Source organism: Ornithorhynchus anatinus, chromosome 8, assembly GCF_004115215.2.
Source record: "Ornithorhynchus anatinus isolate Pmale09 chromosome 8, mOrnAna1.pri.v4, whole genome shotgun sequence".
NCBI lineage: Eukaryota > Metazoa > Chordata > Mammalia > Monotremata > Ornithorhynchidae > Ornithorhynchus > Ornithorhynchus anatinus.
In genome coordinates this window covers 60,115,722-60,259,900 of record NC_041735.1, presented here as the reverse complement: position 1 = coordinate 60,259,900, position 144,179 = coordinate 60,115,722, and the positions used below count along the sequence as shown (strand labels likewise).

At 43.5% G+C, this 144,179-nt stretch overlaps 1 protein-coding gene across 2 annotated transcripts; it reads left to right on the top strand.

Annotated features, from left to right (window-relative positions):
- Positions 1 to 44,144: 44,144 nt before the first annotated feature.
- ITGB8 (integrin subunit beta 8) lies at positions 44,145 to 128,348 on the top strand. 2 transcript variants are annotated; one of them, XM_029071165.2, is made up of 14 exons: positions 44,147 to 44,803; positions 66,140 to 66,225; positions 73,056 to 73,230; positions 77,824 to 78,070; positions 79,621 to 79,786; positions 81,005 to 81,163; positions 98,808 to 98,903; positions 103,542 to 103,631; positions 107,194 to 107,328; positions 113,482 to 113,887; positions 120,858 to 121,083; positions 122,733 to 122,836; positions 126,442 to 126,602; positions 127,243 to 128,348. In XM_029071165.2, exons 1-14 carry the CDS (start codon positions 44,668 to 44,670, stop codon positions 127,363 to 127,365), a joined length of 2,310 nt encoding a protein of 769 aa, XP_028926998.1. In that variant the 5' UTR covers positions 44,147 to 44,667; the 3' UTR covers positions 127,366 to 128,348. The 2 variants fall into 2 exon arrangements, with proteins under 2 accessions (XP_039768861.1, XP_028926998.1); XM_039912927.1 differs by lacking the exon at positions 107,194 to 107,328 and having other exon boundaries at positions 44,145 to 44,803.
- Positions 128,349 to 144,179: the final 15,831 nt, after the last annotated feature.

The following is a 144,179-nucleotide window of genomic DNA, read 5'->3' as shown; positions in this document are numbered from 1 at the left end:
AGATGAGGTAACTGAGGCACAGAGAAGTTAAGTGACTTGCCCACGGTCACACAGCTGATGAGTGGCAGAGCCGGAATTTGAACCCATGACCTCTGGCTCCCAAGCCCGGGCTCTTTTCACTGAGCCACGCTGCTTCCCCCAAATACTATGGAATGAATGACTGAATCCCAAGAGTAGCCCCAATCTCAAGGCCAAACAAAATCATGGACTCTGGACCTGTCTCACGCCAGGATGCAGGACTGCTAGCAACAGAATTATCTGAGGTCAGCAGAAGTAGAGTCCAGGGAACACAAAGAAAAGGAGCAACGCAGACAAGAAGCTGAGGGTTCTCGGACAGAAAGAGAATGGGGCGAAAGCTCTTCTAAACCTCCGGCCTCTGTTCCTTCCTCTCCTTGTCTAAGTGGAACACTATGAGCGCTAACATGATCATCACGAGTACTGATTGGGCTCTACTGGTAGGGCTTGTATGGGCTTGAACAGTAGAAGGAAAAAACACAGTTCCTGCCCGTGAGAAGCTTTTCAATAATCACTCCACTAATTCTAACGGGACTAGGGCAACTTCTGTACTCAGCAAGTTGTCAGGATGGTCCAAGGACCAAAAATCAAAACAGTGTCTCCCGTCACTCTGTCGACAGACCAGTTCATTCATTCAATCGTATTTACTGAGCACCTACTATGCGCAGGGCTCTGAACTAAGCGCTTGGAAAGTATAGTTTGGCAACAGAGACATCCCTACCAAACAACAGGCTCAAGAACACCCTTTCTCAATGGCTACCTGCCATTGTGTGTAGTTACCCTGGCCTAATTGCTAACTCCACTTGCTCCCAAACTAAGTTAAAATAAAATCACCCCCTCTAAACCGTAAGCTCCTTTTAGGTAGGGAACATGTCTACTGACTCTGTTATAATGCATTCTCCCAAGGGCTTAATACAGTGCTCTGCACACAAGCATTCAGTAAATATGATTGAGTGATTGAACAGTAATTCTTTCATTTATTTTTTCAAAAGAGCTAATCCCTCCAAGACCATGCAAGGGTTGCCAGATTCATAAATATTTGTTCCGTGTGTCATTTTTAAGTCAACACATTTTTCCAGAGCAAACACTTTTCTCATTTTTAATAGTCCTTACCATCCACAAGGGTGCCAGAATATTTACACTTTTTGTGTTTAAGTTGGACTTAAATGCAAAATGTGTTGCGATAAGAAAACATTTCTCACCTTTCACTCCTTGCTCCCTTGTTCAAAGCCACTGCCTCTTCCTCTCCCCAGTCAGAAATTAGAAGTCAGCACTATTCTAGCTTTCATTCAACTGGCCTAATGCAGTCACTCAACTTAACCATTGGCATACCAGTCCCTTTGATGATTATACTTGTATGGAGCTTGTTACTTATTGAGTAAATATTTCACACTTTTTAGATTGTGATCCCTCTCACCCCAGAAGGGACAAGGACCATGTCTAATTCCCATTAGTGCAATAACATTAATTATTATTATGGCATTTAAGTGCTTAATATCTCCAAGCACTGTTCTAAGCACCGGGTTAGATACAAGGTAATCAGATTGGACACACTCTCACTCCCCATTTTACGGATGAGGTAACTGAGTTACAGAGAGGTTAAGTGATTTGCCCAAGGTCACCCACAGACACGTGGTGGACCCGGGATTAGAACCCACATCCTCTGACTCCCAAGCCCCTGCTCTAGCTATTAGGCATTGCTGCTTCCCCTGTAACATTCCCCAGAACTTAGCATGGTGGTCTGCGCACAGTAAGTGCTGTATAAATATTCTCTTCTCTTCTTTTCAATCAGTAAATGGTATTTATTGAGTGCTTACTGTGTGCAGAACACTGTAACTAAGCACTTAGTAGAGGACAACGTAACAGATTTGGTAGACTTGTTCCCTGCCTACAAGGAACTTACATTCTAGCTGGGGGGAGGCAGACAATAATATAAATAAATAAATTATAGATGAGTACATAAGTGCTGAGGGGCTGAGGGTGGGGTGAATATTAAGTGCTTAAATAATACAGATCTAAGTGCACAGGTGACCCAGAAGGGAGAGGAAGTAGGGGAAAAGAGGACTTAATTGAGGAAGACAACTTGGCGCGGGGTTGTGATTTTAAAAAGTTTTTGAAAGTTGGGAGAGTAGTGGTCTGGCATACATCGATAGAGAGGGAGTTTTAAGTCCAAGGTTGGACATGGTAAAGGAATCGGTGGTGAGACAGATGATCTAGGCTCAGTGAGCAAACTGGCTCTAGAAGAGTGAAATGTGAGGGCTGGGTTGTTGCAGAAAAGCAGCTGGGCTGTTGGAAAAAAGCAGCAAGGTAAAGTAACAATAATAATAATAATAATGTTGCTACTTGTTAAGTGCTTACTATGTGCCAAGTACTGTTCTAAGCGCTGGGGTAGATACAGGGTAATCAGGTTGTCCCACGTGAGGCTCATAGTCTTAATCCCCATTTTACAGTTGAGGTAACTGAGGCACCGAGAAGTTCAGTGACTTGCCCAAAGTCACAGAGCTGACAGGTGGTGGAGCCAGGATTAGAACCCATAACCTCTGACTCCTAAACCCATGCTCTTTCCACTGAGCCACGTTGCTTCCCTGGGAGACCAGCTAATTGAGTACTTCTCTTCTAAGAGGCTCAAGAACCTATCGGTCCTGAAACACTGTTATTGTTAACTCCCAGAGCATCAACCTGATACTGCAATCTCCCTCTTGCCTGATGGAGAAGACAGATTGAAATCTTCAGTCAGAGCTGGAGTTGGAGCTCTGAACCCAAAATGCTGTCGAGTCATGTCCGACCCATAGCGACACCATAGAAATATCTCTCCCAGAATGCCCCACCTCCATCTGCAATCGTTCTGGTAGCGTATCCATAGAGTTTTCTTGGTAAAAATACAGAAATGGTTTACCATTGCCTCTTTACGCACAGTAAACGAGTCTCTGTCCGTGACTCTCTCCCATGCCGCTGCTGCCCAGAACAGGTGAATTTTGACTTTGACTTTGACTTCCACCTGCCAGTCACTGGCCAAGCTAGGAATGGAATAGGTATACCTCTGCTTGACTTTCCCTCCTGTAGTTGTGACTGGCAGAGTACTGGAAACTTGCCAGTTGTGACCCTGAGAGGGAGAACCCAAAATGTATCTCTGAAAATAGAGCTACTCATCCCACTCCTTCTAGGTCTCACTCCCTCACATAGACCTCCTCCACTCAATCCAGGCACCCTCTGGTCAGGCCTCAGTTATGATTCTTTTCATTTTACCGGCCTGATGTTTCCGAAAGAAAATCCGTAGCCCTCATGTCCATAGTGAATGACGTATACCACATCATTTATCTATTCACCTGTCCATTTTCCATTCTCTTGTTGTAACCTGTGTCTTTTGGGGGCTCTGCTCATCTCCATCAATTAAATTACAAGCTCCTTGAGGGCTGGAACTGTTTCTGCAACTCTTATTATATTCTCCCAAGTAACTTAATACAGTGCTCTGCACACCATAGACATTCAAACAGTACGATGGATCGAGGGAGGCATTGTGTCTGCTGCATCGTGCTTCCTTTAGTTAATTAATTTTAATAATCATCATTATCATCAATGGCATTTATTGAGTGCTTTCTATGTACAGAGCACTGTACTAAACACGAGGGAGTACAATACAGCAGGTACGTTCCCTGCCCATCGGGAGCTTTCAGTCTAGAGGGGGAATTATGTACTTATTAATCACTTACTATCTGTTAGGTCCCCTCTCAGAGTCACACCAGGGGAGTTTTCAGTACAATACCAGCCTCGACTACGGAGGGGAAGTCAAACAGAGGCATATCCATTCCATTCTCAACTTGGGCAGTGGCTAGAGAGTGGAAGGCAATCTGCTACAAGTCAAAATTCCCTTGTGCTAGGCAGCAGCAACATGGGAGAGACTCGAGGACAGAGACTCAAGTTTACACCGCGGAAGGAGACAATGGTAAACCACTTCTGTATTTTTACCAAGAAAACGCTATGGATCCACTACCAGAACGATTGCAGATGGAGGTGGGGTGTTTTGTGAGAGATGCGTCCGTGGTGTCGCTATGGGTGGGAGAACACTCGACAGCGTAAGACAAGACAAGATGTGTTAAGTGCTAAGGTAGGCACAAGTCTATCAGACTGGTCGCTCTCCCTGTCCCACATTATTCCCATTTTACAGATGAAGAAACTGAGACCCGAAGGGGCTAAATGCCTTGCCCAAGATCACACAGCAGACCAGTGGCAGATCTGGGTCGAACTCCAGTCTCCTGACACCCAGGTCCTTACTCTTTCCAGTCAGTCAGTCAGCCAATTGTTTTTATTGAGCACTTACTGTGAGCGGGGCACTGTACTAGGAGGTTTTGAGAGAATAATACAATAGCAAACAGACTCATTCCCTGCCCACGACGTGCTCACAGGGTAGAGGGGGAGAATGTTCCTGTACCTATCCAGAAGCAACCAGGAATGGAGCAGACGAAGAATCGACGAAGACTTTTCAACTGGCTCTGGGACGCAGCTCTCCTCAAGCAAGATTTATTCACATGTGGTCATGACTCCTGGCACAGAAATTCCCTGGGTGGAGTCGTGCCAGCAGGGGGCTCCCTGAATTAACCAGAATAAAGCAGTCTAACCCCACGGTCCCCATGAGTTGCCACTATGGCCAGGCACTCATTTATCCTTCAGTCGTATTTATTGAGCACTTGCTGGGTGCGGAACCCTGCGTTATGCACTTGGAAGAGTAGACTATAACAATAAACAGACACATTCCCTGCCCACAATCGGTGTGTTAGATGAGCCTCTCAGTAACCTTGTATTTTGGGGCCCACTAACCTTCGGAGACAGAGCCTGGATGGGGTGGATGATCAGCCTAGAGGGTTGTTGAGGTTATCACAGAATTCCAAACCTCCATGATGAACCAATCAATTATCAATCAAGCAATATTATGTACCGAAGACTACTCTGTTTAGTGCGCTATACTTGGGGGAGTATGACAGAGTTAGTAGACACGATCCTTGCCCTCAGGGATCTTACAGTCCTTTATGGGAGACAGAATAATAAAATGCAGTTAGATGTACGAGATTGTAAACTACCTGGGGACGGGGATCGTGTCTACCAACTCTATTGTATTGTACTCTCCCAAATGTTTAGTGCAGTGCTCTGCACCCAGTAAGCACTTATTAAGTGCCAGTGGCTGATGTATTGATTGATAGACCTCAGACAAATAGCCAGGCACTTAGATAGCTCTAGCCTGGGCATGAATTCAGTGGTATTAACCAGGATCATGTATGGCCTAGTTCATAGAGCACAGGCCTGGGAATTAGAAGACCTGGGTTCTAATCATGCTAGGTCACTTGCCTGCTGTGTGACCTTGGGCAAGTCACTTCACTTCTCTGTACCTTAGTCTCCTCATCTGTAAATTGGAGATTCAAAACCTGTTCTCCCTCCTACTTAGACTTGGAGATTCCTGTGGGTCAGGGATTGTGTCCAGCCTGCTTAACTTTTATCTATCCAAGCACTTAGAACAGTGTTTGACACGTAGGAAGTTATTAACAAATATAATAATGATAAAAATAACAATAAAAATAATGCCGATGATGATAAATGTTACTTAATGAGCACTTACTCTGTCAGAGCTCTGTACTCAGTGTTTTGAAGAGTATACTATAACAGAGTTGATAGGCACATTATGGGAAGCAGCATGGCCTAGTGGCAAGAATCTGGGCTTGGGAGTCGGAGGTCATGGGTTCTAATTCCAGCTCCACCACTTGTCTGCTGTGTGACCTTGGGCAAGTCACTTCACTTCTCTGGGCTTCAGTGATCTCATCTGTAAAATAGGGATTGAGACTGTGAGCTCCATGTGGGACAGGGACTGTGTCCAACCTGATTGTCTTGTATCTACGCCAGTACTTAGAACAGTGCCTGGCACATAGTAAGTGCTTAACAAATACCATCATTATTATTATTATTATTACCCCTACCAGGGTGTTTTGGAGGCCATTGGACCTACCAAAGGGGAGAAGGCTAGTGAGGATGCCCTCCCACCTCCAAATTCACTCTGGACCACTCCATGGGCAGGACAAGGGCAAGGGCAAGGGCAGGGAGGATCCACCCCGGTCCCCAGATTCCCTCTGGATCACTCCATGAGCAGAGCAGGAGCAGGAAGGATTCCAGTTATTCAGTCAGTCAGTCGTACTTATTGAGCACTTATTGTGTGCAGACCACTGCACTAAGCACTTGGCAGAGTACAATATAACAATCAATAGACACATTCCCTGCCCACAATGAGCTGACAGTCTAGAGGACAAGCTAGACAGGGAGACACAGTGTCTGGTCTAGTCTACTCTTGCCCCAGAAGGACGAACAAGGCACTGAATTTAGAAAAGGATTTGAAAAGAAGTATACTAATATAAGGGTCAAAAGTATGGATACTATCATTGTTGACACTGTACTCTCCCTAGTGATTAGAAAAGTGTTCTGCACACAGTGAGTGTTTAGTACATATGATTGATTCATTCATTCATTCATTCAATCATTTATTGAGCACATACTGTGTGCAGAGCACTTTTCTAAACACTTGGGAGAGCACAATACAATAATAAACAGACACATTCCCTACTCAAAATGAGCTTACTGTCTAAAGATGTGGAGACAGACATCAATATAAATAAATTACAGATATGTACATGAGTGCTGTGGGGCTGGGAGGGGGGAAGAACAAAGGGAGCAAGTCAGGACCATGCAGAAGGGAGTGGGAGAAAAGGAAAAGAGGGGAGCTGAGTCTGGCAAGGCCTCTTAGAGGAGATGTGCCTTCAATAAGGCTTTGAAGGGAATTGATATTTCAAAGCCACTGGTTAAATGTAGATTACTCAAATTGATTCCTTAGAAGTTTGTACCATACAGAAGTTCTCATTTCTCTTATTATGGAATCAAAGAAACACCAGGTAGTGTAAGAGGACAAAGAATCAAGACTGGGAGGACCTAGAGAGAAATTGCTCTAAATCACAATTTACGTCTATCAATCAATGAATCAGTGATATTTATTGAGCACCTACTGAACGCAAAGCACTCTACTAAGCACTTGGGTAGATACAGGTGAAATAAAAGACATTTTCCCTCAGGGAGTTTGCAATTTAATGGAGAAGATTAATAACAAATATTTACAAATACTCCATCAGCCAATCAATCAGTGGCATTTATGAGTGCTTAGTGTGAGCAGAGCACTGTATTAGCCTGAGAATGTACAGTATAAGAGAGCTGGTAGACACAGTCCCTATCTTCACAGAGCTGACAATCTACTGGGGGTCAAACATTAAAATTAATTAGAGATAGGGCGGTAGCAGAGTCCACAAATAACTTGGAAAATATCCTTCTTCCTCATTAGATTGCAAGCTCCTGAAGGACAGAGAGTGTACCTGTGACAGATTTTGTAGGTTTTCCAGGCACCTATATTACTGTTTGTCTCTTCCTCTAGACTGTTAGCGCCTTCTGAGAAGGGAAAGTGTCGACCAAATCTGTTGAACTGTACTCTCCCAAGGGCTTAATACAATGCTCTGCACACAGTAAGGTCTCAATAAATGTCATTGACTGTTTGATCACTGGTTGACCTAAAACAATGCTCTGCTCACAGTAGGTCCTCAGTCAGTGCCTTAGATACTGAAAATACATCCCACCTCTGGACAGCAGTTTAATGGCTGAAGACTTTCAAAAAAGGTACCAGACAGTCTCTGCCTGGTACTTAATAATTCCAATTCCTGTCAGAAAGTTAATCCTTCTAACTTCCCAAGCCCCATCATGGTGCAGTTTAAGCCCATTTCCACTTGGTCATGGACTAAGTGGAGATGGAATTTCCTCCACTACTCCCCAGAAAATTAAGAGCAACACTGAACAGCCTCTGCCTGCTATTTAATAAAATTCAAATTTTTGTCAGAAAGTTGGTCATTTAGCTAGCCTAGATGCCCCCATGGTGCAATTTAAACCCATTTCCCCTGGTCATGGACTAAGTGGAGATGGAGTTTCCTCCACTACCCCGATAAAGCAAGAGCATCAAATGGACCCTCTTCTGTCAGAACCCACCTGGCTCGGAAACTGCTCAGCTGAGGACAACATTCTCCGTCCCCTTACCTGGGCAGCAGCAGAGCATCTGGCTCGGTCCAGAGCCCCGTGCTCCTCATAGAGTGAGTGGAAGAATTCCTCGAATGGAAGTGAAAGGCCGGGAATGGTTAGGGTGAATGGCTTTAATCCCGTAGTCAGAGGGTACTTGGTGTGTGGAGAACATCTTCCAGTTGGGGATCGGCACATTCTGTCCCAGAATGCACTCAGAACCAATCAATCAATCACTTATTAAGCACTTACTGTGTGTTGAGTACTGTACCAAGGACTTGGGACAGGACAATAACACAGAATTGGTAGACATATTCCCTACCCACAATGAGCTTACAGTGTAGAGGATGAGCTTATGATCTAGAGGCCGATTTTAGACTGTAAATTGGGTAGGGATTGTCTCTATCTGTTGCTGGATTGTACTTTCCAAGCGCTTAGTACAGGTCTCTATAAACAGTAAGTGCTCAATAAATACGATTGAATGAATGAATGAATGATTTTGCAATCTAGAGGACGAGCTTCCCGCTGCATTCGGAGTTCGGAGAATGAACTCACAGGAGAAGCAGTGTGATTTAGTGAATAGAGCATCGGTCTGGGAGTCATAAGGTCATGGGTTCTAATCCTCACTCCACCACTTATTATTATGGTATTTGTTAAGCGCTTACTATGTGCCAAGCACTGTTCTAAGCACTCGGGGGATACAAGGTAATCAGGTTGTCCCATATGGGGCTCACAGTCTTAATCCTCATTTTAATAATAATAATAATAACGTTGGTATTTGTTAAGCGCTTACTATGTGCCGAGCACTGTTCTAAGCGCTGGGGTAGACATAGGGGAATCAGGTTGTCCCACGTGGGGCTCACAGTCTTAATCCCCATTTTACAGATGAGGGAACTGAGGCACAGAGAAGTTAAGTGACTTGCCCACAGTCACACAGCCGACAAGTGGCAGATCTGGGATTCGAACTCATGAGCCCTGACTCCAAAGCCCGTGCTCTTTCCACTGAGCCACGCTGCTTCACTGCTTTTACAGATGAGGTAACTGAGGCACAGAGAAGTTAAGTGGCTTGCCCAAGGTCACACAGCAGAGAAGCAGCAGAGAAGCAGTGTGACAATAATAATAAAATAATAATAATGATGATATTTGTTAAGCGCCTTCTACGTGCTAGGCACTATACTAAGCACTGGGAGGGAAATAAGCAAATTGATTTGGACACAGCTCCTGTCCCACAAGAGGCTCACAGTCTCAATCCCCATTTTATAGATGAAGTAACTGAGGCACAGAGAAGTGAAGTGGCTTGCCCATGGTCACACAGCAGACAAGTGGCTGAGTCAGAATTAGAACCCATGACCTTCTGACTCCCAGGCCCATGCTCTATCCACTCCATCATGCTGCTTCTCAAAAGCATAGGCCTGGGAGTCAGAGGACCTGGTATCTACTCCTGGCTCTGCCAATCACTTGCTGTGAAACTTTGGACAAGTCACTTAACCTCTCTATTCCTCAGTTTCCTCAATAATAAAATGGGTAATAAATACCTGTTCACCCTCTTACTTGACCTGGGAGCCCCATGGAGAACACAGACTGTGTGCAAACTAATTAACTGGTACCTACCCCAGCAATAAGAGCAGTGTTTGAGGCAGAGTAAGTGCTTAACAAGTGCTGTTTTTAAAAAAAGCAGTTGCCAGCCATTCTCTTAGAAAACAGAGAGAAGAAGTGTTGCCTAATTGAAAGAGCATGGACCTGGTAGTCAAAGGATTTATATCTAATCCTGGATCTGCCCCTTGTCTGCTGTGTGTCCTTGAACAAGTCACTTCACCTCTCTGTACCTTAGTTATCTCATCTATAAAACACAGATTAACTCATCCTCCCTCCAACTTAGACTGTGAGCCCCTTGTGGGACAGGGATCATGTCCTGATAAGCCTCTATGTACCTCAGTGCTTAAAACAGAGCTTGCCACGTAATAAGGGTTTATCAGGTACCACTAAAAAAAAAAACTTCTGTCACTACAACAACCATTCTCTCCATCTGCAGGAGGGGAAACCGAACTCACCTGGGCTTTTGGCAAGAGCTGCAGAGGAGAGAAAAGTTCATGTTCCTGCCCTATTTTCCAGCAAAGTTGCAATTTGATTTGCTCTAAATGAACCTTGAAATCCTCTAGGGAACTGTAACTAGTCTCACTTGAAAAGCACACAACATTTCCTTGAATAATACTGCTTCTACCACATATGGAAACCTGGAGGAAACCACCCCCCACCCCCATTTTCAGCTTGGGTCAGCGCTCAATAAAAAAAATTGACTGAGTGATTTATTGATTGATTAATTCATCAATTGATCCATTTGGCCTCTTATAAAGCCCTGGACCCCTTCGTGCTTTTCTGAAACATTTTGCACCTGAGACCTGGAGCCCCTGCTGATATTCATCAGTGGGGATGCTGATGGCAGAGGGCAACTGTGTCCTTATTGTGTTAGGAGCCCCCTCCCTGACACAAACTTATACCCCTCTCCCCCGATCTATCACAGCGGGAAGTTGGGAGCCGGGAAGATTGAACATCACATACTTTCAGCAGTCAGGTGATGGAGGCACTTGACGCTCAGATCATTCACTCCTGCCTAAAGGAAACCCCTGGAGGAGGATCTCAGTGGAACAGTTCTGGAGGGTTTGGTTTCTAGAGAGGGGTTCCGAAGGCGAGTTGCAGAGGAGACTTCCAGAAGTGATTTCCAGAGGAGATCTGGAGGAAATTTCTTAAAGAGATTTTCAGGATAGGGTTCTGAAAGTGAGTTCCAGAAGAGAGCCAGAAGAGAGTTCCAGGGATGGGCCCTATATGGAAGGCCGAAGGACCTGGATTTGTTTTGCCTAAAAGAGAGGAAGCTGAGAGGAGGCTTACCAGTAGCTTCAAGTGTACGACCGGATATCAGATGAGGGAAATGTGCAACACCCACAGTTTCCTCAGCACGGGGGCAGCAGAGGTGGTCTTAAACTACAGGAAGGATTCAATTTCGACTTCAGGCAGAACTCGGGGGCAGAACCCATGTTGAAGCAGCGTTCCCAAGGCAAGTCTGGAATCGCCTCTGCAGGTAATTCTGAATTGCTCAGATGGCTTAAACACCCCATCGCCCATGTCTTCTAAATAGCCCTTCTCTCCCATTCTGTGACTCATTGAAAAATACCTCTTTCCGGGTCTTCGAGCCAAATCATCATAATGAGGGCTTTACAGATTCAAAATCTTTAGTTCTTTGAGTTCAACAGCATATCTTTGCCAGATTAGGTTTGAAGGATCAACGAGGCTTCATTTCCTCTTTCAAAGCTTCCTCTTCCTTTTCTTTCACTTTGACAGGCAAGCAGCCATTTCTGTCTTTCTAGATATGCCTCAGTGCCACATACGATCATCGTTGGAGTCAGGTGGCTGAAATGTAAAATAGAATACACGGCATCAATGAGTAACACGGACTTTTTGTGGTCAGGCAGCATTCATTTGGTACGTTCGAAGCAGATACGTACTCTGAATAACAGCAGAACTGACGTTTCTGATCGTCTAACAAACTGTTGGAGAGGATACTTACCGTTAGAGCCTCGTGGGACAGACACACACATGAATAAAGCCCGTGGCTTTAAACCAATGGATTGCAAAACGTCTGAGGCTTTAGAAGGACTGAGTGAGGTAAGGGTAACTCAGTGGTTGACTGTTTGGGATTTCCTGAATGAATGAAAGCAGAACAAGTTTTTCATTTTCCCTGACAGGATACTTGATTTGGGTCCCAAAGGAGTGCTCACCTCGGTATGGATCCATTTCATCCATTCTGCAGATGAGACTCTGGCGGATTTGACAGCCCTGATATGCACTGAGCGATCAGCAGTCACTGTAACATTTGGCCCGTTTAAGGTAACAGTTATACAGAATCGACCAGCGGTATTTCCTGAGCGCCTACTGAGTGCAAAGCACTGGACTTAGCACTTGGTCTCTCAAATACAACAGGAGCGAAAGACACACTCCCTGCCTACAAGGGCTTTACAATCTAATGAATTTGCATCTTTCCTGCTCTTGAAGCAGTCGGCAGTCGATAGATATTACTGACTGACTCCTGTTCACAGCCGCTCTTAAAATCAATCAGTGGTATTTACCGAGGACCTTCTGTGTGCAGACCTATTTACTAAGCACTTGGGAGAGTAGTGTACAACAGAGTCCATAGACATATTCCCCGACCACAAGGACCTTGCAGTTTAGAGGGATTCAATCAATTATTCTTAACCTTGGTGTTATCCTTGACTCCTCTCTCTCATTCAACCCACATATTCAAACCATCACTAAATCCTGTCGGTTCCAACTTCACGACATCACTAAATCAACCCTTTCCTCTCCATCCAAACTGCAACCACGTTAATCCAAGTACTTATCCTATCCCGCCTTGATTACGGCATCAGCCTACTTGATGCCCTCCCTGCCTCCTGTCTCTCCCCACTCCAGCCCACCCTCCACTCTGCAGCTCAGATCATTTTCCTTCGAAAACACTCAGTCCATGTTTCTCCACTCCTCAAGAACTTCCAGTGGTTGCCCATCCACCTCCACATCAAACAGAAATTCCTCACCCCTGGCTTTAAAGCATTCAGTCACCCTGCCCCCTCCTTCCTCACCTTGCTACTCTCCTTCTACAGCCCAGCCCACACACTTCACTCCTTTAATGTTAACCTTCTCACTGTACTTCAATTTTGTCTACCTCATCGCGGAACTCTCGCCCACATCCTGCCTCTAGCCTGGAATGCCCTCCCTCTTCATATCCGGCAGAAAATTACTCTCCTTTTCTTCAAAGACGTTTTGAAGGCACCTCTCCTCCAAAAGGCCTACCCTGACTACATCCTCTTTTCCTTTTCCTTCCACTCCCTTCTACATCACCCTTACTTGCTCCCTTTATTCACCACCTCTGCTGCTCGCCCCAAAGAAGTTTTGTACATATCTGTAATTTATTTATTGATATTAATGTCTGTCTTCCCCTCTAGACTATAAGCTCATTGTGGGCAGGGAATGTATCTGTTATATTGTTATATTGTACTCTCCCAGTTGCTCTGTTTAGCGCTCAATAGATACAATTGACTGACTAATCAGTGATGTTTATGGAGCACTTACTTTGTGCAGAGCACTGTACTAAGCATCTAGGAATGTATAATACAATAGAGTTGGTATTGCCCACAAGAAGCTTACAGTCTACAGGGCGGGGACAGACATTAAAATAAATTACAAATAGGGGAAATAGTAGTAATAACAATAATAATGGTATTTGTTGAGTGCTTAACTATGTGTCAGGCACTGTACTAAGCGTTGGGGTTGATGCAAGCAAATCGGGTTGGACACAGTCCCCATCCCATGTGGGGCTCACAGTCTCAGTCCCCATTTTACAGATGAGTAACTGAGGCCCAGAGAAGTGAAGTGACTTGCCCAAGGTCACGCAGCAGACAAGTGGTCAAGCTGGGATTAGAACACATGACCTTCTGACTCCCAGACCAATGGTCTATCCACTACACCAGGCTGCTTCTCAGCATAGTAGAATGTAGTAGAATATAAGGATGTATGTACAAGTGCCATGAGGCTAAAGTGAGGATCATAGTCACAGCCAAGTGCATAGGTGAAGCAGAGGGAAAGGTGGTTGGGACCTAGCCAGGGCAGGCCTCTTGAAGATGTGATTTTTAAGAGGGTTTTGAAGGTGAGGAAAGGGGTGGACTGCCGTTTATAAAAGTAGACGGAATTTCAGGCCAGTGGGAGGACATGGGCAAGGACCTGGTGGAGGGATAGATGAGACTCAGGTACAGAAAATAGGTTGGCATTAGAGTGAAGTGTACAGACTGCGTTCTAGTAGAAGATCATCGAGGTACGGTAGGAGGCAGAGAGCCGATGGAGTGCTTCTGGCCTTCACTTTGTGGGCAGCGAGGTGGTGGGGAGGGAAAAGGGGGAATCTCCATTTCTAGTAGAGCCAGTCCAGGAGGACTGTAAGTTAGACTGTAAACTCCATCTAGACTGCAAGCTCCTTGAGGGCAGGGATCATGTCTACCAAAGGTTTAGTACTGTACTCTCCCAAAGGTCCAGCACAGAGTTCTGCATACAATAAGCACTCAGTAAATACCACCGACTGATGGACTGGTAGAGTACTGGGAACCCTCCGGATGGGAACCCGAGAGGGGCGCTAAACACTTAGGAGGACACAATACAACAGAGTTGGTAGATATGATATTAATAGGGATATGATTAGGGAACTTAGCTCAAGAGCAGCTGAGGAACAGAGAAATCTTCCAATTTTAGGTGGAAATGGACAGATTTCTCAAAACTGTGTACATGATGTTACTGCATTATGCTTTGTGCCTAGTGAAAGGCATAATAATAAGAATAATTGCAATGTCTCTTAAGCAGTTACTATAATGATAACTGTGATCTTTGTTGACCACTTACTGTGACAGTACTAGTGCTGGGGTTGATTCAGGATTATCAGGCTGGTCACAGTCCCTGTCCCATAGAGTGCTCAAAGGCTAAGAAGAAAGAACAGGTATTTCATTCCCATTTTACAGATGAGTAAACAGAGGCACAGAGAAGTGAAGTGACTTGTCCAAGGTCTCATAGGAGATGCATAGTGGATCCAGGATAAGGAAGCTGTGTGGCCTAGGGAAGCAGAGTGGCCCAATAATAATGTTGGTATTTGTTAAGCACTTACTATGTGCAGAACACTGTTCTAAGCGCTGGGGTAGATACAGGGTCATCAGGTTGTCCCACGTGAGGCTCACAGTTAATCCCCATTTTACAGATGAGGTAACTGAGGCACAGAGAAGTTAAGTGACTTGCCCACAGTCACACAGCTGACAAATGACAGAGCTGGGAGTCGAACCCATGACCTCTGACTCCGAAGCCCAGGCTCTTTCCACTGAGCCAAATCAATAAAGCACCGGCCTGGAAGCCGGAGGACCTGGATTCTAATCCCAGCTCCACCTCATGCCTGCCGTAAGACCTTGGGCAAATCACTTTACTTCTCTGTGCCCCAGTTTTCTCAACTACAGAACAGGAATTCAGTGCCTGTTTTCTCTCCTACTTAGTCTGTGAGCCCCATGTGGGACAGGGACTGGGTCTGATGTGATTAATTTATATCTACCCCAGACCTTGTAACCATGCTCAACATATAGTAGTCACTTAACAAATTCTTTTTTAAAAAAAAACCAAAAGGATTAGAACCCAGGACCTCTGACTTCGAAGCTCGGGCTCTCTCCTGTAAGACATGCTGCTTACTATGTGCCATGGGGGTAAATACAAGACAATCAGATAGCTGTGTCTGAGGCTGAAACACTGTAAGATAAAACCAATTTTTTCATGGGAAAAATATTGAAAATAGGGGATTGCTTGCTGAACCATGTACTTATACCCAACTTTTACCAAAATGACCCAGAACTGAGTGAACAGTCATAGGTGAGGACATATTTATATTAGCAGAACTTTCACAATTAGTGCAGCCTACTTTCACTTCATCAGGAATAAGCTGGATTGTCAAACTTCCCTGGTAACCAAAATAATAATAATAATAATAGTACTTGGTAAGTGCTTACTGTGTGACAAGCACCTTTCTAAGCACTAGGGTAGATACAAGTTAATCAGGTTGGACACTGTTCCTGTCCCACATAGGGCTCACACTATTAATCCCCGTTTTACAGATGAGGGAACTGAGACCCAGAGAACTAAAGTGTGTCCAAGGTCACAAAGCAGACATGTGGCAGAGCTGGGATTAGAACCCAGGTCCTTCTGACTTCCAAGCCCACGCCTTATCCACTGTAACAACCTGAAGAGCAAATAGATTTCCCCTTCTAGCTCCCCTCAGCCTCTCCTGCTCCCTGTCCTGCCTTCCACCCTCTTGAAACGTTATCCCCCATTCCCTCTCCCATTCTGAACAACCAGTCAACCAATGTAATTTGTTGAGCACTTACTGTGTGCCAAGAACTATACTAAGTGCTTAGGAGAGACCAATACAATGATAGACAGGGTTGTTTAAAGTGATTTGCTATTTTCCCCAAAGCTCTTTTGCACCTTCTTCCCCACATGGTCCACACCTCCCTGGCCTTGTGTCGCAGAGGCCATTAGTGTTGTAAAGTGGAAGGAGGAAGGAACATAGGACACAGAGTCGGGAGACTCGGGTTCTAGTACCAGCTCCACCACTGCCCTATTGCATGCCCTTGGGCAACCTAAATGGGGATTCGATACCCTCCACTGTTAAATATGTAAAATTGGGATATATTGGATGGTGAGCCCCATGTGGAGCAGGGTCTGGCTCCTATCTCAGAGCCTTGAATCTACTTCAGCACTAAGCACATCATAAGTGCTTGGTAAATGCCATAATAATAGTAATAATTATAATAGCATATGTGTTAGAAAACTGGAACAGTGTATAAATTTAGCAATGACGTAGGTGCTGTTTATCGTGACCTGAAGTACCGGAAGTTGAGGAATTCCCGTATATACTTTACTGTTCATCTAATTTTCCATTTTTTCACTTGTATCTGTAAACAACTTTGTCTCTCCCACAAGACTGTAGTTTCCTTGAGGTCAGGAATGGTGAGTTTTACTTATTTTGTACTCAGTACCATGCTCTGCACCCAGTATCTTGTGTGACCTTGGGCAAGCCACTTAACTTCTCTGTACCTCAATTATCTCTTCTGTAAAATGGGAATTAAGACTGTGAGCCCCATGTGGGACAATCTGATTACCTTGTATCTACCTCAGCATTTAGAACAGTGCCTGGCACATAGTAAGCACTTAGTGAATACAATAATAATAATAATGATAATACTATTGATTGATTGATCTTTATGGTGACCCATTTGGCAATCTTACTATCCCTTCCATCCATTGTCTCCAGCTCTGACTTCTATGCTATCAGTCAATTAATCATTTACATTTATTCAGCCCCTAAGGTGCACAGAGCCCCTACTAAGTACTTGGGAAAGTACAGTACAACAGAGTTGGCAGACACCTTCCATTCTCACAGTGAGCTGACAGTCTAGAGGGGGAGACAGGCATTAAATAAATACATTTTGGATAAATACATTGGGGCTAAGGGAGCGGTGACTAAAGGGAGAAAATCAAAGTTCAAGGGTGATGCAGGAGGGAGTGGGAGAAGAGGAAATGAGGGCTTAGTCAGGGAAGGCCTTTTGGAGGAGCTGTGCCTTCAATATAAGACTTTAAAGGTGGGGAGAGTGATAGTCTGTCAGATATGAAGAGGGAGAGCATTCCAGGACAGAGACAGGACGTGGACGAGAGGTCAGCGGTGAGATAGATGAGATGGAGGTACGGTGAGTATACTGGCATTAAAGAGTAGGCTGGGTTGTAGTAGGAGAGCAGAGAGGTAAGGTAGGAGGAGAAGAGGTGATTAAGTGTCTTAAAGCTGATGGTAAGGAGTTTCTGTTCTAAGTGGAGGGGGATGGGCAACCAATGGAGGTTCTTGAGAAGTGGGGAAACATGACCTGAACATTTTTGTAGAAAAAAGATCCGGGCAGCAGAGTGAAGTATGGACTGGAGTGGGGAGACACAGGAGACAAGGAGGTCAGCAAGGAGGCTGATTCAATAATCAAGACAGAATAGGATAAATGCTACGTTCAATCAGACTGAACCCTATGTTCAGTCAGACTTGGGTAGGATAATCAGACTGTAATGAATGAGGCTTTGAAGTCAAGATGGAGCTTGAAATTTTAAATTTTAACTGAAATGAAGTTTAATTTAAAATTTTAAAATTTTGAGCCTATTGTTGGATAAGGATTGTCTCTAACTGTTGCCGAATTGTACTTTCCAAGCGTTTAGTACAGTGTTCTGCACACAGTAAGTACTCAATAAATATGATTGAATGAATGAAAACCTCTCTCCCTCCATATAACCTGATCGCCTGCACATCAGCCTGCCTGCATGCTCGGAGCTCAAGTCCTCAAACTTACATCGGGGAGGCTGACCAGACGAAATCAATGACTCATGCTACAAAAATGGAAGTGCTAAAATGAACCTAAAAGATGCTGAATCAAAAGTCTCTTTCAGAAGCACACTTCAGCCTGCACCGCGGGTACAGGGGAAGTTCCAAAGCTTTTTATAGTTGTAACATGGAATAGTCACGTAATCATCTGCGTAAACTTTCAAACACTTGAATGGCATGTCACCATCTTACAATTTCACATGGAGTGAGATTTCCCACAATCTTCTATTTTCAGAACATATAAGTAGAAATCCACTGGACTGGAAACATTATTCTATTAATGTCTGTCTGCCCCTCTAGACTGTAAGCTCATTATGGGCAGATAACTTGCCTGCTAATTCTGCTGTATTGCACACTTCCAAGCACTTAGTAGAGTGCTTGGCAAATAGTAAGCGCTCAATAAATACCAATGATTGATCAATTAACTAAATTTTACTCTATTAAAACTAAATTTAATTTTTACAAGAGTTATTTTTTCCATCAGCATATCTTTTCCTTAACAATAATCTTTTCCTTAACAATAACAAACTCCAAGGAATTGGGGAAAATTTTTTTCATTACTACAGACGAATCTCTCCTTCCCATTTGGAGCCCTAGTTGACAGCAGTTGACCTTTTCCCTTTTTTAGGAAAGCACGTTGGACTATTGGCTGGTGGGGAATGCCAAGAATAAGGTTAGGCCCCACATAATCTATCCCACAGATTAAGAGAGAAGTTTAACTCGGGATATAAAAGCCTCCCAGCAAGACCGCAATAGTCTCCCAGCCTCCCGCAAAACCGAGATCCATGTTTCTTCAAGTCATTGTGTCTCTAGCTGCCAGAGAAATCCAAGCAACACATTCACAGCTTAAACCTGTTTCCTGCTCTTGACAGAAGCATTTTGCTTATGCCAACAGCCACCCCACGATCTCGAAGAACATAAGGGGAAAGGACAGGGCCCAGGCAAATTGTCCCTCTTTTTGAAAGTATTAATTCGCCTCCGGGGCATGATGCTGTACTTTCTTTTCTTAATAAACTTTGGAGAAGGCTGTCATCAATTATTTAAGCTTTCCGACTCTCAGACTCAGTTTAGCTGCCCTGAGACACTTGAAAGAAAGTAAAGGAGAAAGTGATGCAGCTAGGTGGCTTCCATGCTCTTGGGCGGGCCATGGTTTATGCTTAGGGTTCAGAATTGCTGGTGATTTGGCCACAGCTGAAAGGGAAGGCTGGATCCTTTGTTTTGCACCTGCCCGGGAAAGTTTCAGCTTAATCAAAAGTTACAGTTGATGCGGACTGGTTTTTGTAAATGGGTTTTTTCTCCACAATAATGAGTATACATTGGTTCTTGAAATAAATGCTGCCTTGTTTTTGCTTTTGTTTGTTTTTTATGGTATTTGTCAAGTGCTTACTATGTGCCAGGCACTGAGCTAAGCACTGAGTAGATATTATTTCTTATTTATTTATTTGTGGTATTTGTTAAGCATTTTCTATGTCCTGGTCACTGTTCTAAATGCTGGGGTAGATACAAGTTAATCAGGTTGGATGCAGGTCCACATCTCACATGGGGCTCACAGTCTTCATCTCTTTTTTAAAGATGAGGGAACTGAGGCACAGAGAAGTGAAGTGACTTGCCCAAGGTCACAAAGCAGACAGGTGGCAGGCCCGGGATTAGCACCCAGGTCCTCCAGACTCCCAGACCAGGTCTCTGTGGGTCTTTTTGTAGAACTGAAAAGAATCCCCCTTCCTGGTGACCCCCCGAGAGGACTCCTGAACGTGGGCGCTTGTGCAGGCAGGGAACTCGTTTACCAACATTTTTATATTGCACTCTCCCGAGAGCTTAGTTCAGTGCTCTGCACACAGTAAGTGCTCAATAAAAAAGGGAAGCAGCATGGCCTAGTGGATAAAGCATGGATCTGGGAATCAGAGGTACTGCGTTCCAATTTCTAGTCTGCCATTTGTCTGCCCTGTGACTTTGGGCAAGTCAAATCAATTGTGAGAGCCGTCTACGGGACAGGGACTGGGTCCAACCTGATTATCTTCTATCTACCCCAGAGCTTAGCACAATGCCAGACACATAATAAGGACTTAACAAATGTCATTAAAAAAATAAAGTAAACTTGCGATTCTCTTGTCTCTGCCGGCTACGGTCCTGCTGGGGCCCTAAGTGCGAGGAGTGAGGAGGCAGGTAGAGATGCAGCCCCCATGGCAAAGTGTGGTGGAGAATTTTCCGTGTAAAATCCATTCATGGCCAAAGCAGCTGCAGCAGAGTTTTGACGCGGGGCCACGAGGCCATAGGCAAGCAGGTTGTTACTGGCACTGCAGAGTTTGGATGCCGGGAACACCAAACTGGGAAGCCGTGGGAACTCCCGATGGGGAGCCACCCCAGGAAATTAAATTAATTCATTCATTCAATCGTATTTACTGAGTGCTTATTGTGTGTAGAGCGCTGTACTAAGCGTTTGGAAGAGTACAATATAACAATTAACAGACACATTCCCTGCCCACAGCAAGCTTACATCTTCGTTCAGGAAAGATTGCTAAATATTCCTGGCTCAGTTATCAAAATAGGCATAAATTTGCTATTTAGGGAGAGGAAAAAGAGGGAGAAAAAGGCAGAGAAACACAGAGAGACCAAAATAGCAGGAGAGAAATAGAGGAAGAGTCAGAGAGAGAGATGGTCCACCTCCCTGAGTGGCCACAGTGTGCTGGGTTCTGAGCAGTCAATACTGGGCAAAGTAGCTAACTTGTGAGAGCTCTTCAGGGCCTTCTGAATATATTTTGCTCTTGCTCTACTGGTTTCCATGGCAACGTGGTTGTTCCCATGGCGAAACAAAAGATGAATACTTGGAGGACAAAAAGTGGAGCCTGAAGATTTAAAACTTCACTCTGAGGATTCTGTTTCTCAGGGAGAGCTGTGGAAGCAATGAGAAGAGAACAAAGGCAGAAAAATATATGCTTACAATCCAACCTGAAGATAACTATTTGCTGTGTAAATTTGAGGCTTTCTTTTGATTAGCTGATTAGAACAGCCATTCTATTGCCATCAGCAGCTTCTTTAAACAGTGTTGATTTTTTTTTTCTTTCCAAAATAATTTTCAAGGCTCATTAATAGCCGTTTGGTAGAGATATATTTGTTTTGGAATCTCCATGACTCAAAAGTCTAGCAGTAACTTCCCTTTATACAGTTTAGTAAATAACACAAATCTCCATAAAGGTCCCAATGCGTTTGACAAAGTCAGTGTTTCTGAACAATAGCCTAAGGATGAGAGAAGAAGGATCAGAAATAACAAGTTCTTATCCTTGCTTCAAAAGAATATGCTGAATGTTCTTGCGATGGCCCGAGGGAGAGCAAGCCCGACAGGTCAAACCCGACAGGTCAAACCCGACTGGTACTTGCTGAGCACACTCAGAGAAACTCCTTTGTGCAAGATCTGCACAATTGTGCTTCCACAGCAGCTGGCTCTCTGCAGTCATTCAATTCACGTTAGCTGAATTGAGGTCCAAGCACGGAGGCCTTGCTTGGCTCCTTCAACTATTACATTTTTCTCCTAGATGGGACCTCCAGATCATTTTCCCAAATGGCTCATCCATTCTCTCTTTTCCTCTGGATGATTTTCCTCTTTAATTTAAGCTGCATTTTCATTCCAACTGTAAACATGTGTTTTTTGAATATCACTAACGGGATTATTGTGCTTCACAAGGGTGAGCTTTTCCTTCAGACCGTAAGATCCTTGTGGGCAGGGAAGATTTCTACTAAATCTGTTTTAATTTCTGAATCTGAATCTACTAAATCTGAATTACTTTCAGTGATTCTGGCTGATACTGTTGAAAATACCCAGGAATTTGATGTGTTCCCCCAACCCACATACTGTTGAAAATACCCAGGAATTTGATGTGTTCCCCCAACCCACATGATGTGTTCCAAAGTTTCCAGTACAAGATGCATAACCAATACTAGAAACTGAGGAGGGTCAAAAGGGTATTATGATGCTGCTGCTTTGGGGAGCAGCACAAAAGGATCACAGTGAGAAAGTCTGATTGAGACATAAAAAGTGAATATGAAATGGAGTAGAAGTAATTACAAATGTATATGGATGGAAATTTCACATGTGGAAAGAAGAAAAATTGTAAAAGTAGGGCAGAAACAGAATGCAACCAATTAGGAACATGCCAGTTCCAAGAGACAAGGAAGAGTTATAGGAGTATTTAACTGGCTTAACTTAGTTGAGAAGAATAAAGCAATAAGTTTATGTAAAAAAATTTCAGTGGTGTTGGAAAGAATATCAGCAAAGAAAGCTCGATAGATACAACTTGTTGAAGAGGATTGCCACTAAGGAATTTTGACACAAATCAAAAAACCTAAGTCTCAGGAGAGGCTTTTATATGGTATTTGTTAAGCACTTATTCTGTGCCAGGCACTGTACTAAGCACTGGGCTAGATACAAGCTTAACAGGTAGGACTCGGTCCCTGTGCCATAAAGCATTTGCAGTCTTAATTCCCATTTTACCAATTAGGTAACTGAGGCACAGAGAAGTTAAGTGACTTCCCCAAGGTCATCCAGCAGACAAGTGGCAGAGTCAGGATTAGAACATAGGTCCTCTCACTCAGAAAGGCTTCAAAGGAAGAAAAAAGTCTGGACCAAAACTCATAAAGAAACATGGGTCTGAGCATATGTGACCTTAAGGAAGTCACTTAACTTCTCTATGCCTCAGTTTCCTCATCTGAAAAATAAGGATTCAATGTTTGCGCTCCCTCCTACTTAGACTCCGAGCCCCCTGTGGGACAGGGACTGTATCCACCCCGATTAACTTGCATCAGTGAGGATCAGAATATGAGAAAACCTCAGTCGGAAGTGGGAATTTAACTCCTTGAGGCCAGTGATCCCATTCACAGAGTGGACTACATTCTGGTACAGTGTCTTACACAGACTAAGTTCTCAACAAATACTATTGACTGGTTGGTTGGTTGGTTGACTGGTTTGGATGTCATAGGAAAATGTATGTTTTATGGGAAGTGGACTGGCTTAGTGGAAAGAGCACGGCGCTGGGAGTCAAAGGACCTGATTTCTAACCCCAGCTCTGCCACTTTCCTGCTGTGTGACCATGGGCAAGTCAATTAACTTCTCTGTGCCTCTATTTCCTCATTTGTAAAATAAGGAATACCTGCTATCCCTCCTATTTAAACTGTGAGCTCCATGTGGGATAGGGACTGTGTTAAACCTGATCATCCTGTACTGACCCCAGAGCTTGGATAGCACTTGTCAAACCACAATTACTGATGGATGACACCTCAGACTTCTCTGAAATTGCTCTATGAAATTATACAACAACCTCAAATAAAGTCATCTGAACTGAGACTATTCCATTTCAAAATAGTTGGAGGTCAAGTTCCAACTTTCCAAACAATTGATACCTCCGCTGGTAACCAAAACAGAGGGCAGGCAATGATTGATCCACAGGTACTTTTACCCTGGGCTGATTTGGAAGGACGACTCTCAGCAAACGTCTGACTGGGAAACAACTCCATGAGACAGTGCTCTGCACGCAGTAAGCGCTCAATAAATATGATTAAATGAATTAATGAACCCCTCTGCCAAGAACAAAGACAGTGGCAATGCCAGACCCAGCCAGCCCATGTTCTGAGCAATGACCTTTCTCACCTTCATTCAGGGCAGTCATCAGAAGAGGTTTTACATAGGCATTGCACCTGTGGATAGTGGGAAGAAGCCTGATGTAGAAGATTTACCACAAGACTGGGAGTCAGGAGACTTGAGTTTTAACCTCAGCTTCCGCCATTGACCTGCAGTAACCTTGGACAAGTCACTTTAGCTCTCTAGCTCTCTTTGCCTCAGTTTCCTCATCCATAAAATGGGAATTCAATCCCTGCTTAGACTGTGAGCCCCATGTGTGACAGAGACTGTGTCTGATCTGATTATATTGCATCTACCATAGTGCTTGGCAAATAGCAGGTGTTTAGCAAATACCACAATCAGGATTATATTATTCATTCAAATGTATTTATTGAGTGCTAACTGTGTGCAAAGCACTGTACCAAGTTATTGGAAAGTACACTATAACAACAAACAGATGCATTCCCTGTCCACAACGAGTCCACAGTCTAGATATTGAAGAAGTTGGGTAGAAAAATTGAATCTCAAAAAGATAGAAAGCCATTTTCTGCCCCAAGTCAGCCAGGAAGACAAGAGAAGGGAAATTGTACTTCCTCTGAAGTTCCCTGCGGGAACACTATTGCCAAGAGAGATGCTCACTATCAATATGCAAAGAGTTGACAATTAGAAGAGGTTCAGTGATGGAAGTGCTGGGTGTGGATAGTGAAAGAGTGGGAAATAGAAGTAAAATGAAATAAACCACTAACACGCCCAGTGTGAACACAAAGACAATATCACACTCTTCTCCATGGCACCCAGGAGACCTGGGGCAGGGAACTTATACTTTCCCAGAAGCTGCCCTTCACCCCCTTCCCTCTCTTGGGCAAAGCCAGAGGAAGGACTCGGAAGTTGAAAATACAAGCAACCTCAGAGAGGTAATGGCTCACCCAGCTCCCTGCTCCCCCAGTGCCCAGCTTCGGAGAGCAAAGATTTAATTAGAGAAGCAGTGTGGCCTAGTATATAGAGCCTGGGAGCCTGGGAGTCAGAAGGACCAGGGTCCTAAGCCTGACTTCACCACTTGTCTGCCGTATGACCCTGAGCAAGTCACTTCACTTACCTGCACCTCAGTTTTCTCATGTGTAATATGGGGATTAAGGCTTTAAACCCTGTGTGGGCCAGGGATTTTGTCCAACCTGATTATTTTATGTCTACTCCAGTGCTTAGAATAGTGACTAGCATACAGTAAAAGCTTAACAAATACCCCAATTATGACTATTATTATTAAATAATGGACCACAATTTAGTAACACTGAATTTCAGAAATTTGAATTTGTGTACCTTTAGTTAAGTGGTTCAGCAGAAAGAGGGGATAAAATAATCTAAGGATTATTTGCAAAAAATCCTGGGAAGGCAGTATTGTCTAGTGGAAAGGCAGAATGGGAAGAATCAGAAATCCAGGCCCAGATCTACCACTGAATTGTGGTGTGACTTTGGGCAGATCTCTTATCCTCACAGGGTCTCAGTTTCCATATCTGAAAAATGGGAATCAAAGTTCCCGTCTCTCCGGGGTGTTGGGGGATAACATGAGATCATTAATATGAGATCATTTAAGGAAAATGAAAGGAGATATACCAATATAAGGTATTACAGTAATTCGGGAGAGGATTGTCATGTATCATTAACCAAGCGATCACATTTTTAACAATAGGATGGCCCCACGAAGAATAATCATTTGGAAGGAGAGTCGGAACTGAATGGCCAACTCATTTGAAATGAAACCATTAAGGGAGAGAAAATTTAATAGAGACAGGATGTCAAGAAAAGGGAAAAAAAGGATGTATTTTGATGAATATTCTCACATTCAACCTAAATTTAAAAAGAATGATAGAGTTAGGTGAAATGACAGAAAACCTTGGGAAAGTGCTATATTCAGGAAGAGACCGAAAGAGGTTGAATGGAAGAAACAGAACTACCAGAGGATAAGGAAACATTTCCAACCACTTTCCACTGAGAAGACTATAACACCTAATGAAAGCAAAAGTGTTCTACATAAAAATGAATTCCAAAGAAATGAACGGGGTGATCATACACATTGCTGGAATAAAGAAAACATGAGGAATAATAAGAGAGTGTAGCAAAAGTGAAGAAGACAGAGGTCAGTGCTCTGAGGAGGAAATCTGAAAGTCTGTTTCAAATTGACTTCAAGAGTGTAAACAAGATGTTAATTACATTTAAATCTTATGCAAGTATTAGAACATGAAATAATCTTAACACACATTGATGGGAGAGAAAATTCCCAAGACAGGAAGTTCTGTGAAGAACCATCAAAAGCAGCAGAAGAGAGACAAACTAAACTAAAGAATAAATAAGCTATTTACCGTTAGATGGAAAAGGTAGTTAGCAATTTGATAGAAATGGAAGAGTCAGAAAATTAATGCATCCTGATTCTCCTGTACTTGCTCTCTTTCCCTGGAAATCTTTTCTTCTGGGTCCATTTTGCTTAGAAATTTAGGTTACTTAAAACTGAACAGCAGTTGTTTAGAAAATAAAAAACCAACATGGGATCATTTTTTTTTATTGCCCAATGATTTTTCACAACTCCTATCACTGTTTTCATTACAATTTTTGGCAGGTTATTTACTTGTTTCTCCCAAAGAAACCCTTTTGTGTTTTCATTCTCTGGATAAGGAAAGAAACTTGGAACTCGAGACATTACTTTTTTTCCTTTCGTTGCCTAGAAGAAAAGAAAAAGTTTTTTCAAAGGACAAAGGTGTCCAAGGTAAGATATCCCAGTCTCCTTCAAATCAACCATCTCCCTCAAATCAAATGCAGTGGGCCTAACTCAGCACTCTCAGTCTGTCACTATTCCTCTACTGTTTATCTGACTGGAAAAATGAACAACTTCACAAGGAATGCATAGCTCCCTTCCCTGAAGGGCCTGGGCTCTGAAGTGGTTTGGAATTCCAACTTTCACACACAGTGGAAAAAACAAGGGACCCAGGTTCGAGTTACATTTCTGCCACGAGCTTGTTGTGTGACCTTAGACAACACTTAGCCTCTGCGCCTCAATTTCCCAATCTTTAAATTGGGAATAAAATAGATTGTGAACTCTCTGTGGGACAGAGACTATGTCCAATATGATAATCTAATACCCACCCCACTGTGGGACTGGGTCTGTTGTAGTGTTATATTGTACTCTCCCAAGTACTTAGTAGAGTGCTCTGCACACAGTAAATGCTCAATAAATATGATTTATTGATATATAAGAACTTACTAAATATTATTTTTTACCCCATTAATTATCTTAAAACTTATTAGTAATAATAATAATAGTTGAAATCCCCTTGTGGGCAGAAGTCATCTCTAGCAAATGTACTGTACTCTCCCAAGTACTCAGTTCAGCATTCTGCACATAGTAAGCAGTCAATGAAAGTCATTGAATAATAATGATGATAATCGTAAGAATAATATTTCTTAAATGCTTGCCATGCACCAATCAATATGTTAAGCATTTGGATACATAAAAATCAGCAGATTGGCATAAATCTGGTCCCACACAATAATAATAATAATAATAATGTTGGTATTTGTTAAGCGCTTACTAGGTGCCAAGCACTGTTCTAAGTGCTGGGGGAGATACACGGTAATCAGGTTGTCCCACGTGGGGCTCACACACTTTTAATCCCCATTTTACAGATGAGGGAACTGAGGCACAGAGAAGTTAAGTGACTTGCCCACAGTCACACAGCTGACAAGTGGCCGAGCCGGAAGTCGAACTCATGATCTCTGACTCCGAAGCCCAGGCTCTTTCCACTGAGCCATGCTGCTTCTCCTAGGACTCATAGTCGAAATCATTGAGGGAAGCAGTGAGATAACCATAAATGCAGATAACTGAAGAAAATTAGGCTTGTGCCATTTGAGGTGACAGTCAAATCAAAATGCCCAAAGCCCACATTCCCAGATTTTCTGACCTCTCCCACAGAACATAGGTGACAAGGGAAAGGAGCCTGCTGCCTCTCCTAACAGATAGGTAGGTTGTCATGAAACACAGTTGTCAGCTGAGCCAGGTGGTAAATCCAGCTCTTTCCCTCCACCCCCATACCCCCTCCCCAACACACATACAAATACACTCACACCTGGTTGTTGTCTGAAGCCCTGGACTCACTCCAATCAGGGGAAGTGAGAGTACCCATGTCTGGCTCAAGTAACATAACCAGTTGGTTTGATTACTGACATTCGATTAATAAACCATTCCACCAGAGATGAAAGAGTTATGCCCTAGTCAACAGGTGAAGGAAGACCCAACTGAAACAATGTGCTTAAAGTCAAATGAAATAATAAACCAATACCTAGCAACTATCAGTGCAGGCATTCTTAATCGATGGCATTTACTGGGCGCTTACTGTATGCAAAGCATTGTACTAAGCACTTGGGGGGATATAATACAGTTGAGTTGGTAGACAGGTTTCCCATCCATGAAGAGCTCACAGTCTAGCATCATTCCCTTAATTTTGGAAAACAAAGGACTTTGTTGATGCTATTGTTGAAGGCCACTCACGAGGGGTGTGAAATAGGGATTTCAAAAATATTACAAAATCTGATTAGAGCTATTTAAAACCACCTCGTGTTTCCCCTTTCTAAAACTGCAAAAGGCGCATAATAAATGTGCTCATAAACTTTCATTTGAGAAAGTGCTGAGAGAGAGACAAGACAAGTCAGAGTGACTGCAGCCAGAAGATCTTAGCCTCTGGAAGATGTTGTAACAAGTAGCTGGATACTTGACGTTTATCTTCCCTTATCCTCGCCAATTCTCTCTCTGGGGTTCCCAATCTCATAATGGATATTTGGGCATTTTTGACAATTTTATCACATAACGTAAGTACTAAATATGGCACTGTTTCACTAGAAATGGTTCGCCTCACTTTGCATGGAGTTTGCCTTGACAAAGAAAATGATTATGTAAGTGATAGGAATGATTTAATCTGGGATTAAATTTCACCGAAACGAACTTTCGCGGATTGGTTAAACAGGGTTCGTAATCAGATTTGTCATGACATAAATCCTGTTGTGACTCTTTCACGAAATTCATGGATGTTTAGATGAGTTTCGAGCTACATTCTCCTTTGGCTCTTATCTGCAGAAATGGTGGATTTGGTAGGTTTCATAGAATTCCTCCCAGCTAGAGAATAGAATTTACACATAAAAACAGGACAAGGAATTCACACACATAGCTCTTGGCTGCCACCTAAAGGTTTTGAGCTTTGTTTCAAATGCGATCTATCGTCTAGAATTCCAAACTTCTTACCGGAATCTGGCAAATCGTCTACTAACACCTAGAGGATGTTGGTTGATAATTAGAAAACCCTCACGTGCTCTAAGGATGGCTGAGGGGCCAAGAGAGATCTAGCCCATGGAAGATCTAGTGGAAGAAGCTTCCATCAGTCAATCAATCAGTGGTATTTATTGAGTGCTAACTATGTGCAGAGCACTGAGAGGTCAGCAGATCTAGCTCCCACAGCTGATCTCTCAGCGGTTCTACTGGCTCTCCAAGTCCAAGTTCCCTAAAATGACTCTTTACAATTCCCTCTCCCCACCACATCCTTTGGTCACCTCTTTTTCTTTTTTTTAATGGTATTTTTTTAAGCACCCACTAGGTACCATTCACTGTTCTGAGCACTGGGGTAGACACAAGCTAAACAGGCTGGAACCAAACCATGTCCCACATGGGACTCACAGTCTATCCACAATTTAAAGATGAGGTAACTGAGGCAAGAGAAGTGAAGCGACGTGCCCAAACACACAACAGACAAGTGGCAGAGGTGGGATTGGAACCCAGGTCCTTCTGACTCTCAGACCCATGTTCTATCCACTAGGCCACACTGATTCTCTCTCACCTGTCTGGCTGTCCTCGCTGTGTTTCCTCAACCCTCACATCCACTGCCCATCCTCTGGGCCTCTTCTCGCTTCCTTTCAGGCTGTGCGGCATCAGGCATCACTTATCTCCCCAGCCACTACCTTCAGTTCTCTGGTTTTACTCTGGCAGCTTCATGGAACATGCATTTAGTTCAACACTCTGTTCATTGACACAAACAGCAATATCAAGCAGACAGTGTCAACTCAACCCCCAAAATAGTCTACTCATGAAAGTGCCTGATCCATCTAATGAGGTTAACCCTTATCTGCACAAAGGAACATTTTTTCTTAATCAAAACCCGGTATAACTTGAAAATAGTCCAATTTAGAACTATTCTTTAAACCCAGTAAAAGCATGAGAAGCCATGTAGCCTAGTGGATAGAGCATGGGCCTGGGACTCAGAGGACCTGGTTCTAGTCCCAACTCTTCCATTTGTCTGCTGTGTGACCTTGGCCAAGTCATTTCACTTCTCTGTGCCTCAGTTACCTCATCTGCAAAATAACGATTAGGTCCATGAGACCCATATGGGGTCTGTGTCCAGCCTGATTACCTTGTGTCTATCACAGTGCCTGGCACATAGTAAGCACTGAACAAGTGCCATAACTATTACTGTGACTCCACCAGTATTGCTTATGTGTTCTTATCCTTTGATCAAAATTCTCTTTTTTGGTTACCAGGTACGAAAATGTCCATGAATGAATTACATGGGGGGGTGGGGAGAGGGTTTCAGTAAGGACTCAACTTCCAGCCCTTTCACTTCTAGCATGTTCTCCCACATCTGGCTTTTATTACGGCAAAAGCTGATTGATAGTATTATTATTATATTCTGATTAAATAATAATAACCCTTCTCTCTTTGGGTTGAAAGAGTAAAACATATGAGGGTGCTCAATAAATGTTATTAGAAGAGGATGTTGAAGAAAAATGCTCTCCCGACCTTCGGTGTGATACTAGGCCTAAAGAAAATACCATTCACCAAGTATATATCCATGATCAGCGTGCTGATGAACTATAGCTTCATTTCTAGCAGCGGTGTCATTACAAATAAATAAGCAGAGGAAGATAACCTGTTTAGAGAATTTAAGTATCTCCTCCACTACTATAATCTGTTTCATTTGCCACATCTCAAATCCAGTGGAAGAACTAAACTACTCCTTGGAAGGCTTCTTCTTAATGAGTAAAATAACTTTAATCAATCAATGGTATTTATTAAGCACTTATACCGTGCAGAGTGCTGAACTAAGCTCTTAGGAGACTACAATAGAGTTGGTAGACACAATCCCTGAATTCAGGAAACTGATGGTTTAGTGGACTGTAAATTGAGCTTATTTTTTTTCGATCTGTATCTTGACTAACTACAGAAAAGGTAAGGAAGGGTTTACTTGAGAAAAGTTTTTCTCAGACATATTTATTTCCAACATACTTCAGCTGAGAAAAATAACAGCCAGGCCCTGGACACTTGCCAAATAGGAATCTCTTCAGAAAAACAATTAAATGTTTTATGATACTAAAGAGGGTAGTTGTGCCACAGACTACTTTATGAAAAAATTTAAGCAGCCTACACATAAAAGTACTTCTCATTGCTTTCCACTGTGCTTTCCTGACATGCCTGCACCTAAAGGGCTTTTTTTCCATTGCCTTTAAGGAAAAAAGTAAGGCAGATGGCTGTGTTTCTTTAATTTTTACTTTTAAAGTGAATTTGTAACACAAAATGCTGCTATAATAAATAAAATTGTGGTAAAAACTGTTGTTTATTGTACTTTCATTATACTTCCTCCCCTGGGCTCTTAGAACTGAGGGAGGGGGACGAATGATGTCACTGTAATCACATTACATCTGTGTCTCCACCTGTACAGCTGAAACTCAATTTTACATTTAAGAATCAGAGTGCTGGGAATCTAGGACACACAGGCACACTCTGCTCAGTGATTTATAAAGGTGCAACTTCTGAAGGTCTTGTTGCCTTGTAGTCTACCATCTCTACAGGAAAAAAAAGGAAAGAGAAACTTGATATGCAAAGTTGATTTGTTGTCTCATTAACCCTCATTAGTTTGACAAATGTGAAACAGATGTGTGCTCCACAAACCAGGATCTGCACATGACTTACAACATGTGGGCCTGATTCTGATTTCTAGTTTAAGCTGTGTGAAAACCACAAAGAAAAACTCAAGTTTTGTGACAACAGGTTGGGCCAGTGTGAGGTGTTCTGCAGAACACGGCTCACTTCTCCTTTGGCATGTACAAAGAAGTGACATGGCCTAATGGTTAGAACACAGGACTGAGAGTTAAAGGACCTGGGTTCTAATCCTGATTCCACCAACTGTCTGCTGTGTGACCTTGGGCAAGTCACTTAATTTCTGGGTGCGTCAGTTACCTCATCAGCAATATGGGGATTAAGACTGTGAGCCCCATGTGGGAGAGGGACTGTGTCCAACCTGGCGAACTTGTATTTATCCCAGCGCTTAGTACAGTGCCTGGCATGTAATAAGCACCTAACAAATACCATTAAAAAAAAATTTTGTCTGGGGGCGCCCCGCTGAACCAGGCAGTTCTGCAACACTGCGGAGCAATGTGGCCCTGTGGATAATAATAATGCTGGTATTTGTTAAGCGCTTACTATGTGCCGAGCACTGTTCTAAGCGCTGGGGTTGACACAGGGGAATCAGATTGTCCCACGTGGGGCTCACAGTCTTAATCCCCATTTTACAGATGAGGTAACTGAGGCACCGAGAATTTAAGTGACTTGCCCAAAGTCACACAGCTGACAAGTGGCCGAGCCGGGATTTGAACCCATGACCTCTGACTCCAAAGCCCGTGCTCTTTCCACTGAGCCACGCTGGACTGGGAGTTAGAAGCACCTGGGTTCTAATCCTGGCCCTGCCACTTGTCTTTTGTGTGTCCTTGGGCAAGTCATTAACTTCTCTGTGCCTTAGTTACCTCACCTGTAAAATGGGGATTAGGACTTGTGAGTGCTAAGAGCCTGGGCTTCGGAGTCAGAGATCATGGGTTCAACTCTCGGCTCTGCCATTTGTCAGGTATGTGACTGTGGGCAAGTCACTTAACTTCTCTGTGCCTCAGTTACCTCATCTGTAAAATGGGGACTAACTGTGAGCCTCACGTGGGACAACCCGATTACCCTGTATCTACCCCAGCGCTTAGAACAGTGCTCTGCACATAGTAAGCGCTTAACAAATACCAACATTATTATTATTATTATTATGTAGGACAGGGACTGTGTCCAAACTTTATAGCTACTCCAGCACTCAGTACAGTCCCTGGCACATAGTAAGCACTTAACAAATACCACAATTATCATTATTATTCTGGGACACAATGAGATAGTAAGATTTTTCCTTGTTCTACTGTGATGGATCAATCACTTATATTTATTGGGTGCTTACACAGTGCAGGGCACTGAACTAGGCACTTGAGAAAGTACAATATATTTGGTAGACAGTCGCTGCCCTAAAGGAGCTTACAATCTTGAAGAGACAGACATTTTAATGCATTTCAGTTAGGGGGAAGCAGGTGGGTCTTAGAACAGGTGCTGAGCTGGCAGGATGCATATCAAAGTATTTAAGGGATTTAGACCCAAGTACATAGACAACAAATAACGGAGAGGGAATCTTCTCTGCCTCTATCAATCAAGCAGTCAATCAATCATATTTGTTAAGTGCTTATTATGTGCAGAACACTGTTCAAAGCGCTTGGGAGAGTATCATACAACAGAGTTGGTATTCACGTTCCCTATCCAAAATAAGCTTACAGTAGGACAGGGGAGACAGACATTATATACAGAAATAAATTATGGACACCTACATAATAAACCAAAATGCAATGTTCATGTTCACAAGTGTACTTACTTGGTTCTCGTGTACGAGACCACCAGGCTTTTTAAAAAGTCATAAAAGCCGTCTTCCTCCAGATGGTGTCTCCCCTCGCAGCCTCAAATTTCTTTCAACGTTCTCGGGTACAAAGCAAGATATGTGAGATAGGCCAAAAAGATAAATGTTACTTGGAAATAAATTAAATTATACACTCACAAAATGGCAGATCTCTACAGATGGGATCTAAGCCACAGTGTATATACAATACCTGCACCCATAAATCAATTTTTGAAGGAGAAAAACAATTTATGATTTAAACAGGTGCTACAGCTGCTCCCAAGCTAAGTACTTTTGAAAACCTCTCATGAAATAATTGCAAATGTGTCCTCCTAGATTTTAAATAAATACACAGAAGCACGTATTCTCTAAATCCTAGGGTGGCGAGACAGCCCTAAATGCAAAGGGCTTCCCTTTTTGTTTGTCTTATGGTATCTGTTAAGTGCTTACTATGTGCCAAGCACTGTACTAAGCACTGGGGTAGATACAACCTAATCAGGTGGGACACCGTCCAGGTCCCACATGGGGCTCACGGTCTTAATCCCCATTTTACAGATGAGGTAACTGAGACACAAAGAAGTTAAATGACTTGCCCAAGGTCACACAGCAGACAAGTAGCAGAACTGGGAATAGAACCCTGGTCCTCTGACTCCCAGGCCTGGACTCTTTTCACTAGGCTATGCTGCTTCTCTTCCTTTATATCATTTCCAGGGCAAGAGTTTCTAGAATTCTCCTCCACCGGGAGAGGATACTTCATTGTTCTGCACTGGGTGTCACAAATCCACCCCGGCTCCCCTAAAGCAGAGGATCGATGAAGATAGAGCAGCCTGTGACCTGTACGCTCATAGATGAACTCAGGGAAATTCTACTACATCCTCAACTGTTAAGCCTTCATAAAAACCCAACAGAGATGCTGTGGAGCCCGATCCTTTTGAAAATTTCAATGAAGCAATCCTAAAATTTTCAATCATTTTGATTTTGAATATATAAATTTTGAATATATAAAATCATTGCCATATATATATAGATCATTTGTTAAGTCCTTACTATGTGACAGGCCCTGTACTAAGTGCTGGAGTAGATACAAGCTAATCAATTTGGACACAGTCCCTGTCCCACACGGGGCTCACAGTCTTAATCCCCAGTGCTTAGAACAGTGCTTGGAGCATAGTAAGCGCTTAACAAATACCATTATTATTTTTTTACAGATGAAGAAACTGAGGCACAGATAAGTTAAATGACTTTCCCAGGGTCACACAGCAGACTCATGGCACAGTCAGAATTAGAACTCAGATCCTTCAGACTCCCAGACCTGTGCCCTATCCAATAGGCCATGCTGCTTTTCTTTAGAAAATGAACTGGATTCTGACCTTTACTATGGTCCATTTCTCTAGTTAGGCCAGCAGAGGCTGGCTCTTTTCCCAAGTCTCACTCCCTGCTCTTGTTCATCTCCGTGCCACGTCAGCCCCCGTTCATGCTTCCCCTCTTGCCCCATAACCCCACAACTAAAATTTAATAAAAAGTGAAAAATAAAACCGGGGAAGTCCGTACTTTAGAAGGAAGGAAATCTAACAATCATGTAATAGGTTGTCAATCGGTAATAATAATTATAGTTTTTATTATGGCGTATTTTTACCAAGAAAACTCTGCGGATACACTCCCAAAATAGTTGCAGATAGAGGTGGGGCATTCTGGGAAGGATGCATGCATGGCGTCACTATGGACCAGACACGACTCAACAGCATAAGACAATAACAATTTGTTAAGTGCTTAGTATATGCCCAGCCTATTCTAAGCACTGCGGTAGGTACCAAGTTGTCAGTTTGGACACAGACCCTGTTCCACATGGGGTTCACCATCTAGGTAGGAGGGATTATGGTTGAATCCCCAGTTTCACGGATGAGGAAACTGAGACACAGAGAAATTAAGTGACTTGCCCGAGTTCACTCATAGCAGAGAAGCAGGGGAGTCGGAATTAAAATCCAGGTCTTCTGACTCCCAGGCTTTTGCTCTTTCCATTTGGCCACACTGCTTCTCCGGTACTGTTCCTGCGTGGCTTAGGCGCTCAAAGAGCGAGAAGGTGGGCGACGATATGTCACTGGGGGATGCGTACACAAAGGCCTTTCACACACAGTCTCATTTGTGGCTGAAGTGGCTATAGCATAGTAGTGATGCTATGTCACCAGATGGTTAGCGCCCGGGATCGGGGCGCTGCAGTCACTCGTACCCAAACGGGGTGAACGGGCTGCTCGCCACTTTCCTACCGTCCTGTTCTTTGACCCGTTCTCTCGGAGTCTTTCGTCTCTTCATCAGCTAAACGAACCCTTCCTAATTTGTCTACTTTTTGTCGATAACACAGGCACAGATAAGTTAAATGACTTGCTCAAGGTCACAAGGTGGCAAGTGGCAAAGTCAGGATTAGAATTCAGGTCCTTTGACTCTCAACTCCAAACTCTTTCCACTAAGCCATGCTGCTTCTCAAGATGCCACATACTTTGGCCTGATTTCCTTATTGCCTCCTTGAGGGAGGTGGAGCAGGAGAGACCTTTTTTTCCAAGCCAGGAGAACTATCTTTAGACTTTCGTAAGCATCATAGTAGGTGGTTGATTACCTTGCTAATTTTAAAGCTGCCCAAATGTCTCTGTGTTTCCAGGGGACAACAGATATTGTGGAATTCTCCCCCGATTAGACTGTAAGCATGTCTGTCTCTATCTGTTGCCGATTTGTACATTCCAAGTGCTTAGTACAGTGCTCTGCACACAGTAAGCACACAATAAATACTACTGAATGAATGAATGAATGGTTGCCTTGGTAGCCGCTGTAATAATAATAATGTTGGTATTTGTTAAGCGCTTACTATGTGCAGAGCACTGTTCTAAGCGCTGGGGTAGATACAGGGTCATCAGGTTGTCCCACGTGAGGCTCACAGTTAATCCCCATTTTACAGATGAGGGAACTGAGGCCCAGAGAAGTGAAGTGACTTGCCCACAGTCACACAGCTGACAAGTGGCAGAGCCGGGAGTCGAACCCATGACCTCTGACTCCGAAGCCCAGGCTCTTTCCACTGAGCCACGCTGCTTCCCGACACTGTTCTAAATGCTGGGGTACATACAAGGTAATCAGGTTGGACACAGTCCCTGTCCCATCCACTGTGGGATGGTTCCACAGGTGAGAGTCAGATGGCAGGACATCCAGGTGTCTGAAGCCAAGTCATGGAGAGGACAAGTGAGTTACCTGGGCTATGGGTCCGGGAGACAGTAAGGTACCCACCACCCCCTCTCCTGTCTGGTTCGCCCGGGCAACTGGATCTGTAGCCTTGAAGCACTTCATATTCGCCCCACCCTCAGGCCCGCAGCACTTATCTCCTTATCTATAATTTATTTAGATATGTCTCCACCTCTTGACTCTAAGCTCCTGGCGGCCAGGGAACATGTCTACCGACTCTGTGACCCTGGCCAAGTCACTTCACTTCTCTTGCCTCCGTTACCTCATCTGTAAAATGGGGATTAGGAGAGTGAGCCCCAAGCGGGACAGGGACTGTCTCCAGCCCAATTTTCTTGCATCCACCCCAGTGCTTAGTACAGTGCCTGACATACAGTGAGCACTTAACAAATACCACAATTATTAAGTCTGTCAAATTGTTGTCTTCCTAGCACTTGGTTCAGTGCTCTGCACACAGTTAGTGCTCAATAAATATCACTCATTGACTGAGTATTGGCTTTCAGAGTTTCTCTATAACTCGGAGGTGACCTCTTCTCTGCTACCCCCCACACACACATCGCCCCCACCCCCTCAACACAAACACACACATCATTCCCTACTGTGCCTCAGTTTTTGTTTTTTTTTCCGGTACTTTGGTGAGATTAGTCATTATCCCTGGAGAAATAGTCCTGCATACCTGGAATAACTTTCTTAGGGAAGCAATGGAGCTTTGGATACTTCACAGAAGGAATGCTGGTGAATTTTGTTGAGGGAATTTCCAATGATCTTTAGCTGATTTATTTTTTACATTTTTAGTAATTTATGGTGGCTCCAGCCAGGTAACAATTTAAGTGACAGAATTGCTCTTTAAAAGAAGCAATCACCGGTGTTTATTGAGTGCTTATTATGTGCAGAGGACTGTACTAAGTGCTTGGGAGAGTACCATAAAACTGAATTAGCAGAGATGTTCCCTGCCTATAAGGAGCTTACAGTCTAGAGGGAAGACACTAGAAAGTGCCTTCCAAGTTAAGATTTGAAGAGCTCCAACTGAGGAGGAATGTTGCAAATAGTTCCTGTGTAGTGATGAAATGTCATGCATATTTTTCAAGGTGAAATGTGTAGCCACTTTGAGGGGTGAGGGAGGGAGAGGAATGGCAGTTTGCCAACAGTAAAAATTGCATGTGAATTTGATTAGAATAATTTGAATTCCATAGTGACCTCACTCTCCAGAGACAGCTTGAGCCTGAGAAAATAGTAAGGGAAGGTTTTCATCCTTAGGCTGTTACTGAAATTCAGAAAGGTCCTTAACTGCCGAATTAGGGACAGATCTTTCCACATACCACAGTGGTTCGGCAGATGAAGTTTCTCAATGGTGAAATGTTGTCTCTAGATTGTCCGCTTAAACCTCTATCTGGGGAGGAATAGCAGCAGAATCAGAACTGCTTAGATTTCTGTACATACAGTGCCACGCAGGAAGACACAAAACATTAAAAATATATTACGGTTTTGTTTATCCTTCCAAATAGCAGATATGAAACAGCTGCAATTTAAACACATTCGAATTTCAATTCAAGTAACGTATTGGGCTTGATATCTGTCTCCTCTAGAGTTTTGCAGAGCTTTCATTCGGATATAGGACAAAATGTGATAAGATGACTTCAGTCTAAAAAGATTGCAGGCCAATTTTTTGTCACAGTTCAACAGTTTAGACTCCAAAAGATATGTGAAACTAAAATATAATAAGGATGTTAAGTTCATGAGCTTCAATATAAATCTATCATTGGTATTTATTGCCTGTTTATTTTTTAAATAACGCTGGTATTTGACAAGTGTTCCTACTATATACCAAGCATTGTACTAGGTGCTGGGGTAGATACAAGATAATGAGGTCAGACAGTCCCCGTCCTCCTAAACACACTGAGTCGACCAGAATCTAAATCACAGATGGTCAGAGACTACCTTTTCAATACCTAGTGAGTCTTTCTCACTAGTAATCCACATGGAAGAAAAGAAAATGTCCACAATTTCATAACGCCTCTATGACGTCACTTAATTTTTCCTATATCTAGCTTGTTTTCTCTTTAGAGAAGATAATTTTCCCTCGGTTTCAGGAACTGATTATAGTGTTTGTGGATTACACGCTCCTTCTGACTTACCTTTCTTCTTCTGCCTACCTGTCTTTTGGCGTTTTTAAATCTGCACCTCCAATAGCACAGTTAGGCAGAGTTCAGGGGATTTGCACTGGGCGCATCTAGTGCTTGGCACATAGTTAGCTCTTTACAAGTGCCATTATCATTATTATGCTTACTATTGTTATTGTTATTACCGAGATGAAGGGTAATAGAAAGGAAGAAAAATACACCTAAATCCAATTCGGTTGAATTGCCAGCATTTGCAGGAGCTGATAGGGGTGAAAATTGGAAGAAAAAGCTGGCAGATGATTTGCAGATTACCCGTGGGATTCATTTTTCCACATCTCTCACTTCTTTTCCCCTTTTCTCTCCTGTTTCTCCCTCTTTTTCTTCCTCACTTTCCATTATAAAAGTAGATTAAAGACTAATTTTCAATATGAGAAAGCATCCAGCAGGCAAAACGAATCCAAACTTAATTTTCCAAAACCTTTCTGGGACAGTTAGAGCTTTGCCAAATCTCTGATGGAAAGAAAATATCTTTCATCACAAACAGGACAGAGCTTACAGGAAAAGGGATGGACTCTGGTAATTGATGACCTGGATTGGAAGTTGTAATCTTGTTTTTCCACTGATTTACAGGACTCACCTCAAAAGTTTTCCAGATAAACCAAATGGTTCCTAACTGCCCAGATGGAGACTATTGGGATAACTCCCCCGTGAATAATTTTTTCTACCCACTGCCATAATTCCCAGAGGCAAGTCATTTAACCTCGATCTTGGACTCTCCATCTGGCGATTTTAACATCATCTTATTGTTTAACAACTTCTTAAGAGAACCCTGGAGAGGGTGTTGAACTTCTCTAGTGATGGTTCCTCAGATTTGAAGATCGAGTTTCACAAGTAAACCCGAACAACATAATGTTGTTTTTATCCCAAAGGAGCTTACAAATGTAACTGGAACAGAATCACGAAGCTCACTTTGTTCTCCTTTGGAACCCAGCTGCTTGAGGAGGTCATAGAGGAATAAGACACCATACAGAAACGCTGCATGAAGTGGTGAACACCTTATCTGACTGAACTGTGATACATGGGTTTCATCAAAATTAAGCTGGGTCACACCTGCCCCAGAGATCACATTTAATACAGTTTTTCTCTTCCTGGTTTAACTCACAATCCAGCCTCAACAAATATAAAAGGGTCCAACACTTCTTCCCTCTTGGGGGGGGGGGGGTGTGGGGGGTGTGGGGTGTGTGTGTGTGTGTGTGTGTGTGTGTGTGAGAGAGAGAGAGAGAAATCTAGTGTTCTAGTACCTACTTGAACATTTGCCTGCTGTGTGACCTTGGGCAGATCATTCAACTTCTTTGTGCCTCCATTTTCCCATTTGTAAAATGGGGATTAAATGCCTATTCCGTCTCCTCCTTTGGACTGTGAGCTTCCTGTGGGTTAGGTACTGACTGATCCGATTGCATTGTTTCCTAATTCTATTGTGCTATATGCTGAGCACATGACAAGCGCTTAACAAATCCCATGATTATAATTGTAATTGCTCTTAGTATCATCGTTATTATTATTATTATTATCATCATTATTATCCCATGCCTCTTTAGGAACCAGATCAATCAAGATCTGCACGTAGGCCTACAGAGACTCTCTCCCCTTCTCCGGCTCCATCACCCGATAAAAGAGGATCGATGCGAGTCTTGGGTCTGGAAAGAAAAAATAAGAATGACATTAAGGCTGTGTTGGGATCCTGATGGAAAGCGCATGCCCCCGCAAAGCCAAAGAAGAAGGACACTAGGCGTTGCAGGCTGGTGCTCACGCATGGCTCATGCAAGAGGCAAAAAAATCACATGGGCACGTGGATTTCCCGCCCGGGTTTGGGATGGGCCATGTGTCCACCGTGTGACCTTGGGCAAGTCACTTCATTCCTCTGTGCCTCAGTTATCTCATCTGTATAACAGGGATAAGGACCGTGAGCCCCACGTGGGACAATCCAATTACCTTGTATCCACCCCAGTGCTTAGAACGGTGCTCGGCACATAGTAAGCGCATAACAAATACCATCACTATCATTATCACCTTATATCTACCCCAGCGCTTAGAACAGTTCTTGACACACAGTAAGCACTTAACAAATACCATCATTATCATTATTATTATCACCTCATACCTACCCCAGTGCTCAGAACAGTGCTTGGCACAAAGTAAGCGCTTAACAAATACCATAATGATTACCCCCCCACCACCGGGGTGGTTGCCCCCTCCCTTGCATTCCCCCACTCCCCCCCACCCCCTCGGTCGCCGCCTCCCGAGTCTGTGAGCGCAGCGCTGTGCGCAGAGCAGGAACCAAAGTCCCGACCAAGATGCGGCGGGGTGGCGGGGTGGCGCGGGGGTGGGAGGGCGAGGAGAGAGCTTGGGGTCGGGGAGGGGGGAGGGGGGAGGGGGCCGGAGGTCTCTCTGTCTCTGTCTCTGCGCAGACCCAGCCGTGGCACCTGTCGGGGGCCAAGGAACCGGCCCCCGGCCTCTACTTGGCACATGCAGCAGCCGGGCCGGGCCAGTCGGTCTGTCTGTCCGCACGGTGCGGGGATGGACGGACGGACAGGGGGATGGACGGACAGGGGGATGGACGGACAGAGGGATGGACGGTCGGAGGGATGGACAGAGGGAGGGAAGGAAGGGGGCGCGGGACTTGGGCGCGCATCATTCATTCGGTCATTAAGTCGTCTTCACTGAGCGCTTACTAGGTGCAGAGCACCGTACTAAGCTCTTGGAATGTATCATTTGGCAACAGGTAGAGACCATCCCTGCTCAACAACGGGCTCACCAGCTGCCCCTCGGGGCAGAGCCGTCTCCCAAGCGAGAGGGGTGGGGGGCTGGGAGGGGGGCTGGCAGAGGGGGCTGGGAGAGCGTTGGGAGAGGGGTTGGGAGAGGGGCTGGGAGGGGGGCTGGGAAGGGGACTGGGAGAGGGGTTGGGAGAGGGGTTGGGAGGGGGGCTGGGAGAGGGGACTGGGAGGGGGGCTGGGAGAGGGGACTGGGAGAGGGGTTGGGAGGGGGGCTGGCAGAGGGGCTGGGATGGGGGCTGGGAGAGGGGTTGGGGGAGCTGAGAGAGAGGCTGGGAGGGGGTTAGGAGGGGGCCGGGAAAGGGGCTGGGAGAGAGGCTGGGAGGGGCCTGGGAAGGGGCCGGGAGGGGAGCTGCCGGGGCTCGGCGGCCTCTCCGACCCATGGCAGCGACAAGGAATGACCCGTGTGGACAAAAAAGAAGAAGAAGAAGAAGAAAAGTGGTGAGCAAACAAAGAGAGAGTCTAGGCCGCCGCTGACTTCATCCTCCACTAATGTCCCGCCCACGCGACCCGCGCCCGGCCCCGCCGCCACCGCCGCCGTCCTCCCTCCATCCTGGCCCGCCTCCTCCTCCTCCTCCTGGTCCTCCTCTTTCTTCTCCTCCGCCTCCGCCTCCTCCTCCTCTTCCACCCCCTTCTCCTCCTGGTCCTCCTAATCCTCCTCCCCCTCCTCCTTCTCCTCCTCCTAATCTTCCTTCCTCCTCCTCCATCCTGCCCCTCCTCCTCCCCTTGATCCTCCTCTTTCTCCTCCTCCTCTCCCCTTCCTCCTCCTCCTGCTCCTCCGCCTCCTCCATCCTCCTCCTCTTTCTCCTCCCCCTGCTCCTGTCATTCATTCATTCAATCGTATCTATTGAGCGCTTACTGCGTGCAGACCACTAGCACTAAGCACTTGGAAAGTACAATAAAGCAGTAAAGAGAGACCATCCCTGCCCCCAACGGGCTCACAATCTAGAGGAGGCCCTCTTCCTCCTCCTCGCCCTCCTCCTCCTCCTAACCCTCCTCTCTCCTCCTCCTGGTCCTCCTCTCTCTCTCTCCTCCTCCTCCTGCTCCTCCTAATCCTCCTCCCCTTGGTCCTCCTCTTTCTCCTCCTCCTCCCGATCCTCCTCTTTCTCCTCCTCCTCCTCCTGCCCCTCCTCCTCTTTCTCCTCCTCCCGCCCCTCCTCCTCTTCCTCCTCCTGCTCCTCCTCCTCCTGCAGAAGCGTGGAACCTGCTCCGGTCTCCTAGCAACCGCCAGCTGGGCGGCGGGCCCGGGGGCTTCTGGAGTGGGAGCCGGCAGCCCCCTCCCCCTCCCCGGACCCTCCCCCTCCCCCTCCCCCCCGGTCATTCATTCAATAGTATTTATTGAGCGCTTACTATGTGCAGAGCACCGTACTAAGCGCTTGGAAGGGACAATTGGGCAACAGACAGAGACCATCCCTGCCCAACGACGGGGCGCCCCGGAGGCTGACCGGACCGGTCCGGGGGGAAGCGGGGCGGGGAGTCTGCAGGCGGCCCCTCTGGGTGTCTAGCTCCCGGATTTTATCTATCTTGACGATGTCGTCTTCTTTCGTCTTGTTCTGTTTTGCTTTGCTGTCTGTCTCCCCCGTTTAGACTGTGAGCCCGTTGTGGGGCAGGGATGGTCTCTGTTGCCCTATTATACACTCTAAGCGCTTGGTAGGGTGCTCCGCACATAGTAAGCGCTCAATAAATAGCTCAGCCACTTGTCAGCTGTATGACTTTGGGCAAGTCACTTAACTTCTCTGGGCCTCAGTTCCCTCATCTGTCAAATGGGGATGAAGACTGTGAGCCTCACGTGGGCCAGCCTGATGACCCTGTATCTACCCCAGCGCTTAGAACAGTGCTCTGCGCTTAACAAATAGCAACATTATCATTATTAAATACTATTGAATGAATGAATGAATGACCCCCCGCCCTCGTGCATCCCTCCGGCCCTGGTCCATCCCTCCGGCCCTGGTCCATCCCCCCGGCCCTGGTCCATCCCCTCCGGCCCTGGTCCATCCCCTCCGGCCCTGGTCCATCCCCCCCGGCCCTCGTCCATCCCCCCGGCCCTCGTCCTTCCCCCCGGCCCTCGTCCATCCCCCCGGCCCTCGTCCATCCCTCCGGCCCTCGTCCATCCCTCCGGCCGGACGGACCCGGAGCCCGCCTCCTCCCTCCTCCTCCTCTGGCCGGAGAAGGGGCTCCAGCAGAGTCCCCGACAGGGTCCCTGTCCCCAAGCCGGGCCGGCGACCCCCGCCTCCCTCTCCTCTACTGCCCAGCGGCCGGACCGTCCGCTCGGGGGTCCGGGGAGCTGCCCACCTGCTAGGACCGGCCGGCCCTCTCCTCCTCCTCCTCGCCCCCCCCCCCCGGCCCCTCCCCGGCCCGCCCCGCCCCTCCGAGGGGAGGACCACAAAACCCGCTTTGTCCGGCGCCCGCAGGCCGGCCCCGCACCCGCCCCGCACCCTCCCCGCCCCGCTCCGCCCCGAGGCGGGCCGGTCCTTTGTCCGCCGCGGACTCCCGCGGCCGCCCCTGACATGCGGCGCCCGGCCCCCGAGCGGGGCTGCGCACAACGCTCCGCCGAGGCTCCGGACCCCCCGACGGGGCTGTGCACAACGCTCTGCTGAGGATCCGCACGCCCGAGCGGGGCTGCGCACAACGCTCCGCCGAGGCTCCGGACGCCCTGCTGAGGCTCCGGACCCTCGAGCTGGGACTGTACGCAACGCTCCGCTGAGGCTCCGGACCCTCGAGCTGGGACTGTGCGCACAACGCTCCGCTGAGGCTCCGGACCCTCGAGCTGGGACTGTACGCAACGCTCCGCTGAGGTCTCCGGACCCTCGAGCTGGGACTGTACGCAACGCTCCGCTGAGGTCTCCGGACCCCCGAGCGGTGCTGCGCGCAACGCTCCGCTGAGGCCCCGGAGAGGAGCCCCGGACACCGGACGGGCAGGACGGCGCGCAGAGACCCCCGGCCGCCGGACGATCAGGGCCGAGAGGGGCGACCCCCGGCCGCCGGACGGACAGGACAGCGAGTCCCGGCGAGAAGTCCCGGGCGCTGCACTATGCGCAGCGCGGCCCCGCTGTCCCCGGCCCTGCTGACCGCCCGCGTCTCCTGGCTGCACAGAGGCCGGGGCGGTCCGGCCCCGCTCCTCGGGGTGGCCTGCCTGCTCTCCGTCCTCTGGGGCCTGGCCCGCTCCGGTGAGTTGACCCCCTGGCTCGGCCCCGGCTGCCCGGGGGCTGGGGCAGGAGGGCAGGGCAGCGGCCGGGGGGGGGAGGAGGGGGCCGGGACCCCCAGCTTCGACTCCCGGACCGTCCGGTCCGGTCCTGTCCTTCCCCCGGCCCGGGACCTCCATCCCGGCAGAGCAGGTTCTTCGGAATAATAACGCCGGGCTCTGTTCGGCGCTTACTACGTGCAGAGCACCGTTCGAAGCAGGGGGGGGGGGGCGGGGATACAAGGTGATCAGGTGGACCCACCGCGGGGCGCACGGCCTTCAGCCCCACTTTCCAGAGGAGGGGACTGAGGCCCAGAGAGGTTAAGTGACTTGCCCACCGTCCCACAGCTGACAGATGGCGGAGCCGGGATTTTGCAAGCCCGAGGTCCCCCGACCCCCCGAGCATCCTCTCTCTCTCTCTCTCTCTCTCCTGATTGCTGAACTGTACTTTCCGAACGCTCGGTACAGTGCCCGAGCGCTCGGTACAGTGCCCTGCGTTTTAAGCGCTCGATAAATGCGATCGAATGATTCTCCCCGGGCCCCCCTGACGGAGGGAGACGGTTCCTGGAAGCCCCGAATTAGGGAGCTAAAAAGAGGGGCGGGAGGGGGGGAGCTGACATTAGGGTGGCGACAGAAGGCCTGCGGAGGAATTAAGGATTCCACTCTCTGCCCTTGGGGACCCAATCCGTGCAGAATCTATGTCACTTTAATAACAATAGGGGCCGAGAGACCCGCTGGGTTGGCGAGGGGGGGAGGGAAAAAAACTTGGACTCCAGTCCGAGCTCGATGTGGGCAGAGAGTTGTGTTTGATGCTATACTGTACTCCCCCGAGCGCTCAGTACAGTGCTTTGCACTCAGTAAGAGCGCAATAAACACTTTATTAATAATAGTAATAATAACCGACTTGGAACCGTGAGTTGTTCCAAGGGCGGTGAGTTTGAGTCCAGGTTTGTGCGTGATTGTTTAAAACTACACGCTGGATTTCTACCTTGGAGTTTGCAAAAAAAAAAAAAAAGGAAGGAAGCATTGTACAGACGCTGGGTGCCCCGAGTTGCATCGTTAGACTTCAGGTAGTCAAGTGATACGATGAAATAAGAATACAAAAGATCCATATGTTCTGTGGTACTCTCCCGAGCGCTTAGTACAGTGCTCTGGGCTCAGTAAGTACAGCTGGTTGGTTGAGATATATTATTCTAGAGCGAAAGCTCACCTCTTAATCTCCACGAGTTTGTGGAGCTCTGCCATCTCTGATCTGAATACTTAGTTCGTAAAAATAAAAAAAGTTCCTAAAACATCGTGGAGAAAATTATGAACTTTTTAAAATTCGGACTGTGCCGTCATCTTTGCCGGCGCAAAGATTGTGGGCAATCTACTTTTTGTCCTTTGACCTTTACTAACGTTTATTAGGTGGTCCAGGGTCCTTAACTCCAGTGAAAATATTTTCTGACTTCTAGATCTAGAAAAGGAGTTAACTAATTGTAGCCGTTTTGTAGAATAAAATCGACTCCCACGCTTTGAATCTGCGTGCCAAGTTTCTGCCTGAAGCTAATTAAAATGTCCAAGTCATAGCTCTATAAAGTAGGATTTATAATGGAAATATCAGCTTAGCCTCACTAAATAGTTGTAAATATAATTGGCTACTATTTAACTCATTGAGATTACCCCGTAATGTAAACGCATCCATTAGATTTACTTTTCATGCTGTTGATACTTGGGGGCTCGTCTTTCTCAATTCAAAGTATGTGAAACTCAAAACAGAAAATTTTGACATTTGTTATCAATTATCTGATGATCGGTAACCCTGTGGTACTTAGTAGATTTTCCGCGTAGCTTAGATTCTTCCAATTTCAACACTCAAGAGACGAGGTGTGTTTTTTCTAAGTGCAAAAGCTGTAAACCTGCAAAACATCATTGAACCCCCTCTGGCAAATAGGTGCCTGTGGATCTAATAATAGTAACCATGCATTTGGTAAGTGCTTACTATGTGCATGAACTGTACTAAGCACTGGGGCTGATAAAAGTCAGATCAAAAGTCAGATCCTCATGGGGCTCACAGTCCAAAGGGGAGAGACGAGAGGTATTAGAGAAGAGGAGACTAAGGCAGAGAAGCTAAGTGACTATGTGCAAGATCACACAGCAGACGACAGGCAGAGACAGGAATAAAACCAGGGTCCCAACTCCCAGGCCTGTTTTCCTTCCATCAGGGCATGCTGCTTGTCTCATTGAGAATAATATTTTCTCCTTTGGTGTCTGTCCACATGCCCACTGGAAGAGGGATTTGCTCTTCCAACGCATTACTCTGCCTAGTCACATTTATTTGCCAAGTGGAACACAAGATGGGCTTCCCACCCAGTTGCCATTTGATTTTTGCAGAGGGGATATTTTAATAAACATGAATGTGCTCTACTGTACTTGTAATTGCAATTCGAGTCAAATATAATTATAAAATGATAGTCAGTATAGAACCCAAATCATAAACAATAGCATTATAGCCATATCCTTTTAAAATCCAGAGACATCCAAACTAAATACTCAGAGAACATTGACAGTTGCAGTGTCAAGTATATAATTCAATCAGTGGTATTTTTTGAGCACTTGTGCGCAGAACACTGTGCTCAGCGCTTGGGAGAGTACATTATGACAGAATTGGTAGACTTGTTCCCTTCCCACAAGAAGCATACCATCTAGAGGGGGAGACAGATATTAAATTATGGCTCTGTACACAAGTACTTTGGGGCTGAGGGTGGGGTGAATATCAAGTGCTTAAAGGGTACAGTTCCAAATACAGAGGTGATGCAGAAGGGAGAGGGAGTGGGGGAAATGAGGGCTAGGTTGGGAGAGATGGGGGGGGGGGACAGAGAGGACATGGGCAAGAGGTTGGCAGCAAGGTAAATTCAATCAAAGGATGAATAGGATGGTGTTGGAGGAGTGAAGGTTGTGGGCTGGATAGTGGTAGGAAATCAGCAAGGAAAGGTAGGAGGGGATGACCTGATTGTGCTTTTATGCCTATGTTTAATGCTAATGTCAATAGGAAATCACGGGAAGTTCTGGAGTGGGAAAATGTCAACACCTGGGAGGTCTTGGAGGAGTGGAAAAAGGTGGAGAAGGGGAGAGAGGGAGGAAAGTGATGGTATCTACAGTTGTCTACAGTAATGGGGAAGAAACTGTACCATATTATGTGAATCAGAAATATGACTTTTCCATACAAATTGTCTACATGGCCTGAAACTAAAATATGCTGAAGCTCCAGGATGATGAAGATAAGGCATAGTGCCTAACTCACCTGCCTTAGAAATAGTCTCAATGCCGGGAACAAGTGTTGTGCTTCAAGCCTTCACCAGCGCGACACACTGAAGTGAAATGGAGACGAGAAACAATTACCTGGATAATTAAGACCCACCCAAACGTATTTCACCTAAAATCTATAGAAAACTGTCACAGATCTGCTTTGGCTTTCACACTGGAAAGTTTTATCTTTACCACGCTAACTTGAAACCCAACTCTGGGAGAAGTCCAGGCCAAGTTCTATTCTCTTCCACCCGACACTTCATTCAATATACTCGTAAAACCCATTTGCCAGCCAGCCGAAGAGATTTTGTTGGTGCGGCTCTCCCCTTAAAACAACAGGGCACACCTTGTCAGACTACAATGATAATTTTGGTTAATGTTCAGTAAGAGGTTCCGTTTCCCACATTAAGAAACTAACACTGATTTGTCATTTCCCCAAATGTTTGTTTGCTGTTGTTTCGTGAGCCGCGTCAGAAATGGAAATACTCCTTAAATTTGCATTTGCATTTGATTCACGATACAGAGAAACAGTTTAAAGCAATTGAAATCAAACTATTTTCAACACAAATTATTTTCGGACAAAGATTTAAAATCACAATTAAATTCTGAAATGTAAATCTTCTCATTATGCAAAGTGTAGTGATAGGATTTAACACCAGTAATGTTGAATTACAGGCTTTATCATCTCCATGAAGAAAAGTATGGTAATTAATAAGCATGTCATCCTGGAAGAATAATTTACACCCACTAAATCAACTAGTATCCCTGTACTGATTCCACCACCACTCTAGTACTGTGATCATCTCTCTTCCTTGCCAAGGCTTTTTCAGAGCTTCTAAAGTGACGCCACATGTAGAAGAATTTTTTTTTCTTTTTTTTGTTGGGTTTTATTTTAATAGTATTTGTTCAGCACTTTCTTTGTGCCTGCAACTGTACTAATCACTGGGGTAGATACAAGCTAATCAGGTTGGACATGGTCCATGGCCCACGTGGGGCTCTCAGTTTCAATCTCAATTTTCCAAATGAGGTAACTGAGCCACAGAGAAGTAAAGTGACATGCCCAAGGTCACACAGCAGACAACTAGCAGAACCGGGATTAGAACCAGGTCCTTGTGACTCCCAGGCCTGTGCTCTCTCCATTAGGCAATGTTGCTTCCCTAGTGGAAGCAAGGAAAAGAGAAGAATGTGGAACAAGGGAGGGTGGTTTATGAGTTGTCCGGAAGATGGGCTCAAGTCTCCGCTTACTGAGGCAGAACCTAACAGTTCCCTGGAAAATTTAGGCGAAATGTTTTTTTACGGATGTTTTTGCTTAAAATATCTGTAAAGTTAGGACCAAAGTGGGTTAAGGGACCCAGATTTTCTGAATCAAGTAATAAAGGTGACTGAGACTTGCTGGTGCGACTTGACTGGAGTGTGGTCTGGGAGAGGAGGATGCAGGTACTGATAAATGAGAGCACGATTCACACAGCTTCCTTCCTGGGCACTAGATCTTTGGTAGTCCTGCCAGTTTGTCACTTCTGATGATGCATTTGCCTGGTCTTCTGATCAATATTGGTTATTGAGGGCTTACTCTTGGGAAAGTAGAGTAAGTAGATTACTCATTCACTGGAATTGAGCGCTTACTTTAGGCAGAGCACTGTACTAAGCATTCGGGAGAGTATTCATTCAGTCGTATTTACTGAGTGCTTACTGTGTGCAGAGCACTGTACTAAGAAGTTGGGAGAGTACAATATAACCATAAACAGACATATTTCCTGGCCCCAACAAGTTTACAGGCTAGAAGACAGTACAATAGTGAGCTTACGGTCTACAGTCTTAAACAGGATCACTACTTTCAAGGAGTTTATAATCTAGCAGGGGACCCAGATATAAAAGTAAATTACAGGTAAGGGGAAGCAAGCTGGTATAAAGCAGTGTCCATAAGGAGTGGGAGGATGAGAGATTAATCGGAAGACTTCCTGGGGAAGATAATGATTTTAGCAGGGTTCTGGAGAAGGGCAGAGCGATGGTCTGTTAGATGTGAAGAGGGAGGGTTCCAGGCAAGAGGGACGGAAGCAAGAGGTCAGTGGCAATGAGATGAGGTGAGAGGGAGGGACAGTGGGCAAAATTTGAGGGGTGGGCTGCAGAGGGAGATGAATGAAGATAAGTATGAGGGAAAGAGCTGAGTGCCTTACACCTGATTGGGAGGAGTGACTATTTAACTCCTTATGTTCTCCCTCTAAAAGGCCAAAGAAATAATTGGGAATTCTCACATTTTTGAAGAAAATAGGAGATAGATTCTTAGTCCAATATAAGAAGAAAAAAAAAAGACTTTAAAGCCAAGGGGTCTTTTGTCATTTCATTTGTGTAAGCAAACAGATCACAACCTGCTGGTTTCTTTCTCACTGACTTTTTTCCACTTAGGACTTTAGTACACCTAAGCACTCTATGGATTATTTGTGGTGCTTTGCTTTTGCTGACATTTTAAAGTGAAAATCACAGAAGAAGGAATTTAAAAGAAAAACTTATTTGAGGAGTTTCTATACACTTGCCTCTGAATGAGCCTCTTCCGAGGGAGAAAAACTGGGAAGTGAAAAACTGTTCCTGAACGTTTAGAATAGTGGTTACAGGGCCCATGCACTGACCTTTATCTGAGACTCAACCTGAGAAGCATGAAACTGCCTGCAGTGCATCTCTTGAATGGCATGACCTACTTACACTATTTAGAAAACAGCTCTGCTTTTGGTCCAGTAGAAAGCACCCAGTTCTCAAAATCAGGACACCTGGGCTCCAGTCCTGGCTCTGTCTACTGGGGATCTGCCATCAGTGGAGAAGGATTTTGACCCCAAAACCACCTTGTATAGTCTGTGAGGTGGGCGGGCCCAAGAAGACTGTGGAAAACAGTAATAATAATAATAATAATATTTGTTTAGCACTTACTATGTGCCAAGCATTGTACTAGGTAAGCATTGGGGAAGATAGAAGATAATCGGGTCCTATATGGGGATGTCTATATAGGAGGAAGCACAGGTATTTAATCCCTATTTTTCAAATGAGAGAACTAGGGCGCAGAAAAGTTCAGAGACAAGATCACGCAGCAGACCAGTGGTGGAGCTGGGATTAGCTCTATCCACTAGGCAATACTGCTTCTCACTAATAGCTGGCTAGTTCTTCATCTTTTATTTTCTGGTGAAGCAGTCTTTGTATTGTTTGTTCTCTAGGTTTTTTGAGTGATGGTGGTAGTGTGGGCTTTATACTGTTCGGATTTAAGCAAAGAGGCTCCTAGTCTATTCCCTCCAAAGAATCTGCCTAAACATGGTCTGTCCTTTTAAAATCCTACTTGGACCGACATAATCAGTCTTAGATTGAGTTACTAATGTTGGAGCTTTAGCCAATAAGTCATGGTTGGATCTATCCCTGCCAGAGACACAGCTGTTTATCCTGAGAGACAGTGGACCTTCTATTCATCATGAAATATTCATCTAATTGTCTGAACCATTCAGCCCCTCCTGATCCCCTACAATCCTTATAAAAGGACTTCAAAGAGGATTCTCTGTTGGAGAGTCTCAAGATGGAGGTCTTTAGAAGTTGGCAACTGCAGATGCAGCTGCCCTACCAGGATCCCAGAGGTCAGCTGTCAATCCTCAATCAATCAATCATATTTATTGAGCACCTACTGTGTGCAGAGTACTATACTAAGTGCTTAGGAGAGTACACTATGGCAATATAACAGAGTTGGTAGGCATAGTTCCTGTCTACAAAAGCTTACAGTCTAGAGGGGGAGACAGACATTGAGAGAGATAAATACTTTACTGATATGTATGTAATTGCTGTGGGGCTAAGTGAGGGGTGAATAAAGGGGGCACATTCAAGGGAAATGCAGAAGAGAGTGGGAGAAGGAAATTAAGGCTTAGTCGGGGAAGTCCTCTTGGAGGAGATGTGTCTTCAGTAGGCTTTGAAGGTGGGGAGAGTGGTCGTCCAGTGGATGTGAAGAGGGAGGGAGTTTCAGAAAGAGGGGGGATGTGGGCGAGAGGTCACCAGCAAGATAGATGAGATTGAGGTAAAGTGAGTAGGTTGGCATTAGAGGAGCGAAGTGTGTGGGCTGGGTTGTAATAGGAAAGCAGCGAAGTGAGATAGGAGGGGGTGAGGTGATTGAGCACTTTGAAGACAATGGTAGGGAGTTTCCCTTTGATGTGGAGGTGGATGGGCAACTCCTGGAGGTTCTTGAGGAGTGAGGAAACACACACTGAATGTTTTTTGTAGAAAAATGATCCACTTCTGGCCATTTTGGAGGGAAACACCACCTGGAAACCCCGCAGGTCATCTGGGCCACCTGCCACAAGTCACTCTAGCCCCTTCCAGCCTCAGAACCATAACATAAAGAACAGAGGAACTGGTTGGCACATTTCCTTCTGGTTGATAGGCCCTGTTTTAGCAACCCACAGAGTCTAGTCCACAAATGCAAGCTGTGGCATAGTTTTATTCGTTAAGTGCTTACTATGTACCAGGCACTGTGACTAAATGCTGGGGTAGACACAAGATAATTAGGTTGTACCCTGTCCAACCCCACATGGGTTGTCCCCACATGCCCCTACATGGGGGGTCACAGTCTTTATCCCCAGTTTACAGATGAGGAAACGGAGACAAAGAGACGTTAAGTGATTTGCCCAAGGTCACACGACAGGCAGGTGGTAGAGCTGGGATTCGAATCCATATTCTCTGACTCCAAGGTCCCAAGTTCTCTCTATTAGACCACACTGCCTTCTGTTCTTCTTGGGCTTTTTATTTGTTTGTTTCTGTCCCTTGCTCTTTCTCCTCTCTCTGTGTCTCCCTTTCTGCTTTTCAATTTGTGCCAGAGCCATTTCCCCTGCCCTCTGATATCCTCTCCCCCTGAAAACATCCTGTCCACTTTGAGCTCCAGAAAATAAGAGTTATTTTAGGCTGGGAATATTGGGTTGAAGAAGGCCAGCAGGTGTTTTAACTGTCAAACCCGAGGGTGCTGGACCTTACTCTGAACTGCATTATATTTTCCCCAAAAAGTCATTTCTCAAGCATCCTAACCACACAGACAATTTTAGGTCTGTCCACCAGAACTGGCAGAGTAAAAAAGAACGAGTGGCAACAGGCCATCTGTATGTTCTGAGGAAATGTTTGCCAAAACATGTGACTACCTTCATGGACAAGTAAATTGTTAGTTTTGTTGTACTCTTTCTAGCAAGATCTTCGCTGGAAATGTGTGCCCTGAAGTCATGGTCATAGTAATGGCTTCTATTGAACATCAATTAGATGCAAAACACTGTGTTAAACATTTGGATTGTTCAGCAGAAAGCAGAGACACACTCCCTCTCCATCAGTCGATCAATTAGTGATATTTATTGAGTGCATTTGGAGAGTTCATTCTAGCGGAGGTTAAAATCAGAGTTTGATTTTAAGATCAATCAATCCAGCAAAATATTGTGTCTGCAGTGTGCTGAGAACTGTACTATGAACTTGGGGAAGTACAATACTGTCAGTCGACATGATCTCTCTCCTCAAGGAACTTGCATTCTAGCATGACTTCTGCACTTCAGGTTAGGGGTGTTATTTCAGTCAATCAAGCCATCGTCTTTCCTGAGCACTTACTGTGTGCAGAGCACTGTACTAAGTCCTCAGGAGAGTACACTATAATACAGTTGGCAAATTTACAATCTAGAGGACTGTAAGGACTTTCCACTGTTGTGGAGAATCTAGGGTACCATCATTCCTCATGGTTTTCCACATTAGAAACATAATAACAATGATGGTATTTGTTAAGCACTTACTATGTGCCAAGCACTGTTCTATGCGCTGGGGTAGATACAAGGTCATCAGGTTGACCCCGTGGGGCTCACAGTCTTAATCCCCATTTTACAGATGAGGTAACCGAGGCACAGAGCAGTTAACTGACTTGCCCAAAGTCAAACAGCTGATTAGTGGCAGAGTTGGGATTAGAACCCACAGCCTCTGACTCCCTAGCCCGTACACCTTTTACTAAGCCATGCTGCTTCTCATCTTAGGGATACGTCTGCCAACGACTTTGCATTGGCAGCTTGGTTCTCTGCTTGTGTAGAGCTGCCGCCTCTCACCGAGTCTTCCCCAAGACGGTGCCCAGTGCTTATATTGTACTTTCCCAAGTGCTTAGTACAGCCCTCAATAAATAGCATTGACTGACTGACCGACTGGCAGTAGAGTGCATGCTGTGAGCAGTACTGTGTTTCCCCCATAATGATAGGCGGGAGGAGCTTCCTAACGAATTGGGGTGGCAGATTTCCTTTCTCTAAAATAGCCAAGACAACCAGGATGCAGGAATGAAAGAGCCATGCTAGTGGATTTTGGTACTTTGTGGTTGTTTGGGGAGATAGATGAGATCGGGGCACAGTGATTAAGTTAGTGCTAGAGGACTAGAGAGGGTGGGCTGGGCTATAGTAGGAGATCCGCGAGGGGAGGTAGGATGGCCCGAGCTGATTGACTGCTTTGAAGCCAATGGTATAAAGTTTCTCTGTGATGCAGAACTGGATGGGTAGCCATTGGAGATTCTTGAGGAGTAGAGAGTGAATGTTTTTATTCATTCATTCATTCAATCATATTTATTGAGTGCTTACTGTGTGCAGAGCACTGTACTTAGTGCTTGGGAAAGTACAACAGCAATAAAAAGAGACCATCTCTGTCCATAACGAGCTCACAGTCTTTGCTGAAAATGATCTGTACAGCAGAGTGAAGTATGGACTGGTGGGGAGAGACAGGAGGCCAGGAGGTCAGCGAGGAGGCCGTTGCGGTAATCAAGGCGGGAGAGCAGTTCAGATGGAGAAGAAAGGGCAGAATTTGGCAACATTGTGAAGGTAGAATCGACAGGATTTGGTGACAGACCAAATATGTGGATGGAATGAGAGGGATGAGTCAAGGACAACATCAAGGTTACAGGCTTGTGGGACAGGGAGAATAGTGGTATTGTCTATAGGGATGGGAATGACAGGGAGAGGACAGAGTTTGGGTGGGCAGATAACGAGTTCAGTTTTGACATATTCAGTCAAGTTTTGGACGTGGTCTACGTCTGTGCTTTTCTACCCTTCTTTTGTGCCTGGCACATAGTAAGCACTTAACAAATACCATTATTATTATTATTATTATTATCATTACTAAGGTGATATCCTGCACTCATCCTGTTGGGAACAGACAAATGGAAAATGAAAACCACACACGGGTAGTCAAACTCTAACAGCAAACAATCCCTTCCCATTAAAGAGATCCAGCAGTTAGCTAAAGCAAGCAAGGAAACAGACTTCTCTCCTAGGAGGATGAGGTTAAAGAAATCAAACACTACCTCAGTTTTTTTGAAGGGCCGGAAGCAAATACCACTAGCTTCCAGTCACAGAAACTTCGGAGCCTGAGAACCCAGGCAGAAGAACCGAAGCTCGTTTGAGTTGGCTGGACATTAAGTTCCTTATCGGCAGTGAATGAGTCTACCAACTCTGTACTATTGCTCTCCTAAGCGCTTAGTAAAGGACTTTGCACACAGAAGGCACTCAGGATTGTGCTCACACACTCTAAAAGCTGTCCGTCATGTTCCGGTGGGTTCAGTGAATGAACGTTGTAAAGTGGATGTAGGAGTTTACCTATAGCTGAAGGGATTACAGCAGGGTGCCTTTGCTGAGCTCTAGCACCTTCGATGAGTAAAGGTTGTCTATGTTGACTTTGAAGTACCATCACTAATCAGTGGTATTTGTTCAACTTTGTGCAGAGCACTGTACTAAGCCCTTGGGAGAGTGCAGTAAAACAAAGTTGAGAGGCACCTTCCCTACCCTTTAGGAATTTATGGCCTATTAGATAAGTCTTGTTCCCTGTGCAGGGACAATTATGGGATCAGAATCTCACCAGTATGGTTCAATGATGCAATAGCTAATTAAGCAGTTAATTAAGGGAAAGACAATTAGGAGGAAACTCTAAACATCAATTTATATTCTTTAATCTCCTGACATTAGCTCCACAACCCAGAACTTCAAGTCCACTTGAAGTCTTCCTCGGTTGGTAAAAGTCAGTTTTCTGATACACGGGCCCAAGGAAAGCTATCAAATCAGCGACCCTCCCTCCTGAAACTAGACATGCAACGAATTAGGAACAAAAGCTTTGGCTGATTTTGGTGGGGCCATGGTGTTCGGCATCAAGTATCAAAAATACCCATTCTGCATCTGGAAATGGTCCCTTTTCCCCATCTGCTGGAGTGAAAGAATGAAATTGCCTTCAAATTACAATGGAAAAGGTCACCCAGTCTAAGAGCTCAGCCAGGATGGATTCTGGCCATGATTCTCTGAGTCACTGCATTTTGCAGCCTGAAAAGAACTAATAATAGGACTGATTAATAAATATAATTGAATCTTTCTCTAGTTACTGATGATCCTTCCTTTTTAATCTCATTCTCAGTCGCTCTCCTTCATTCACCACTCATTTCCACTTATTTCGGTCTTGATAAATATAGATAACCCTGAAATGTCATATTCATTTATGGGTATGAGTACACTTGACCTTCATGTTTCATTCTCCTGTATGAATAACGCAACTCTTCTCAACCACTACACTAATTAAGAGGCTCGAAATGAAACTGAAAATCATTTTGGTATTTTGATTTCTTTTTCCATGTAGAATGAGGTCTCCTCTAATAAGATATTGTTCGTCTCTTCTAATCCAAAGCATTTTTAAGATATAACATCAGGACCTAATGAATTAAGTCCAGTCTAAAGTCGAGGCACTTTAATCTCTCTCATCGTGACACTTGGCTGTGAGCAACACATTCTGACAATTAAAAAAAGGAAACTCGTACCTGCCAAGAGTTGGAAAGGAAAATAGGAAGAACAGTAGGAACTCTAGTGAAATGTGTTAGATGAATAACGCTATTTGGAGAAGCAGAGAGGGAAACCGGTGAATATTTTTGCTTCGAAAGAAGGGAGTGTGTCTCATAAACAGGACAGTTGGAATGTATGGAAAAGGTCCAGTTCAAACAAAATACAAAGCACATGACCAATATTGCTTTTCCAAACTAGGCAAATGCAGTTGTACTAGCTTTTTTGAGGGGCCTAAGGAGATCGCCCTTCCACTCTAGGTAAGAACTGGTTATAAGAGCTGGTTCCAAGTCTCAGGGCTTGGAGGTCAGCAGGGCCTCAGAGCCCCAGAGCTGCCTGCCACAGGCCTCCTGGCCTCCACCTGCTTTCCCACACGCATAGCATGTAGACCAGAGGAAAGTGTCTTATTCTCCCTCCTGCTTAGGCTGTGAGCCCCATGAGGGACAGGGATTGTGTGTGTCTGACCTGATTAACTTGTGCCAATTCCAGAGTTTAGTAGAGTGTTTTACATATAGTGGGAACTTATTGATTGCCATAATCTCTACTATTATGATGATGATGATTATCATTATTAGGCTTTCACAGCCTATTGGTAGCCAGGGAACTAAATCAAACTCCTGAGGAGCTGTCCACATCTGATCATGTGATCTCCAAACTGGAACTACCAAGTTCCTGACCCAGTTGTACAGAGTGCAACTCTCCCATTTTCTCCCTCCTCCTCTCAGCCTCCCTTCCTCCATGGTACGTTAACTATAAGCTCTTTGAGGGCAGATATGACTACCAGTGTATCAAGACTTTCCCAAGCACTTAGTATAGTGGTCTGCACCAAGTAAGCGCTTATTAAATATGATTGATTGGTAAAGGCTTAACTAATACCATCATCATCATATTAATAATAATAATAATAATAATGTTGGTATTTGTTAAGTGCTTACTATGTGCAGAGCACAGTTCTAAGCGCTGGGGTAGATATAGGATAATCAGGTTGTCCCATATGAGGCTCACAGTCTTAATTCCTATTTTACAGATGAGGGAACTGAGGCACAGAGAAGTTAAGTGACTTGCCCACAGTCACACAGCTAACAAGTGGCAGAGCTGGGAAGTACCTTCTCCCTTCTTCTCTCTTGTAACTATTTATCACTGGAAAGTAGCTTCCAGATATATACAGAAGCAGTGTGGCTCAGTGGAAAGAGCACGGGCTTGGGAGTCAGAGGTCATGGGTTCTAATCCCGGCTCCGCCACCTGTCAGCTGTGTGACTTTGGGCAAGTCACTTAACTTCTCAGTGCCTCAGCTACCTCATCTGTAAAATGGGGATTAAGACTGTGAGCCTTACGTGAAACAACCTGATTACCCTGCATCTACCCCAGCACTTAGAAAAGTGCTCGGCACATAAGAGCGCTTAACAAATACCAACATTATTATAGAGGGTTGCTGAGCCAAGAGATCCAAGCACTCTTAGAAGTTTGTAGCTAAGTGAGCAAGAAGAATTGGCATATCAGTTTCAGGAAAGTTGACACGGAATGTAATATTTCCTTAAGCCACAGTGTATTGCAAAATCGAAGTGAATCAAAAAGTGCTATTCTTATAAGCAATCTAATCTTGTTTTCCTAGTGATCCTATCATTCTCTATCTTCCCTTGCTGTGTAATGGCTCAGTGTTATAAAAGCAGGAGAGATTATACATTATTTTTGGAGCCCAGTTCAGTTTTATCTTTGAATAATAAGAGCAAGAATGGAATGACTCTGTGTGCGTGTGTGCGTGTGTGTGTTTTGGTTAACGCTTTTGACAGTGAAATTTTAATGAGGGGGTGTGGGCGTAAGGTCAATGGAACCACGGTCTCCCACGCTCACACCTTCTTCATCATTTACATGTAAAGATTACAATTTGCTGCTCTTTCGCTTGCAGCCCACGATTCCTAGGGGTACTTTTTTATGTGTGTCTTAGTGTCCCCATCTCCCTGAAGAGTCTGTTTTAAGATGGCCACCCTGTTTTTAATTGCTCTGTGCCACACTGACCCGTCTGCCCTTCTCCTACTAACTCCAATCCATCACATCACAGTAGATAATACCATTCAATCTGGGACAGAACAGTTCAACATGCAGTGAAGTTTCCTGAGGAAAAAGGAACTCAGCTTTAAAAAAGAAAGGCTGTAAGGCCCATCAAGATTAGCTTTGGAAAGTGCATTTCAGATCACCAAATATTCATGAATACGCTTCATCTTGTAGGCTCAAATTCTCCTCTGGCACCTCTTTTGATCCTAATGAGAGAAGTACCCTAAGTAGGGATGGGAAACTGTTGCTATCACTGTTCCTCACTGTTACTCCCTCTAGCCTGTAAGCTCCACAAAGGTAGGGAACATGTCTACCAACTCTTTTATATTATACTCTGCCAAGGTCTTAATACAATGCCCTGCAAACAGTAAGTGTGATTGTTTGGTTGTTCAGTGTTTCCCCTCTTTCTGGTTCCCTGTTTCAACCCCTTCCCTGCTGGCAGTCTCCTCTTGTAGGCTGTCAGCTCCTTGTGGGCAGGGATAGGATCTACCAACTCCATTATGCTGTACTTTCTAGTACAGTGTTCTACACACAGTCAGTACTCACTAAATATCATTGACTGATTGATTGGAGGCACCCCTGGTTTACCTTCAGCTCTTCCCACTCCACTTATCGTCATCATCTTCGTACCACCTTTTCCTCTTCCTTCACCTCTTCCTCCTATGTGGTGCTGCTAAAGGATATTGATTTCTCTGTCTCTCTGTTTTATGAAAAGAAGGAAAAAGTTTAAGCATTTTTATTCCTTCCCTTAATAGCATATAATCCAAGAGGAAGGAGAGAAAAAAGTCAACCCCTTTATGACCTAGGGGTTGACTATTATGGCACAGTCCCTATCCCACATGGGGCTCACTGTATCAATCCCCATTTTTCAGATGAGGTAATTGAGGCACAGAGGAGTGAAGTGACTTGCCCAAGGTCACACAGTAGACATGTGTCAGAGCCAGGATTAGCTACAGTGCCTGTCCCACATGAGGCTCATCTCCATTTTACAAATGAAGAAACTGAGGCCTAGAGAGGTTAAGCAACTTTGTCAAGGTCATACAGCAGGTCAGGAGTGGAACTGGGATTTGACTCCCAGTCCCATACCCTTTGCCCTTGTTCATGCCGATCAAATGGACCTACCAACACTCCCAAGAATTAAAATTTAGAAAAAGTTACCAAACTCTTTTCCCCTTGGAACTGTGCCTGCACTCCCAAAATGCCGATAACCACACTTTCTTTTCCTCATTTTACTGATGCCCACTCTGCAACCATCAGATGGTTACAAACCCCATTCTGAACTCCTCATTTAGAATGAAATCATCAATGTTCTAGTGATATTTTTGAAGAACAAGTCCTCCAGTGCTTTCTTTGGTTCTACTGACAGAGGCAGACTGGACAGACTCTCCATTTGTCTCAGTTTGGCATCACTTAAAAAAGTTATTAAGCTGCGTGAAACCTTATTTTAGTAAATAATGCTTTCTAATGTGCCTTTAGGAATCTGCATTCATTTAACCATGCCCAGGCTTTCTAAAGCTTTGCTTGCTCCAAATTAGACTTGCATTATTTCAAAAGGGGAAAACTCATAGCTAAAGAGGATTTTTTCTTTTAATTCCTTGATTACAAAGAAATATTTTGAATCTCATCATGAAAACAGACTCTTCTCAAAAGTTAGATCACATTTCCACAAGCTATTTTTGACAATTTTCTGTTAGAAGTAAACCATCAAGCTTTTCCCTTATTTTTAATGATTTATTCAGTTCACCTGAATAAAATAGAAAAATCCCTCAACTTTGAGGAGGCCACTCAAAAAAGCTCTAGTTCACTACCAATACCTGCCCAGGGATGGGTTTTTTGTTTGTTTTTGTTCATTTGTTTGTTTGTTTTACAGTTTAATTATCCAAGTTAGGATTTTACAGTAAGTGTAAATAACTGGTGGATAATAAAAGTATCTGAAGATAATGAAGCACAAGAAACTCTTTCAACAATGTTTGCCAATCATTCTGAGTAGGAGTCTTAACAATGCTCAAGCCAGACTCTAATTACTAAATGCATTTCAGGTTTATTTTTCCATTTTATTCAAGACATACACGCCTAGCTTTTAAATTGCCTTCTACTGACTTTCGGCCAGGAAAATACTACTTCTAGAAGCTGAAGAATTATCTCCAAGAAGACTTTTTCAACTGAAAAGGAAGACTTGAATTTCCAAAGCAGATATGGGAACATATGGGGAACTCCCAAAGTAAACGTTTGCCTTCTGCTTTCTTCCTGATGCCCTTCCTCCTACCTCTTTGAACAAAAGCTATTCCAAATAATAGTCCTGGACTGCATTACCTTAAGGAAAGCATGAGGGTGAATATTTTTTAACGTAGAGTTTCTTGTTGCAATTAATCCTGCTGAATGAGTGATGTGTTTTATACTTCTTGGCAGAGTTATGAGAGGTCATTTTGCCTATGTAGTAAAAATTGGATTCTGGAAAAGAAATAACATTTGCAAGTGGACATAGAGCTTAAACAAATGATCTATATTTTATGGGTGGAATTTAGAACAAACAAACACACATCAAGACTAACCAGAGGGCAGTTTGCACATGTTGGAAATAATTTAAAAAGGCATATATTTAGGGTAATATAATTTTGAGCAAGATTAAGGTAGCTAAATTTTTAGTCGTTTATTTTTTCTTATCCAGTTGAAACTAAGAGTGATCTTCCCTTAGACACTAGGATGGTTCTGATTTGGCGGTGGGGGTGACATACATTAGGAGAAGAGAATCAGCAGAAGCCGCATGGCTCAATAGATAGAGCACAGGCCTGGGAGTCAGAGGACCTGGTTTCTGCTCCCAGCTCCACCACTTGTCTTCTGTGTGACCTCAGGGAGTCATTTCACTTCTCTGGGACTCAGTTAACTCATCTGTATTGAGACTGTGAGCCCCACATGGGACAGGGACTGTAAGCAACTCAATTTACTTGTATCCACCCCAGTGCTTAGTACAGTGCCTGGCACATAGTGCTTCACAAATACCACAATTATTATTATTATTATTACTGTAAAATGGGAATTAAGACTGTGAACCCCAAATGGGAAAGGGACCGTGTCCAATCTGATTATCTCGTATCTACCCCAGCATTCAGAACAGTGTCTGGCACATAGGTTAGTACTTAACAAATACCATAAAAAAAAAGAATCAGACCATCGAAAAATGAGAAAAATATAAATAAAGTATTCTTATGTTTGAGTTCCAAAATCATGAAAAATTTCATCCACCTCCACTGGGGTCATCAGGATATGTAATTAGGGCTTCTATCTAGTACATGATGTAACTACCCTATAGGGTAATAGAATAGAATGGGTCCATTGAGAAATATACAAAGTTATGGTCTTATGACCCAATTTGCAGTGGTGAACTATTTTTTTCAGTTTATCGTAAAAAAAAAAACCCACTTAAAATTGTTCACACTGGAGGCTCCGGAGGACGTATCTGGCTTGTCTTCTGGAAAGTTGAACCGTGATACTTTCCAGCAACAGCGTCTGACACAGTTCCCATGGAGTCCAAATTTATAGTCTCCTGTGAATACTGAGGAACCATAAGACATACTCCCTCCACATCCAAATTAGGGCCATTCTCCAGCAGGAGTGCAGTTTCTGAGTAACTTCCACTCTGAGTTTTGGGGACAATTCCTCAAAGAACGACGGATCAATGGTGCCAAACAGGCCCCTTCTAGAGGAGCGGTTCATGAAGGCAGGTTTGACCAGAGGATCTGGTTGGCACTGGGAGAAAACTAAGACAAGAAACAGAAGCTCAATCAGTATGCTGTTCTTTGTCATTTATAAGGTTTTTTTGGTAACTCACACAGATTGTGGACCTAGTTGCCTGATCCGGACTTAAATCTTGATTAATCTAGGTCAGAGTCGAACTGACTTGAGAAAGAAAAATGGATTCTTCAGTCCTTTTCCCTATGTGATTACAATTTTAATTGACATTTGAATTGCTGATGCCAAGAGCATATGTGTTTGGTTTGTTTTGTGTTTTCTGAAGTACTTATTAAGCACTTACTATGTGCCAGGCACTATACTAAGAACCAGGGTAAGCCAATCAAGTTGGACACAGTCCACATCCCACGTGGGGCTCACAGTCTTAATCCCCATTTTATAGATGAGGTAACTGAGGCACAGAGAAGCTAAGCGACTTGCCCAAGGACACATATGCAGACAAGTGGCAGAGCCAGAATTAGAACCCAGGCCCTTCTAACTCCCAGGCCTTCGCTGTAGCCACTAGGTCACACTGTTGAGAATAAGGTTCATTCTTCAGCTTCCTCTTCATCCTTGGAAGTGTGCAAGATTATTGCTATATTATTGAAGTCTAGTCTGGATATTTGAATCAAGGTTGTAGCGCAGTGGTGAAGCCTAGAATTATGGAATGGTCAAGTTAGATTCCCATACAGGCTTGAATTCTAAGCCCAAATTGCTTCTTGTCTGGAAGCAAAACCAAGGGATCTACCAACTTCGGAGAGCTGACAACCAGCTTGGGCATGCCCAGAAAATCAAATCCGCCCTGTGAAAACAGAGTTTTGAAGGTGTTACCAGAACTCCCATAACCCTGGGGGTGTTTTAAGCCCTAGAAACTTGGGTGGGTGTCGGGGCCAATTCAACAGATGGCATAGAAGTTTCCAAGCCTCTGGGGACAGATTGGATTCTTCCAGGTTTCAGGAGAGAGATGATATCGAGGGGTTGGCAGGGTACTCCAGGACCTGCTAGAAAGAGTTCGGAAAAGGGCAAGCTAAGAGACTGTAGTCATGGAATGTTTCCGTTGACTCTTATATTGTACTCTCCCAGGTGCTTAGTACAGTGCTCTGCACAAAGTAAGTGCTCAATAAATAAGAATGAATGATGAAATTAGGTCCATATCTCTGGTCATTAAGAGAAAACAGTCAGGAATTTGGGAGCCACCAGATATGAGAGCTTGGAGTTGGGGAGATGGGGGTGGAGACTCACCGAAATAGCAGCTTTTGTCCTTCCACCCACCTCACACACACACAGCCCCCCACTAAAGGTAATGAAAGGTGGCTTACACCCCACTTTAAGGGTTCTAGAATGGTGGGTGGGTATATATCCCATCCCACCACCTGACCCTCCTTCGAAACCTTATTATTAGTAATAATAATAAGAATAATGGTATTTGTTAAGTGCTTACTATGAGTCAAACACTGTTCTAAGAGTTGGGGCAGACATAAGGTGATCAAGGTTGTCCCTCTTGGGACTCTCAGTCAATTCCCATTTTACAGATGAGGTAACTGAGGCATGGAGAAGTTAAGTGACTCATTAGGTCACGTCTCCTCCAAGAGGCTTTCTTCGATTAAGCCCTCTTTTCCCCAACTCCCTCTCCCTTCTGTGTCACCTATGTACTTGGATCTGTGACCTTTTGGTATTTGTTATTTGCCCCACCCTCAGCCCCACTGCATTTATGTTTGTATCTATAAACTATGTATTATAAATTATTTTTTTCTATTAATGGCCATGTCCCCCTGCAAAATGTAAGATCACTGTGGTCAGGGAATGCATCTACCAACTCTGCTATATTGTATTCTCCTAAGCACTTAGTACAGTGCTCTGCACACAGTAAATGCTCAATAAGTTCCATTGATTGATTGACTAATTCAGAAGGAACTGACCTTCAAGGGGTAGTCATTTGGGGCAGTGGGAGGGAGCAAAATCCAAACAAAAAATAATTATTATGATGGTATTTATTAAGCATTTACTATATACTAAGCACTGTGTTAAATCCTGGAGTAGACAAAAGAGAATCCATTCAGATCCATCCCACATGGGCTCACAGTGTAGGAGAGAATGGGTATTTTTCCCATTTTAGATGGGGAAGTGGAGGCCCAGAGAAGTTAAATGACTTGCCCAAGGTCTCACAGCAGGCAAGTGGCAGAGCTGTTAGTAGAACCAGATATATGATAAAGATGTGCTTTGCTAAGATACAAAGGACTGCTAAATAATCAGCCCCCAGGCAAACTTATTGGATCATATTCCACCAGTTGAAAGCATTGCTTTATGGATTGCTGTCCATTAAGTCACAGTTCCTTCATGGAACCAAAAAACCCAGGTCTCTTGACTCCCCGTCATCTGCTCTCTTCACTAGTCCAGGCTGCTGTCCCACAGCTCTTAGGCCGAGGGACATAAAGTGTGTGCTTTCCAGTGGCTGTTTATAAAACACAGTAAAATTCAAAATGGATCAAGAGCCACAGTTTTGTTCACTCACCATTTCACCATAGAGTGAGATCCTCTGGGAGAAATCCAGAAAATTAAACTCACTTCTTCCTGCAACTAGGTAATAACTTATGACCACAGCAAGAACAAACACATTTTCTTCCTCCCTTCCCTCAACCTCTCAGAAGAAATCAGGATCCTAAACCTTAACTCAACTAACCCCTCATCTCCCTTACTCCTTCTCTCTTCTTTGACACCCTTGGACTTGGATTTGCACCCTTTATTAACCCCCCCTCAGCCCCTCAGCCCTTAGGTCCATATCTGTAATTTAACAGTGGTCTCTCCCTCTAGACTGTGAGCTCCTTATGGACAGGGAATGTTTTTACCATCTCTGTCCTGTTGTGCTCTCCCAAGCACTTAGCACAGTGCTCTGAACACAGTAAGCACTCAGGAAATATGGTTGATTGAATCTTATTTACCATTCCTATTGCCTGTGCATCCTCCAAATCCAATTTGATTTCATCTTGGCATCCTAGGAGCCGAAGCTTTGTTATTTTCCCGCTACGTTTTGTTGTCATTTTAATGTTGATTTTCTCATGATATATTTCAGAACTAGAACTCGTCCACAACGTAGAGGAAAGAGCAAGGTTTGGAAGTCAGGGGACCTGAGTTCCAATGCCAGCTCCGCTCTTTGTCTGCAGGGTGACCTTGGGCAAGCCACTTAACTTCTCTGTGCCTCTGTTTCCTCAACTGTAAAATGGGGATGAAGCACCTGTTCCCCCTTCCCATTAAATTATGAGCCCTATATGGGACAGGGAACCGAGCGTAACCAGATTATCTTGTATCTTCCCTAGTGCTTAGTTCAGTACTTATCACATAATACATGCTTAACAAATATTGCTATTGTTGTACAATTATTGATTATTAACAAAACTAATAACTGGGTTAATATTCTGTTGCAGAAGAAAACAGATGTGCCTCCTCAAATGCAGGAACGTGTTCCAGGTGTCTCGCTCTAGGACCGGAGTGCGGGTGGTGCTCGCAAGAGGTAGGTTTGATTTTCCTTTGCTTCACAGTTGAGGTCTGTTCTACACTCTCTCTTTTCATCAGACTTCATCCATAGCCCTAGTTCTCTGCCCCTGTTGCCTTCCCCAAAAGGAGATACAGGCAGGAAAAATGTTCAGTTCTTGGGATTTAATCTTGAATATGGCATAGCTGACTTCATGAAAAATAGTCACCTTTTTATTTGGAAATTTAGACTACTTTTAAAGTATGGGGCAAACTTTTGTATGCTTTCCATATGCTCTATGACCCGGATTGGCAGACATAAATGGTAACTTTTGAGCGTTCAACAGACTTTGGCACAAAGCACTTTGAGTCATTTCTTTTATCCATTTAGAAATCTAAGTTGAATCATTTTCAGTTCATGCCTATTAGATGTCAACATGATACTTTGTTGTTATTTCACCTGTTTTTGTTTAAGGTCTCATCTTAATGTATTTTAATGTCATAATACATCATTTCCTTTGTCACTTGTGGAAAAACTGATGCCTGTCTTTTTTGACACCTGAAACTCAGTCCTGTGAGTTATTTTGAAAGGGTATAAATGGTAGAACCAAATATTATACAGATTCTCTTTTGAAAAGAATCATGATTTCTGTGCTTTGCCAAAGAGCAGTTAGTTCTAAACTGAATGTCATTACAAGTTTTCCATGCAATAATTTCCGATGAGTTATCTGGACAGTTGTCTGATCAAGCCTTTTAGGCCTTAAAGGGCCTTAAAGACCTTTAAATGTTAATCTGTAAACTGTCTGATCAAGCGAACCCTCTGCCTGACCTCATCATTTTCTATCTTTAACGAGTGTCCAGATGGCCTAATTTTGCTCTCTCTTAGGGCCCACAGTTGTTCCCTAGAGGGTGTCTGGGGATTTCTAGTTCCCAGATGGGTAGGGGCAGATCCTTTCGTACAAGCAGCTGTGGATCTGACACATTTCCGTCTCTTCAAGGAATAGAGAGGGGATCATAGATGCAGCTAAAATACTGCATATCCCCCCCCCCCCCCCCCCCCCGCACAAGGGCCTAGGCAAATATTTACTATGCCTCAGCTCCAGGAAGGGCACTGTAAGGTGAGTGGAATAAACAATGTTCCCCAGGGACTGGATAATACTAGTGGACCTGTGAGGATCAGTCAGCCAATTGTATTTATTAAGCACTTCCTATATGCAGAGCACTGTACTAAGCGCTTGGGTGAATACAACAGTAAGCAGACAGGCTTCCTGCCCACAAGCAGCTTGGAGTCTAGAGGGAGTTTACAGTAGTACAGCCACAGTGTTTCACGAGACATTTCCCACAAACAATGCTTCAGTCTACAATGGCCAGGTGAATTTTGGAGAAGATTTTTGCAGTGGAAACATTTGCTTTTGCCCCAAATACTGGACCTGGTAGAAGAAACCCCTGGCAAACAATTGAACCAAGCAAACGTGTATAGGGAAACAGCTTGGCCTAGTGGAAAGAGCACAGGCCTGGGACTCAGAAGACCTGGGTTCTAATCCCGGCTCTGCCACTTACCTGCCGTATGACGTCAGTCAGGTCACTTGACTTCTCTGTGCCTCAGTTCTCCCGTCTGCAAAATAGGGATGCAATACCTGTTGTCCCTCCTACTTAGAATGTGAACCCCATATGGGACTTGATTAATTAGTATCTACCCCAGTGCTTGGCACATAGTTAACACTTAACAAATACCACAAAGTATAATTATTATTCTCTCCACACCAAGGCAGTGCATGTGGAATGCAGTCCCATGCCAGAGCCCACCATGGTGTCCAAGCAATCCACACATCAATCAATGATGTTTATTGAGCACCTACTATGTGCAGAGCACTGTACTAAGGACTTAGGAAAGTCCAGTAGAGTTAGTAGGCATGCTGACACACTGCACTCTCTAGGGGCAAATTCCAGTTCTTCCCTTTGGAGCTCAGATCAGTGACTAATCCACCTGGTTCTACTGGGAAGAGCTTTTTCTTGAATCTCTTCCATCCAATTGCTCTTCTAGATCCCTATACCCCTCCATGCAACCTCCGCTCGGAAATTTGAAGGACAGGGAAAATCGGAGGCGATAGAGGAAATAAGTGAATGAAGCTGAGTGGGGGAGAAAAAGACAAAAAGACCAAGAAAGTTATGCACAATATAGGGTCTAGAAGTTACAAGATCAATTCAAAAGTCAGTCTCGGATACCTGTTGAACTTGAAACATGATATCAGAGAACATCTTTGAACAAAGAGACTAAGTACTGCAAAATAATAAATTCTGAGTGTAAAAAAAGGCACAAACATGTTTCAAGTATTGTGACATCTCATTTTCTTAAGAGGGGAGCAGGGACTGGAGGTAAAGATATGATTAGAGGGATCTCAAGTTTGTTGGGTGGTAGGCAAGGGATGTGAGCTCACAGGGGAATTAAAAACAGGCTTGTAGATTATCAAACAAATGGCTTTCAGTTCATCTAAATATGACCCCTCCAAAATTGGATATAAATCTGCTTCGTATTTGATCGAATATTAAGCTGCTTCTATTTACTCCATTAAGAAGCAGCAGTTTTCAGGAATTTGTTTTGGTTTAGAGTCTTAGAGTTTTAGACAAGCAGCATCGCCTAATGGATAGAGCACAGGCCTGGGAGTGGGAGGGACTTGAGTTCTAATCCCAGCTGTGCCACTCGCTGGCTATGTGACCTTGGGCAAGTCACTTACCTTTTCTGGACTTCAACTACCTCATCTGTAGAATGGGGATTAAGCCTGTGAGCTCCATGTGGGACACTGTGTCCAACCTAATTAGCTTGAATCTATCCCACCACTTAGTACAGTACCTGGCACATATTAATTGCTTAACAAATACTATAAAAACGTTTTTAAAAAGTCTTTCCAGGAGAGAACTGATTTCTTCCTTGAACACATGGCTAGACTTGTTGAGTTCTGCCAAGAAACCTCTGAAAACTCGATTGATCAATTATACTTATTGAGTGTTTATTGTGTGCAGAGCACCATAGTATGTGCTTGGGAGAGTTCAATACAACAGTCAGTAAACACATTTCCTGCCCACATGGAGCTTTCAGTCTGGTTTACAGACTCAATGGAAACCAAGGGAATAAGACTCTGAATCTTTCTTTCACCAATATTGCTGTGGTTCAGTGAGAAATAGTGAAGATAGGGGAGGAGATGAAATTAAAATGACATCAGATTGTCCAAGATTTAATGGAGATTGGCTTGGTTTACCAGTCAACCAACACAGCCTCCATGAAGGTGCTTCTTGCCTCTTCCCATGTGTTGCCTTTGGCTTTTGTGTTTGTTCGCTTTTCTTCTCAAAATCTTTGCGCTTGCTCTGCTAAGTTTGCTAATTACACATAGGATCACCCACTTTCTCATCCCTGATTTTTCACTCTTCATTGATAAAAACAAAGTCCTAGACTTATTGGATCCTAAGCATATCATTACTTGAGGGATGTCTGCTACAGCTTTTTGAAATTTGAAGTACTTGGTGAGGAAATAGGCAAAAGGTTGTCATTTATTTACTCACTTTCATACTTATTCTAAGCTCTATTTTTAATCTATTGTAAACATCCGTGTAGAGAAGAAGACAGCTAATAAGATCATTCATTTGGAAAAATAAGAGGAAAAAGAAATCACACATTCAAAAAGAGACAGAGTATTGCCCTGCCTACTGTAATCTATTTTTCTGTGAAATTTGCTTTTCCAATCAGCGACTAAGCCCTTGTGATTTTTTTCAGGTTTGTTTCATTACACTTACTTTCCATGTAAATTCATAGTGGACTCCCACTCCTAATTTTAGAAAAAAGAATCTCTGAGAATGAAAACTTAAACCCCAAATTATATTATTCTATTTCTTTTTAGAGCAAGTGAGATTCATCATGGGATTATAGTCATTTTAGAAGAGATTTGTCTTTGTTTAAAGCTGGTCTATTGATCTGTCTGTGGATGCCTATGGTTTTCCAGATTTCCTAGGATTGAAAGAGAGTTTGTACCCCTTCCTTTCTCCCCACCCTTCTTGTCCCCCACCTCCTTCCATCACCACCACTGGCAAAAGCTATCTCCCATTTAGACTGGTAAATTTATGTTGATAACCACCTTGTCAATAGTTCCTGTCCCACTCCTTCAAAGCAACTGATCAACTCTATTCTTTGGGAGCAAAAGACAACCGGTTACATTACTTCAAGTGTCGTCATCTATGGACTCCATCTTACCTGCCTGCTGTCTTCTCGCACTTCACTCCAACTTGTGCTCTTTGCACTGCCCAAGATGATCTTCCAAATGGACTTTCCTCTTCTGACTCCTACCCACTATTCACATTTTCCTCACTACTTGAATACCCTCCTCACTCAGCTTCATGCACTTCCTAAAGACTCATTCTCTCACTAATCTCCCCACTTTCCTGATCACACCTCTCCATCCACCATCACAGCACTCATGTACATCTCTGTTTATTCACTGTGTGTATTATTTACACCTATTCTTTCACTCTTTTATCTATTTTACATTTCACAATGCATGTTGCTTCTTCCATTAGACTAAAGGCCTCTTTAGAGTAGGGATTGAGTCTCTTTTTTCATTTTTCCCCAAGGGCCTACTACAATACCCTGCACCCAGTGGGAGCTCAATAAATGCTATTGACAGTGATGATGCTCGTGATAATCTGGGAATTAATAATTAGATTTATAATGTTGGAATACAGAGATCCTTGTAGATCAGATTTATTGTATGATTGCTTGAGCCTTTGCTTTGACCTGGCTAGGCAAATTGGCCAAGATGAAGTAGAGGAAGGGTGATGAGCAAGGCCTGATTCTAGAATGGAGAATAAGAAGGAAACTTGATTTCTTTAATTTCTCCCCCACCTTGTAGTGAAGCAGTAAGGGGCCAGGAGACAGGGCACCTGGGTTCTAATCCCGATTCTGCCATTTGCCTGCTGTGTGATCTTGGGAAAGTCACTTAACATCCCTGGGCTTCAGTTTCTTCATCTGTAAAATAGAGGAAAAATACTATGTTTTTCCTCCCTGTTAGACTCTGAGCCCCCATGAGACAGAGACACCACCCGATCTGATCATATGTGTCTACTCAGTGCTTAGTACAGTGCTGGACACAATGTAAATGCTTAACAAATATCACAATTACTGCTATTAGTAGTTAATGATTTTTTTTTGTACTTCCCTGTGGCCCCTACCAAGAAGAACTGCTCTGGATGTAAGAAGCTAGTGTTTGTGTTGTCCAGGAGGCAGAGAGGGGAGCCATGCAAACCTGCATGATTGCAAGTGGAACCAGGGCAAATGGTGGTTGTGGGTGCAGGATGTGGGATTTGGGAAGGGCAGGGAAAGATTTGATAGAAAGAAAAGGATTTGTGTAAAAATGAATATGGTACTCTGTGTCAAGCACTCTGATAAACACTGGGGTGGATAAAATATAACCAAATGAGACATAGTCCCTGTACCACATGGAACTTAAAGTTTAAGAGGAAGGGAGAAAATTACCCAGATTTTACAGATGAGGAAACCGGGGCTCAGGGAAATGGAGTGACTTGCCCAAGGTCACACAGCAGGCAAGTGGTAGCGCAGAGTATCCTGACTTTGGATCCCATGCTCTTTCCACTAGAACTTTCTGCTTCCTAAAGAAATGATAATTCCTCTAGAGCAGTTAGTCCTAGAGGAACTGGAAAGGAAGAGCGTTATGTGAGTGAATTGGAGCATTCTCTGCCAAAACCCTGGTAAAGAAAGGCTGACTCCTGGACACCCAGGATGCTATTCCAAACAGCCTGCTGAGCCCAGTTCTTGCCTTCACTTCCTCCAGGGAACCAACAACCAGATTCTTCCCTCCTTTTCCTCCTCCACCACCGATCCTACAGCTGAGGCTGCCCAGGCAGAGCCATTAAAGATGTATACACTATGTGCATGAGCTTACTAACAATAATAATAATTATGGTATTTGTTAAGTTGCTGGGGTTGATACAAGCAAATTGGGTTGGACATAGTCAATATATCACTCACGTGAGGCTCTCAGTCTCAATCCCCATTTTACAGGTGAGGTAACTGAGGTCCAAAGAAGTGAAGTCACTGGCCCCAGGTCACACAACAGACAAGTGGCAGAGCCAGGATTAGAACCCACAACAAGTGGCCCATGTACAGTGCCCCAGTGCTTAGTACAGTGCCTGGCATATAGTAAATGCTTAACACATATAAAACTAGAGGGCAAATTCATTCTTTAGATTCATTTAATCCTATTTATTGAATGCTTACTGTGGGCAGCACACTGTATTAAGCACTTGGGAGAGTACAATATAACAATAAGTAGATACATTCCTTGTCTAGGGGAAGCAGGTTTGCTGGGGCTGCCCTGCCCTCTCTTTCAACTCCATAGTAAGACAAGAATCATCTCCCCCTTGAATCAGTCGACAGGGAGGATGCTCTCTCTTCTCGTGGACATATCCAGTTATCCTTCCAGTCCTCCAAGACTCAACTTTCAGACATATCTCAAAAAAGAATAAAATAACGTGACCCATTTTCAGTTATCCATTGACAGTTTTTGAGCTCCTTTGTGCATATTCTTCTTTCAGTGACAGCTTTTTTATAGCTATGCTCTTTAATCCCCTGTTTTCTTTTTTTTAAGGCAGCTAATATAATTTCATAAATTTGATTTAAATTCTATTTAAAACATGTTTGCCCTCATCCTTATTAGAAACATGTGTATTTATGGGCTATCCCACAGTTTGTGCAATTATGGCTGCATTTTCTTTATTCAAAACACTCACTGTTTGGTTTCCTGGGGAGATGCTGCAGCTTTTATGTGCTCTAAAATTGTCAGTGCTTTTGCTTCTTTTAAACAGGATTTTGGGGCAGGAGCAACGAAGAGTGAACGCTGTGACATCGTTTTCAATTTACTAAGCAAAGGCTGCAGTTCAGATTTTATAGAATATCCTTTGGTCCGTGTAACCATTCCTAATGGACAGGACACTAATACTCAAGTGACACCCGGGGAAGTTGCAATCCAGCTGCGTCCAGGTTTGCTAATCTAAACTATTATTCTTGTACTCATTCTAGGATCATTCAAATCACTTTCCACATGATTCTCTTCAGTGGTGCATCATGAATGAAATTGGATATTATAAACACTTCAAAAGAGACAATAGCTGAAACATGTTTAGACTGTGTAGCTGCATCAAGCTGTGAATTAATAGCTGATTTTAATCTTCTTTCTTATTTAATATTCCAGAATCCACCTCCCAAAATGCTAATGCATTCTTAAGATCACTGGTCCTTATAAATTCATTTACCCAGCAATATAAAACCTAAAAGTACCTATATGTTTCTCACCTTCAAAGCTGTTTTCGATTGTCCAAAATGGTTTAATTACACTTACCTTTAATGGTGTTTGTTAAGCACTTACTATGTATTAAGCACTGGTCTAAGCACTTAGGTAGATAAAGGTTTATCAGGTTGGACACAGTCTCTTTTCCTCATGGGGCTCGCAGTCTAAACTGGGGGGAGGAGGATTTAATCCCCATTTTCCAGGTGAGGTAACTGAGGCACAGAGAAGTTAAGTACCTTACCAAAGGTCACTCAGCAGACAAGTGACACAGCTGGGATTAGAACCCAGGTCCTCTGACTCTCAGGGCTGTGTTCTTTCCACTAGCCTCACTCTTTCTCATTTTGCATTTAAATATGTCTCAAACTGTTTTTCTTACTCAATTCTGAAGTTGTAAATTCCTTGAGGGCAGGAATTGTTTTTTGTTTTGTTTTGTTTTGTTTTAACTCTGTGGCACTCTCCCAAGTGCTTAACAGAGCCCTGCATCCAGTAGGTGGTCAGTAAATATTCATATATTGGAAGAACTTATATCTTAGATAAGAAATATTGTCTGTAATGCCTCCTTTGAATTTGTTTTATTTTAAAGCATTTAATGCTACAATGGCAAGAAATATAACTCCTTGAACAACAGTGGATACAGATCTATCATTTATCTATTCCCACTACCCTTAAGCACCATTCATCTTTGCCCATCATAGATTGTTTCTTTAAGCCTATTTTAATGCCTATGAGAACAATGTTGTTTTGGAAGTGAACATCTAAAATTTAAGCTATTATGCAGTGTGTCTCCAAGGAGAAAACCTGACATGAGGGTTTTGTTTGTTTCTTTTTAACCAAGAGAAATCATTAAGTTGAGGGAGGGTAGGGGCTAAACCGGAGTCAACATTATCTGATTTGAGAGCTAGTGGCCCAGTGAGTAGTATTATACTTAATTCCTCCACATCAGTTTAGTCTGCAAGCCTCAGGACCAAGGCCCACTCAGTCAATTATTTTTACTGAGTGTTTATTGAGTGCAGAGCACTATACTGAGCTCTTGGGAGAGTACATTATAACAATATAACAGTGACATTCCTTGCCCAAAATGAGCTTCCAGTCTGAAGGGGGGAGGGAGGCATTAATATAAATAATTAAAATTACAAATATGTACTTAATTGCTTTGGGGCTGGGAAGGGGCATGAATAAAGGGAGCTCATTGAGGAACAGAAAGGAGTGGGAGAAGAGGAAAGGAGGGCTTAGTCAAGGAAGACCTCTTGGAGGAGATGTGCCTTCAGTAAAAGTTTTGAAAGTGGGGAGAGTAATTGTCTGTTAGATAAGAAGAGCGAGGGCATTCCAAGCGGAAGCCGGGCGTGGATTAGAGTTCAGTGGTGACATAGACAAGATTGAGGTACAGTGGGAAGTTTGGCATTAGAGGCTCATCCATTGTTTCTGTCGGGAAACACAATCACCAACTACAAAGCAATGTACTAAATGTTTGGGAAATTGTGCTACAGAAATAAGTTAGCCTTTCCCTGCCCTCCAGAAGCTAATGAGTAAGCTCTGAGTGGGCGAGGAACAGAACCAATTCTTATTCTAGACTGTAATTTTGTTATGGGCCAAGATTATGTCTACCAACTCTGTTGTACTATACACTCCCAAACACTTAGCACATTGCTCTGTACAGAGTAAGCACTCAATAAATATCACTGTTTGATTGATTGATTGTTCTGTCCTTCCCAAGCTCCTAGCACAGTGCACTGCATCAAGTGTGTGCTCAATAAGTGTTACTCCAATTACATTGTAATGGCAGAACAAATTAGACAAAAGGCAGCCCCGTGGCACTTATGAACATACCCATCTGTAATTTATTTTAATCTCTTTCTTCCCCTCTAGATCGTAAACTTCTGGTGAGCAGGGATCGAGTCTACCAATTCTGTTATATTGTAGTCTTCCTTAATACAGTGTTCTAAACTGTGACATTCTTGTGGGCAGGGAATGTCATTTTTTATTATGGTATTGTACTCTCCCAACTGCTTAGTATAGTGTTCTGCACACAATAAGAGCTCGATAAATATGACTGAACGAATGAATGTAAGAGAAAATTCAGTATTTGATCAGGCTGGACCCCCAAATCTCTCAATGATTGCTGGCCTCAGCCTGGCTGGTCCAGGGTAAGCTCCCCACTAGTCAGTTCCTTTTGGGCCTACCTACTCTACTGTACTTTCCCAAGAGCTTAAAACACTGCTCTGCTCCCAGTAAGCACTTAAAAAATGCCATTGACTATAAGCTCGTTGTGGGCAAGGAATGTGTCATATTGTTGTGCCGTACTCTCCCATGCTCTGCACACTGTAAGTGCTCAATAAATACGATTGATGGGTAGATTGATTGAGGCAAGAGCTCATCTGGCCTGTCAGGGGGTGTCCCTGTAGAGCTCCCGTCTTTTTGCCAAAAAACAGTCCAGCTGGACCAGTCCACCGGACACTGGTGGAGAGGGGGAAAGGAATCCCCGGGTGGGCCGTCCCCCCTCCCCCCCTCCAATTGGTTCTGCCTCTGAGGGCCTCATTACATGCTCACAGTCAATATGGAGCACCACGAGGCCAAATGGGAGGAACAGATAGATGGAACCAAAGAAACTTCACCTCTTCAGGCATTTACTCATCTATACATCCGCTCTACCTTTTCCTTCTGTTCAAAATTATTTAGTGTCTGTCCCCACTTATCGACAAGGAGCATGACTTCTACCTCTATTTTACTCTTCCAAGCACTTAGTAGAGTTGTCTGCACACAGAAGGTGCTCATTAAGAACCATAGATTGACTGATTGGTTGATTGATGCAAACTGCCTCTTTCACATCCTCTCATGTTCAGCAGTTCGTGCTGGGATTTCCTAGGACTGGTTTTTGAGGCAGTCTGGCATTGATTCCAGAAGGAGGAAAGAAAGATGAAGATATATTTAATCTATCTATCCACCTATTTATAGCTATATCTATATTTAGATGTAGATATAGATAGATGCAGAGAGAGAAGAGAGGGAGATTGAAAAACTAATATACAACTGCAAATAGTAAGTTTTGATGGTAATACAGAAGCAGAAGTCAAAAGAAGATCATGGAAGAGCACAACTTAGTCAGGAAAACCCTGAGTCATCTCTCCTGTCTTTTAACTGTTTCCCATTGTAGTAAAGGATTGACTTCACTTCCTGTTACTGATAGAAAGACATCAGAAAAGTTAATTAAGTAATCAGTAATCCCAACCCTTCAGCACCAAAAACACCCTACACAAATGTCTATAATTAACTTGTTTTTAAGACGCCGAAGGAATGCATTGTCTTAATTGTGCTAGGCTCTCCCTCTAAGTAAATACATTAAATATTGACTCAGTCACCTCACAAATGAAAATGAGTTCAGAGTCCAACCTATGGGTTGAACATCTAGATCATCTTCTTTCCTCCTAAAATAACTGGTAGTCTCTGATCCAGACAGTCGCATGCTTGAGTTACTCAGGGTCACTGAAGATTAAAGTGGCAGTGAATCAAGAAAAAAAAAGGTTAAATAGTAGTTCCCCATGGAGACTATCTCTCCTGGGATGTTCCAGCTTTAAAGTTCTATTAGCCACAGTGTAGCTAATTCTGTAGATTTGTAGCAGAAGTTTGATTGAAATCAGAGAAAATAGAAACCACATTCATGTAAAATTGTTTGGTTCTTTATGGAAGAAAGCAAATGTGGTGTAGGAATATCAAAGATTTATGTTTGACACTGGACTGGTTTTGCTTTCCTTTCTTGGGATGGAATTTCACTCTTCTGGTTAGCTTGTTTCACCCTGAGAGGTAGCCTGTCTGCTGGTTTTTTGTTTTTTTTTCCCCATTGGCTAGTGGTACTCCTCTGGATCCATATTCTGAGTGAAAATTTCCTCTATGCATAAATACACATATTAAAGGAAATGAACAGTGTTCCTATGGAAGACTGTTTTGTTAGTAAAATAAGTTGATGCATTTTCTATTGATCAAGAGGCAAAACTACAATTACTGACTGTTTTTGTGTCCATTGCAACACAGTGCCTTTATTATCCTTGTGTTTCATCTGGCACTGCAGAAAATGGATATGGCATAATTAGTAATTAAAGTATAAGTAGGACAAGTTTTTACCTATACTTTAAAAACCAGAAGAAATTCTCCCATTTTCGGTTTGAACACTAGCTAGATCACCACAACTGACTTTGCCTATGAACACTGAACTTACCCCCAAACTTTCACCAACAAAGTATCAGACATCTAAAAAGTAAGGTGTCTTAAAATATTCTTCTTCTTTAAACTAGGTGCTGAAGCCAGCTTTATATTGAGAATTCGTCCTCTAAAGAAGTACCCCGTCGACCTCTATTATTTAGTGGATGTCTCAGCATCTATGCACAATAATATAGAAAAACTAAATTCAGTTGGAAATGATTTATCTCAAAAAATGGCAGACTTTACCCGTGATTTTCGACTTGGATTTGGATCATATGTGGATAAAACCGTTTCACCTTATATCAGCATTCACCCGGGGAGAATTCGAAATCAATGCAGGTAAGTTCTGGAGGGTCATCAATGGTGAAGAGGTAACCAAAAAATGGGCATTTTCATATGGGGATGTTTAGGTCTGATTTAGAGTCCTGCAGTTTCACTGTTGAAGACACTTTATTTATGAAGTTAAGAGTTTAGGAAGTTTGCAAAGATGCTGGATCCTATCAGACATCTCTGGGTTGGACTTTAGGTTTGGATTTATTTTTTAATCTGATTTCTTGATTCTGGACATTTTAGAGGGTCTAATAGTGATTTGGAAGGGATGTCAAATACCATCTGTGGTTTCTCCGTAAATGAGCCTATCAGTGATTTGAGTGCTCGCTGTGTGCAGAGCACTCTACTGAGCACATGGGAGAGTCCAATACAGTAGAGTTAGTAGACCCATTCCCTGCCCACAACAACGGTTTAGAGGATAAAAATAAAGATTGAAAATCACTGGGTTGAAAAGTGGAACCACTGACTTGGCAAGGTAATAACCCCATTCGCTGAGCTCTAAAGATTTGTCTGCCAGCCCCCTAAATTATTCAATGGAAATTCAACATTGTGTCCTTCCTTCTACTTTTGTCCTAAAGGAACTTGCCTGCTCTCTTCATAGCCTTTTTCTCATCTCTGCCAAAATATTGCTTCAACAAATAGAAAGGTTCAACCTCTGACATTGAGCACAAGGAGGTTTGTGATTCTATGTGGCGGAAAGAGAATTGGGAGGCTTGAAGAGTAGTTGTCCCTCAGCAGCTAGATCAGAGTTAGCCCAGTGCTCCAAGAACAAATTGCCTAAGTTAAAAATACTGCCAAATATCACATAAAACTGAAATCATCAAAGAATCCAGAAATCAAAATCAGGCCAAAGAAAAAAATGATCAATCAGTAGTATTTATTGAGCCCAGAACCCTGTACTAAGTGTTGAAAGGGTACAGTAGTTAGCAGACATGAGCACTGTCCTCAAGGAGCTTGCATTCTAATGGTTCATTAAAAAGACTTTATTGAAATTTTCATTAAAAATAGTCTCTTAATTTGCATTGTTAGATTAAACTTTTTCTCTCAGAATTTACTATCTGGCTGGTTAGGTGTAGCAATTTATGCTGTGGCTTTAAATATTTCACTCTTTTTAATCCAACATGTTAGGAATGATATGCAGTAATATCAGACTTCTTCTAGTCACACTGATTCAAGTAGAGGCATTTAAAAATAGCTTGTCAGGAGGAAATGTGTTACCACCTCACAAATAAATGGCAACAGTTCATTGTTGGTATCAGGTGCTTTAAAGGAAAGGGCAGAGATCTGGGACTCAGAGGACCTGGGTTCTAATCCCATTGTGTCACTGTGGACAAATCACTTAACTTCTCTGTGCTTCAATTTACTCATCTATAAAATGGGGATTCAATAACTGTTCCCCTTTCTATTTAGTCATCAAGTCCCACGTCAGGCAGGGACTGTGTATGACCTAATTTTCTTCTATCGACCCCAGTGCTTAGTTTAGTACTTGGCACCTGGTAAGCTCTCAATGCAAACTATTATCATCATCATCATATTTACATTTATGTTTTCTGTCGCAGTCAGTATGATTTAGACTGTATGCCGCCTCATGGATACATTCACGTCCTGCCGCTTACGGAGAACGTAACAGAGTTTGAAAAGGCAGTGAACAAACAAAAGATCTCTGGAAATATTGATACCCCAGAAGGTGGTTTTGATGCCATGCTGCAAGCAGCTGTGTGCCAGGTAAGAAGGTTTTAGCACAATGTTTTGAACTATCAATCAATCAATAGTATTTATTGAGTGCTTACTGTGTGCCCAGCATTGTACTAAGCACTTGAGAGAGTAAAATATAACAGAGTTGGTAAGGTGGAATGCTCCACTGGAGGGCTGTTTTGAGAAGTGCATTTTTTTACCGATTCAAAGAGTGAAAATGAAACAAAATAAACTCTCAATTTTAAGGGCAGGTTAATTCCAAGAAATGATATGGGGCAAAGATGGTGTACTCTTGGCACTGTAAAGAATTGTGTTATTATACTACCTTTCCCTGTGCAATTCCTCAACAATTCTACACTTATGAAAAATGGAGGTGGGGGAGGGGGGAAAATAATCTGTCAAATCCCCAAACCCATCACTGGGTATTTGATTCCACCTCTGTTTTTCAATAAAACCAGGCCCTCCTCCTTCTGTGCCAACATTTCCCAACCCCATGTTACAGAATGCCAAAAGCTCCATTTTGTTGTCTTCTTATGCTGTCAAGCCATCTCCGACCCATAGCGACTCCATGGACACATCTCTCCCAGAACGCCCCACCTCCATCTGCAATCATTCTGGTAGTATATCCCTAGAGTTTTGTTTATCCGTAGAGTTTTCTTGGTAAAAATAGGTAAGCGGTTTAACACTGCCTTCTTCCGTGCAGTAAACTTAAGTCTCTGCCCTCGACTCTCTCTTGCCGCTGCTGACCAGCACAGGTGAGTTTCCACTTGTAGGAGATTACCTTCCACTTGCAAGCCATTGCCCAAGCTAGGAATGCAATGGATATGCCTCTGTTCGACTCTCCCTTCCGTAGCCAAGACTGGTAGAGTCCTGGAAACTCACCAGATGCGATCCTGAGAGAGGTCAATTTTGTTGCACTCAATCCTAATAAAATATTTTTCAAATTTGAGATTTAAAACAGTATGGTATTTACTTGTCACTTAGTTAATTATGCAGATCTGACTGTCCTTCAAACTTGAAGATGCTGTGCTGACATCAATTTCTTGGTACCGGGATCGATTAGTCTGTAAGCCTATCATTGGGCAGGGATTGTCTCTATCTGTTGCCGAATTGTACATTCCAAGTGCTTAGTACAGTGATCTGCATATAGTAAGCGCTCAATAAATACTATTGAATGAATGAATTAGAGCTCAGGACTGTATTTCCCATAAAAGATCACTTAGCGGGTCATCCCTCTCTTTGCTCTAGAGCCATATCGGTTGGAGGAAAGAAGCTAAAAGATTGCTGCTTGTGATGACGGATCAGACGTCTCATCTAGCCCTAGATAGCAAATTGGCAGGAATCGTAGTGCCCAACGATGGAAAATGCCACCTGAAAGATAATGTATACGTCAAATCAACGAGCATGGTAATGTACCAATACTGTTCCATCCAAGCCTCGAGTTGAACGCTCAAAAACCAAATGTCTAGCTTAGCTGTGTTTGTGCCCATTTGAATCCAATGAGTCGTAGGCCCCAGGAACAAGATGTGAGGAAGGAAAAATATTATAGTGTTTATTTATAAAATATTTTGCTTTTTACTGGGCTTTGGGGGGTTTTTTAATGGTGTTTGTTAAGCACTTACTATACGCCAGGCACTGTACTAAGCCCTAGGGTAGCAACAAGGCACAGTTCTTGTCCCACTTTGGGCTTCCAGCCTTGATCCCCATTTTACAGATGAGGTAACTGAGACACAGAGAAGTTAAATGACTTGCCCAAGGTCACAAAGCAGACAAGTGATGGAGCCAGGATTAGAACCAAGGTCCTTTGGCTCCCAGACCCATGCATGCCCTTTCCACTAGACCATGCTGCTTAATTGCCTAGTGTACCCCTAATAAACCAGGAGAAGCAGCGTGGTTTTGGGAGAAGCAGCATGGTTTAGCAGCAAGAGCAAAGACTTGGGAGTCGGAGGTCAGGGTTCTAATCCTGGCTCCGCCACTTATCAGCTGTGTGACTTTGGACAAGTCACTTAACTTCTCTGTGCCTCAGTTACCTCATCTGTAAACTGGGGATTAAGACCGTGAGCCCCACATGAGACAACCTGATTACCTTGTATCTCCCCCAGTTCTTAGAACAGTGCTTGGCACATAGTAAGTGCTTAACAAATACCATCATTATCGTTATTATTATTAACAGTAGACAGAGCAGAGCATAATCTTCACATCTAATAGACCACCGCTTCAAAGTCCTACTAAATTACATCTTCTCCAGGAAGCCTCCCTTGACTAACCTCTCATCTCTCCATCCTGTTTTCCCTCCCTATTGCATCATCTATGCATTTGAGTTTATACTCCCAAAGCACTTAATTAGGTTCTCAGCCTATCTCTCTCCCCAACAGCATTTCTGTTTATATCTCCTACCTGTAATTTATTTTACCCTCTGTCTCCGCAGCTAGATTATAAATTCCTTGAGGGCCGAGGTCAGGTCGATTTACTCTACTGTAGTACTAATAATAACATAGTGCTTACAATGTTCCAAGCCCTGTGCTAAGGGCTGGGGTAGGTACAAGATAATCAGGTTGGAATAGGATTCAACCCCCATTCATTGAATCGTATTTATTGAGCACTTATTATGTGCAGAGCACTGTACTGAGTGCTTGGAAAGTACAATTCGACAACAGATAGAAACAATCCCTACCCCATTTTACAGATGAGGACACTGAAGCACAAAGAATCCATTAATCAATGAATGGTATGGTTACTGTGTGCATAGCAGTGTATTAAGCACCGTACCCAAGGTCACACAGCAGACAAGTAGCAGAGAACGGGTTAGAACTCAGATTCTCCGACTCCCAGGCCTGTATGCTTTCCACTAGGTTATGCTGCTTCTTTAGCTCTAGGTCAGTGCTCTGCACACAGTAAGGTCTCTAAGTTCCATTGATTCGTGGATTAATTGGCAATCTATGAAAAGACCAATGGTACATTAGTCATGTGTCTTCAGCTGAGGAGGAACAAAGCAAAATCAATCAGATAATAGTATTCATTGAGCTCCTACCTGATCCAGTGGGAGAGTTGGACAGCATCCCACCTCTGCCACTTGTCAGCTGCGTGACCGTGGGCAAGTCACTTAACTTCTCTGTGCCTCAGTTACCTCATCTGTAAAATGGGCATTTAGATTGTGAGCCTCACGTGGGACATCCTGATGACCCTGTGTCTACCCCAGCACTTAGAACAGTGCTCTGCACATAGAAGCACTTAACAAATACCAACATTGTTAAAATAAATTACCTTCTGTAGGCTGTGAGCCCCATCTGGGACAGGAGCTGCATTTGATCTGATTACATTGTGTTTAACCTAGTGTTTAGTACAGTGCTTGGCACAGAGTGAGGGCTTAAATTACGAGGAGGGGGAAGAAATGGAATTTAAAGATATGTTCAAAGGTGCTCCAGCGGGCAGTACCCAGAAAGAAATATATTCATTATTTAGCAAGTGAATACATCATCACCATTCAGAGGCTCATTTTGGGCTGACCCATCCGGTCTCCATTTAATCCCTGAAGACTAAAGGAAGCCTGCTTGGTATCAGATGGTGGGCATTGTTGCATGGCTCAGTGGAAAGAGCACGGGCTTTGGAGTCAGAGGTCATGAGTTTGAATCCCAGATCTGCCACTTAGCTGTGTGACTGTGGGCAAGTCACTTCACTTCTCTGTGCCTCAGTTACCTCATCTGTAAAATGGGGATTAAGACTGTGAGCCCCACGCGGGACAACCTGATTCCCCTGTGTCTACCCCAGTGCTTAGAACAGTGCTCTGCACATAGTAAGCGCTTAACAAATACCAACATCATCATTATTTATTATTGTGAAGAGTAAATAGCAGTTTGAACCAGACTGCTCATTTTTCTCAACATTCCTCAGAGTTGGTCTGTGGGATAACGCTCTGCTGTGAAGCCAGTAAGGACTTCCTTGGGGGAGAAGGACAAGACGTCACTCATATCTTCAGGGGCCGAGCCCCAAGACCATTCCGCTTTCAGAGTTGGCACATGCATGACATGAAATGTGTAGCTAGTGAGATTTAGGTCTCTCTGAATACCCTGTCGGCAGCCTCTTCATAGGGATTCTATTTAGTCTTGATTCTATTTAGTTGCCATTGTTTTTATGAGATGTTCTTCCCCTCGACTCTATTTATTGCCATTGTTCTTGTCTGTCCGTCTCCCCCGATTAGACTGTAAGCCCGTCAAAGGGCAGGGACTGTCTCTATCTGTTGCCGACTTGTTCATTCCAAGCGCTTAGTACAGCACTCTGCACATAGTAAGCGCTCAATAAATACTATTGAATGAATGAATGAATGGAAGCAGCATGGCGTAGTGTTTAGAGCACGGGTCTGGGAGTCAGAAGGTCATGGGTCCTAGTCCCGGCTCTGCCATTTGTCTTTTGGGTGGCCTTGGGCAAGTCGCTTCACTTCTCAGGACCTCAGTTATCTCATCTGTAAAATGGGGATTAAGACTGTGAGCCCCATGTGGGACAGGGACTGTGTCCAACCCAATTTGCTTCATTCATTCATTCATTCATTCATTCATTCAATCAATCATATTTATTGAGCTTACTGTGTGCACAGCACTGTACTAACTGCTTGGAAAGTACAATATGACAATAAAGAGAGAGAATCCCTGCCCACAAGGGGCTTGTACCCACCCCAGTGCTTAGTATAACGCATAGTAAGGGCTTAACAAGCACCACGGTTGTTATTACTTTGTGTGACTTTAGTTAAACCATAGCACTTATACTGTAGCCTTTTCAAGCTTTCCACACTCACCAGGCCTTCGCTAACGTTCCAGTGGATACAAATGAAAAAAGCCAGCCTGCCTGTGGCCAGACAGCCACTTTATTCTCCCCTTTAATACTTAAGGAACTAACTCTGTGCTACTAAGCTGTGACCTCAGAATGAGATGGACAATTAGAGTTTCAACTTCCGGGCTCTTCTTTCAGTTTTTCAAATGTGAACTGCCCCCTTGTTTCTCAGCAGGGTCGCAAGGTCAGCCCAGTCTTAAACATTGTTACTTCTCATCCTGCCTCACCGGCTCATGGCTCAGCCTACTTTTGGCTGGGATCTGTGGGGCAGGCATGTCAGCTGCAGTCCTGGAATGGACTGGACTTTGAAGAGCCTAGGGGGAGCTGCCTCCATCACTGCTCTTCAATAAGGGGAATTGTAGGGGCGGGGCTTGGGAAAAGGGGAAGAAGAAGGGGAGTTGAAGGGGAAAGTTTCAGGGTAGAAGGATAATAATAATAATAACAATTATGGTGCTTGTTAAGCTCTTACTATATACCAAGCACGGTTCCAAGTGCTGGATTAGAGACAAGTTAATCAGGTTGGGAAATAGTATTAATCCCCATTTTACAGATGAGGGAACTAAAGCACAGAGAGGTTTAGTGACTTGCCCAAGGTCACGCAGCAGCCAGGAGGCAGAGCCGGGATTAGAACCCATGTCCTTCTGACTTCCAAGTCCATGGTCTGTTCCCTAAGCCATGCTGTTTCTCAGCGTGGCTTGGAAGGAACGGACTGCGGGGCCTATAGCTATAATACTATGAATACAGCCTTATATGTGTTCTGAGCTAATAATAATCATAATTGTAGTATTTAAGTGCTATATGCCAAGCACTCTAATAAATCCTGGGGTAGATACATCGTGAGCAGATCGGACGCAGTCCCTGACCCACATGGGACTCACATCTAAGAGAGAGGGATGTTGAGTATGTAATCCCCTTTATACAGATGAAGAAACTGAGACCCAAAGAAGTGAAGTGACTTGCCCATGGTCACACAGCAGCTAATTTCGGCTCCACCACTTGTCTGCTGTGTGGCCTTGGGCAAGTCGCTTCACTTCTCTGAGCCTCAAGTACCTCAACTGTGAAATGAGGATTGAGAATGTGAGCCCATATGGGAGGATTGAGAATGTGAGCCCATATGGGACATGGACTGCATCCAACCTTATCTGCTTGTATCCACCCCGGTTTATAGTACCGTGCTTGCCACATAGTAAGTGCTTAACAAATGCCACAATTATTCCTCCAAGACTGTAAGCTTGTTGGAGAAGCAGCGTGGCTCAGTGGAAAGAGCCTGGGCTTGGGAGTCAGAGGTTGTGGGTTCTAATCCCAGCTCTGCCACTTATCAGCTGTGTGACTTTGGGCAAGTCACTTAACTTCTCTGTGCCTCAGTTACTCCATCTGTAAAATGGGGATGAAGGCTGTGAGCCCCACGAGGGACAACCTAATGACCTTGTATCTACCCAGCGCTTAGAACAGTGCTTGGCACATAGTAAGCGCTTCACAAATACCAACATTATTATTGTTATCATTGTGGGCCGGGATTGTATCTGTATATTGTCATATTGTACTCTCCCAAATGTTTAGTACAGTGCTGTGCACACAGTAAGCCCTCAATAAATATGATTGAATGAATGAAAGTGATAGAGCCGAGATTAGAAGCAAGGTCTCCTGATTCCCTGGCCAGAATTGAGCTAAAATCTCTCTCTGTGGATCAGCAATGGGTATCTCTTGAGAGATGTAATAAGGCCTAAAATGAATTAACAACTTCATTAGCTTGTTGTTGTCTTGCTGGATTATAACAATATTAAATTAAGTCCCAGTTCATATGTAGTCCTCTTTTTTATATTAATTGAATATTCAGATAAAGGCTTTTTCTGAACTCCATATGCCAGATTTTTCTGCTTAATAAATACAAGGACTGAATTCTCTGACTCTGGAGCAGGGAGTCAGTGGTATTAAATGCAATCCCAGACCACTTAATACCATGCCAATTTTCTGGATGTCTGCTTTGCTATGTAGGAAGAAATAAACCAGAGGATTTGGCTACCATAAGTTAAAGAATGGGAGATCACTATTATATACAGTGTAATTTACCAAAAAAAACCCATTATTTGTACATGTTTATAATGCAGTAACCAAGCAGATCCCAGTCATCGTAACAATTGAAGAAATTAAGTTTACACCACCTTAAAATAACCCTAAGGATGAACCTGGGTTCATCCTTTTTCGAGATACTTTGTATTTTGATTGATTAACTTCAGAATCCAACATTAATTAACAATCATATATTAATCATTCAAAAACTTCTGGGAAAAAATAGCTTAGTGGAAAGAGCCCAGACTCGGGAATCAGAGGACATGGGTTCTAATCCCAGCTCTGCCACTTGTCTGCTGTTTGACCTTGAAAAGCCACTTAACTTCTCTCTGCCTCAGTTACCTCATCTGTAAAAGGGGAATTAAGATTCTGAGCCCCACATGGGATAACCTGATTACCATGTATCTATCCCAGTGCTTAGAACAGTGCTTAGCACATAGTAAATGCTTAACGAATACCATACATATTATTAAAAAGGTGGCCTTTGTTATGATGGCAACTTGACTCCTTCTCCCAAGCGCTTAGTACAGTGCTTTGCACCGAGTAAATAAATATGTGCTCTCAATAAATACAATTGAATGAATGAATGAATGAAAGTGGATACTTTTCTGGCAGTTTTCTCCATTCTCCAAGGCCCACTGCATTTCTTAAATTCTAGTCCTATACCTTGGGCAGAAATTGCCTCTGATGAACCATGGTGCCCTCCTCCTGCTCCTTTCTGATTTCTAAATTTACGTCGAAAAGGTCTCCAAGGAAGTGTGAGGGAAGAAGAATAATGTGCTGTTACTGCATTCCCTTGCATCCTCCCTGTTGCCCTCCAAGAGCCTCTTATTTCTGTTCATTATTTTCCAAGTTCAGGAGAGCAATCTGGATTAGGTTAGATGGAGGGGGAGTTTCGTTTAGAGTAGCAATGAGGTCACTGGAACTGGACAGCTAGCTGAGATGGGGGTGGTTTTGCCCGGCTAGAGAAAGGGACGACAGAAAGATAAAACGCAAGAAGCTTTATGAAGGAAGGGGAAAGGGCTCCAGTCAGGACAATTAATCCCTTCTATACTGTTGTCAACAGTGACTTAATTAAACATCTGCTATAAGTTTGTATTGAAAGAGACAATCTGCTTGAATGGATTTGGAATTTTCTCTTGAAACTTCTCCTTTCACTGGGGAAATTTCCATGGGTTTGGAGAATACACTGGTCAGGTTTTGAAACCCAACCGAGGCCATTTACAAGATCTCACCAAAATAGAATTTTCTAGTATTTAAATATATATGCCCTTGTTTAATAGGGCTTCTACTTCTAAGATATTTTTAAAAAATGAATATGGCCCTGAAGACTGCTTGCCTATTAGATGTTTCTTTAGACACAATATTATGATGAATTACGAATAAATGATTAGAAACATATGGATTAAATTTCCTTTAAAATTTTCATGGGTTTAAAAATTAAGGGGGAAAATGCTTAGCACAGTGTGGTTAGATTTTGCAGAATCAAAAACCTAACTTAAAATAGGTTGTAGTTTTTAAATTGGAGTACAGCTAGAGTTACCCAACCTTACTTTTTTGCAATGAGTTGATAGATTTTATGCTATCATACTTAACATCAAATGTTTGAGCAAAATAGAGAACCAGCGTGACTTAGTGGAACGAGCACAGGCCTGAGAGTCAGAGAACGGCAGCGGGTTCTAATCCCGGCACCATCATTTGCCTGCTGTGCGGCTTTGGGGAAGTCACTTAACTTTTCTGTGCCTGAGGCTCCTCATCTGTAAAATGGAGATTATTAACTCCTACTCTCTCCTACCTAGACTGTGAGTCCCTTATGGGGCAGGGACTGTGTCCAATCTAATAACCTTGAATCCATCCCAGCCTTTAGAACGGTGTGCTATTTTGCTATTTCCTAAGCACTTACTATGTGCCACGCAGTGTACACAGGGTGAGATAGATACAAGATAATCAGGTCCCACATGAGTTTCACAGTCTAAGTAGGAGGTACAACAGGTATTGAATCCCTATTTTGTGGACGAGGGAATTGAGGCACAAAGAAGTTAAATAACTTACCCAAGGTCAACCAGCAGGTTAATGGCAAAGCTGGGATTTAGTACTCAAGTCAGTCAGTCATCGTCAGTCAGTCAATCATATTTATTGATTGCTAACTGTGTGCAGAGCATGGTATTAAGCACTTGGAAGCGTACAACAATAAACAGATCCATTCCCTGCCTACAGTGAGCTTACAGTCTAGAGAAGAGACAGATATTAATATTAAAAATAATTACAGATATGTGCATAAGTGCTGTGGAGCTGAGAGCGGGGATGAACCCAAGTCCTCTGACCTAGGCCTGGGCTTTTTCCACTAGGCCACACTGCTTTTCTCATTAATTAATTTTTCCCTAATTAATGAATTGCCCAAAGCAAGCACTGAAGCAGTGCTGATAGCAGGACAGGTCTAATGGTCAGGGCTTTTGTGGAGAATGGATGACAACAGCACACCTAAGCAGTTGTTGTCCAGAAAATTAAAAGGTGGCACACAGAAGCCAGGAGAACAGAACATACGATTTAAAGACAGAGTGAAGTACAATAGGAGACACAGGAGTAGATTGTCAATTCATTCAATTGTATTTACTGAGAGCTTACGGTGTGCAAAGCCCCGTACTAAGCTCTTGAGAAAGAACAATGCAACAGTGAGCAGACACATTCCCTGCCCATAATGAGTTTATAGTCTAGAAATCTGTTGCAGGATCACAGCAGGAGACGGCCTGCCCTAGCAAGAAGAAACCAGGAGATGGGTTGCTCTTCCCGACCACTTCATGTAGGTCGGACTCCCAAGAAGATGCCTCAAGCCTTGTGCAGAGCACTGTACCGAGCCCTTGACCTAGTGGATAGAGCACGGGCCTGGGAGTCAAAAGGTCGTTGGTTCTAATCTTGGCTCTGCCACTTGTCTACTGTATGACCTTGGGCAAGTCACTTCACTTCTCTGGGTCTCAGTTATCTTATCTGGAAAATAAGGATTGTGACTGTGAGCCCCATGTGGGTTAGAGATTGTGTCCAACCAGATTTGCTTGTATCCACCTCAGCGTTTAGTACAGTGCCTGGCACATAGTAAGCACTTAACAAATACCATAATAATAATTATTATTATGATTAGAGTTGGTATTCCTACTAATGTCTGTCTCCCCTTCTAGATTATAAGGCTGTTATGGGCAGGGATCATGTCAGCTAATTCTGTGGTACTGTACTCTCCCAAGTGCTTAGTACAGTGCTCTGCACATCTTAAGTTCTCAGTAAATATGATTGATTGACTGGTAGACAGGATCTTGCCCTCAAGGAACTTACAGAGTAATAGAAAAACAGACAGTACCCGAATAGGCTGCACAACATGGCAGGAAGGTTCAGTCCCCCATCAGTCTTTGTGGCCACACTCATAAAAATAATAATAATGATGGTGGTATTTGTTAAGCACTTACTATTTGACAACCACTGTACTAAGCCCAGGGGTAGATAAAAGCAAATTGAGTTGGATAGGCCCTTGCTCTATCCACTACGCCATGCTGCTTCTCATATACACAGACAGGATTTTACTGTTTTTATGGCATTTATTAAACACTTACTATGTTCCAGGCAGTGTACTGAGCACTGGTGTAGATACAAGCGAATCAGATTGGACACAGTTCATGTCCCACATGGGTCTCAGAGTCTTAATCCCCATTTTACAGGTGAGGTAGCTGAGGTACAGAGAATTGAATGACTTGCCCAAGGACACACAGCAGATACGTGACAGAGCCAGGATTATAATTCAGGTCCTCTGCCTCCCAATCCCATGATCTTTCCACTGGACCATGCTGCTTCCCAACCTCTTATTGTCAGTAGTTTCACCTTCAAAAATGAACTACGTGTGTTTGTAGGTGTGTATTTAGACAATGGCTCCATCCACTCTTAAATTTCACTATCAGTGCAATCAAGGACACAGTTAGCATTCTCTTCCATTTCCTCTGCAAAATAAGATAATGGCTGAAGCCAATGAGACATTTATAAAGCAACGGAGGTCACTGTGGAGCTGTAAAATGCAGTCACAAATCAAATCACTCCTGGCAGAAGTCACAGAGGCCAGGATTGTATAATGTTCTTGCTGGTGTTAGAGCAATCCCCACTGTTGCTATAACAGTTAAATATAGATTAATATTGTTTCAATCTTGGGTTTCAGAAGGATATAACTTTGGCCTTAATTTTGCTCCAGGATTGATCTTGGCTAGTAAACTCTAAGTCTGGTAATGCTTTTTAAGCTTCTTTTTGCAAAAGGCATGTAAACCATTTAAAACACTTTATTCCTGCAAAAATGTGTCTAAAATGAAGACTGATTGGCCTTTACATAACCCTGTAGCCTGGTTTTTAAAAACAAGTTGTTCTGATTAAAAGAAGAACTCAGTTTTAAGGGTTTGTAAATACCTGTTTGAAGCAGATAGATGCAACCAAGGTTAGGGCAAAAGTGAAACTAATGTATTTAAGCTTTTGTCCCTGTGCAGTTGCCAAAACAAATTAGCTTTAACTGAAATGGTCTGGTAAAATTTGGCCATAAAGAAAACAGAACTGGTATACGATGGGAGAAGGAGAGCCAAAGATTGAGGGGAGCTTGGGCTTGAATCACATGGTATGGAGCAAAATTTTAAGTAATTTGATCAGCAGGTCTCCTGCAATAGAGATATGGTGAAAATTAAAACAAATAATGCAGGTGGAGTTTATATTCATGCCTAGATTATCATTAGTGTTATTGTTATTATTGTTGTTGCTATTTTATTTGTTTAGCGCTTACTTTGTGTCAAGTGGTTCAATGCACTGGGGTAGATACAAGATAATGAGGTTACCACAGTCCCTGTCCTGCATGGGGCTCACAGCCCAAGTAGGAGGGAGAACAGGTTTTGAATCCCCATTTTACAGTTGAGGAAACTGAGGCACAAGGAAATTAAGTGATTTGCCCAAGATCACAGAGCAAGCCATTGGCAGATTCAGAATTAGAACCCAGGTCCTCTGATCCCCAGGCCCATATTCTTTCCACTAGGTCCTGCTGTTTTTCATGCTTGAAAGGAGACTAGCACTTTACCACCTGTGGAAGCTTAAATAATGTTTACACTCAAGATTAGTGTTAACTCTCTTGTTCAAGAAACATGTAAGTGCTCCCAAACTTGGGTATACATACACACGTGTACAGCTACAGAGTGCACAGTTTGTCTCACATTTGAAGATGACACCATTCATTGCATCTGAGATTAGTGTGCTAAAGTAGACTGTAAGCCCGACGAACGGCAGGGACTGTCTCTATCTGTTGCCGACTTGTTCATTCCAAGCGCTTAGTACAGTGCTCTGCACATAGTAAGCTCTCAATAAATACTATTGAATGAATGAAAGTATGGTTAAGAAGATGGGTGCATGACTCACAATCAGTCTTCTTTATTGAGCACTTACTGTGTGCAGTGCAGTGTAATAATAATAATGATGATGGTATCTGCTAAGCGCTTACTATGTGCCAAGCACTGTTCTAAGTGCTGGGGGGTGGGGGAGAATTCAAGATAATCAGGTTGTCCCACGTGGGGCTCACAGTCTTAATCCCCATTTAACAGATGAAGTAACTGAGGCACCAAGAAGTTAGGTGACTTGCCCAAAGTCACACAGCTGAAAGTGGTGGAGCTGGGATTAGAACCCATGACCTCTGACTCCCAAGCTCGTGCTCTTTCCACTGAGCCATGCTGCTTCTCTATGTACTAAGCACTTGAGAAAGAGTACTGGAATGCCCTCCCACTTCATATGTGACAGATGATCACTCTCCCCACCTTCAAAACCTTATTAAAAATCACATCTCCGCCATGTAGCCTTCCCTAAGTAATCCATCATTTCCTTTTCTTCCACTACCTTCTGTGCTGCTCTTGCAGTGGGTTTGCACCTTTCATTCTTACCCCCCCTCAGCCCCACAGCACTTACGTACATATCTGTAATTTATTTATATTCATGTCTGCCTTCCCCATCTAGACTGCAAGGTCACTGTCGCAAGGGAATATATCTACCAACTCAGTTATATCGTCCTCTCCCGAGAGTTTAGAACAGTGTTTTGCACAGAGTAAGCACTCAATAAATAAGATTGATTGATTACAATATGACAGATCTGTTAGATGTGTTCCCTGCCCAGTAGGAGCTTACAGTCTAGAGGGAGAGACAGACGTTAAAATAAATTACAGATATGTACATGAGTGCTATGGGGTTTAGGGTGAGGCAAATAAAGGGTACAAATCCAAGTGGAAGAACAACATGGAAGGGAGAGGAAATAAGGGAATTGAAGGCTTAGTCAGAGAAGTCCTACCAACTAAATTGTTTTACCAACTCCAGAAAGAGCACAGGCCTGGGAGTTAGAGGAACTGTGTTCTAATCCCAGCTCTGGCACTTGTCTGCTGTGTGACCTCAGGCAAATCACTTAACTTCTCTATGCCTCAGTCACCTCATCTGTAAAAAGGGAATTGAGACTGTGAGCCCTTTGTGGGACATGAATTGTGCCTGACCCAATTATCTTGTATCTATCCCAGTGTTTAATACAGTGCCTGGCACATAGTAAGCACTTAATAAATATATAAAAAAGCAAAATGAAGACGCCTGCTGTACTCTCCTAAGTGTTTAGTACAATGTCCTGCATATGGTAAGCACTCGATAAATACCACTGATTGACTGAATTCCTAATTTAATAAGATTTTGAAGGTGGGGAGAGTGATCTTCTGTCAGACATGAAGTGGGAGGGAGTTCCAGGCCAGAGGTAGGACTTGGGCAAGGGGTTCACAACAAAAGAGACAAGATCAAGATCAAATGAGTAGGCTGGCGATAGAGGAGTGAAGTGAGCATCCTGGCAGAAAATCAGCAAGGTAAGATAGGAGGGGAAAAGGTGACTGAGTGCTTTAAAGCCAGTAGTAAGGAGTTTCTATTTGATGTAGAGTTGGATGGGGAACTACTGGAGATTCTTGAAAAGTGGGAAAATGTGGACTGAATATTTTTTTTTAGAAAAATGACCTGGGCAGCAGAGTGTGTAGGTAAAAATTACTCTTTTCTGACATGCTGCTAGGTGCTGTTTGCATTTCGTCTCCTTGGTGTTCTCCCAAAGCCTTTGTGTCCAGGTAGTCATCGCATTTCTTTTTGCTGTATGCTTAGCTGATCTGTCTTCTGCTTCTGTCTCCCAACTGTCTGCTTCTAGGGCACCTCAAACAAGATCTTCACAGGATCCTTGAAGCTTTTCTTTTATCCATCCCATTTCCAGTTTCCCCCTTTTTGCCTCACTTAATGTGGTTGTTTGGGTAACCTAGCCAGGTAAAAGTAGAATGGGATGAGGTGTGCTTCGATATTGGTGGTCTGGTTGTGTTCTAAGACCACAAATGAACTATGAAATTGGAGATGCTTAGTGAAAGGAACTTATATGGTATCAAACCTATTTCTCGTGGCATCCGGGAAGCAGCATGGCATAGTGGATAGAACAAGGGCCTGGGAGTCACTTGTCACTCTGCCACTTGTCTGCTGTGTGACTTTGGGCAAGTCTCTTCACTTCTCTGGGCCTCAGTTACCGCATCTGTAAAATGGGGATTAAGACTGAGCACAATGTGCGACAGGGAATATGTCCAACCTGATTGTCTTGTGCATAGTAAGTGCTTAAAAAAATACCATAATTATTAATTATTTTTATTATTACTGGGACATTTTGCTTGTTCAATATCATGCAGAGTCTCTCAAGATCTTCCCACTTAGCCTTTAGCATCAGAGTATAAACCTGGGAGTCAGAGGACCTGGATTCTAATTCTGAAGCACCTGCTATATGACCTGGGGCAAGTCACTTAACTCTTCTGTGACCTCGTTCTCTCCCCTGAAAAATGGGGATTCAATGCCTGTTTTCCCTCCTCTCTAGCCTGTGAGCCCCATATGGGATCTGATTTTCTTGTATCCACCCCAGCTCTTAGTACAGTGCTTGGCAAATAATGATTGCTTAACAAATACCATTATTATTTTTGTTATTATTATCATTAATAACTTCATATCAGGGGACCTTTTATGGGGGATAAAATCAATAATAATAATAGTGGTATTTGTTAAATGCATACTATGTTCCAAGCACTGGAACAGGTACAAGATAATTCAATCAAATACAGGTTCCACAGGGCTCATTGTCTAAGTAGTAGGGAGAACAGGCATTGAATCCCCATTTTACAAATGAGGAAACTGAGGCTCTGAAAACTTAAGTTACTTGCCCACGGTCACACAGTGGGCAAGAGGCAGAATCAGGATTAATACCCAGGTCCCCTGACTCCCAGGCCCGTGACCTTTTCACTAGGCCATGATGCTTCTTGTGAAATTTAAGGAGCTGATATTTAAATGGTTAACATATTTTAAAGAAAAACAAATGCAAATTTCACAAAACCCTGTGTTTCTGGGACCTTCAATGTCAAAAAGGTCCTGGGCTTGTGGAGCTCGTCTCTTCTTTGTGCCCCCGAAGGGAAAACACATATTTCTGTAGCACTTAATTTCTCTCTCTTAACAAAACTTGAACATAAGTAAATCCAGTTTTCTTCCCAGACGTTCCAGAGGGACCATTAGTGGGTTTGCGTTACCAGAGAAAACCAGCCATATTGGAGGAAGAGGGATTTAAGCTGGAAGCAAAATGCTCTGGAAATATTTTTAGACTTGCACTCCAGACACAATGAGACACAAATAGAACCAAAGCAGGATTCTTACTGCTTAGCAGCAGCGGGGCCTAATAGAAAGAACCTAGGCCTGGGAGTCGGACAACCTGAGCTCTAATCCCGGCTCCACCACTTACTTGTTGTGTGACCTTGGGTAAGTCACTTAACTTCTCTGTGCCTTAGTTTCCTCATCTGAAAAAATGGGGATTCAAAACCTGTATTCTCTCCCACTCAGACTGTGAGTCCCATGGATTTAGTACAGTGCTTGACCCATAGTAAGCATTTAACAAATACTACAAGTAAATCTTTACTTTAAAAAATATGCCAAGCCGAAAAGTAAATACTACTGCCAGACAGATTTCCGGGCACTGGGCCTACAGAACCCCAAGCCAAAACGAAATAGGGATCCAGGGCCCAAACCAGGTATGTTTCGCTAGAACACAGGCCTGAGAATCAGAAGGAACTGGGTTTTAATCCTGGCTCTGCCATTTTTCTGCTGTGTAAGTTTAGGCAGGTGACTTCTCTTTGCCTCAGTTACCTCATCTATAAAATGGGGATTAAGACTGTGAGCCCCATGTGGATCAGAGACTGAGTCCAACCCGATTTGCTTGTAACCACCCCAGTGCTTATAACAGTGCCTGGGACCTACTAAGTGGCTATTAAATGCCACAATAATCATTGTTATTATTATTCTTGTTATTTGAGTGTAGGTTTCTTGAGGGCAGGGCAAACATTACTTCTTTGTGTTACATTTTACCAATTGTTTAGTATCAGGCATTGTACCCAGAGCATGCTCAATGAATACTTTGACCACTATTCCTTACCTCTCCCCAAACACCAAGGTGCTCCTTCTACCGACATTGCTGCTCACTGCAGCTGCTTCTTTGTCTCTAGCCTTTAGGCCTGGACAAGCTGCTGCATCTGGAGTTCTCCTCTCTTCTTGGGCCTGGGCCTTAGGACAGAGGTATGGACTCCTCCAAGGCTACTACTGGGATTTATTAAGCACTTTTTGTGGGCAGAGCACTGTAGACAGATCCCTAAGGCACAAGCAAACAGTACTTCCCATATTCCCATTTTCCCACAAACTTCCACGATGTTATTTGAAGAACACCTGAAGGCTTTTTAGGCACTTACTAGAACACTCAAACTGGGACCGCAGTAACTGTGAAGCATTGTTGAGCTGAGACTTCTCTGATAAAATTAATGGATCTATAAGATTAACTGTCAGCTGCCTAAGTGCCTCAATGGCTAATTTCGCTCTTCTGTGCCACCTAAGCACATGTGAACACATAACCTCCTGCAATATTCTGCCAGATACCATATGTGTCCTATCATTAAACATTACCTCATGTACGTGACCCCTTTTCCTCCTTCTGCCAATCTGTAAATTATTTCAGTGTCTGGCTCTCCTTCTAAAGCTTAAGGTCCTTGAGGGCACGGATCGATCCATCAGTGGTATTTATTGATTGTGTGTAGAGCATTGTTCTCAGCTCTTGGAAAATTACAATATGATAGAGTTGGTAGATGATATCCCTCTGCCCACAGGAACTTACAGTCTACAGGGAGAGTCCACCATGAAAATAAATTACAGATTGGGAAAATAGTAGAGGGTAGATATGCACTGTGGAACTGGGGTAAGTATCAAAGTGGTTAAGGGGCAATAATAAAAATTGTATTTGTTAACCACTTACTATGTACGTGCCAAGCACTGTACTAGATACAAAAATGATCAGATTCTACATGGGGCTCACAGGCTAATAAAATGGAAAACAGGTATTGAAATCCCCATTTTGCAGATGAGGGAATTGAGGCAGAAAGAACTCAGGTTTTCTGACTCCCAGGCCCGTGCTCTTTTCCCGAGGCTGTCCTCTTTCACATCATCAAGTACAAGTATGTAGGTGATGCAGAGAGCGCGGTAAGGAAAATGAGGGCTTATTCAGGGAAGGCCTCTTGGAGGAGATATGATTTAGGAGGGTTTTGAAGATGGAGAGAGTGGTGGAATGTAGGATGTGAAAAGGGAAGGAGCTCCAGGCCCAAGGAGAACATGGGTAAGGGGTTGACAGCGGGATAGACAACACTGAGGTACAGAGAGTAGTTTGGTGGTAGAGGAAGAGAGGGTGCAGCTTGAATTGCAGCATGGCTTAATAGCAAGAGCACAGACTTGGGAGTCAGAGGATGTGGGTTCCAATCCCATCTCTGCCACTTGTCTCCTGTGTGTCTGCAAGCAGGTTTCTTAACTCCTCTGTGCCTCAGTTACCTCACCTGTAAAATGGGGATTAAGACTGTGAGCCCCACATAGGTCAGGGACTATGTCCAACCTGATTAGCTTGTATCTACCCTAGTGCTTAGAGCAGTGCTCAGCACATAATAAGTGCTTAACAAATACCATCATTATTTATTTATTATTAAGAGATCAGTAAGGTAAGATAGGATCGAGAGAGCTGTCATGTCAACTTATGTACTTATCTTTATATTCTATTGCTTCCTCCTGCGTGTAATTTATTTAGTGTCTTTCTTCTAACAAGACTGTAAGCTCCTTGAAAGCAGGGATCATATTTCCTATCACTAATTGTACTCTCCCAAACATTTAATACAATGCTGTGCACCCAGTAGATGTTAATAAATACCACTGATTAACTCGACTGTACTCTCCCAAGTGCTTGCTCCAGTGCTCCTCATCCAGTAGGTGCTGAATAAACACAATTAACTCTATTATACTCTCTCAATTGCACAGTCCAGTGCTCAGTCCCTTTTGGGCTCTTCTAAGCTCTTAATACACAACACTAAGCACATGATAGGAACCCACTAAGCACTACTGATCGATGTAGTGAGTGACTGACCGAAAATTAGCAACCCATAACAGCAATTGCTGGGAATCCTATATAGGAAATAGTGTTCTAATGATAATGATAATGATAATAATAATAATAATAATGTTGGTATTTGCTAAGCGCTTACTATGTGCAGAGCACTGTTCTAAGCGCTGGGGTAGATACAGGGTATTCAGGTTGTCCCATGTGAGGCTCACAGTTAATCCCCATTTTACAGATGAGGTAACTGAGGCACAGAGAAGTTAAGTGACTCGCCCACAGTCACACAGCTGACAAGTGGCAGAGCGAGAGTCGAACCCATGACCTCTGACTCCGAAGCCCAGGCTCTTTCCACTGAGCCACACTGCTTCCCCTAGGTGACGCTCCTAGGACTTAGTGAGCTAGAATTGTTCTTACTGTTTTGGGCTCTGTGCTGAAGAGATTGTCTCTCCTTGGCATTCACACAAGGCAGAAACTAAATCAATAAAGTTATGTTTTTTTAAAAGGCGGTGGTTTAAATATCTCAAATAACATTAAAATAATTCCAATGCAAATTACCATGGAGTGAATTGTCCTTTTTTTCAGGAAAAAAGTGTTAAAGAGGTAATTAATCTATTAAATTCAAGTCCTTCCTTTGCTACATTTTGGTTTCTTTTACAGGAACACCCCTCTCTAGGACAACTTGCTGAAAAATTAATAGACAATAACATCAATGTCATTTTTGCAGTTCAAGGAAATCAGTTTGATTGGTACAAGGTATGTTAAATGAAAAATTTGAATGTATGATTTATGTTTTTTCTTCCTAAACGTGAGTCATTTTATGACAATAATTTTATATATAAGGATTGAACATGATCCCTGACCCAAATTGGGGTTCACACACTTATGGGGAGGGAGAACTAGGATTTAATTGCCATTTTACAGATGAGGAAACTGAGGCAGAGAGAAGTGACTTCTTTAAGGTCACAAAGCAGGCAAGTGACAGAGATAGTATTGGAACCTAGATCCTCTGATTCCCAGGCCTTTGCTCTTTCCACTAGGCCATACTGCTTTCTTTTGGGGTAACTAACAAATCAGTATTTGCAAACCAGTTTATCAGTGGAAAACAGAGTGGTATCCCAGCCCCTTCTACTAACTCCCCTTGTGCGCCCAAGCAGGGATAAAGCTATGGAAACATGCATGCTGTTTTGTTCAATAGTATTTATTGAGCGCTTACTATGTGCAGAGCACTGTACTAAGCGCTTGGAATGAACAAGTCGGCAGCAGATAGAGACAGTTCCTGCCCTTTGACGGGCTTACAGTTTTCTTACCTTGGGGCGTTCATTGGCTCCCCTTCTGTCTCCCACCCCCTAACTGTGGGGGTCCCTCAAGGTTCAGTTCTGGCTCCCCTTCTAGTCTCCATCCACACCCACTCCCGTGGAGAACTCATTCACTTCCCTGGCTTTACCTACCACCTCTGTGCAGATGATTCCCAAATCTACATCTCCGGCCCTGATCTCTTTCCCTCTCTGCAGCCTCATATTTTCTCCTGCCCTCAAGACATGTCTACTTGGATATCCTGCCATCACCTCAAGCTTAACATGTCCAAAACAGAACTCCTTATCTTCCTATCCAAACCCTGTTCTCTCCTCGACTTTCCCATCACTGTAAATGGCACCACCATCCTTCCTATCTCACAAGCCCTTAACCGTGGCATTGTCCTCAACACCTCTCTCTCATTCAACTCACATAGTCAATCCATCACTAAATCCTATTGGTTCGACTTCCACAACACAGTTAAAATCCAACCTTTCCTCACCGTACAAACCGCTACCATATTAATCCAAGCACTTATCCTATCCCACCTCGATTACTGCATCAGTCTCCTCACTGACCTCCCAACCTCCTGTCTCTCCCCACTCCAGTCCATACTTCACTCTGCTGCCCAGATCATTTTCCTACAAAAACATTCAGTCCATGTTTCGCCACTCCTCAAGAACCTTCAGTGGTTGCCCAGCCACTTCCACATCAAACAGAAACTCCTTACCATCACCTTCAAAGCATTCAATAACCTTAGCCACTCCTACCTCACCTCCCTACTCTCCTACTACAACCCAGCCCACATACTTTGCTCCTCTAATGGCAACCTACTCACTATAACTTGTTCTCATCTATCTCGCCACTGACCTCTCACCCACATCTTGCCTCTGGCCTGGAATGCCCTCCCTCTTCATATCCGACAGACAATTCCACTCCTCATCTTCGAATCCTTATCGAAGACACATCTTCTCCAAGAGGCCTTCTCTGACTAATCCCTTATTTCCTCTTTTCCCACTCTCTTCTGCGTCACCCTGACTTGCTCCCTTTATTCATCACCTCCCACTCCCAGCCCTGCAGGACTTGTGTACATATCTGTAATGTATTTCATTATATTAATGTCTATCTCCCCCTTGTTGTGGACAGGGAATGTGACTATTAGATTGTTATGTTGTACTCTCCCAAGCGCTTAGTACAGAGCCCTGCATATAGTAAACGCTGAATAAGTACGACTGATCGACTGTTTGTGAGAGCATTGAAAGCCAAATAAAAATGCAAGTTCAATCCCCTGGAAAACAAACACATAAACAATGCCAGTATTGTGCTTTTGCTGGTGAGTTCATGAGTCACCCACATACAACAAGCTGGTTTTTCTTGTCAGTTGTCATCAAAAATCACATATAACCCTCCCTGTTCAACACCCCTGCACTATTAAGTGGGCACAATCGGTAGTATTCACTGAGGACTTACTCTGTGCAGAACACCGTATTAAATGTTTGGGACAGCATAAAAGAGTTAAAAGACCTGGTGCCTGCACTCACAGCGTATGCAATCTAGTGGAGGGGAGACAGACACAAAAATACATTACAGGTAGAGGGAAGCATTAGAGTATAAAGCCAATATGCTTGACTATGGAGTGGAGAGGGGATTTAGGTCCCCAAATGTTTAGGTGATGCATAAGTGCTGAAGTGGCAGTAGAGGGGGAAATAGGGTGTGGACATGAGAGACTAAAAAGGAAGGCTTCCTGAAAGAGGTGTGATTCCAGAAGGGTGTCATTCTTTCAATTTACTTTTTCCTAAACCATACACAAGCAGTTCTTTCTCCATAGCTGAGAATTTTAAGGGTGAAAAGCAAATCATTCAGGCATTGAACATTGACATTCACCCCACCCTCAGCCCCACAACACTTATAAACACATCCTTTCACTCCGCCATTCCCCCTATCAATCAATATTGATAGTATTAAACACTTGTGAGAGTACAGTACCACAGAGTTGGTATACACATTCCTCTCCTACAGAGAGCTTACAGTCCAGAGGGGGGGATACAGACATTAATAGAAATAAATAATTTATGGATATGTACATAAGTGCTGTGGGGCTGAAGGTGGGCTGAATTTATCTGTATTTCATTTTAATATTTGTCTCCCCTCATAGACTGTAAGCTTTTGGGCAGTACTGCATTTTCCCCCAAGTACACGCTAAGTGTATGTATGCACACTACCATTCACTGTTAGATCTAGGTTTTGTGAGGGACTCAGAGAACCTTTTCCAGATGGGGTGACTTATTGTTTTGAAATCTGGGACTGGCCAGGAGCCACAGTTAGCACTTCCGGTTGAATCAGCCTCTAGACAGCAAGATCATTCTCTACACTGTAAGCTCCTTGAAGGCAAGGTATATGTCTACCAACTCTGTTGCACTGTACTCTCTTAAGCACTTAATACGGGGCTCTGCACACAGTAAAATGCTCAATTAATATCCCTGATTGTTTGATTCAGCCAACTTTTCATCCCATAAAGGGAATAGCATTTCCCACAGCAGCAAATCCAAAAGAATACCATGACCTTGAAAGCCAATTGAAATTATTCCTGAATGTTGCAGCGCTTGGCCCAACATTTTTACCAGGTTGGTCTGTCGATAAATCCATTGGTGGTAAAGATGGAGGGCCTAATAGAACTGTATTATGTAGCTAGGCTGAATGGAAGAAAAGCAAGACCCATCATGTCCTCCGGGAACTTTACAGTCTAATAGAGGAGACCAAAAAAATAGACAAAAATCACTTAAAAATAGTGGAAGGACATGGAAGTATCTGGAAGAAGTATAAATATTTCAATCAATAACTGAGTAAACATTACAAATCAATAAAAACATACATGTAGATAAGAATAAAATACAAAAGTCTTAAGGGTTGGGGTTGGGTTGACATGACTGGATTGTTGGGAATTAGGAAGCGATATGGCCTAGTGGAAAGAGGGCAAGCTTGGAAGTCAGAGGACCTGGGTCCTAATCCCAGCTCCTCCATTTGCCTACTGTGTGTCCTAGGGCAAATCACTTCTCTCATCTGTAAAATATGGATGAAATTTCTTTGCCCCCTCCCCCTTTAATTATGAGCCTTACTTGGGACAAGGACTGTGTCCAACCTGCTTATCTTGTATCTACCCTAATGCTTAGAAGAGTTTTTGGCACATAATAAGTGCTTTAAAAATTGTTATTAGTGTAGTGGTAGTAATAATAATAATAAAGGCTTCCTGAAAGAGGTGGGATTTTAGGAGTACTTAGAAGACAGAGAGAGCTGTTTTCTGACCAATCTGGGGAGGAAGGAGTTTTAGGCTGATGGAGAACTGCATGAGTAAAAGGTGGGAGGTAAGACAGTCAAGAGCAAGATTCACTGAGAAGATGACTTTGGATGGAAGAAAGTACATAAAATTAATAAATATCACTTGAGGAATACTGCATCCAGTCAGTGTGATAATGTGGGAAAGCAGGAACGTGCAGTGGTGTAATTGTTTCCTCCTCTTGCCCCTCTCCCCTAAAAGCTGCCTTTCGGTTCCCCACATTTTCTCCTGTCATTCCATGATGCAGAATGTCTGTTTCAGAAAGAGTGGTGAGTTCTGTGTCTTTGACAATATGAATAACTGGGGGGTGGGCAGAGCAAGTATAGATCTTTAGGAATAAGGCACAAAGCTAGCTGGCTAGAACACAGTGACAAGCAGTATGGTCTAGTGGGTAGAGCACTAGCCTGAGAGTCAGACGAACCTGGGTTCTAAGCCCGGCTCTGCCATGTGTCTGCTGTGTGACCTTAAGCAAGTCACTTAACTTCTCTCTGCCTCAGTTACCTCATCTATAAAATGGGAATTAAGACTCCAAACCCCATGTGGGACAGGGACTGTGTCCAACCTGATTACCTTCATTCTACCCTATGCTTAGAATAGTGCTTGACACATAAGTGATTAACAAATACCCTAATTATTATTATTATGTGGGACAGGGACTGTGTCCAACCCGATTTGCTTGTATCCACCCCAGCACTTAGTACAGTGCCTGGCACATAGTAACAAATACCATTATTTGTTCTCCTAAATTGTGGCTGCTTTTCTAGGATCTTCTGCCTCTTCTGCCTGGCACCACTGCCAGACAAATAGAATCAAAAGCCGCAAACCTCAATGACTTGGTGGTGGACGCCTACCAGGTATGTGCCCGAAGGTTTGAAGAATTCCCCTGCCATATTGAGTGAAACAATTTCCGGTGGTTAAGTCCCACAGTCTTACCATGTAGCGATCTGTGTCAGTTCACCCGATACTGCTTGTATAAACCATTCCCTTTACCAGAAATAGGGACATTTGTGATTCATAAGGAATAACTGGAACCAAACCACAATGTAGCCCAGGAGCATTGATGTAAACAGCAGCACAGGACAGAGCAAAGGAAAATACTTTGGAGGTCACTGAGAGGTTGGAAACAGGATTCCGCCCTGACAGTCACCCCAGCCTAAACACTTGGGCCATTCTGCCTGACCTCTGTGAACCTAGAACTGAGACCATCATCTAGATATCACGCACCAAAACAACTAAATTACTTGGGCAAGGTGGATTTTTTTTATACTAAATTTATCTGAGCATTTGGCACACTTCCCTCTCCAAGCCAGCCCAAGTTTGGCTAAGCTCCCCCTCTAACACCCCTCATAGGAGCTTTCAGCTTCCATCTCTGGACATGTCTCCTGGGAGCCCTCAACTCCCTGCCCTCTTGCATTTGTCTCCTTTCTGCCAGAGGGGGAGACCAAAGAATAAAGGTATAATCCTGCTGAAACCCAGATTATCTTTAGGTGTCCTAAGAGCAGCATCTGACTGACTCCTGCCTTTTCTATGTGTGACTTCGGGCAAGTCACTTAAGTTCTCTGGGCTCCAGTTTCCTCATCTGTAAAATGGGGATTCAATACCTGTTCTCCCTCCTCCTTAAGCCATGATTCCTGTGAGTGACAGGGAATGTGTCTGACTATTATTTTGTGTCTCCTCCAGCAATTAATTCAGTGTTTGGCACATAGTTATGTGCTTAACAGTTATTATTATTCAATCAATCACATTTATTGGGCACCTACAGTTTGCAATGCACTGGACTAAGAGCTTGAGAGAATGTAACAGAGTTAAGAGATACATTCTCGGTCCCTGAGGAGCTAACAGTCTAGAGGAAATTTACAAAATCATGGACGGTGAGCCCGGAATCTGTCTCCCAACTCAGTTGAACAGTACTCTCCCAATTACATAGTACAGTGCTCTGCTACAGTAACTGCTCAATAAAGCTCCCTGTGGTTAGAGAACAGGTCTACCAACACTGTTATATTGTACTTCTTTCCCTTGCCTTGCCCCATCCCACTTCACCTCACTAATCTCCTACTAGAGCCCAGCCGGCACACTCCACCCCTCAAGCACCAGTTTACTCACTGTGCCCCAATCTCATCTATTTCACCACTGACCTCTTTCCCCCATCACCTCCCCCTAGCCTGGAACTCCCTCCCACTCCACATACATCGGAACGCCACTCTCTCCACCTTCGAAGCACTGTTAAGGTCACATCTTCTCCAAGAGTCCTTTCCGGCTCACTGTCCCCTCTGCATCATCTATGCTCATGGATCTGTGATCTTTGCACAGTTGATAGTCTCCCCCTCCTCATTCCCTCAGCAATTACAGACATATCTTTAAATTATATATTATAAATTATTTATTAATATTATCTGTCTCCCCCTCTGGACTGAAAGTCCATTTTGGGCAGGGAACGTTCCTGCTAATTCTGTTGCATCGCACTGTCCCATGCGCTTAATACACTGCTCTACACATTGTAAATGCTCAATACAATTGATCGATTGATACTCTCCTAAGTGCTTAGTGCAGTGCTCTGCACATTGTAAGCACTCAGTAAATCTGATTGATTGAATTCATTCATTCATTCAATCGTATTTACTAAGCGTTTACTGTAATAAGCACTTAGGAGAGCAGTAAACAGACACATTTAAATACCAGTGATGGTAACCGTAGCATTTACTGAGCAACCACTGTGATGATCGTCATCAATAGTATCTGTTGAGTGCCTTTTGGGAAAGTATCCAAACATACCAAAACATCCTTCCCGTTGACAATGTACAAGTAACTTTTATATGCACTGGCGGTTTAACCGGGTCCCATTTTCTAAAGATGAAGGAGAAGGCTTCAGTGGGAAGGTTTCTCTCCATGATTTCGTATTAAAGCCGTGGGCAACCCAGCCCATGTTGGTAGCCTGAAGAACAGACCAAGAATATTAGGATTCCTATCAAATCATTACTGAGACATCAGTCCACTGGATCCTGGGAGACTTCCTATGAAAGAATCTATGATTCTATTTTCTGTGAAGCTGACCACAGGTCTGTGATTTGGGGAATGTATTGCTATCAACTTTATCAGCAAAACCCTTTCATTATTACTGAATAGTGTTTCTTAAGTGAAGCCCCCACATTCTTTTAAGAAGGTCCCTAATTGGAAAGCATGCTAGTAAGAGAGGAACTGAAAGGTTCCTTAGCTGACCGTGTTTTCCTTGGAAAATTTTCCGGTGCTTTCCTACTTTCTCCACCCCTTTCCCTTGCATTCTCCTGCCCAAGAAGCCTCCATTCCTCTTCCACTTTCTTGCTTTGCTAGTTTATGTTTTGGGTCAAAGAATTGGATTATTCTTCAAATTGTGCAAGATCAGAGTGATTGTGTTATCCAGATGAGCCTGGATTAATCGGAATACACAGAAACATGGCACGAGCAAAGTGTTTCCTTTATAAGGCCGTTTTCGGCCTGATCAGAAGCCCTGCTTTGTGGCATGGAAGAGATCTAACGGCAGGTACAGTTGCTTTATTGAATCCTGGCAATTTCCAGCTTCGCTGCCTGGTAGAAGAGTCTTTATGCCACTGGAAGGTTGTGCTGGGGAGAAAGGGCCTGAAAAATGAAAGAGAACCCTGACGAAGCAGAAGCAGTCAAGGCCAGAAGTATTTATGATCACCCAAAGCTTGTGAAACTGAAATTCTCGGCAAAGCAGCTGCAGAGTGTCAGAAGTGTGTTCCAGATTTTCGGCCGTCAGGGGAGCTTGGAACATCTTGCCCTGGATGATGATCTATGTGCTCACACGGTTTCTTTTCAACCGTATTACTAAAGGAAAGTATTGTCATTAAAACAATGCCCATTTTTGGAAAACATAGACTAATTGAAATACATTTTAAATGAGCGTAATACACAGGCGCAAAAATATGTGAAAAGAGCTGGCAACTGGTATGTGCATATGCTAATCCTTTTCTTCAGGATCTCTTGGTCATTCTTATGTGTTTGAAGTATAATTGGATCATTATGTAGAAAACAATGTCCTTATTCATTCTTTTATCCAGACAGACAAACAAGCTTTCTTCGAGTCAGTTGAACCATGTAGTCAAGTATTTTGTAGACCTTGAATATTCTAGGCTCTTATTCATGGTCTGATGGAAAGAGCACGGGATTGGGTATCAGAAGACCTGGATTCTAGTCCCAACTCTGCCACTGACCTGTTGACTGACCTTGGACAAGTCACTTAGCCTCCCTGTGCCTGTTTCTTCATCTCTCAGAGGAGTAATAATAATTAATACCTGCCTCTCCTTACCTCACAGGGGTGTTGTGAGGATAGAACAGGATCACTGAAGGTCTATATAATGTGGAAGTTTTATTAATCCATGACATTTCTAGGTTTCATAACTAAAGATATTTCCTTTACAGAAACTCATTTCAGAAGTAAAAGTGCAGGTAGACCATCAGATTCCCGGTCTCCATTTTACCATTGCAGCCATCTGTCCTGATGGTACCAGAAGTACAGGCATGGAAGGGTGCAGAAATGTGTCAAGCAATGATGAAGTACGTGGAATTTTTTTTTAATTTCAAAAAAATCAATTATTTGTGATATTTTTCCTGAAGTAAATCAAATTTACAGATCAATTGAAATGATCTGATAGGTAGATTTCCCTACAGGAACTTTGTGTACTATTTGAGCTATCAGTGGAGGATTTTATTCTGACTTCTCCCCCAGGGTATTTCAATCTCTTGAGTTAAAAAGTCCCAGGGCACACCTATCAAATGAGAGCTCTCACTCCAAATTGCCCATGTAATCCTGAAGAGAATGCCACATCTCCTGGTCAATACTTGGCAAAACTGACACCCTACTACTGTATTAATTTTTCACATGAGCATAATGCAAGTCAAAGGACGTTTAAGCTTCTAGAAGGCTAAAAGCCCTTTACGAAGCATCTGACCAATCCATTTGCATTGTCCTTATTAGGGCTATAGCAGATGGCTGTGTGGAAAGAATGAGATAAGGTACAGGTGAAGAAGGAGACAAAGAACTCATCTCCAGAGAGCACAAAGGGACACTCTGCATAGAGCCGATTAAATAATGTCTAATGTTAGATTAGACACATAGGGAAAATTGCCCAGAATGGAAATTTATAAATGAGGAAATTGTCAGATTGGAGTAAGAAGAAAGAATAAAAAGTACAAGCAGGCTACCAAAGGGAAAATCACAGTGAAATCATTTTAAATGCATGACCAAGCATGTCTATGGATGGCATATAGAGGGCTTTATTCTGCATGATATGCTTGTATAATTATGGCAACTAAGTACAAGCTAACAAATCTGGTCTTTCTTTCTAGGTAGTCTATCTCCTCAGGAATAGATAGAAGCATTGCTTTAAAATTTCACAAAAAGCATCTCCATAAGTGAATGAGAACATAGTCCTTTCGGCTTTATTACAGATAATAACCAAAATTGGCCTTTTATCTATATAAATCTCTCATGCATTCTAAAGAGTAAATCTAGAATTGTTTATCAAGTTTTAAAAGAAAATTTTATAAACTACTACCTTTTTTCTGATTTTATGTGGCTATTATTTCTTCATTCTCTTTAGAAGACCAACTATATACATTTATCCAACAATATCTATTTTTTTCTTAAAAAGATAAAAAATTAGTTGAAATTTCATTTATTTTAAATAAGTATAAGCTTCTTGTGGGCAAAAATTGTGTCTATCAACTCTATTGTACTCTCCCAAGGGTCTAGTTTGGAAGGGAAAGCCTTAGAGGGGAGAAGGTAAGATCCTGAGTTTTATCAGGTGCTTGTTGAAGTGACACTTTAAGTTTTGCTTAATTAGAAAAATGCTGGAGACTTTGATGGGAAGCCGAAGTTGGCTTTGGGGCTCAGTTTTGTAGCAGAAGCTTTGTTTCTCTCCCTAGCTTTATAGGATGCCATATCCACCCAGCTACAGTAAGCGTTTAGTAAATACCATTGATGGATAGATTGTAGAAGTTGTATTTATTGAGCACTAACTGGAAGCAGCATAGCCTAGTGGATAGATCACAGGCCTGGAAGTCAGAAGGACCTATCCTGACTTTTCCACTTGTCCGCTGTGAAACTTTGTGCAAGTCACTTCGCTCTCGGTACCTCAGTTACCTCATCTATAAAATGGGGATTAAGACTGTGAACCCAATGTGGGACAGGGACTATGTCCAACCTGATTACTTTGTATTTATCCCAGCATTTAATAGCGAATATCATAAAAAATACACTCTACTAAGCAACTAGAAAGTACAAAACTTAGAAGCGGCATGCCTCCATCCACAAAAAGCTTACACTGAAACAGGTCAACCTCTGAAACTTAGCTATTAGCCTCTACTGAAGCTGGCCTCTTCAAAATCATTCCCCTTTTAAAATTTTGTTGAAAATTTTGTTCTGAAAATTCATTTTCCTTTGTTCGTACACGATTACTTTCCTTTGTTAAATTGTTCTCTTTTTCTTTTAACCAAATGGTGCAAACAGTATTCACTCTCTCTAAAAGTCATATAGCCTCTTTATATAAACCTCTTAGTCCTACTCTATTATTAATGTTGGCAGCATCCTATAGAGCAAACACTATTATGTCCTAAATATCTGTCAATCTTTAGGATACAAATACAAAAAGTATATCTTTAAATACAGTATCAAGCTTTATTGATTTTAAAATATACAGGTTCCCAGAAAAGTAAATATACATAGCTTTATAATACCATTTTATTAATCATAATATGTCTGGGCCAACACAGAAGATTGCCAAAAGCATGTTGTTTTTATTGTAATAGATCCCAGTCCTGCAAAAAAAATCCTTGACTTTCAGACTCGCTAAAGTCACTGAAATGTTCTCACAGTGAGCCAGTTGATCCAAGAAAAAGTCAGCCCTTCATGTAATATCAAAAGGAAGAAAAGATTGACAGTAGAGAATGGCCAAACTATGCCAGGGAGAGCAATTTACAATAGGTAAAGTCCATATTCCTGGGCTGATACAAGAGTCAGGAAGCCAGTTAGAGTTACTGAAGATGGGTGGGGGGTTTGGAAGGGAAAGACTTAGAGGGGAGAAGGTGAGATCCCAAATTTTATCAGTTGCTTGTTGAAGTGACACTTTAACTTTTGTTTAATTAGAAAAATGCTGGAGACTTTGATGGGAAGCCAAAGTTGGCTTTGGGGCTCAGTATTGTAGCAGAAGCTTTGTATCTCTCCTTCGCTTCATAAGACACTATATCCACCCAGCTAGCCTGAGGCAAAAGTAAAGTTTAGCGACTCAGACAGTCTGAGCATATTTAGAATTTTCACAGCAAACGTCATTTGAAAGGAGTCATTTCATTTGAATGACTAACTCCCATTCTCTCCTAGACCCCCTCCAATCTGGCTTCCGTCCCCTCCACTCTACCGAGACTGCTCTCTCTAAGGTCACCCATGACCTCCTTCTTGCCAAATCCAATGGCTCCTACTCCATTCTGATCCTCCTTGACCTCTCTGCTGCCTTTGACACTGTCGACCATCCCCTCCTCCTCCATACCTTATCTCACCTTGGCTTCACGGACTCTGTCCTCTCCTGGTTCTCCTCTTACCTCTCTGGCCGATCATTCTCGGTCTCCTACGCTGGAGCCTCCTCCCCCTCCCATCCTTTAACTGTTGGAGTTCCTCAAGGGTTAGTTCTTGGCCCTCTTCTGTTCTCCATTTACACTCACTCCCTCGGTGAACTCATCCGCTCTCACGGCTTTGACTACCATCTCTACGCAGATGACACACAGATCTACATCTCCGCCCCTGTCCTCTCCCCCTCCCTTCGGGCTCGCATCTCCTCCTGCCTCCGGGACGTCTCCACCTGGATGTCGGCCCGCCACCTAAAACTCAACATGAGCAAGACTGAGCTCCTCATCTTCCCTCCCAAGCCCGGTCCGCTCCCAGACTTCTCCATCACCGTGGATGGCACGACCATCCTTCCCGTCTCTCAGGCCCGCAATCTCGGTGTCATCCTTGACTCGTCCCTCTCGTTCACCCCACACATCCTATCCGTTACCAAGACCTGCCGGTTTCACCTCTACAATATCGCCAAGATCCGCCCTTTCCTCTCCACCCAAACGGCTACCTTACTATTACGGGCTCTCGTTATATCCCGGCTAGACTACTGTGTCAGCCTTCTCTCTGACCTCCCTTCCTCCTCTCTCGCCCCGCTCCGGTCTATTCTTCACTCCGCTGCCCGGCTCATCTTCCTGCAGAAACGATCTGGGCATGTCACTCCCCTTCTTAAACAACTCCAGTGGTTGCCTATCGACCTCCGCTCCAAACAAAAACTCCTCACTCTAGGCTTCAAGGCTCTCCATCACCTTGCCCCTTCCTACCTCTCCTCCCTTCTCTCTTTCTACCGCCCACCCCGCACGCTCCGCTCCTCTGCCGCCCACCTCCTCGCCGTCCCTCGGTCTCGCCTATCCCGCCGTCGACCCCTGGGTCACGTCCTCCCGCGGTCCTGGAACGCCCTCCCTCCTCACCTCCGCCAAACTGATTCTCTTTCCCTCTTCAAAACCTTACTTAAAAATCACCTCCTCCAAGAGGCCTTCCCAGACTGAGCTCCTCTTCCCCCTCTACTCCCTCTGCCATCCCCCCTTTACCTCTCCGCAGCTAAAGCCTCATTTTCCCCTTTTCCCTCTGCTCCACCACCTCTCCCTTCCCATCCCCACAGCACTGTACCCGTCCGCTCAACTATATATATTTTCGTTACCCTATTTATTTTGTTAATGAATTGTACATCGCCTTGATTCTATTTAGTTGCCATCGGTTTTTACGAGATGTTCTTCCCCTTGACGCTGTTTAGTGCCATTGTTCTTGTCTGTCCGTCTCCCCCGATTAGACTGTAAGCCCGTCAAACGGCAGGGACTGTCTCTATCTGTTGCCGACTTGTTCATCCCAAGCGCTTAGTACAGTGCTCTGCACATAGTAAGCGCTCAATAAATACTATTGAATGAATGAATTTGAAATGCAAGTAGCCATTGAGTACCTCCTTATCATGTGTGAAATAGGAATGGAACCTATGACTGCCTTATGGGCAGGGATCATGCCTTCTTCGTCTCTTGTAATAATAATAATTATTATTATAATTAATAATTATGGTATTTGTTAAGTGCTTACAATGTGCCAGACACTATACTAAGCGCGGGGTGGATACAAGAAAATCGGGTTGGACACAGTCCCTGTCCCATATGGGGCTCGCAATCTCGATCCCCATTTTCCAGAGGAGGTAACTGAGGCACGGAGAAGTGAAGTGACTTGCCCAAGTTCACATTGCAGACAAGTGGTGGATCCAGGATCAGAACCCATGACCTCCTGACTCACAGGCTTGTGCTCTATCCAGTGCGTCATGCTGCTTCTCAGTACACCATGCTGCTTCTCAGAGTGCCATGCCGCTGTGCTTAGTAGAGTGCTCTGCACAACAGCAGGTGCTGAATGACTACTATTGGTTGTCACAAGCAAGTCATTTTTAATCAGGTGGAAGCAATGGCCCATATTTGCTGCCTGAAGTTGTCCTTCATGATAGATATTCTGTTCTGTCACCTTGGGTGAATTCAAGGTGTTGAAACCTGACAATTGCACATTACTCCTCAGGTGCCACAGAGCTCTGGGGTTTCCAGGAAATGAAATAGCCATCGTCAAAATACCTCAGGTTCCCAACAAGGGCAAACATATGAGAATGTATTATTTCACCAACCCTATGGCTAAACTCAGGGCGTCCCATGTGGCCTGAGGTACCACTACCACCATCAGGAGCTCCGGGGTCTGCCTCACCACTCCCATCCTCCCACAAGAAAGGAGAGAAGGCAACAGATGCTCTCCAGTAATAAGAATAGCAGAAAGGTTGTGGTAATTCAGCCCATCCTGGAGCTGAGAGGAGCCAAGTTGAACAAGTATGCTCCCCTCCAGGCAGTGATGAATTGTATTTCATAACTGTCATTTTATTTTAGCTTATTTTAATGTCTCTTCCCCGCTAAATTGTAAGCTCGCTGAGGGCAGGGATCATTTCTACTAATCCAATGGTATTTATTGAGTGCTTACTGTGTGCAGAGTACTAAGCCCACTGGGAGAGTACAATAAAACAAAATTGGTAGACGTGTTCCCTGCCCACAATGATCTTACAATTTACGGTGTAATTTTATCATATTCTCCTAAATGCTGAGCACAGTGCTCTGCACAGAGATAGGGCTCAATAAATAGTTTTGATTGTTTTCTCTCTCACTCTTTCACACTTTGTCCTCCGAGCTTTTCAGGTGTGAACGCTTAATGGGCTGAATTCACTGTTTCACAGGGACTGTGTCTGATTTATTCTCCCCAATACTTAAAACAGTGCTTTGCCCATTCAGTGTTTCACAAGGACTGTGTCTGATTTATTCTCCCCAGTACTTAAAACAGTGCTTTGCCCATCGTAAGCCCTTAATAGATATTTTCATTCTGAATTGAGTGAGAGATGGAAAACTGCAGTCTAAGCCATCAGTACCCATGAGCAGTACCCATGACTAGAAAAGCAGTGTACCCAGAGAAGGGCACTGCCAATTTGGATTAAAAGAAAGCAGCTGCATAAAGCAAACCGATATAAATGTCAACTAGATGGTACATGTGATTATTACAAAATCGCAGAGAGCAGCTAATGAAAAGAAAAATAATTAGAACCTCCTCAAATTTTATTTCCTCAGGTGGTTTTCAATATAACTGTGACAATGGAGGGTTGTGAAGTAGCTGGAAAGAGAAGCTATGCGGTCATCAAGCCGATTGGTTTCAATGAAACCACTATAGTTAATATATATAATAATTGTACCTGCCAGTGTCACGACAACAGAAGACACAAAGGAAAGTGTACAGAGGAAGCTTCTCTGGGCTGTCAAAGCTCTCACTGCGAAGACACAAACTGTGGTTCAGATGAAGATCAGTCTTCTCCCGAGAGTTGCAGAATACACCGGGATCAACCACCTTGCAGTGGTCGAGGAGTTTGCTTATGTGGAAAATGTTTATGTCACAAAACTAAACTGGGAAAAATACATGGGAAATACTGTGAAATGGATGACTTTTCTTGCCCATATCACCATGGAAATCTCTGCGCCGGTGAGTTCTAAAATGTAAAGGGACCTCTAACTATTCCATTCACTCATTTTGTTTATGTTTAATAAGATTCTGTTTTACCTAAAAGCTAAATGAAAAAGGGCCCCATTTTCTCCACAGTAAAAGTAACTGTGGTATTTCTTAAGCACTTACGAAGTGCCAAGCACTGTATACTAAGCACTGATGTAGATAGATAATTAGGTCAGACAGTCCCAGTCTCACACAAGGCCCACAGTCTTAGGGGGAGGGAAAACAGGTATTGAATCCCTTTGAGATTCAAGGAAACTGAGGAACCAAGACAAAAAGTGACTTGTCTAAGGTCCCCCAGCAGGCAAGTGGCAGAGCCAAGATTAAATCCTAGATCTCCTGACTTCAGTGTTTCCAGCTGGACCAAGGTGCATCTCAAAGCTCTGGGAGATTTATCCATTTGCTCTCAAATGGCAGAAGGCAGAGGAAGCTTCCCTCTGCCCCCTTCTGATCTCTCTGTTCCAATCAAGTTCAACCCAAATTGATCCTAGTACAACCCAGCTCTCACACTTCGCACCACTAATGCTAACCTTCTTTCTGTGCCTTGATCTCGTCTAGCTCACCGCTGACCACTCACCCCCATCCTACATCCTACCACTAGCCTGGAACACTCTCCCTCCTCAACTCTCCCCCACTTCAAAGCATTATTGAGGGCACATCCCCTTCAAGAGGCCTTCCTTGACTAAGCCCCTCTTTCCTCTTCTCCCACCCTTCTGCATCGCCCTGACTTGCTCCCTTTGTTCATCTCCCCTCCGAGCCCCGCAGCACTTATGTACATATCTGTCATTTATTTATTTATATTAATGTCTGTCTCTCACCCCGTCTAGATTGTAAGCTTATTGTGGGCAGGGAATGTGTCTGGTTAATGTTATATTGTACTCTCCCAAGTGCTTAGTACAGTGCTCTGCACACAGTAAGGGCTCAATAAATAAGATTAAATGAATGATAGAATGAATGAAAGGTTAAAGAATGTCTCCTCAAGAGCTTACCCATTAGGTTTCCTCCTAACCACCTCCCCCGCCCCCAGGGCACATCATTCCAGCTCCCTTGGACGGTGTCTATGAGCAAAGCAGTGGCCTATGTTCTGATGGGAGAATCACCTCAACTGCATCCCTGCACAGCCCATCCCTAGCACTTCCTCCCCTCCCCTCCCCACTCCCAGGGTGCAGCCTAGCAGTCTTGTTCTGTCCCTGGCTGTCAGAAGCCTCTCCCTGCTCCCACTTGAATCCAGCGAGGCTGTCCCTCTGGATGTCTGCAATCTTAAACACTTTCTCTGTGCTGGCTCACTTGGACAGTTCATCCATTTTCATGGTTTCCTGTAGTGAATCAGTCAGCCATATTTACTGAGCATTTACTGTGTGCAGTACACTATACTAGGTGCCTGGGAGAGTATGAGTTAACAATATAGCAGACACATTCTCTGAACACCACAAGGTTTCAGTCTAGAGGGGGAGACAGATATTACTCTAAACAAATAAAATTACAAATATGTACATACATGCTGAGGGGATGAATAAAGGGACCGAATTAGGGTGATGAAGAAGGGATTGGAAGAAGAGGAAAGGAGGGCTTAGTTAGGAAAGACCTCTGGGAGGAGATATGCCTTCAATAAGGCTTCGAAGGTGGGGGAAGTAATTGTCTGTTGGATATGAAGTGAGAGGGCATTCCAGGACAGAGGCAGGACATGGAAGAGAGGTCGACAGGGAGATAGACGAGATCGAGGTACAGTGAGAAGGTTAGTATAAGAGGAGCAAAATGTGTGGGCTGGGTTGTGGTAATAGGTTGTAGGTAGTAGGTTGTAGCCAAGTGAGGCAGGAGCAGGAAAGGTGATTGAGTGCTTTAAAGCCGAGATGGTAAGGAGTTTCAATTGCTGCAGAGATGTATGGGCAACCACTGGAGTTTCTTGAGGAGTGGGGGATCAAGGCCTGAATGTTTATGTAGAAAAATGATCCATGAAGCAGAATGAAGTATGAACTGGAGCAGAGAGAGACAAGATGCAGGAAGGTCAGCAAGAAGGCTGATAAAGTAATCATTGCACAATAGGATAAGTTCTTGTACCATATGCCGGCTAATGATTCCCATATTTCTCCATTCCAGGCCTTTCTCCTTCCCCTCTAGTCTTGCATCTGTCACTGTCAACAAAACCCCTCAGACTGGATTATTTAGCCACTACATCAAACTGCTTACCATTCCCCAAAGTCTTCCCCACTGTGAACCCATTCAGTGAATCAGTGACATTCTTTGAACACTTACTGTGTGCATTATTCATTCATTCACTCATACGAGCGCTTACTCTGTGCAGAGCACTGTAGTAATAATAACGATGTGGTATTTGTTAAGTGCTCACTATGTGCCAAGCACTGTTCTAAGCACTGGGGTAGATACAAGGTAATCAGGTTAGCCCACATGGGGCTCAAAGTCTTAGTCCCCATTTTACAGATGAGGTCAGTGAGGCCCAGAGAAGTGAAGTGACTTGCTCAAAGACACACAACTGATAAGTGGCAGAGCCAGGATTAGAACCCATGATCTCTGATTCCCAAGCTCATGCTGTTTCCACTAAGCCTCGCTGCACTAAGCGCTTGGAAAGTACAATTTGGCAAAAAATAATTGTGGTATTTATTAAGGGCTTACTATGTGGCAGGCACTGAACTAAGCGCTGGAATGGACAAGCAAATTGGGTTGGACACAGTCCCTGTCCCACACGGGGCTCACGTTTTAACTCCCATTTTGCTGGTGGGGTACTGAGACACAGAGAAGTAAGGTGACTCCCCAAGGTCATTCAGCAGACAAGTTGCAGAGTTGGGACTAGAACCCATGACCTTTTGACTCCCGGGCCTGTGCTCTATCCACTACACCATGCTGATTGCTGTATACCATTACATTGTATACCCAATCCCTTGGAGAACTCATTTGCCCCCATGACTTCAATTGCTATCTCATTCCCAAATCTACATCTCCAGCTTTGATCTCTTTCCTTCCCTGCAATCTCGTATTTCCCCCTGCCTTCAAGACATATCTACTTGGATGTTCCACCAAAACCTCAAATTAAAAATGTCCAAAATTGAACTCCTTAACTTCCCACCCAAACCCTGTCCTCCCACTCTTTCCCATCACCATAGACAACACTACTAACCTCCCTCCCAAGCCTGTAACCTTGGCATTGTCCTCAACTCATCTTTCTCGTTCCACCCACGTATTCAATCTGTCGCCAAATCCTGTCTGTTCTACCTTCGCAACACTGCTGAAAACCACCAAACTGCTACAATGCTGATCCAAGCAGTTATTCTATCCCTCCTTGACTACTGCTTCTGCCTCCTCGCTGACATCCTGGCCTCCTGTCTCTCCCCACTCTCATCCTCAGTTCACTCTACAGCACGAGAAGCAGCGTGGTTTAGTGCAAAGAGCACGGGCTTGGGAGTCAGAGGACGTGGTTCTAAGCCCGACTCCGCCACTTGTCCGCTATGTGACTTTGGGCAAGTCACTTAACTTCTCTGTGCCTCAGTTACTTCATCTGTAAAATGGGGATTAAGACTGTGAGCCCCACGTGGGACAACCTGATTACCTTTTATCTACCCCAGTGCTTAGAACAGTACTTGGCACATCATGGCACTTAACAAATACCATCATTATTATTATTATTTATCACAAAAACTTTCAGTTCATGTCTCCCCACTCCTCAAGAACCTCCAATGGCTGCTGATCCACCTCTGCATCAAACAGAAACCTCTTATCATTGACTTTGAAGCACTCAATCTGCTCACCCCACCCTATCTCACCTCACTAATCTCCTACTACAGCCCAGCCCACACCCTCCACTCCTCTAGCACCCGTTTACTCACTGTGCCCCAATCTCAACTATCTGGCCTCCAGCGCCTTTCCCACCTCCTTCCCCTAGCCTGGAACTGCCTCTCCCCTCAATATAGTCAGGCCACCACTCCCTCTACCTTCAAAGCATTATTAATGTCACATCTCCTCCAGAACGTCTTCTCCGATTAAGCCTTAGTTTCCCCAGCTCACTGTCCCTTCTACATCATCTGTGCACTCCAATCTGTGACCTTTGTATTCTTGATATTTGCCCCAACCCCAACCCCATAGCACTTGATGTACCTATCTTTAAGTTATACATTATAAATTACTTATTCATATTAATGTCTGTCCCCCCCTTTAGACTCTAAACTCATTATGGGCAGGGATCTTGTCTGCTAATTCTCTTGTAGTCTCTCAAGAATTTAGTAAAGTGCTCCGCACACTGTAAGTGCTCAATTAATACGATTGATTGACTGTACAAACCACTTGGGAGAGTACAGAGGTGGTAAGCACTTTCTCTGCCCAAAAGGAGCTTACAGCCTAGAGAGGGAGACAGATATTAAAATAAAATATTCACAAAGGGATCATCATAACCCCATCCGAAGCCTGAATCACATGGTTAATAGTTCAGGTTTCTGTCTCTTTTATGCCCGCACCTCCCGGCAACTCCCACTTACCCCCTACACACACACACACACACACACACACACAATCAGTAACTAAATCCTGTTTTTATCACTCATCCAAGTTAGTGCTGATCCTTTTCTCAACTCTGATAACATTCTCCTCTCTGGTCTCCCAGAAGTCTTCAGAGTCTTGCCCTGTCAGAGCATTAATAATAATTATGGCAATTGTTAAGTGCTTACTATGTGCAGAGCACTGTTCTAAGTGCTGGGGTAGATACAGGGTAATTAGATTGTCCCACGTGGGGCTCACATTTTTTTAATCCCCCATTTCTACAGATGAGGTAACTGAGGACCAGAGAAGTGAAATGACTTGCCCAAGGTCACACAGCAGACAAGTGGTGGAGCCAGCATTAGAACCTACGACCTCTGACTCCCAAGCCTGGGCTCTTTCCACTAAGCCAAGCATTAATCAATCAGTGATATTTATTAAGTGGTTACTCAGTGCAGAGCACTTTACTAAGCTCTTGGGAGAGTACAATAGGGCAGGTAGACGTGATCCTTGCCCTCAAGGAGTTTACAATCTAGCAGGGGAGATACACACTAAAATAGCTACAGGTGGGGGAAGCAACACATAGAGACATGTACATAAGTGTTTGGGGGGTGGAGGGAGTGTCTTAAGTGTTTAGAATCTTTCCCCCTGCGTTTCTAGCAATTTAGAGAAGCAGCGTGGCTCAGTGGAAAGAGCCTGGGCTTGGGAGTCAGAGGTATTGGGTTCGAATCCAGGCTCTGCCTCTTGTCAGCTGTGTGACTGTGGGCAAGTCACTTAACTTCTCTGTGCCTCAGTTACCTCATCTGTAAAATGGGGATTAACTGTGACCCTCACATGGGGCAACCTGATTACCCTGTATCTACCCCCAGCGCTTAGAACAGTGCTCTGCACATAGTAAGCGCTTAACAAATACCAACATTATTATTATTATTATTTAAGGGATTTGCATGTTTCAGGTAGGCAGTTCAGCAAGTCACTTTTGCTGCCCCCTAGGGGTGAGACTGAAGAAAAACCACCAAATGGCTCACCTGATTCAGGTTGAGAAGGGGGAGGGTCCAAGAGAGAAAACTGGTTAGGCTAGCAGGAGTATTAGAAATAGTATTTTTGAAGCACTTGATGTGTGCAGAGGACTGGGCGAAGTATTGGGAAAGGTTACACACGTGGAAACTGGATATGGTCCCAGGGCTTTGGAGGGCTCCCACCCTTTCCTCTTAGAGCGCCGGTGGAAGTTTTCCTACCTCTTTACGGGTCACCCAAGGCCAAAACCTCCTAGATGGTCCCCGGAAGGCCCCAGAAGTCACTGTACAATGGGTCACGTCTTTTCAGGGTCAAAGCTATTCCCAGTTCCAGGTTAGGCAATTTGGAAGGCACACTAAATCGTTCAGGTCAGCTGGGCAGGGATCACGTCTACCAATTCTCCCAAGTGATTAGTATAGTGCACTACAAATAATGTTGGTATTTGTTAAGCGCTTACTATGTGCAGAGCACTGTTCTAAGCGCTGGGGTAGATACAGGGTAATCAGGTTGTCCCACGTGAGGCTCAATTAATCCCCATTTTACAGATGAGGTAACTGAGGCACAGAGAAGTTAAATGACTTGCCCACGGTCATACAGCTGACGAGTGGCCGAGTGGTAAGTGCTCAATAAATACTACTGATTGAACGACCCCAAAAGGTTGATTTTATAACCTCAGAATAGCATTGGCACTGGCTCACTCTCCTGAAGCGACTTCCAATATTCCAGGACTTCCAGTAACCCGGGCATAAAAGACGGATGAAGTGGAAACTCAGACTTGAATTTCTTGGCTTTTTTGACTTTACACCAAGCAGTTTGCATTACCTGAACATCTTGAAGTTTTTTTTCTATCACTTCAAAATTTCTCACCATAAATACCAAAGGCACCTTCAGTCTTCCCCTAGTAGCCAAGCAGAGGGCAGACCAGGAGCACAGGCCTAATGACTTACGGGAGACCCAAGTTAGGTCCCAGCTCAGCCACCCGACTGGCTCTATGATCATAGGCAAGATATTTAACCTCTCTGTGGCTCAGTTTTCCAATCTATAAATTGGGGCTAGGATGTCTGTTCTCTTGATCAGATCTTGTACCTCTCTTCAAGGATTTAGCACAGTGTTTTGGCACATAGAACTTGATCATTCAATGCCATAATGATAATTATGATTATTAGACTATTATTAGAGCATGGGAAGATGCCATCTTTATGCAACTTCAGCTGTTGATTGGCTTTAAGTTCTTCTGAGAAATACATCAAGTGATGAGGGGTTATCTGAAATCGGTCAGATACGTAGTAGTAAAGGGTGAGTAAGAATGGTGATGCCATTCGCTTCACTTCTTAAGTACTTACGTACGTTCTGGCGTTTCTTCCCCAGAGGGAGGAAACCCGGTGAGTCTTTTGGATGGTTCTAAACCTGATTGGCCTCACGATACGTCCTGCTTACTCTGCGGCAGGTAATGGCGTCTGTGAAGCCGGAAACTGCAGGTGCTTCGGTGGCTGGGAAGGAGATCGCTGCCAATGTCCAGCCGGGTCAGCCAAGCACTGTGTCAACGCCCAAGGCCAGACGTGCAGTGGACGAGGAACCTGTGTGTGTGGCAAGTGCGAGTGCACGGACCCCAGGAGCGTCGGCCGCCTGTGTGAGCACTGTCCGGCCTGCAGCCCCGCCTGTGACGGGAAGAGGTGCGTTGCCCGTGAGTGTGTGTTTGTGCTTGCGTGTCCCTCTCAGTCTGCCTTACCTTCGGATTGCCCTTTCTAAGTCCTCAGGGACATCTGCAGGACCCGACAGAAGCGCCTGTTCGAAATCGTTCCCTCGTTTGATGAATCTTGAGTCTTCCACCATCTGGGTAAGTTTGCTCTAGAGCAGAAGCAGCACGGCTTAGTGGGAAGAGCGCTGGCCTAGGAGCCGGAGGACCTGGGTTCTAGTCCGAGCTCTGGCACTTGCCCATTGTGTAACTTTGGGCAAGTCACTTGTCTGTTCTGGGCTTCAGTTTCCTTATCTGTAAAGGGGTTTAGATACCTGTTCTACCTCTCCCTTAGATTGTGAGCCTCGTGTGGGACAGGGACTCTCTGTCTGACCTGATTATCTTGCATCCACCCTAGCACTTAGTAAACTGTTTGTCACCTCTAAGTGCTCAACAAATGCCACGATGCTGATTGTTATCATTAGAGAGTGAATCCTGTGAAGGTGGGCTGCAGCTAATCAGTATCATTTCAGTCCACTTACTCTGACTAGTCCAATAATCGTTGGAGGGAAAGAGTACAGAAAATGATTGATCGCCACATTCTCCTATTTTTTGCCCTGCAATGAAGGGGAAAAGGCCTTTGTAGGTCAGCTGGGAAACTTATGACTACTGTTACTATTATTAGAGCCTGGGAAGATGCAATCTTTATGCAACTTCAGTAGTTGATTGACTTTAAGTTCTTCCAAGCAATACAGCGACCGATGTGGGATTATCTGTAATAACTTATTCTTATTATTAATAATAACAATAATAATTCTTAACGAGTAAGAATGGTTTTGGGTGTGTGGGCAAGGTGCTTCCTACAGCCATTCCCTTATTGCGAGTGCAAGGTACAGGGATGTTGCTTTGCCACCTGAGGGCCCAGAGACACTAAGAGAGGACCTAGTGAAGTTTAGAGCCACAGCTGCGGTGGCTGATTTCGATGTCAAAGGAGATCAGTGATTCTGCCATCAACCCGGCCACCAACATTTCTGACGTCCTCTCCCGGGGAGAGTGCAGGTGATCATGAATTAGAAAATGAGCATCAGCACAGCCGAGTCTACGCCAATGAAAGCAGGACAATCCTGTTTCTCCCTACAACAGCCTTAGCGACAGCTCCGTATATCTCCAGCACAGGTTCAACGTCCGGCTCGTATCGGATTTCTTCCATTATTTATCCTCTCCGAGATGAGTTTCCCTGACCAGTAAATGTCGCAGAGATGGGTTTCGTCATTCTGCACTCTTCACCCAAGGCACTCTGAATTAGCGGGGATCTTTATGGAGATCGTATTTCTTTCCTTTCTTATTACCAGGTCTTGTCTTTCTTATTAGAAAAAAGGGATCATGTGAATGGAAGAGTAATCATTCCCCAACTTAACGGCATCCATCCTGTTATTCTATTTGGCTCTGCATTTTTCAAAGTCATTAAAAGATGATGTTGGCATGAGATTTGCTTATCTCCTAAATTGCAAATAAATGTCTTCCTGTTTTTCTAGCAGCAGGACGTAATCACCCCGAGACACAGTTCTGCCCGTGACTTTGTCTCTTGAGGAATATATGGCACTACCAGCATCTTTAACATATTTTTGTTGCCATTTTCACTTCCAGAGATTGTGACGAGTGTCACCGCTCTCCCAATGCATCTCAGGCTCTACATGACCAGTGCAAAACCTCATGTGCTCCTATGGTACAACACATGGACCAAACTGCAGGTAAATCAGCCTTGATTTCCTAAAATGACTTCCCTTTTTTCATCTCCCTGGGTCTCCTCATATAATTATTATTATTGTTATTATATTTGTTAAGCACTTATGTGTCATACACTATTCTCAACAATGGAGGTGCTCCAAAACAATCAAGTCAGACACAGTTCCTGACCCACATGAGGCTCATAATCTAAGAGGGGTCTACCTGTATCCTGAGTTAACTAAGTCATCCTGCCAAAATGTTCTCCCATCCTTTTATCCAAACAAATCCTTTATGTTTCCATCTAGCCCCAATTATTTGTTCATCATTATTAGTATTAACAGTTATAATACTTTAAATAATAATTTTGGTATTTGGAAATCACTCCCTCTATACCAAGCACTAGGCACTGAGTAGATGCAAGATAAATGGGTTGGACATGTTCCCCATCCCACATGGATCTCCCAGTCTATGGGGGAAGGAGAACAGGTTTTTAATCCTGATTTTACATTTGAGGAAATTGAGGCATAGAGAAGTTAATTCATTCTATTTGGCACTGCCTTTGCCTTCAAGGAACTGATGATCTCATGGGGGAAGACAGGCAATCATAATTTGATACAGAATCAATCAATTGTGTTTCATGAGTGCTTTGTGTAGGGTACAGTAGTAAGCACTTGGGACAGTACAATGCAACAATATAGCAACTGGCAACAGCAAGAGTGACCTAGGTGTTGGATGACCCAAATCTGGTCCCAAACCACCACTGTTCAGCAAGTGCGTATTTTCTTTAGAATGAATCTTATTTCCTCTGAATTCAAAGCGGGACTTGAGTGGAGCATTTTTAATTCTATAGAAAAGCTAAAAGGCCTCAATCAGGGATAAAACACAGCTTTCAAAATGAGAATCAAATTCCCATTTTAAAGTTGAGGAAACCGAGGCACGGAGTAGTTGAGTGACCTTCCCAAGGTCACACAGCAAGCAATTGGCAGAGCCAGGTTTGGAGCGATGGAGCTGTAGATCAAGTTCATTGGCAGAGCTGTGTTGGCACTGGTGATGACGATGGCTGTAAATGGCAGTCCCTCACCCTCACACTCTTATTGTTTCCAAAGCCCACATATGCCCCAACTCTGTCCCTTTGAGTCATCCCGCGAGAATGACGTACACCAAGAGAGGGGAACTGACGCTCTGCAATCCCAAGTCCTCAGCAGCAGCTCTGACTCCCTGAGTACTTGGAATCATTCATTCATTCAACCGTATTTATTGAGCGCTTACTGTGTGCAGAGCACTGTATTAGGCTTGTGGGAGAGTACAATGCCACAATAAATGGAGAGAGTCCCTGCCCACCTGCCCTCCTGGGAGTTTTTGATCTTTTAAGGGGCAGCCCCCAACCCACCCACCGGGGCCACTGCCAACAGGAACAGAGCCCTTGCTAGGGAAAGAGGATCACATCTCTCTCCATCCAAACAGCAGGATTTGGGCTGAACCAGGACCAGCTCTGGAAACCCAGGCAGTTAGACAACAATGCAGTCACTGTACCAATCTCTATCCCCATCAGCGGCTGACCTCCTCCCTGAACCCCGTCTGAGTCCCCCCATCCAGACAGCCACCCTCCCTCCAGAAACCCCCTAATAGAGCGGGATCGTTACTCATTTCCATGGCATACTTGACACTTAAGGATTGTTCTTTACCAGACTCTGCCATAATAATAACTGTGGTATTTGTTAAGCCCTTACTATGTGCCAAGCACCGTTCTAAGTGCTGAGGTAGATACAAGCTAATGAGATTGGACACGATCCCTGTCCCACATGGGACTCACAGTCTCAATCCCCATTTTACAGATGAGGTAACTGAGGCCCAGAGAAGTGAAGTGACTTGCCCAAGGTCACAGCAGACAAGTGGCAGAGTGGAGATTAGAATTAATAATAATAATGGTACTTGTTAAGTGCTTACTGTGTGCCAAGTACTGTTCTAAGCACTGGGGTAGATACAAGCTAATTAGGCTGTACACAATCCTTGTCCCACATGGGGCTCACAGTCTTAATGCCCATTTTACAGATGAGGGAATTGAAGCAAAGGAAAGTGAAATGACTTGCCCAAGGTCACACTGCAGACATGTGGCAGAATAGGTATTAGAACCCAGGTCCCTCTGACTCCCGGGTCTGTGTTCTATCCACCAGAATATGCTGCTTCTCAGCCTATATCTTGAGGACAGAGTTTTCTGCCTCTTATTGGTAACAGAAGGATCCTCTTCCCCGCTCCTCACCCCAGGGAGCGAGGCGAAGACCTCTCAGTACTCAGATTAAGACTATAGTTAGAAACTTCCTCTTTCCTGGCTAAATTCCATTTCAGGGTTTCGGGTCAGGAAAGGAGATGACAGCTTGTGTTTCTTTCTTGACTACGCTTTGACTGATGGAGTAGTTGTCCAACGCCATAAGGTAAAACTTTCCTATCAGTGTGACAGGGAGACCTTGTGACTACCTGATGGATTCCCCACAAAATAAGCCCACACTTGGGTTTCCTCCTGGCAAATAAAGGCAGACCTGTAATTTTCCTCCTAACATCTACTTGGAAGCTAAGCGAGTACCATTCCTAATACTGCTACTTGCCTTAGAGAAGCAGTGTGGCCTCATGGAAGTCCCAGTCCTGGAAGTCAGAGGATCTCGATTCTAATCCTGGCCCTGCCAATAGCTTGCTGTGTGACCTTGGGACAGTCACTTAACTGCTCTGTGCCTCAGTTTCCTCAACTGTAAAATGGGGATTTAATCTTTCTCCCTCCTGCTTAGAGTGTGAGAGCCCCATGTGGGACAGGGACTGTGTCCATCCTGATAAAACTTGATTCTACCCCAGGGCTTGACACTTAGTAAGTGCTGAACAGATACCAAGAAGAAAAAAAGAAAAAGGAGTTTCCCTCTTAAACAAGGAGTGTTCCTGGCATCAGGGCCAGAGATCGTTTGCAAAACAAGACTCCTCCAAGGTTAGCTATTTGGGCTCTGCTGACATGGTTTTCCTTTTGACAGGCAGCTTGTCTGTCCCCCTAAAAGTTTCTGTTGTTGCTTCTAAGCAAAATTCCCATTTGGCTGAAGAGAAAGTGAAAGATAAATAACAGGAAATGTGACTGGCAAACATCCTAAATCAGACAGTCACAGGTCCTCAAGAATCACATCTACTATTTATAAACAGTCACAGTGATTTCAAGGGAATTTTCACATACATCATCACACTATCTCGAATTTTACTTCTCTATGTTAGATGCAAAGACTTCTTAATGGAGACATACAATTTAGTGTGCTTTTAGTCCTCTTAGAGAACGAAAATATTTTATCACAATCATCTCTAGCAGTGAATATACATTTTACGTGATTGAGGACTAATGGAGAAGGGAGATTTTCCCAGTGTTTTTGTTAAGCTACTTAAAAAGATTTTTTTCGATGATACATTATATATGATTAGGTCATTTATTTTTGTAATAAGCATTTTTACTATTTAACAAAGTGCTAGTACTGTTTGGGGGGTGGGAAGTTTAGTCATATTATATACTGAAATTAAAGTAAAAACTGAATGTTTCATTTATAAACTACATTTTAGGGTTGTTGTGTTTTTTTTACCCTTTCATCTGTTTACTTCCTTACAGAATGTCTTTCTAGCCCAAGCTACTTCAGAGTATTTTTTATAATCTTCATAATTACATTTCTAATTGGGCTACTTAAAATACTTATCATCAGACAGATCATTCTACAGTGGAATGGCAATAAAGTTAAATCTGCGGATTACCGAGTTTCTAAAAAAAAGAAGGTAACTCATTTGAATGAAATAATAATAATAATGACGATAATTGTGGTATTTGTTTAAGTTTTATTTTGTGCCAAGCACTTTGCTAAACTCTGCAGCAGATACAAGATTATCAGACCAGACTCAGTCACTGGCCCACCTGGGGTCTAAAGTCTAATGGGGAGGGAGAACAGCAGTTAATCCTCATTTTACCAATGAGGAAACTGAGGCACAGGGAAGTTAAGAGACTGGCCCAGTGGCAGATAAAAGGAGAGTGGCTGATCCAAAATTAGACCCAGGTCTCCTGAATCTCAGTCTTGTGCTTGTTCCACTAATAATAATGATGATATTTGTTAAGCGCTCACTATGTGCCAAGCACTGTTCTAAGCACTGGGAAAGATACAAGGCAATCAGGCTGTCCCATGTGGGGCTCACAGTCTTCATCCCCATCTCACAGATGAGGTAACTGAGGCACAGAGAAGTTAAGTGACTTCCCCAAAGACACACAGCTGACAAGGGGCGGGGCCAAGATTAGAACCCATGACCTCTGACTCCCAAGCCTATGCTCCTTCTACTAAGCCACGCTGCTTCTCAAAAATGCTACTGAGTGTGTTGAATCAACATTTTAGTCATTCAGATGTTAAACTCTATCTTCTCCTTCAAGGAAAAAATGTTTCTGCCGACTGTTTGCCCAAGAACAGTAACGTATCAACGTGATAAGCCTGAAGAAATTCATATCAATATCACCAAGTTACATGCACACGAAACTTTCAAGTGCAACTTCTAATGGAGAAGCTTTGCGAGAGAGAGAATAAAAACAAAACTGAATCCCCATCATTTTCCCCTTGAAAGTTCTCCATTTTCAAGTCACCGAAGATGCTCAATGATCTTGATCTGAGCCAGTCACCGGTTGGACATTGTACTGAAAATGGTCAGTCATCCTCTTAACGGGACTGCTTATCCTCATAGCTGCTGAACTCTTAGAAAGGAATTGTGTCCTACTACTGTTTGAGACTAGTGTCATCATAGCACTTTAATGTAATGTAGATATAACTTATTTAGTTGCGGCATAGAATGTAGACCTGAATGGCACTGATTTCACTTTACAGGTAGCTAACATTCTTTCGCTCCAGGGGGAAAGGGCAATACTGTGAGAAAAACTTTAGCTCCGCTCTATGCTCTTAGGGGTAGAATCCAGTCAGTCTCACAGTATGCGATATTTCTTTTTAAGCTTGTCTTTTCTTGTGGTCCTTTCTACCAAGTGGATGCTAAGTCCACGGCTCTTTCTTGCTTTGCCTTGGAAACCTTTTTCTATGCATAACATTGAGTTTCATGAGGGTCATGGCAAACTGGATCAAATAAGGTTGTGTTTACTACTGTGGTTTCGGTTCACGGTTTTTAATGAATGGTCTTTAACAGGAGTACTTTATAAAAGGTAAATGTTCCGAAAGAAAAATGGTAAGGTAATCATCAGAACTTTAAAAGATACTTTGAAGAAAAGAGAATCTTTTCAGCAGATTTAGGAGTACAAGTTTTCATACCTGAAAAACTGGATGGAATTCACCGTTTCACTTGCAATTGAAATGAAACTTTGCAGGTCATTCGGAATCTCTGGGAATATGCACGAAGTACCTAATCATTTGAGGTGCAAACTGTACGTTCAAACATTCCCAAAAAGCAGCAGAGTTACAAGTGCCCTGAAACTGCCAGAGGCCTTAGGCACCACCAAGGATCACTTGTGAAAAAAATATAACCTCGATGCAAAAATGATTATGAATTTCTGGATCTGTTTTTCCAAGAATATGTATACACACACAATGTGCGGGAACCAAAATGCCTGAAAGAAAAGGAGACAGGCCCTCCAAACGAGCGAGTTGCTTGGATTCAGAATAGCTGCAGATGATGGAGTTCGGCTTCTCTGAGTTAGGCCCCTCTTCCCATTTTGGAAGTGTCTGTGAGCTCGGCTCTGTGGGACAGTAGGAAGCCAAGAGTGCCCACTCAAACCACCTGAGCCCTGGGCTCCTTCATGTTCGTGATCTAACACCCTCTTCTACTAGGAGAGAATCAAGCTTATCCACTCTTCCCGGTTATCTTGCTGAGGCCAACTGCTATGAACCTCAGCCTCTGTGGAAATGTAATCCCACTCTGGGCTCTACTAAAATTTGTAGTGCCAACATGGAGCTCAACGTTTATCTGGAAAACAAGCTTCACAGGCAATGCAATCAATAAATCAATTGTATTTATCGAGTGCTTACTGGGTGAAGAGCACTGTGCTAAGTACTTAGGAAAGTGCACTGCAGTAGCATTGGTAGATACAATTTCTACTCGCAGGAGCTTGAAGTTTACAGGAGGAGACAGACATTTAAATGAATTACAGATAGGAGAAAATAAATTACTGATGGGGAAAACAAATTACAAAACAGGGGACTTGCACTGTTCCCTCACCTGTGCCATGCCTGCAATCCCAGCCCAATGTAGACCATTTGAACCCCAAATTGATTCTGGCCAAATTCCCTTTCATCCTTAACCTATTCCTGACCCTGTTACTACTCCTCCTGACCCTGGTACTACTACTCCTCCTTTTTTTTTTAAATGACATTTGCTAATCGCTTACTATGTGCCAGGCGCCGTGCAGATAATTGGGTTGGACACAGTCTCTGTCCCACATGGAGCTCACAGTCTTAATCCCCATTTTCCAGGTGAGGTAACTAAGGCACAGAGAAGTGAAGTGACTTGCCCAAGGTCACCAGAAGACAAGTGACAGAGTCAGGATTAGAGACAAGTGACAGAGTCAGGATTAGAGCCCATGTCCTTCTGACTTCCAGGACCATGCTTTAACCACTAGGCCATGCTCCTTGATGGTTCCATCACTGAAACCTGGTTCTTTCTAGAAGATACTGTTTCCTCAGTCATTTTGTCCTTAGGAGCTTCATCTTCTCCCACTTCCCAAGACCCACTGGAAAAGGGTGAGAAGCTGGCCTGTTTTATGCCCCCAGATTGCCAATTGATGACCTCTTCAGTTGGCAGCAAATGTGCTGAAAGAACAGGGTTGTCAACCTACTTGCGTAAGATCCACCATGCTGGTGACTGGTTGTTGGTTGAGGGGATTGTTGCCTGGCAGTCACAAGAATCTGGGTTCTAATCCCAGCTCCACCACTTGTCTGCTATGTGACCTTGGGCAAGTCACGTCACTTCTATGGGCCTCAGTTACCTCACCTGTAAAATGGGGATTAAGATTGTGAGCTCCATGTGAGACAGGGACTGTGTTTAACCTGATTATCTTATATCAACCCCAGGACTTAGAAAAGTGCCTATCACATAGATAGTGCTTAACAAATACCATAAAATGATTGATTGTGCTTGTGGAGAGAAAGGGGATTGTGCTTTTTATTTCTGGGAGACTTGGGACACTCATCTCCTATATCCTCCTATACCCTCCCACCCCACTAAGCTACCTGGACTCTGGTGACCAACCTGAGCGCACACAGTCTGGACAGAGGTGGGAAACCATTCTGGTGAAAAGGGAGATGGGACAAATTAGACTTGCCAAGAATGGATGACTTCATTAATACTAGTTTTATATGCCTGGTTCAATAACAAGGAAGCACAAGGCTTGCTTCTTAGAGATTTCGAGCAAATCCTAAGCTTTTTTTTTCTGAAAGAATCATAGAACAGCCTTCTGACTAAAAGACCATGTTATTAATTGTGTTTTATTTTATGTGTGGTCGCATGTTTTTTTTTTTAAAAGAGCTGTCATTCTTAATCATTTTAATTTTTAAGTCTTTACTTGAACTCTTCTCATCATAGTTCTGATTTATGAGAAAAGAGCTTCTATTTTTCTAGTTAGACATTTTTCAAGATAGGGAAAAATGGTATTGTTTGATTAGTGCATTTAAGTTAAAAAAGGCCATTTTCAACTAACATTATCAGAAATAACTTTGCTAAAATACATGGTGAATCTTTCATTTTGTATAGAAAATTAAGGACATAAGAGTCAAAGGAATTATATAGTATTTATGGAATGGCGAAGTGTTTAAACTTCCTGCCACATTTTCCAAAAGTGTCACAGGTACATACACTACAAACAAGTTTTATGTGTTTAACTTCAATCAGAATTATTCCCTTTAAATGAGTTACACTACAGTTCCATGGGCATGGTGTATATTCCACAAGCATGCCTGGATTTACATTAATGTCATCCAGAAGATAAGTAATAATAATTGTGGCATTTATTAAGCACTTACTACATGCCAAGTACTGTACTGAGCACTGGGAGAGAAACAAAATAATCAGATCCAACCCAGTTCCTGTCTCACATGGGGCTCATAGCCTCAGTAGGAGGGAGAACAGGTATTTTAATCCCCATTTAAACTGAAGCCCCAAGGAGTCAGGTGACTTGCCCGAATTCACCCAGCAGACAAGTGAGGGAGCCAAGATTGGCTCCAGATCCTCCAACTCCCAGACCAGGCTTTTTCCACTAAGCCACGCTGCAGTAATTTTGTGGAAAATTTAATTGTGCCTAACTATCCAACTGGAGATGTGCTAGTCTTCTGGAATGATAAACTAGGATGCTGGGCCTAGGATCTGATGGATGGGAGGTCCGTGGGGAGATATTTTCCAAAGCCGATCCGGGAAGATGCCTCATGCTTAAAACTGATCCCAGGATTTCATACCGGGCGCAGTTTGGAACCTATCCAACTGTTGATGGCCTATACATAGCACATCAAGAAATGACCTGCCCTCACAAAACTAAAAGATGAGTCCTTGGTAGCAGCCCCATGGAAGCAACAAACCCCTTATGAAATCTGTTAGATAGAGGAGTGAAAAGTGGCAAATCTCATCCTGGAGATTTGGGCCTTCATCATATTCAATTTTCCTTCCCTCTTATGCACTGTCTGCCCCCCAACCTACACTATTAAATGGTGTCAAACTGAGAAATCATCTTTGACAGACTGGAGCACATTCTGACATTTGCAAGTGGAAATAATGGGTGTCACTTTCTGATTTCATGAGTTTTCTTTTTGCAGTTTCATGCATCTCTTGAAAGAGAGGTGTGTTCAAATAACGGCCAGGGTGATGTGCTTTTATAACTGTTAAAATGTCTCCCAGCTTAATGATCCCAGTGGAAGTTTCACTGACATTATTTTGAGGAAAATCTAGCCAGTCAACAGTGCCAACCAGACTTGCATATATAGTCACTTGTCTCTACCTAATATTTTACTTGCTCATATTTGCTACTCATGAATTGTTTCTTTGAATAACTTCATGAGTTTTAAATGATGTAATGCTTTTTAAGAACCATGACTTTTTTAATATGCAGAACTTTTTAAACTTTTGCATTTTAAAAGAAATCTGTATGATGCATGCAGTTTAACACACACACTCAAAGTAATCAGGGTGGCTCTTCTATACTTTGAAGAACACATAAAATTTCTGGGGGATTTTGCAAACACATGTGTCACCTGCTACATGTGACAACTTTACACTACTTAGGGAACTGAATTTACTAAAATGTGGGAGGATCAAGGTCATTATGTTTAACTGTCTATGTAGATGTGTAGGGTGTTCCTTTGGGCTAAAGGTCATAGACAAAAATGGGAATTCCCTAGATTTCATTGCACATTTTCACTGGTGCAATTTCTTCTTCAATAAGCCTTTTTATGACTTCACTTTGACATCTCATTTTATTAAAGAGAAATAGACAACTGGAAAAATGCAATACTCCAACTTCATAGCTGGGGATTTCTGAACTGTGATCCTCTTGATTCTATTAACTGGGAAATGGATGCAGTGCCACTGAACCTCATCTTTCTCTCCAAAGTTCCTGTTTTTGCATCCTGCCCTTTTGCTTAGGCCTTCTCTCTTTCTCCTACTCCATCTTTGCCTTATCTGGACTCCACGTAACACTCTTGTTCTAGCATTTAATTCAAAGAATTTGAATTCCACAAATATCACATGCATTGTCATGAAAGGATAGCTGAGAGTAACGAACATTGCCTTTTTACCTCCATGGACTAAATTTCCATTCCTATCATTTATCATCTTCCCAAACAAACCTCTGCCTTGGTACTGACCTCGGCTAATATGTTGTTCTCTGACTTGGACATGTTGTTCTCTTGTTTGGCCTCAGCCCAAAGCCCCACACGGAACAGTCCTTCAGGCATGGTTGGTCTGAGGTAAACTCAGAGGATGTTAAATTCAAAACACAGACCCTCCCCCACCCCTGCAATACATCGGTATCTGCCCACCCCACAGAGTCTTTGTTGCCGTTTTCACTGCTGCCGAAGTCTAGACCACACTAGGTGGACAGACAAGACCACCAAGTGTCCATTTTCAAGGCTACGTTGCCCTTCCACGTGTAGGCCTGACCCCAAATACAGCCATGGCTGTGAGCCTGGAGACAAAAAGGCTGAGTTGGACAGGCCTCTGCTAGATTCTACTCTGCACCCTTCAAGGACTGAAATTTTTCATCTCGGTAGAAGCAAAGCTCCTCTTGGAGCAATTTCCGTGGAAGTTCTACGACTGATAGCCCTATGAATGGTACATACCTCAAGGAAGCTGAATGTTGGAAATTTGATGAGAAAATAATAGATTTGCACAGGTATTTTCTACAGACAAATACGTAATTTTTTTAAGCACATTAAATGTGCCTTTTAAACATTCTTACATTTACTTGCTACTGCTTTAAAGACATTTTTGAAATAAGACTTTGTAAAAAATATTTTAAGAAATGTTTTAGAATTATCTACAACATAACCTTTATTTTGGTGATTTTTCACTTTTTAACATGTACTGCGCCTTTGAATAAACAGAAATTTTCTATAGATATCAAATGTATTATTTTTGGATTCAAATAGTTGGCCTTCAAAAGATGTAGTAGAAGAAGAAACAGGTTTTCATTAAACATGTCATTTCTTGTTATGTTCACTTCTAGTTTCAAATAATATTTAAAATTAAATTGTTACCTTAATTCATAGGGAACTGTAAATAATACATTTTGTTTCCTATAACTCGTTTCCTATACCTGTTTATTAATTCCAATTGACTACTAACTTCTATTTTGATGTATTTATTAATGAGTTGACACTGTAGTTTACTGTGAAATGTTTATTTTTCTAACAGAGCTTGTAATGACTATGACGTAGCGTTTAATTAATGCAACATTTTTTTTTATTGTTCTGAAATAAAAAACCCCAAACACTAGATACGAACGTATCATCGTCCTTTGTAACCCCAAGGGCGGCTGCCTGCTGGTGCTAACAAGGACTCTGCAGTTTCTATTCATTTATTCAGTAGTATTTATTGATGGCATTTGTTAAGCGCTTACTATGTGCAAAGCACTGTTCTAAGCGCTGGAGAGGATACAAGGTGATCAGGTTGTCCCACATGGGGCTCACAGTCTTAATCCCCATTTTACAGTTGAGGTAACAGGCACAGAGAAGTTAAGTGACTTGCCCAAAGTCACACAGCTGACAAGTGGCAGAGCCGGGATTTGAACCCATGATCTCTGACTCCCAAGCCCATGCTCTTTCCACTGAGCCACGCTGCTTCTCTATTGCTCTATTGAGCGCTTACTATATGCAGAGCACTGTACTAAGTGCTTGGAATGTACAATTCGGCAACAGATGGAGACAATCATTCATTCTATCCATCCCACAGGGTCAGATGGACCCACTGAAGAGTACCCCTCACTCCCTCCACATCCGGGGGATGAGTTGGTCCAGACTTTTGGTAATGGGAAAAATGTTTTAATTTTTTTTTTAATCAAGAGCTGCTTTTAACATAAGGAACAGAACAAATGGAGAAAACAGATACCCAAAAAAGTGTGATCTATTCACTATCCAGGCAGGAACACCTAATGTGCCAGATATGAGTTCCATCAGAACTAGCCCATACCCTTCTCACTGAGACTCGGAAGCTACACCACATTTGAGCCCCAGAAAGATCCCCAGTGCCACCTGTTGGCAAATATGGATACTTTGAGAATGTTGATGACCATAATAATAGTGATAGTATTCGTAAAGCACTTACTACGTTCCAAGCACTCTTCCAAGCGCTGGGGTAGATACAGGGTAATCAGGTCATCCCAAGTGGGGCTCACGGTTTTAATCCCCATTTTACAGATCAGGTGACTCGGGCACAGAGAAGCTAAGTGACTTGCCCAAAGTCACACGGCTGATAAGGGGCCGAACCAAGACTAGAACCCACGACCTCTGATTCCCAAGCCCGTGCTCTTTCCACTAAGCCATGCTGCTTCTCTGTACATCACTCTTCACTGAGGAGGAAAGCGATAATTGGAATTCTACAACTTTGTTTGGTGGCACCGCTCCAATGTGCTCTGAAGATTTGCCCCCCTCAGTGGGACAAGGACAGCAGAGGCATCAGCCTCCTCCCACTGCCCAGAAACACAGAAATTCAAGAAGTAGCATGGCCTGGTGCAGAAAAAGCATGGGCTTGAGAGCCAGAGGACCTGAGTTCTATTCCCAGCCCTGTCACCATGAGACCTGGGACAAGTCACCACTTCTCTGTGCCTCGGGTATCCTCAACTGTAAAATGGGGACGAAATATCTGTTCTCCAACTTATTTTGACTATGAGCCCTGTGAGGGACAGAGACTATGTCTGACCTAATTAACGGTACCCCAGTGCTTAGAGGAGTGCCTGACAAATAGTAAGCGCTTAACAAATACATCTTAAAACAAAAACAAGAAATACCCTGCCTATCCAGCTGTGGGGGGAGGCTAGGGCACCTCCTTGCCAGCTACCACAGATCCATGGGTAACAGTGAGCTAAGGAGGACACCCACCAACCCCACAACAGGACAGCTGAAAGCAACTGCTAGGAGAGCTCCCGGGCCCTGCTGGCCAAAGGCCAATGACCACAACAGCCTTTATCACTTGAGGATAGAGACACCTCTTTGGGACTGACACTAGGATTCTCCTGTTCAGGTTGAGGAGATACCTTGAAGTCATATTTCTCATTCGGGGAAATATCACTTCAAGGTTCTGAGCTCAGTAGACTGTAAGCTCATTATGGGCAAGGAATGTGTCTGCATTGTTACAGTATACTCTCTCAAGTGCTTAGTATAGTGTTCTGCACACAGTAAACACTCAATAAATACTATAGAATGAATGCATGAATGCGATTTATTAGGTAAATCAAAGGGCTGGCACGAAGACAAAGTCAGTTGGCCTTTTGAGACTGATGATCATAAGGGGTAGGTAGACAGCAAAGAGGTGACTTGCAGACAGTATGAAATTTGGAGTTGGAGGACAGAAAAGAGGGTGGGATAGAAGTTATAGATCTGAGCTTAGACCTTTTCTTCCCTTCAAATGCTCCTAATCATTCATTCATTCAATCGTTTTTATTGGGTGCTTACTGTGTGCAGAGCATTGTACTAAGCGCTTGGGAGAGTACAATATCACAGTAAACAGACACATTCCCCGCTCATGAGTTTACAGTCTAGAGTAGGATACAATCTATCTTTAATCAATCATATTTATTGAGCACTTACTGTGAGCAGAACACTTTACTAAGGACTTAGACGAGTACATCACAACAATATAACAGACACATCCCCTGCCCACAGTGAGCTTATAGTTGTCATTCTAAATGTAAATTCTAAAGCTAAATCTCATTCTAAATTAGTCATTCTAAATCATCCATCTCACTCCAGGGTGTTGACAGATTTCAGATAATTACTGAATCCAATATTTTCCTATCTTTCTCTTCTCTTTCAGTCATCCCTTTGCCAAGCTCTGTCTATTCAGTATTCCTTCTGATATCAGTTCCCCCTTCGAAGTCGCTGAAGATATTTTTCTCTGAAAGCTTTCCAACTGTTTATCTTTCTGGAACTGGAAGCTCACAAATGACTTCAATAATCTAGGTACTACAGCAAAAGAGTTGTGCTGGTCACTTATAAAATATTTATTCACTGTCATCAGGAAACATAGCACTGCTTGAAACAGATTGAAACTACAGTTTCCTTATTCTGTATTTGGATCCAGAATTTATAAACTACACTGTAGTTGGGAAAGTTATTTTCTAGGCTTGTATATCTGTGAATTCTTTTTGTATTGTGAAAGGGCCTAGCAAAACTCATGTAGCTTTCTTTTGGAGAACTGGAACTCATAATCCATTAATTTGCATTATTCCAAAATAAATTTCTCTTTGTTTCTGCCCAAATTTCTAATCCGTTAGATCCTTCAGGCTATTTCTCTAGGCTTATTAGCATTTATGCTTTATCCAGGGAGTATACCCTTGTGATGGTGGTAGTGAGCCAAAGGTTTTATTCATTTGCCAGTTTCATGGAAGTTAGCGTTCTCTGTTCAAGAAGATAAGGCCTTTTCTACAAAACCAGCCCAAATAGTCATCCCAATCAGAATGCATTTCCAATAATGGTATCCTCAAAAAGGCCACAATATTCTCGCCAACCTGTAGCTTTGAGACCAAATTCCTTGAACTCCAAGAGATCTGGCCTGATAAAAACTGGAAAATGGACCTATGAAGTTTAGAAACCTAACCCCTGCCAAGAGCCATGCTCCAAACTTCACCGGAGCAAAAGTTTTCCTTTATTTTTTAGTGTGGAGAGGTGAGTTCTTTCTAAATATATACATCCTTACATAAACATGTTGATCTAATTAGTAGCAGTGACTTGCTTGACACCAGATGCAAATATTGCAATGGCTTTTAGGTTGCTGATGGTTTAGCCTTCATTTTAGCTGGTGCGTGAATAGTTTCCAAGTCTCGCCAAAGCAGCACAGTCTTTGCCAGTGTGTTAGGTTAAAGTCTACAAGAATCCTCATGCTGGATTCACGGAACTGGTTTTGGGTTTTTCAATTTTCTTCAACAAATTTTGGCAGGTGAGGTACTGTTATTACTTTGTTATGACTACAGGGTTTAAATTGCTCCTGACACGTCCAGTTTCGAGTCATGCTATGCAGTCATCCAGGAGGCCTAAAAATTGCCAGGGGATGATATTTAGCACAAATTTGAGTAATCCTAATAGAATAGGGTATGAGAACAAGATTGGTGCTTTTTCCCCTTATTTAAGCCAGGGTAAAAAATAAATAAATAGTGTCCTCCATCCCCTTCTCCACCCCTTTCAGGAAAGAATTGACTGGAAGTCAAGAGCTACAAGCAAATTGGTGGCTCACCATTACATTCTAGCTTGGGATATTTGGTCCCACACCGTCATGTACCTAGGACAAGATCGGTCAAGTGAAGGACTACAAGCCACAACCCAATTACAGCTGAGCCACTAATTCAAGGCACAGTGTTAGTGGCCCCATTTTAAGAAGGATTTCCATCATGATGGAGGTAGAGAAGCAGCGTGGCGCAGTGGAAAGAGCACGGGCTTTGGAGTCAGGGCTCATGAGTTCGAATCCCAGCTCTGCCACTTGTCAGCTGTGTGACTGTGGGCAAGTCACTTAACTTCTCGGTGCCTCAGTTCCCTCATCTGTAAAATGGGGATTAAGACTGTGAGCCCCACGTGGGACAACCTGATTCCCCTATGTCTACCCCAGCGCTTAGAACAGTGCTCGGCACATAGTAAGCGCTTAACAAATACCAACATTATTATTCAACCATATTTATCAAGCACTTACTATGTGCAGAGCACTGTACTAAGTACTTGGAAAGTGCAATACAGCAATGAAGAGATGATCCCTGCCCACGATGGGCTCACAGTCTAGTGAGGGGGAGACAGACATCAATACAAGTACACACACATCAGCCAAAGTGATCAGAAGCTGGTAGTCCCAGCTGCAGATAGGCCAAAACGATTATGACCGTTCAGAAAGGACCAAAGCTCGGAGGAAACGGGCTGAAAGACTACAGAAATCTACAGAGAGGGTGGAGGGGGTGAACATGGAATTGCTGTTCACCAAATTCCATAGCTCAAACTCCATAATAGCAGGGAACACCCTCTGCAGCTTGGCTTTCATACGTTCAAAACAAGCAAAAGGAAAAGATTTTTGGTTGTTTTTTTTCAACCAGTGGGTTTCAATCATGTGGAGTTTGTTATTACAGTAAACTAGGTGGTTAGAAGTTCAGAGGCGACCATTAGGACAAACTTTAGGGATGTTTGTTGACACTTGCTGGCACTGTCGTCAAATGCCATCGAGTCATTTCTGATTCACAGCGACACTATGGATATATTTTCTCCCCAACACTAGGCTGGGTGGAGCATGAATCTGGCTTAGAATGACATTTTGTTTCTCTTAAATTCCACCCAAGTTGCTGCCGTTTGGGAATGCTTCTTTTGGTAGCTGTGACAGTTCAAATAAATCCAAAGTCTTGGTTAAAACACCAAATTTGTGAGCCCCATGTGAGACAGGGACTGTGTCCAACATGATAAACATCTACCCCAGAACATACTTGATTCATAATAAGCACTTGAATGTAATAATAATCATAACAACAATAAAAGACCTGCTAAAAGCCCAATGCGCCTACAAAATGTTAGGCTCTTGCAGCAGTTCAAGAAGTCTCCATCAGCTGAAAACCAGCATTTCTGACACCTATCAAACAGATCTGCTGTGAGTTAAATCAGGTTCCTAGAGGTAATCACTCAATCCTAAACAGTCCCTCTTTTGAGATACTTGAAGTTTTCCATTAAGCATTACCTTCTGGACTGGAATGTCTCTCATAATAATAATTGTGGTATTTGTTAAGCACTTAAAATGCACCAAGCACTATACTGAGCTCTGGGGTAGATACAAGAAAATCAGACAGGACTGATTACTACCCACACAGGGCTCGCAGAAGGGAGTGGAGCAAGTATTGAATCCCCCATTTTACTATTGAGGAGACTGAAGCACAGAAAAATAAAGTGACTCGTCCAAGGTAACCCAACAGGCGACTAGCAGATTTTCTACCACAGTTTGATTAGTTATAGCAATAGTTATAGTAATGACATGTGTTTTATTTCATTGAAAGCGTTCACTTATTTTTGGCCCTCAACTCACTTGTGAAAAGCTATTTGTTCAGCTTTTGAGTTCTACTGAATATTCCCCTGGCATGACAAAGCCTCTAGGAGAAAAACAAGCTGGTTCATTGGCCGCTGAGTCGTAACTGAACATGTATATGTGGCAGGGCAGACTACTGAGAGCTGCCTTCTTTTCCCTGTAAACTGGAGGCCAGGAGGAAGGTTCGATCATCTTCCTTGTCTGAAATATTTGGAAAATTAGCTGGCAAAAGCCTCCACAGTTCCAAAGAAATGACTCAGTCTGAATTCCAAATATAGAAGGGTGAAACAGAGTGTGGAGACTTGGGGAGAACATGGAGGGCATGGGATGATGGGTGTTCAGAAAAAGAGAAGAGGAAAAAATGGGATGCAAAGAGGAAAGGGTGTTTTCCAAATCTTAGACCTCTTTCCACTAAAGACATTCCACAGCATTTTGTTCTCGCTTGACTGAAAAGAACTTTAGGGCAAGGATCAGGTCTGCTAATTCTATCTTGCCCTCCCAAGAGCTTAGTTCAGTGATCTTCACAAAGTAAGCACTCGGTAAATACCACTGACTGGAAAACCTCTGCAGTAAGGGGCAACACTCGGGCCCCACCACCTCCTCTTTCCCTTGATCTCCCCTACCCCCATAATGCTCAGGAAATACCATTGATCAAATTGATTGACCTACCTCTTCCACTCCTTCCTTACCTACCTCCTCCCACTAAACCACCACACCCAACCTCAGATACCCCCTTATATCTGGGACACAAATCCTCTCCTTGCAAGAATTTTCTTCAGAGATTTTATTCAGTCTAACGTGCACATTCTTGGTCCCGGACTGGACTCACAATCAGAAAAGAGGTTGAAATAACTAATTGATCAATCAATGGTATTTATTGAGTGCATACTATGTGCCAGTCACTGTACCAAGCATTTGGGAGAGTGCACTACAATATTATAAGTAGATCGGGTGCAGGACTGTGCTCACAGTCTAAAAGGGAGGGAGAACAGGTATCTTATCCCCATTTTGAAGGTGAGGATTCTGAAGCACAGAGAAGTTAAATGAATTGCCCAAGTCATCCAGCAGGCAAGGGGGGGGCAGAGCAGGGATTGGAACCCAGATCTTCCAACTTTCAGACCTGTGCTCTTTCCACTAAGCCATGCAGTGCTTAGGCAATGCAATGATTAAGACATGCAATCAACCTTACATCCATCCCCCTTTCTGTGAGCCAGCCTTTCCCTCTCACTTCTCTAACTCAGGGATGTGGACACCAGAACTGACACCTGCTTAATCAATTAATGGACAACATTTATCAAGCAATTACTCCATGCCAGGCACCATACCAGGATCTAGGGAGAGTAAAGTTAGCAGGCTTAATAATTGCCCTCCAAAACCTTACAATTTAGTAGGGGAGAGACAGACTCTAAAATAAAGTATAGGTAAGGGGAAGCAATAGAGTTTAAAGATAGGTACATAGCTGTGCCTCAAAGGCAGCCCTGGGCCCTAAACCTACTTCTCAGCTGCTGTCCACCAGGGTCTGAGCCCCATATGTAACCCACAATTATTCCTTTGGCCCCTCATTATCACCACCCTACAGTTTCCATCCCAACTTCTTCTTCCTCTCCCTCTCAAAAAGCCTCCCACCAAAGTAGGACCCAGATTGTCTGGGAATTCTGCCCATAGATTCAGCAGATTCTGGTCTTCCCTCTTGAACCTATTAGATTTCAGCAGGTGACAGGTAGGGTCTATCATTAAATGCCAGAGCACTGCAGAACAGCAGTTTACTGTAGAAACTTTCAAACGCATTTGCCTCCAGTTAACCTCATAGTTGCCGTCCATCAGATGATAAGAATTAACCTTTCCTGTGGCCCTTTTTGCCAGTGCTGACAATGATAGGCAATGATCTAATTGGTCTTTTGAATCCATAATTTATGACCACGCCAATTTGACAATTGCTGCCCAAGTGGGATCATTTAGACTCCCTACCATTTCATTGTGCATGTGATTTTAAAAGTCAAGTATTGTTATTTGTTTTGTTTCTCATCCATGATTTCAGACTTAAGGATCCAATTCTTAGGTTGGATCAAACTGTCTTTAAAAAAACCAAAAAACCCCAAAATTGCAACATAGCCTTCCTTGTTAATTAATTCTAGGAATGGAAAGAATATGTGCCTCAAACCCCATCCTGGCTTGGATTGAGCCTTGGGCACCTCCAGTGGTGGTCACCGACAAGGTTGAGAAGCTGCATGGCCTAGTGGAAAGAGCTTGGGATGGGGAATTGGAGGACTTGGGTTCCAGTCCCAGCTCTGCTAATTATGTGCTGTGTGACCTGAGGCATATCATATCACTTCTTTGTGTTTCACTTTCATCATCTGTAAAATGAGAATTATATCCTTCTCCCTCCAACTTAGACTGTGAGCCCCATGTGGAATAGGGACTGTATCCAAATTGATTCTCTCATATCTATTTCAGCGTTCAGAAAAGTGCTCTACTCATAGTACCTGCTTCACAAACACCATTTAAAAAAAGTTGGTAGCTGACACAATGGGTGACGATTGAGGACTGTGAGACACTAAGGACATTTTCAGCCTGTGATTCTAAATAAAGTCTCCAAATGACTATTCATTCAATCATATTTATTTACTGACTTACTGTGTGCAAAGCACTGTACTAAGCGCTATTCTATTCATCTACTTGGAGGGAGACCCAACCCCTCAAAAAAAAGCAATTGCACAAGGTGCTTTTCATATGTCCTGGCATACAAGGGGACAGAAATGTTTGGAGCTTCATTGTCTTGGAGGGCTGATTTAGCCAACTCTTGCACTGGATCATCCTTTTAAAGCAAAGTGCAAGGTAAAATGGTCAAAATTATGGGGCTTCCCATCTTTTAAAATGTAAAAACAGCAAAGTCAAGACAAATCCTCAAAGTCATGATTTTTTTTTCTCTACTGGAGCTCAATAACATGATGTTTTAGAACCCAAACCAAGTTGATCGAAAATAAATCCTAAGCATTTCCTCTATATTTATCTCTCAAACCAGCAAAGTATATATGTAGTGTGAGTTAGAATGAAATTTGAAAAAGTCAAATCTCTCTTGGATTAATCAAGACTGGAGTTAAAGCTTTGGTTTCTTCTACCCTGAGTTGTCAACATCAATAAAAGCATCACATACCATAGAGAGGGCAGTCAAAATCTTTAATGGGTTCAAGTGGATATGGATAAGTGTATCTTCTTTGAAAGAGGAGATGCTGACTTCAAGTCTTAACAAGGTGATTGAGAGCTCTCCTTGTACAAATATAATCTTTTATTAGAGTGGCCTAGTAGATAAAGTCAGGGTCTAGGAGTCAGAGAGGACCTAGGTCCTACTCCTGGTTCCATCACTTGCCTGCTGTATGACCTTGGGTAAATCACTTTATTTCTCTGGGCCACAGTTTCCTCATCTAATAAACTGAGGATCCAATACCTGATCTTCCTTCAAATTGCAAAACAGAGATTCTGTCCAATCTGATTATCTTGTATCTACCCTAGTGCTTAGTACAGTGCTTGGCACATAGTAAAGACTTAATAAATATCATAATTTTTATGATCACATACATTTGATGCAAAAAGCTAAATGGTTCATAAAAGAATACTTCCATGAAGATTTTTACAGCACTGTCAGAATTATTTTATGTCAAAAGCATTTTATGGGCATGGCAATGATTTATGAGAAGGTTTTATGTTATGGATAAGCTGGACTGAAGACAGTAGCAACAGTGAGAAGAGAATTCTTTAGGAGGCATGCTTTTAAAAGCCATTTAAAACATTACTGTTTATCGTACACACATCAAAAGTTATTAATATGTTCAACTAAACAAGGACTTTCTGATCACCCATTATAAGATTTGTAATTAATAATAGAAGAGGTATTCATTAAGCCCTTTTTACGTACCAAAGACTGTTAATCACTGAGGTTGATGGAAGTTAATTAGACATATCTCCTGTCTGACTCAAGGCTCATAGCCTAAGTGAAAGAGAGAACATGTATATTATCCCCAATTTACAGATGAGGAAGCTGAGGCTTAGCTGAGACATATGGCAAGGTCACATGTCTCCCAGTCTCCTGCTCTTTCCACTCTACCAAAATCAATAGTATTTATTGAGTGTATTTTATGTGCAGAGTACTGTACTAAGCAACCAGGAGATTACATAGGTGACAGAGTCTAGATATGAGAATTCTGTATTTTTTTTTTCAAATTCCCTCTCCACTGGTCTGCCCCGTCCTTCTTTCTCCCACTTCATTTGCCTTGTCTCCCCTTAAATGGTTTCCAGCCATGACTTCCCACTATCCCAATGTTTCTTTCCCCTGAAGCCCCAAACCTTTCCCCATTCCAGTCCCCAAATGCCCACCCCAACCTGAGACCTTCCAAACCTGCCCTACCCACCTTTTTGTAGCTCATTCCACATGCCCTGTCCTATCCAGATCATCTCATCTCTTCTGGTTCTCTTCCAGGTCACAATGTCTTGATCTGCTTTCTCCCCGCCCCCCCAATCGCTACGGACTGAAGGATCCATTTTACATGGGCTGGGATGGATCCAACTGGATCAGAGACTGAAGTGGCAGGAGGAAGGAACTATGTTCTTTAAAATAGATGGTAAGAGTTGTGTTTGGGG

Coding starts and splice junctions, on each gene's coding strand:
- ITGB8 (XM_029071165.2), top strand. CDS start 44,668: ATGCGCAGCGCGGCCCCGCTGTCCCCGGCCCTGCTGACCGCCCGCGTC. Junction 78,071..79,620: donor AGAATTCGAAATCAATGCAG/GTAAGTTCTGGA, acceptor TTTCTGTCGCAG/TCAGTATGATTTAGACTGTA. Junction 79,787..81,004: donor TGCAAGCAGCTGTGTGCCAG/GTAAGAAGGTTT, acceptor TCTTTGCTCTAG/AGCCATATCGGTTGGAGGAA.